The sequence below is a fragment of the Genypterus blacodes genome, unplaced genomic scaffold, assembly GCF_046128005.1.
Source record: "Genypterus blacodes isolate CSIRO-AG114 ecotype Tasmania unplaced genomic scaffold, CSIRO-AGI_Gbla_v1 ptg000007l_1, whole genome shotgun sequence".
Classification (NCBI taxonomy): domain Eukaryota; kingdom Metazoa; phylum Chordata; class Actinopteri; order Ophidiiformes; family Ophidiidae; genus Genypterus; species Genypterus blacodes.
Genome location: NW_027466821.1, coordinates 466,793 through 571,188, shown reverse-complemented (window position 1 = coordinate 571,188; position 104,396 = coordinate 466,793). Strand labels below are relative to the sequence as shown.

At 42.6% G+C, this 104,396-nt stretch overlaps 5 protein-coding genes and 2 non-coding genes across 15 annotated transcripts; 5 read left to right on the top strand and 2 right to left on the bottom strand.

Moving 5' to 3' along the window:
* The first annotated feature begins 1,656 nt into the window (after positions 1–1,656).
* cmah (cytidine monophospho-N-acetylneuraminic acid hydroxylase) lies at positions 1,657–8,254 on the top strand. Its single transcript, XM_076151418.1, has 14 exons — positions 1,657–1,862; positions 1,946–2,037; positions 2,559–2,668; positions 2,779–2,969; positions 3,080–3,160; positions 3,344–3,410; positions 4,100–4,181; positions 4,340–4,477; positions 4,873–5,008; positions 5,321–5,464; positions 5,686–5,860; positions 6,473–6,589; positions 7,412–7,527; positions 7,634–8,254. The coding sequence occupies exons 1-14, from the start codon at positions 1,657–1,659 to the stop codon at positions 7,713–7,715; spliced, it is 1,737 nt and encodes a 578-aa protein (XP_076007533.1). The 3' UTR covers positions 7,716–8,254.
* Positions 8,255–8,913: 659 nt separating this feature from the next.
* On the top strand, positions 8,914–11,491 carry glipr1a (GLI pathogenesis-related 1a). The gene is made up of 5 exons (XM_076151446.1): positions 8,914–9,146; positions 9,586–9,792; positions 9,889–10,007; positions 10,600–10,685; positions 11,168–11,491. Exons 1-5 carry the CDS (start codon positions 8,952–8,954, stop codon positions 11,320–11,322), a joined length of 762 nt encoding a protein of 253 aa, XP_076007561.1. The 5' UTR covers positions 8,914–8,951; the 3' UTR covers positions 11,323–11,491.
* krr1 (KRR1 small subunit processome component homolog) lies at positions 11,488–15,307 on the bottom strand. 2 transcript variants are annotated; one of them, XM_076151426.1, is made up of 10 exons: positions 15,214–15,307; positions 14,550–14,725; positions 14,319–14,453; positions 14,075–14,200; positions 13,714–13,797; positions 13,570–13,626; positions 13,090–13,260; positions 12,920–12,997; positions 12,599–12,695; positions 11,488–11,928 (listed from the first exon to the last, which is right to left on the bottom strand). In XM_076151426.1, exons 1-10 carry the CDS (start codon positions 15,287–15,289, stop codon positions 11,783–11,785), a joined length of 1,146 nt encoding a protein of 381 aa, XP_076007541.1. In that variant the 5' UTR covers positions 15,290–15,307; the 3' UTR covers positions 11,488–11,782. The 2 variants fall into 2 exon arrangements, with proteins under 2 accessions (XP_076007541.1, XP_076007548.1); XM_076151433.1 differs by having other exon boundaries at positions 14,550–14,722.
* Positions 15,308–22,664: 7,357 nt separating this feature from the next.
* LOC143003458 (cAMP-regulated D2 protein) lies at positions 22,665–27,575 on the top strand. Of its 3 annotated transcripts, XM_076154175.1 has the most exons (9): positions 22,665–22,732; positions 22,891–23,690; positions 23,822–24,023; positions 24,236–24,369; positions 24,602–24,729; positions 25,057–25,175; positions 25,706–25,846; positions 25,931–26,103; positions 26,738–27,575. In XM_076154175.1, the coding sequence occupies exons 2-9, from the start codon at positions 23,202–23,204 to the stop codon at positions 27,188–27,190; spliced, it is 1,839 nt and encodes a 612-aa protein (XP_076010290.1). In that variant the 5' UTR covers positions 22,665–22,732; positions 22,891–23,201; the 3' UTR covers positions 27,191–27,575. The 3 variants fall into 3 exon arrangements, with proteins under 3 accessions (XP_076010290.1, XP_076010298.1, XP_076010280.1); XM_076154183.1 differs by having other exon boundaries at positions 22,670–23,690; positions 25,997–26,103; XM_076154165.1 differs by having other exon boundaries at positions 22,670–23,690.
* Positions 27,576–31,492: 3,917 nt separating this feature from the next.
* kcnc2 (potassium voltage-gated channel, Shaw-related subfamily, member 2) lies at positions 31,493–78,746 on the top strand. Of its 6 annotated transcripts, none has more exons than XM_076150442.1 (4): positions 31,493–32,047; positions 71,053–71,992; positions 73,518–73,688; positions 78,685–78,746. In XM_076150442.1, the coding sequence occupies exons 1-4, from the start codon at positions 31,493–31,495 to the stop codon at positions 78,744–78,746; spliced, it is 1,728 nt and encodes a 575-aa protein (XP_076006557.1). The 6 variants fall into 6 exon arrangements, with proteins under 6 accessions (XP_076006557.1, XP_076006550.1, XP_076006541.1 ...); XM_076150435.1 differs by lacking the exon at positions 78,685–78,746 and adding an exon at positions 77,546–77,691 and having other exon boundaries at positions 73,566–73,688; XM_076150426.1 differs by lacking the exon at positions 78,685–78,746 and adding an exon at positions 77,546–77,691 and having other exon boundaries at positions 73,518–73,646.
* Positions 49,948–50,039, top strand: trnar-ucu (transfer RNA arginine (anticodon UCU)). Its single transcript is given in 2 exon segments — positions 49,948–49,984; positions 50,004–50,039. It is a non-coding gene; the product is annotated as a tRNA-Arg (tRNA).
* trnar-ucu (transfer RNA arginine (anticodon UCU)) lies at positions 55,394–55,485 on the bottom strand. Its single transcript is given in 2 exon segments — positions 55,394–55,429; positions 55,449–55,485. It is a non-coding gene; the product is annotated as a tRNA-Arg (tRNA).
* Positions 78,747–104,396: the final 25,650 nt, after the last annotated feature.

Sequence of the window (104,396 nt, the reverse complement as noted above, 5' to 3'; positions counted from 1 at the left end):
GCCACAGAGTCACGTATATTTTGATTTCATTCTAAAACTCATGAGAAGCTCAGTGACCCCGAATTTAGCCACATATAGGAGAAATGGCTTCATTGTATCACAATTTAATATCTGAAATTGTTTGACAATCCGAGGCATCATGTGATTTGTATCCTGCAATTATCCTCTAATGGTTGTTCGTTTTGGTGAATCCAGGATGCTCCAGAGGCTTTGGTTTGGTGCGGTTGTGGTTCTTGGAATCCTGTTTGACATCTGTTTGATGTATTTTGTCCTTGTTTGTTGTTAGTACGTGTTACATGTACAGTAGGTCATTTTTTTCTTGTACTACTAGAGCATTTTCCATTTCTGTTGTCAATGTCTGTACAACTATATCCACTGGTTTTTATTTGTGAATGTATTTAATATAAGATTGCCAATTATCATGTGTCAGGGGACAACAGCTGAAAGCTGGCATTTACAGCTTTACTGTTTATTAATGGACACATTTTTGTTGATTTATTTTGGATGTATTTGTCACAATTCAGTGTCACCTTTCTCAGATATTTTGTCCTTTTTTTATAACTTTAAGTCTCTCATTGGATCAACCTAAACTCACATATGTATTTTGAACAAGCTTGGCTGAAAAGGGGAATAGGTCTGTTGGGTGTTCACTAAAAGGGAAAAATACTAGATTAGTTTATTAATCCAGTTTAAATTCTGGCTCCAAATGAATGGCTTGATTGTGAAAACAGTTGAGTGACTGAACGATGAGAATGAAATGAAATGATGACGAGGCAAATGTCCAATAAGAACCCAGGAGTTAAGTTCTACTGTTCTACTGTTTTACACTCACTTGAACCTGTTGTTCAGCTCCACCTGGACTGGCGTGTGTGTGTTCCTCCCCCACCCCCCAGTCCCAGGTGTCCACATTTGTCCATTTTTATTGCAGGCTATAAAATTAGATCAGTTCAGAGTGCAAATATGTACATTTCAACTTGGAACAAGGTATCAATTCTCCGACCTTGATGCCACGGGTGAATCAGTAAGAAAAGTTCTGAATGTAACAGATTAGAGTTATGGGACTTCATTGTTCAGCAGGAAAACCAAATTATTTCATCACTGTGCCATTCAAACTAAGGCTATTAACATCATAAATAGATGTCCTGGATTCTCAAGGGCGAGTCTCCACCCACCCTGCCTGCTCAGTGACCGCCTCACATCACTGATTCAGAAGACTCCAATTGTGTGACTGCGTGTCTACGGGTTTTAGCTTGTGACTTGTTGGTCTTGATTCGGGATTTGAATGCCAAGATGTTAGACTTACAATGATTTGATTGTATGGCTAGTTAAAAAAGTTACAGAGAGGAGGATCCAGGAAACTTGTGTATGTTTCCAAATTGGGAGATGCACATTTATACTAGGAATATTCACAGAGCATTATTACAAAAAATCTATATCAGTATACATGAATGCATATTGCCCTTTTTTGATGTCTTGATAAATGTATGGGTTGCACCTGAAAGGTCATATAATCAAAATTGAAATTTTTAAACAGGAAGCAATATTTTTTTTTACCATTCATTTGTTACTCCTTGCAAATGTCTGATGATGTGTTTTTTTGTCTAAAATGTCTCAGAAATTATAATAAGCATTGATTGTGTCTGACATTTAGGTGAAATGAGCTCTCAAATAGCAAAGATAGCCCTGTCACTGGACACTGAAGCAGTGGGCTCACTCAAAGAAGGAGTGAATTTCAAGAAAAATCCAGAGGACGGTAAATTTTACATCATATACAAGGGTGAGAGTGGTTTTAGAGCTTGCAAGAACCAGTGCAAACACCAAGGAGGGACGTTCATCAAAGACATTGAAGACCTGGACAGCAGGTGAGAATGTTCTGACAGAGGCGCAACAACAGACCTAATGCAATGTTTTTACAGCATACTGATCAGCTTGTTTTCCCCAACAGGACGGTCAAATGTACCAAACATAATTGGAAGTTGAATGCATCAACAATGCAATATGTAAACCCGCCCGAGAGCTTTACACAGGAGGAACTTGGTAACTGGAGATTGTTTAATTGTGTTTTACAACACAGGTTTGTTGTTTTTGGGTTTTGCATACACTCAAACACCAGGGGTCTGCACTCCCCAACTGGAACTAAAAAAAATGGAAAACACACCTTGTCTCTTCCTTGTGTAAAAGGAAAATGCTGTAGCACACTTATCTAATGTCATGATACAGAGTTAACATAATAGACTTGACCAACGGTGAGAGTGCAGGATGGTTGTTATTGGGGCCCAAATGGAAAAGTATGGAAATTGGATTTGGAAATGGAGGCTCATTATGGCTCTGGGCAACTTGTCTTTATTAAATAAACAGATGAACGATCCAACGCGAGACTGTTCCAAAGTGGAAATCCTGTCCTCTTTGTGTGTCCGATGTCATGGACGCCCCTCCTTATTTTGTGGACATTGAAATTCATACACACATAAATTCAGATATAGAGCAATAGTACAACTGTTACCATTAATATTTATTTATATACAAACCAGTGTTGGTGTGTTATGTCACGCACACAGAAGTAGAGATCTTGGACAATGGGGGACTTCAGTTGGTTGAGTTAAGCCCCCTGGACCCCTGGCTGTCCGACCCTCGAGAGCCAGTGGAGCTACAGATAGGAGAGGTTAAAGTAAGTATCTGGTTTTCTGTCTCCAATCCTCAATTTTCATGCTGTATATGCTGCTAAAACAGGATGGCCAATGCCATGTCAGCTTGTGAAATTTTGAACTTCATTTCCAGGTGACATATCTAACACACGCCTGCATGGAGCTGCAACTCGGACAGCAGCGGATTATCTTTGACCCGTGGTTGATGGGTCCTGCCTTTGCAAGGGGCTGGTGGCTTCTCCATGAGCCCCCTGCCAACGCCATGGACAGAGTCTGTGCTGCAGATCTCATCTACATCAGCCATATGCACTCAGACCATCTCAGGTACACTGGCAGGGAGGAAAGTGGATAGCTTCACTGCTGCAGGTACATTACCAAACATGACCAAATTTGTCATTCAAGGGTTGGTGCTTGTTTTTTTTAATCTTTTCCAGTTACCCCACACTGAAAGTCTTGTCAGAGAGGAGGCCAAATGTCCCTATTTATGTTGGCGATACATCAAGACCAGTCTTTTGGTTGGTACACTGCAGGGGCCCCATTAAGCTCATCAAATACATCCTTACAGATTAAAACGATATTGAAATTGCTGACATGGCGTCTAATGTTTTTTCCAGAGCCATTGAACTACATGAAATTAACAGTTAGGGTTTTTGTAGTCTAGCCGCATTCCTTTGACAGTTTTTCTTTGAATGCAACAGGTATTTGGAGCAAAGCCATGTCAAGCTGACCAATATCAACGTGGTTCCTTTTGGTGTCTGGCAAAACGTAAGCCTCTACTGCTCATATTTCCTAACAGGGTTATGAGAAATATAACCAAATGAACACATCAGCGTCCAATTGTTTCAAATAAATGTAGTGGCATATCTGTCATCCCAGACAGACAAATGTTATACATCCATTTCCTGTCCAAAAGACCACTACATTGATTTTAATTATGAACACATTTAGCCATACTGCCAAATCTGCAATGCTGACAACTGTTTAATTGGCGTGGTGGCACCAACTTGTGATTCGTAAGTTTTAACTCACGCGTTCGCAAAAGCATACGCATATGTCTGAGTAACCATAAGATAATACAACCCGCAGCTTTGGTCTGTTCCAACAATGTTTAGTAAAACATCCTGACTTCCATAATAAACATTATAACTCTGTGGGTATCGAAATAAATTTAGAATTTTTTTGTCACTTGAGAATACTGTATAGAAATAAAAACAACACTACAGAATAGCTCCAGGGGGACTGACATGTAAATACAACTGTGCTGCTGTCATTTGTAATTTCTCCAAAAAATGTCTTTACTTCGTTCAACTGACCTTGCATCTGTTCCATCCATCTTTATCGGAGTGACACGAAGATGAGATAAAAAAAAATTTAAGTGAGGGACATAAGACATCAATTAGGTGTGAAATGTATCCCAGATCAGTGATCAAAGCCTCTCTCCTGGTCTCCTCCAGATCGATGAGTACCTGAGATTCATGATCCTGATGGATGGTGTGCATCCTGAAATGGACACTTGCATCATTGTTGAATATAAAGGTGCATGTTTTGTTATTTATTCAAGGTACCTTTTGGACACAACAATATAGATCTGTGGAGAAAAAAAGATTCTTAAATTGTGTTTTGCATTTGGTAACGATATTTATCAAAATACCAAATCGGAGAGAGTGAATTTGCAACCCTCACATCATCTGCAGGTCATATGATCCTGAACACTGTGGACTGCACGAGGCCAAACGGGGGCAGGCTGCCACACAATGTGGACTTGATGATGAGTGACTTTGCAGGGGGAGCTTCTGGATTCCCTATGACCTTCTATGGAGGGAAATACACTGGTGAGGCATCAATTGTTAGCACATTAAACTCACTGTGAAAAAGACAAAGTGACCAACTGTTTTGGGTTTGGATTTGTTTTACAAAAGGTAAACCTTACATTCTCTGTTAGTGATGTCTAAACTGCCTTCATTCCTACCTTTCGTCTTTTTGTGTTGGTATTGACTACTCATATGTATCTGTTTACTCTGATTTGCCAATAGACTATATGTTATATTAACATATGTATCAATCTCATATGTTGCTACCTTGTGAATGAAAATGATGTTCAAGTAAAAGATGACATCACGTTCACATCATTCAGCCTTGAACTGACCGACATTAAAAGTAAATAGATGTGTAGCACATGGGTAAAGAGTCACATCTATTCTGATGAGCACTGTTTTTCTCTTTCAAGATGCTTGGAAAGCAGATTTTATCAAGACAGAGAGGAAAAAGCTGCTAAACTACAAAGCTCTGCTAGTGAAATCACTGCAGCCCAGGATCTACTGTCCTTTCGCAGGCTATTTCGTTGAGTCTCATCCATCAGACAGGTAGGGCTGGTACACATTACAGTGCCTGGTACATGCAGCAGTGCTAAATTAATAACCTATAGCCTTCATTTCCTTGTGACATCACTATTGAGACAGCAGTAGCATTCATTCCAGTGTCAAGCTGGGTTAGGAAATGTTTTGTGAAAAAATCAATTGGAGAATGAAAGAACAGGCTACAAGCTACAAAAATGTCATTTTGGAAACAGCGGCTCATGGAGCAACAGGATCAATTTGACAATACATCCTTATGTATATACACAGTATATCTTCTGAATGACTCTCTGTCTTGACTGTGTATGTGTATGGGTGCAGCTACATTAAGGCCGTAAATGTTAAAAACAACCCAGAGGAGCTGAATGGACTCATCAATAAGAAAGCACCAGGCATCAAAACATGGACACCCAAGCCTGGTGCTGTGCTGGACCTCGGCCTTGCTCTGAGTGACCCAACTTGCAGGTTGTCAGAAAGTCATGGTTTGTGTGAGGTGTAAGACAGCGAGAGAGAGAGAGTGTGTGTGTGTGTGTGTGTGTGTGTGTATGTGCGTGTTGGGGGGGTTGCCCAGTTGTGGGAAAGGGAAAAGAACACAACACTATATTAGTACATCAGCACATTAAAACAATCCAAATATCATGTAAATCTTTTTGTACATCTTTCCTTTATTTCACTATCATACAAAGTGAGGGAATCACCAATCCTCCCGCCTGTGCAAAAATCTACAAGGACAGCTGGGATTTCGACTTGTATGTGGATGAACTGAACAGTGCCATTAGCTGTGAAATATTTAAACATCACAGCTGGATCCAGTTTTATTACACCTGGGCAGGCTTTCAAAACTACAACCTTGTTGTCCGGGTAAATATCCTGAACAATCGCCAAAATCCTCTTTGCTTTATTGCATTCTGTTGCACCTGCTGGACCACTATATAGGAAATGTAAAGACGCATTGCTCTGCTCTGTAACCTCACTGGCTGTTCATTGAAATGACATGAAATACAAGTATACATTCTATTAGACATTTGTATATGATATGATATTTATACAATAAGTAAAGGGTGATAATATGTCAATACCATACAAATTACAAGGTAGTATTCAGTCCTTCTTCTCATTAATCTCATGATTCCTATCCTGATATATCCTGTATTTCTTGCTGACGTGTTCTCATTATCGTACATGATGGAATTTCCCGTGTTATGTCAGCCACTTGTGAGTGATAAGGAAGATTGGAATGAGTATGGCTAAAACATCAAAGCAGTGGCAGGGGTGTAGCATCTCTGGTTGCCCTTCTATTTTCAGTTTTGAGTTGTCTTCCTCACACGCAGATTCAGTCTCTGTATTATCTCTTGGATACCTTTGCTTAATCTGAGATGAAAAGTGGTGATGACCCTTACTGTCTTTTGCCAAATTGTTCAAAGTGGACGCATGTCTAATGAAATACAAATGTCTCAAACGTGTGTGTCCAAGGTCATTGAGACAGATGACGACTTCAAAGCCCTCACAGATGGATACGAGTACTTGGTGGACTTCCTGGATCTGTCTTTCCCTAGCAACAGGCCTGACAGGGAACACTCTTACCTAGAGGTGAGCAGATGTGGAACATAAAGCTATTTGTTTTAGAATAGTTAGATTAGGTTCAACAAACCATTCCTCTTTGCAAGGAAAGGGTTTTGCCTAGTATTATTTGAAAAGAACGAAACAGCTTCATTAAGGGTGGCCAACACTCTTTTCAACACCCTTTTCAAATATTACTCACGCAACTCACTCAAAACATTTACTGTGATCGTTGTGCCCACTCTGATGTTAAAATCTTTGTTTGCTCTGTGGAAAACTCAGTGCATGTATTCACCTTGTGGAACAACGCACCTGTATGATTGAATAAAAGAAGGAAGCCTCTCAGCTCTGTCTCAATTAATTGGCCATACCCCTTTGAGAGACCATCGCCAGCCTCACTGTGTTGTGGTGATGTCAGCATAGTTACAGCCGGATCTGAACTTTCAAGAGACAGTGGAATTGAACGTGACCTGATATTTTGAGAACCAGATTGACTTTTACCAGGATATTATTCATGCATGCAGGCAGTCTGTAACCGAAACTGAAACCTTTTACAAAAAGTGTTGACTGAGTATTCTTTATTGGAATGAATGGACTGTCCTGTTTATATTCCTTATCAATTAATAGATTTCATTTATGCTACAGAGAGCTGAATGCTAGAAAAAACTATTATGAAAGATACAAGAAATGTCGATTATAAGAGCTCTCCGAAGCAGGAGGTCATTCAAAAAGAGACGAAGAACACTATTCGAAGCATTGCACCAGTGATCTGAAAGGATATTTTTGTAATGCTAGTGTGATTGATTATTGAGTATTATAGCCTAAAAATATTTTCTCTGTTTTGCTTTGAAGATTAAAAACAGGACTGGGGTAATGAGATATGTGGTGCTGCACGGACTTCTCTGGGATAATCTCTACATCGGCTTCCAAAACCATATAAGTCGAGAGCCGGACATCTACCACCACAAGTAAGCAAACTTCATGTCACGCAACTAAACCATCAACGTTCAATAAGAATTAGAAAACAATGCCAAGACGCCAATAAAATCCCTGACTGCTCCTGTTGCTCTTTAGGTTCTGGAATCATTTCCAGATAGAGCTTCCAGTTACCAGGCCAGATTGGGACCAGTTCTTGCAGCAGGTGACTCCCAACTAAGAGATGCTCGTGACACAAGAAGGAAGAGAGCTGTTTCCTGGCATGAGCAAGGCATTCTGTTAAAAATGGAGCCACCACTTCATTCTAATACAGTTTCATTTTATGACTTACTAACTGTTGTTCCTGTGATTGTGTCAATGTGGCCTGATCGCACACTATGCACACCTATGAACATGAGAAGTGCAGAATGGTAGATGCACGTTCATGTCATGCAAATTCATTTCTTTAATTTGTTTGCATTGTGGTTTAAAATTTTAAACGGTTTAAAAAAGGTTTGCTTTAATCCCCCTGTGATTTTTCAAGGGAAACTTTGGGCCAAGCCCCTTTTTGAACTCAAAGAATCTGTACCGTTTTAATTTTTGTTATTGTACAAGGGGTGTTATATAGTTTATGTTGTTGTCCAGGAAGTGTCCTTGCATATACACTGCAGCCAACCAAAGAATTGTTGTAACTGATGCCTCTGGAATTGTTTGCAAAGAATCAAAACCAAATGAAAAAAAATTATATTTATGGGAATTCTTCTAGCGTGGAAAGGTATTTAAAAATAAAAAGAGTTTTAATCAACATCACCTACTTTTTGAGTTTTATTATTACTCTCTTACGTGTGTCTTATATGTGTCAATGGCTTTAAGCAAACTAAACTTCTAAATTTCAGTCCAGCACACATGCATCCATGAGGTTTTTGTGTGAAGAGTTCTTTCTGTTTCCTCAAAGATGGTAATGGTTTCAAGAAAATGTGCAGTATACTGTAGTTTACAAGATCCCAACGTGTAAATGGATGTTGGGGAGATACACAATGCTGCAACTGCGTCCAGGCAACAAGAGCGGCTGTGTGCATTTGGAGGCAGTAGCTCAGTGGGTAGAGCTTCCGCTTGGGAACCGGAAGGTTGCCGGTTTGAGTCCAGGCCGAGGTGCCCCTGAACAAGGCACCGAACCCTCAATTGCTCCCCCCTCTGCGAAGGGAGGTAATGTAATGTAGGTCGCTTTGGATAAAAGCGTCTGCCAAATGATCGTAATGTAATGTAATATGTGTGTGTTTGAGTGGGTCTGTTTGACCTCACTGTCATGTGACATCTGATCTGTTTATATACTGCAAATTAATATCTCGTCATCTCAGCTGTAAGAGAGCTGTTAAAACAGCAGTTGATTGTACAAGATTGTACATACACCCACATCCTGTTGTACCTTTTTCCTGTTCCGTTTGCCTCATAAACCACAGCTTCTGCGCTTGCTGTGATGTTTCACTTTATTACCTCAAGCATGCTGCTCTTCGTGGAGGTCTTATCGTCTATGTGGCTTATCTTGCAGTGTGGGGTGTATGCAGTGTCATTACCTGAAGTTACGGATGGCAAGTTCATTGAGGACTGTGTCAAGGCTCACAACTGGGCGCGGTCATCAGTGGAGCCACGAGCCAGCGACATGTTGCAAATGGTGAGTGTCAAACAATGATTAGTCAGGATTGCATTCCTGCACCAGCAGAATAATTGATGAATGCAGTGGTGCGCAATACTGTATGACTTGAGTTGGAAGCTGAGATACATCCAGAAACTTTTGTTTCTTCCTCATGTTCTGTTCATATTTCCAGTGGTGTTAAGTAACAAAGTTTTTTTTGTTTACCAGTGGGGAGAATCTACTTATTTGGAGTATGTTTCTTTTTAAAAACCTTGACTCCTTGACTTACATTTTAGAGCTCAAAAAGTCCCTTATTCTTTACCCTTTTCAAGAGCTATTATGATGTTTCCTGCCAATAGTAACTTCTAAAATAACAGAACTTGTACTTTTAATGTTTTAATGTTTTAATGTTTTAATGTTTCTTGTCTTTCCCATTTTGATGCTTAGTTTAAAGATTTTGGCATGTTTATTCCTCCAGACGTGGGATGAAGGTTTGGCTGTTACAGCAAGAGATTGGGCAAGAAACTGTGTTTTCAAGCACAGCACAGCTGGAGAGAACCTCTGGGTAGGATACCCACCCTCATATTTCACTGTGAAGGGTGCCATAGAGAACTGGGTGAAGGAAAAAGGTGACTATGACTACAAGAGCAACGACTGCAGCAACATCTGTGGCCACTATACACAAGTGAGTGAACTCCTTAAACGTAGATTTAATTTTGGAAAGGACCAATTTCTCATGATGTCTTGCATTTGATCTTCACTGCACTGTTTGTGTCTGCAGGTTGTGTGGGCCAGCAGCTATAAGGTTGGTTGTGCCGTGCAGCTCTGTCCTAAAGGTGTCAAAGAAACTGACTTTGGTAATCGAGAAAGTGCCATTTTTGTTTGCCACTATGTTCCAGCGTAAGTTACACAGACAAAAATCACTCTTTGTAAAATTATTTATAATGTATAATTGGGTTTGTGTATGGGAGCACCAACAAGAAGGTCAAAGGGCTCACAAACCCTACAGAAGTACACACAGCAAAGATTTACAGTTCTATTCAAAAATATTAGGCTGATCAGTACAAACCACTAAGCTTTGTAAGTGTGGTGGGTCTAAGATAGAAAATACTTTGATGAGGCACAAGAGGTCAACTCTAGAGGGGACCAACACAACCAAAATTAATAAAAACTGATCATTTTAAATCTCATTATCAAATCAGCACTAACCTTTAATGGATTCATTCCTGGGCCGTGCCCCTCTCTTCCAGCAAGTTGTGTCAGAATTGTTACCTAACTTTTGAAGAATCCTGGCAATGATCAAACCAACAAAAAACTACAAATGGAATTAAGATAAGGCAGGAGGTGTGAAGTCTCTCAAAGTGTTCAGAGAAGTAACAACAGATTCCAGTCAACTTCCTTCCAGTCAAGGGAAGATTTGTTATTAAGTTTGGGGTTTAATCTTTTCTCCAAACAGACACTGATGTTATGTGGATGATGTTTCACTGTGCAGGGGGAATATAAACAGAAGACGCCCGTATAAGACTGGAGGGATATCCTGCAGTGCATGTGAAGGTGTTTGTGTGGAGAGTCTTTGCAGTGAGTATTCCGTCTTTTGTATTGTATTGTCTGGCTTTTGCATTGTCTGAGGCCTGGATCTGAATATGAACTTAAAACCATTTCAAAAACAGGAAGAACTCAACAACAAAGTGGTTTATCTGAAGAATGCAGAACATTTCACAGATGGGAGCAAAAATGAGGAAACACTGATGTACAGAAAGACTTTACTGTAAAAAAAAAGATGAGTAACTTTGCAGACGTGCATGAAACAGGGTCAGAGTTGTGTTCCAAGGGAAACTAAAATTGGAGAACACTGCACAAACAAATTGAAAAAGAGGAAGACCAAAACTTAAGAGACCTGAGAAACTGAAACCAATGCACAGAGGTTTTTGTTGCTTTCTGCACCTTTACACGTCTAAACAGTTTATGTACGTTGCGTCCTGAAATTAAAGTTGACGGGAATTTGAATCCAGTAGTCCAAATCAGAGAGTCTGAGAGTCCAAGTCTGACTTTGTTTCCAGGAGACACCCGGACCCCAGAGTCGGCCCCTGCCCGGGCTTCGTGTGGCCCCTCTTGTGTGGCAGTGGTGGCTGTCCGCCCATTGGCCCTCATCTGCACCTTCCTCGCCGCTTATGCAGTCCAGCGCCTTTACCCCGACATCTACTGCTACGAGTGACTCCTCACAGTAAACACAGGAAACCAGAACAAGGATCAGGACAGGAACATCCTGCTTCTTTGATGAAGATGCAAGTTTTAAAATAATTTTCTAGATTCATGGCAGCTACAAGTTGGAGACACAATAGATAAACATGACAGTACGTATAAAAGGACGACACACAAATAAAACTTGAGTTGTAAAAAAGCGATTTTCTTTTATTTTGCACTTCAGAACAGCTTCTGAATCTGAATTCCCCTGCTCCAGAATACAGGTTAACCTCGGTTGAAGAAAAATACACTTTGCACAAATATAAATAAACATGTAAAACCTTGTATCCATGTGTGACAAGGCAGGAATAGACATCTGTCCCGGTCTCCATCCAGGTAGGTCGGAGATGTAGTTTATAATGGAATCCACTTCTAGTCTTTATTCTGTCCCACATCTGTCCAGTCGATATCTAATAACACGGCTGCAGTGCTTAGCCTTTGTTCTTCTTCTTCTTCTTTTTGTCTGTGGTTTTGCTGGGAGGAGCAATGTTCACTGGCGGAGCCCCCAATTTCTTGGTTTTGGCTTTTCTCACTTTGTCCTTAATGGCTTGGATGTCCAGCTTCCCTTCTAGAGGAGCTATGGGAGAAAAGAAAGGATGTTTAGAACCATGTCTCATCAGAAAGGACAGGATGAACTGAAGGTCAAACAGTCACAGCTGGGAAAAGACCTCAGTACATGGAACATGAATCAGAGCTTTCAGGCAAAAATAAGACTTTAGTGGTCCAAAATGTGATACGATACTTCTTCGCCGACTGTTATCGGTCCAGATATCAACAGAATCAAATGGGTCAGCTAGAAGTTGCCCCACTTGTTTTGTGTGTCTGTCTTTCCACTTCTGATTGTACACAGACAATGGTCCAAAATGGTCCACTCATCATTTAGCTGGTCACAGTCCGTCCAACTCAAGTCAGATGGTTCCAAATCCCAACCACCACACTTGAGTGGTGGAAAGGGGAGGGGTTGTGTTGTTGTGTGTGTATGTGTGTCTTCTAATTTCATTGCCATTTATGATACCAACGTAGGGCAAACGGCACAAACATGCCTCTCTTGGCAAGTGTTGGCAAGAGCATACTGTGGCAGGAGGCGGCATTATAACAATTTGGATGTACAGCATCTGCTGCCAGTGTTTGGGCCGTCAGCTCTCTGTCCCTGTAGCAACACCATCTGAGCTGCCACTCTTGATTACACAGGTGAGATGCAGCAAATGGGAATTTTACATTCTCAGAAAATCCTCTTTTCTTTATACCTTTATTGGTCTTCTTCATTAGAGGTTTCTCCTTGGGAGGAATGAAGGCTTTGTTTCGCTCTTCCTGCTTCTTGGTCAGAGCCTCCGCCTGTTTCACCTGAGAAAAAGGAACAACGGTCAAACACCAGGATATGACGCAACATTCAAGCCAACATTTCTCACTTGAAGATATTTGAGATACTTCCTAGAATTTCAAATCATGTCCCACACACACACAATTTGACTTGTGGATAAATCGGCCAAATAAGTGTCCATAAAAAGCTGCTTCTGTTTAGGGGAACATGAGTTAACAGACTGAGGAAGCAGCGGCTCGGCTCTCACCTTGATCTCCTCCATCTTCTTCCTTTTCTTCACACTTTCTCGCAGGAAGAACTCTCCGGTGGCCAGCTCCAGGTCAACCTACACACGTTGAGCACAGCGGTCAGTGTCTGATGTTTCTAATGTCAGGGTGCGTCGTCTTGTGTACGGGAGTGTGTGAGAAAGGTACCGACCTTGCTCTCTGGCTGCTGCGGAGGGAACGGTGTGTACTCCTTCTTTGAGCTCTTCTTCTTGGGCTCTTTGCGCTTGGCCAGGTTCTTGTGGCGGAACTTGGGCAGGAAGCGCTCCCAGCTCTGTATGCGCAGGTCCGGGTCTTTGGCCAGCTCCCGCTTGATCATTAATGTCTGGTAGGTAGAGAAATTTGGGGAAACTGGGGTTAAATAAAGGAAGGTGTTTTGAATGACTGTTGGTTTGCCACTGCATCACAGTCAAAGTCAGAGAAACTTTGCTGAAGCACACAGTGTTTACTAAGGAGCATCCATGTTGTGGCGCTCATGCTTCGCTTCATGCCCTCAGCTCCAGGTGGCGCCATCCATGGCAAGCAAACCCAGAGATGTTTGTCTCAATCAGGAGATCCAGAACAAGGATGGAAACGATCTTCATCGGGCAGTGCTACTCATCAACCGGTGAAAAAACACGGTTGTGTGTCGTACCTTAATGTTGTAGATGGGGTGGATGTTCTTCATTGTATCCATGACAACCTTCCGCACCTGAACAACACAACGTCACATAAATGTTAGAAAGCACAGACGCACTAACGCGAACAGCCAAGTCACTGCATAGACTCTTTTTCATACCTCCTTCAGGCCGCTGTGTGGCCCCAGAGCCGACACCGTGTTCCCCTGCACCATCACGTAACAGTTGGTCAGCAACTCCAACGCCTGCAGAGAAGAGACAGAGACTACTGAGCTCTGCTGCATCACATTGCTTTATATTAAGAGACATCTATGATGTCATATCATGTTATGCTCCTCACTGTGGTCTAAAAAAGCAAACCCACAACCATCATAGGTACACAAACTTGAACACACAGGAAACTGAAACCAAGACATGTGTGGCTGTGTTTATAACAGAATAAGGTGAAAGCAGGTGTCGTTCTCGTGTGTCTGATGTGTTCTAGAGACGCTGGCTCAGACTCAGACTCAGTGTTGGACTCACCTTGAGGGTGGAGCCCTTTGGGCCGATCAGCCGCTGCCTTCGCTTCACAAAGCGCTCTCTGTTCCGCACCACAGTGCCAACTTTGATGATGTCGCACGCCATTTCATCCTGTAATATTCGCACGGCCTGGAAACAAAGAAGGAGACCAACGATGAAGCAGCGCAGCCAGAGAGCGAAAGGAGAGCAGAGAGAAGCCAAACAGAAACAAAACGAAGCTGTTCAGCATCAGCGCGGCAGTCCTCACCTGTTCAAACGGAACGCTCCGGGCTAGCAGCTTGATCAGGTCTCTGGCTCTCACGATGGCGTATGGGTCAAAGGTTTTCTTCGTGGTACAAACTGTCATGCTTCCCTCTATCAGGTCCAGAGAGGCTTTGATGTGCTGCAACCAAACAAGCATATTAGACAGAACAGGAATAACAACAACTACTAATGTGCTACTAAAGTCGTGTTCTGGAGACAAAAGAGAGAGACTTACTGCCTCTCCTACGGCCTTCTCCACCAGGGGCCAGCACTCCCTCAGGTAAGCTTCTCTGTATTTGGGGAAGAGGGTGGCGAAGCTGCTCTCCTCCAGCAGGCCGCGGGGGTTGTCCTCTTTGTTGAACATCGGCTCCTTCCATCCATCCGGGACGGTCAGGAGTTCAGATTCATCTGCTGCCAGGGAGACGCAAAATACAACAACTTAATACTTACACAAGATCTAATCCTGCTCTCAAAGCTCACCAGAGTTGTAAACTGGGACATTATACTCAATTTGAGCGTTGCATCCTTCCAGGGTCATCATTCTATGCTCGTGGGCCCAAAACATTCATGTTATTTCCGTGTTAATATCTATTTCTAGGGAGTTGTTTTATCCCACGCATTTTATGACGTTATAACAGAAAAAAATGCTACAACAATTCATTCTACGAGCAGAAATTCCACTTGTCCCTGTCATGAGCCCGGGACGCAAACAGATACACACATTTTAACGAAGAGCATTGTTTTGCAGTGACTAGCTACGTTCCGTTTGTTGATTCGCGTGTCCAGCGTGCAGCACGTCAACACTTCGACTTAGACTAACCTCGGCTTCTTTTCGCAGTAGAACAGCAGTAGCAGGCACTCTATCAGACATTTTTCACCCAAACGCATCCATTATTTACCTTCATGTTTCGTCTTTTTCGATTTATTCCCCTTGTGAGCTTCACCCATGCCGTCGTCAGTCGCGGAGGACGCCATTTTTCCGAAGAAAAGGAAATGCCCTCAGCCCTTAACTTTTCGCTATAAAAAAAAAAAAATTAACGCCAAATGCCCACAGCGCCCCCTACTGTACCGGAGTGTACAGACGTCGGTTCAATTCCAGAGACAAACAAATTACCAATTTCAACACAACTTGTAGTGTATTCAGTCCCTTTCTGAGAATATGTAACTTTAATATGAAATATTAATATGATAAAATAAATTAGACAGGTAAAACATTTTTTAAGCCTGCAAGGACTTCGATCACAAATAAGAAATCATTATATTATCCTGGTCACAAAATACACGAGTAAAAGGTAATGGGATTCCATATTCCTTGCCCTGTACTCCTGTCTGGAGACCAAAACAGACTTGGTTTGAGCTTCTCTGAGCCCAACATTGGTTGTATGGGCAACCAAATGTTGTATTCTGTTGACTTTTCTCCCGATGTTTGGATATGAACTGTCTGTTGGGTGTGTGTGCCATTGGAATTTACAGATTAAATTCCTCATTACAAATACATTTTCTTGCCCTTTTCCAGATTCTAGTCCTTATTCTCCACCTCAGCTGTCCACTACACTAATGTGACAAACAAAAGATTGTGTTTTCAGTATTTTATTGCAGTTGTAGGTAGTAACTCATTATTGCTTTGGTTGCAGTCACAGCCAGTATTGTTACTCCCAAAAAGCCTATTGATCCAGCCACAATGGAGATCGCCATCAGGTGCTCTGCCCCTGCAAATAAATGGACAGGTCAATTATGGCTCCATCTCTCAATGATTAAAACGGTTATATGCCCCCACACTGGGATATTTGGGGGCATTTATACATTTCTGTCCCCATTTGATGCTTCACAGTAATTCCATAGCTCCTTACTTTGCATATATGCCTTAGCTGCCACATGTGTGACTCGTATGTGATGCGATTTCAGATTGATCAAGCTCAACCTGCCCAAAACATTTAATGAAAATTGGTTCATAACTTTAAGTAAACCTGCCAACAAGCAAACCAACCAACCAACACAGATGAAATCAGAACTTTGTTGGCGGAGATAATGAATTAGTAATCTCATCAATACATAAAATCCAGCATGAAAATGGAGATGAAGGGAAGTAAAGATTGCACTATTGATGCTTTCTAAGGCCATTCTCTGAAAACGTATACTGAAGTATTACTTTTGATAAAAAATAAAGTTCAAATCTCTGATGAAACCCTTGTGAAATAGTAAGATAAGACTGTTCACACGTGACTCCATCAGAGAGTGTTTGTCAACTCACAGTGAGGCGAATGGACTGACTTCACCTTCCTGTTGACCAGCAGGGGGCCAGCGGACACCACAGTGGTTTGTTGACCCTTTGTGTCTGTGTGGCTGACTGAGCGCTTTGAGCGCTGCTGGCTGGTGCAGTTCTGAGAATTAAAAAAAACAATGTCCAGATATCTTAGACTACTTTTAACTAAAATATGACCCTGACAAACAGGTTGCCTAAAAAGCTATTTACCTTTGTACAGTCTTCATCATGCCTACATATGTGGGCCAGGCAGTGAAAGTAGATGGGCAAGTGTTTGGGCATCTGAAACATCAGCATGGAAAATCGACTCGCCGATGCCATGCCATTAACAGAGAGCCAATGGAACGTGTCGTCAACAGGACAGCTGGGGAGCATTCAAAGCCCTGTTATTCAGTACAACAAGCTCAACATGAAAGACACAGAATCTCTGAATCGCAGCAGGAATCAGAGCCACACACCCATCCTGGAGAATAATGCCCTGCACTGCATCCTGTGGGTTTGTGCTCTCGGTGGACCAGCAGGACACCACCTGCAGATGGACGTCCCAGGCAAAGGAGTTGTTGATCTGGAGGGCCAACTGGAAGTACAGGATGTCGTCAGGCATCAAGGAGATGATGTCCGTGTAGCTGTGTGTGAAGGACTCGTTGCTGTACATGGTCATAGACAGGCCCAGCACCAGCGACGAGTTGACCTCCACCATGGAGATGGTGGAAAGCCTGCAGGGGAGGAAATCATCAACATACATTTTTTAGGATGTTGTATCTTTATACCTTGAATATTTGGTATTGTAAACTTATTATAAATAATGAACTTTATAGCACTGTAGTTTGGAAGATTTGATTCAACTCACCACTCCAAATCCACAGTGACGTGAGCATTTCGCACATAATGACGCGGGTAGATGCACTTCCAGATAACTTTGAGGTCCCGGCGGGTGATGGTGTGCTCTATGCTCAAGGAAACGCTCAGAGTGTTTTGAAACTCGATGTGCGTTTGGTTCACCTGGACAAACGGCACAACAGACGTACTGTGGAGACACCTACAGGAGCAAGAGTTTTCACCCTGCATGCTCTCAGAATCTGTCCGCTGCATTCGACCACGAACCGAGGCAACCTTCTGTGAACCTCAGGTGAGAGCAGTCACTTACCCGTCTGGTGGTTCCACATTCTGATGCTTTGCGGGAGGTGTGAAAGAAGTAGAACACCTCGCTCTCATTCACGGCGCACCGGCCGTCATTCAGCTCCACGTCAACCCCTCCGCCGATGTAAGAGGTCAGGTAGGGCTTTGCTATGCCACCGGCCATCAGCCGGTCCAGACACTGGCTGAAGAGTCCTTTCTCTGTTTGAAAACAAACTAGAAGATGGCTCCTGGAAATTGTAGACTGCATCACAATACTTAATGCAGCTTATGAAATGCATATCAGAACTATTCCTCAAATCAAAGAACACAGGCCTATATGCATTTAGCTATTAAACAACTTCTCCCTCTCTCGAAAATACAGCATGGGCAGAGTTAAATAATGATTATTGCTGTAGGGAGGCGTTACTCTACCGTTACAGACGGGACGTGAAGAGACAGCAGATGGGATGACAGTGCTAACGTCATAGAATCCATCCTGACACACACACGTGTAGGAGCCCAGAGTGTTGATGCACAGAGAATGATGGGGACACGCAGTTTGTTTGGAGGAGGCGCAGAGATCTGGACCTGGTCGGGACCAATCAGACAGCATGAAAATGTTTGAGTAAATCAAAGATGATTCGTTTCTTCTCTTAGCCAACAACAAAGTACAAATGTAATAAAAGTTGGGTTATTGCTTGAAATGACTTTAGCACCATTCCAGTAAATGACTCCGCCTGTGACGGTGATGTCCGGCGATTTCAGCGACCGAATATGATCCAGTTGCTCTTCAACCAGCAGGGGCACGTCTTCGTCTTGTATGGAGGCGTCAAAAGACATAAACAGAACTTCGGTTTTATCTTCCTCTGTGGCAGGTTCAAAGGCCACCACTTCAATGCGAGCTGGTTGGGCGAAGTCTGCCAGCAGCTCCTGCAGCTGAAGGGCACACATGAGGAAAAACTGGTATTTAGCGATCCACCTCTAGATGTAGATTATAGTCAGATCGGACTTCTCACTCACTTTATTTTTGATAATCTTCTCCATAACACCTCTGGCTTCCAACACGTCCTCCTGCAGGACCTCAGACGGCAGCACCAGTGACAGAGACAGGATGGAGAAGTCAAACTGGATATCTTCAGCAGCAGCATCAGTCGGAGACAAAAGACACAGAATGAAGGATGTACATTAGATTAAGGACGACAGAGAAAGGCCTACATGGAACATGTCAGACATTAACTTGTTCAAGGGAATTGTTCTAATCATATTCTGGTGAAGCTTTGTGCTAAATTATCTTTTATCTCTGGATCTACTGACCTGGCTCAATAGAAGATCCAGCAGACCGCCCGCGGAGCTCCAGGGGCCACGTGACCCCTTCAAAACAAAGATGGGAATGCTCCGACTCCCACTGCCCACCACATTCCTCCCACACATCCAGAATGTAGCTCTTCCCATCCTCCAGGCCAGGGAGATGCAGTTCTGGCTCCGTCAGACGGCTGCTGTTAATGGACGACCCGTTCTCCATGGAAAGCTCGTATAAAAACGCCACAGCTTTCCGCTGTAAGGTGCCGGGAACCCACGAGGCGGTGGAGTTGTTAGAGCGATACTGGAGCTCAGACACGCCATGAGGTCCTGGAGACACACGCAGGAGGCAAAAGGCAGATTACAGCCGATGAGTTATCACATAGTCACATTGCAAACACAAGACAGATTAGGACTGACAAATAAACAAATGTTATTGTTGAGAAACTTTGCTCTTTTGCTCTCAAATTTTGCTCTTTCTCTTATTTCCCAGGTGGCAGAAAGTGATAACTGACTATAGCAAAGTTTGAAATCCTTCATTTCCTTGAAAACTTGTAGTGTCAATAGATCTGCTACATCAAACGGGTCAGACCAAGCCGATATGTAAAAAATGATTAGCTCTCCCTCAACTCGATCATCAATTATGTCACCATTTTTTTTAAAAGGCCATTTGTCAAACCAGTCTGTCCAGTTTCCTGATCCAGGTGTACCTGTGTGTGCTGCGACGGCCTTGGCGTGCATCAGGGTGCTCTCTCCACAGAGCGCCTCCACCCTGGCGTGGTGGTGTTGGCAGGGCAGCAGCCCCTCTACAGTGTAGTTGGTGGCGAGCGTGGTGCCCTGCAGCGCCCCGTCATGGTAAAAGCGGAACATGGAGATGGAGGAGGAGTTCCTCACCTCCCAGTTCAGGGTGTAGTTGTCGGGGCCGAACGATGTTTGACGTAAGGCCTCGATGTTGGAGTGTTCTATGTAACAATGAGGGGGAGGAAGTTTAAATCTACCAAAAAATGTAACCCTTTAAGTAAAATCTGTTAAAATGGCCTATGTGGCAAACTGCTTGGTGGTCTTTGTACTGGTTAATTTCCGCTGTGTAGCATGCAGGCATCCACAGGTGCAGAGCTTACCAGTGTTCCCATCACTCAGGACCATCTTGCTGTAGCGAGCCAACATCCCCGCCTGGCAGACGGTTCGCAGGCCAAACTTGATCCGGCTGCAGGGCTCCAACTCGGACAAAGTGAACACAAAGTTCTTGCCCCGGTGGACGAATGGGACCTCTCTGATGACGTGGTCTGTGCCATTCAGGAAGAAGGCGGTGAGTAAGTGGTGGGAGAACTTGCGGTTCAGAGGGCTGTCCCAACCCAACGACAGGCTGGTGCTGTTCCATGACGTCACCTGAAAGTATCTGGGGACGTCTGGGTCTGGATGGAAGAAAAAACAAAGCACTGAAGAGGGAAGAGCATAGAGGAAACAATGCAATACAACCACTCGTCCTATACCTGTAATAGTGGAGAGGCAGGTGAATGAGTAGGTGCCTGCAATCTCTACACAGGCCACGTAGAGGCTGCAGGGGTCCAGGGCGGTGAAGCGGTGGTGGTTCAGGTTGGTGGTTTCTGTGCTGTGAGCGCTATAGGAGCCCAGGTCGGCGCTGAACAGGGTCAGAGTGTGATCAGGAACAGAGTCATCCGTGTGGTGCTCAAGCCAGGACAACAGCAACGTGGACGGACTGCTCGACTCCAGCTTGACAGGGAGATGCAGCGTGTGTCCTAGGATGGAGAAAAGACGTTTCAGTCGTGCACACAGGAAGACACACAAGCGCAAAGAAGCAATTTTACCAATGGCAAGAAAGAAGTCCTCATCGCGGTAGAAGAACAGCGTGCCGTTTCTACATGCAAACACCTCAATGGGACTCAACAGCTGGAGGATCTCCTGCACAGTAGGATGTAATCATGGAACATAACATGTTGATGACCACCCATCATTATGATATCATGAGACTGAGACTTGTGACATGTGTGAAGAACCTGAACGGCACTGGACTGATGATCCTGTGGTTTCTGCAGGCCTCTGATTCGGACAGACTTTGTTTCTTGGAGTGAGAGATACAAACAACAATTTATTTACTAATCAAATAAGAAACATTTTCCATAACAAAAGATGATAGGAGAACAGGTTTCATTTGAATTGTTTCCGCCTTTCAAATTCGACCTCCATTCTAAAAAATTTAAAAATATTTGTAGTAAAATCCTCCAGGGGGATATAACATACATAAACATCAAGCAGCTATACTTACTTGGGGAAAATTTGAAAGTCCACTTGTGAATGGAGCCTCCATACTGAAGTGTGATCTGATGCTCCACAGTAGGAGACACAGTCAGGGAGGTGAGTTTGCCATGTTTACTGATGGACTTCAGTGCTGAGCCGTTCAGCCACACGTTTCCTCCTAACCTAGAAAAAAAGGGGACAATATTAAAACAAAGTTTTAGTTAAGGTGATAATAGTATAATGGGTTTTGTATATACTGAAATCATCAGCTACGTTCGAGTTTAGTCAGCGACGGAATCTCTCCTCGTACCCTTCTAAAGTTTCCGTCTTGCTCATCCAACAAATGGAGAATGAAATGTCATCGCAATGTCCTGGAGGAGAATGAAAAATGATCTTTAAAGGAAACCATAACGCTAAAATAAGCAATTCGCACACAACAGGCAGCGTTCTACTCACCCAAAGATATAATCTGATGCGCCAGGAGGAAAAACATGAACGATAACTCCAAGTAGCTCCTGAAAATATTACGAATAAATTCAATCTACTGAATTTCATTGAGACAATCTGTACATTGAAGTAAGTGCGGCTAAATAAATAAGTTACTTGCTTACATTTCCTTCGTCACTGCAGCAATTGAATGCATGTTTGTGTTTATAAAATGTACTTTAACGGAAATGGCAGACTAATTATGACCAACAGGTGTGTGTGTGTGTGTGTGTGCGCGCGGTTCTTTTTAGAACACACGGTTCTAAAAAGAATAACAATTAATGTAGCTAAGTCACAATGTTTAAGTGAAGGTGAACAATTTACATCTGACAATGATTTTGCAAAAAATAAAAATAAATAAAATAATGTTTAAAGTTGGAACTGCATTTCTTAATTATGACCACAAGATGGCAGCAGAGTGACACGACACCGACATGTTAACGCTTTAGCGAACAGCACCTTAGCATAATGAAACACACAAATGAGAATGTTTGCAACCTTTCCCAGTCGTGTTTCTGCCTGCCAGTTGAATGTAAGTCTCAGATAAACTCTATTTTTAGCTCTGTTTTGGTCTGAGCAAACACTTTAACACATTTATATGAAATTTGGTGACATTTAGCACAACCGGAAGTTTTGAAGTTTAACGCTTTATTTGTGACTTCACTTGGACCTGAGCTGTTTTAACCGGAAATACTTGTAGACCTAAATATTAATTTCTTATATTTACATGTATTTTTATTGAGTTACATTGTTTAGTAGGAAAGAATTACATACACATTTAAAAAACATGCACATTTTTATTTAATTGACTTGATTAATTATTACGCTGGAATTACAATTTGGTTTGTTAAGGTCATGTGACATAACTCATGACTGACTTGACGCTTTCCTCCTCAAAACTCCACATATACTTTCAGTTTTACAATTTTGAACAAAGTGCATTAGAGCAGTAGCTGCTTGGTCACCTTTTTCTGGGGATTCCACGCTGACTGGTGAGGGTTACAGCTGATCTTCTCCAATTGATCTCAACATGACACATTTTTAATGAATAAATGCAAAGAAATCTGCTGGAAGCACTCTTTCTTAAGTCTTGCAAAGTATATGTAAAGTGTATAAAGTAGGGATAACTCTGTTGCATTCCTTCCTGAAGCCGACTGAATCCTCCTCATTGACCTTCTGTGTGTGACTTTGGGACCTTTGTTATTACATTAAGCAAAGGAAAGACGACCTGTCCTCTATTACTGGGCCAACACACACTGGCTATCATCCCTCTGTGCTGTTGGATGCTTCTCAGCCCACCATCCTCAGACAGAGCAGCTTTTGTCTCATAAAGCTCAGCCACCAAACTGGCCAAATTGGAGTCATAAGTTCAGAACAGTATGTGGAAAGCTCCAGGCTGCAGGCTTGGTGGGCTCAAAGCGTGAGCAGCAGCAGGGTCTGAGGAAGTTGCAGAAGTTGAGAATGTTTTATTTCAACATGGAGATCTGGTTCTCTTTTCTGCTGCTGTGTGCACTCAGTTTAGTGCTGGCAAAGGAAACGGATAAGGACATCGACCTTGTCAGTTTCTTGAGAAATATCTACCCTGCACCGCCTATCAGAGATGAGCCGTTCATCATCTACCAAGACTTTGAAGAGATCTCCCTTAAGGAACAGGGACACCTAGATGTCTTCTCTGCTGCAGAAGAAACCAGGGACATAACAATCATTCAGGATCTGAATGGGATCCCTGGTCCTGTAGTGTTCACCAAAGATGGTCAGATCAAGGGTGTTACTGTGGATAAGGCCCATATATTCTATGGGGTACCATATGCTGACCCCCCTGTTGGAGCTTATCGCTGGAAGCCCCCAAGACCAGTGAGTCCGTGGACAGGGATCTATGATGCCTCCTTTCCCAGAGCTGCATGCATGCAGATCTGCAACGGGGCCATTTCTGAGGAGTGCCCTCACACGGTAAGCAAGATGATACCACAGCTTGTTCCTGGTCAAGTTGGAGTCTACAAACACATCATGATATTTCGGACAATTTCAAACATAAACTGAATCAAATGTGAACATCATCCTCTGCCTCTGTCCCTTAACAGGTGAGTGAGGACTGTCTCTACCTCAACGTCTTTGTTCCTCTGAGCGTGGCCTTTGGCTCGGCGTCCCAGAGCTTGGTGCCTGTCATGGTCTGGGTCCACGGTGGGGATTTCATCGCTGGCTCTGCCTCCAAGCCGCTGTATGATGGACGCTTCATCAGTAACTTCACCCACACACTTGTTGTAAGCATAGAGTACCGATTGGGTAAGTGATCGCGGCACGGTCAAAAATATATATGGAATTTATAATATATATAATATTTGACCAACCTGACATGTATTTGTGTTCATGTGTTTCATTACTCAGCACTCTGCTTTCCTGCCAGATTGCTTACAGGAGCAGTGAATGCTGGAGGAAATTGGTGTCTTGCCGGTGTCAATTATGTCCATCTGATCATATGATTCACTTAATTTAAGGTGCGTTTGGCTTCCTTGTTTCGGGCAAAGATCCTCACACCTCAGCTACAGGTAATTATGGGATCTTAGACCAGCAGGCAGCTCTCCTTTGGGTCCAGAGGAACATTGCCATGTTCGGAGGGGATCCCGCCAAGGCAAGCACACACACATGATTGATCTGAACCTAACCTAACATAAGATCTCTCTCTGAGCTGTTGCAGTTACACATTTTTCAACATAATGTCCTCAGAAACACAACACAATTCTGTCAACCAAGCTTGAAGAATTTTTATCATCATTTCAGTCTCTTTGTGAGGGGACAGGTGTTGATACGATGTTCATCTTGAACACACACCGCTTTCCCTTATGTGTTGTGTTTGTCGTCAGGTGACAATATTTGGGGAGAGTGCAGGTGCTCAATCAGTGGGTCTACATCTGATGATCCAGAGCAGCAAGCCTTTGTTCCAGCAGGCCGTCCTGCAGAGTTTGCCCTTCTCCATCCCTCTGAAGACGAGGTGAGGAACCTCCAGCTCGTATCTGAAGAGTCTCGTCTCGTCCTGGGGTTACAGAATATTACAGATGTCACAAAAGCCTCTGAGCTAAATCTGGATGATGTTCTCAACCTCTAAGCTATAACACAAATGCCGTACTTTTAGATTGAATTACAGGGAAATGTCTTTAGAATAATCCTGAAGTGGTTTAATTTGATCCACAATTTAAGAGGAGTGAAAGTGAAAAGTAAACGGAAGTAAGGGAAATGTATCTACCTGAGTTGCAGTTATACAGGTATGAGTTCAATCCTAACTGTGAAGCATGTTGCTGCTCTGCCTTTCTTTCTCCAGACACGAAGCCCTCAAACTCGGGAAGCACTTTGCCAAGCAGACAAACTGCTCTGTGAGCGACATCGTCTGCCTGCTGTCGCTCAGTCCACAGGCCGTACTCACTGCCCAGATGAAGACAAGTAGGACACTGTGGACCACAACAGCGGAATTTAGTGCAAGACTTAGACCCCATTCACAGTTAGTTAGTAACTCTCTGTAGTGAGCACGATCACTAAGGCAACAGAAGCATTAGAGACATGACTGACATTGACTCGGGAGGCAGTGGCTCAGTGGGTAGAGCTTCCGCTTGGGAACCGGAGCGTTGTTGGTTCGAGCCCCTGCCGAGGTGCCCCTGAGCAAGGCACCGAACCCTCAATTGCTCCCCCCTCTGCGAAGGGTGGTAAATGTAATGTAAGTCGCTTTGGATAAAAGCGTCAGCCAAATGATCGTAATGTAATGTAATGACTCTGACTCCCCCAGGTGGTATTTCTTGGGGATTATATTATTTATCTGAATATAGTTTCATGTCCTAGTCTTTACGTAGAGGTCAACAAAGATAAAAGATTATGTTGTGCCACTTTAAGATGCACACACTGGGCTCTGGTGGAGTTTACTCTACTCAAGGATCCAAATGTGTCTTACTGTTTAACATTTGTGTTTATGATTTCAGGCTCCAAGCTTGTGAACCCCTTCAGGTTCATGGAGGTTTTTGAGACTTGGGGTCCGTATATTGATGGGGAGTTAATAAAAGAGCAGGCAATCACAGCCTTCCTTAAAGGCCACTGGCAGAAAGAGAAGCCGTTGCTGCTGGGTAAGAGAAACACACACGTATAGGAAAAGAGCAGGAACAGAGAGGCCATGTTGTTCTGAGGTCTACTCCATTTCTGTCCTGCAGGTACGACCTCAGAAGAAGCCGTGCTCTTTGTTTATGGTGTCTTCAACAAGCCTGTGTCTGTTGTAGAGTGCACCGTGTACGCCACAGCCATCTTTAAACAGCACGCACTCGGGGTCCTACACAAGTACCTGCCCCTATACAGAGACGCTGACCACAGGGATATGCTAGCTCAGGTAAGAGGTTTGCATCTCTTGTTTCTGCTATACTGCAGGGCGGTTAAGAGGCCTGACTGGAGCTATATTGATACAGATATTATATTTGGAACTTTGTATTAACAATGTCCTCCCCTTCCTATTCGACTGATATATACAACTTTCAGGTTTTGGGCTGTTAAGTGATCTGATGATGTGATTGTCTCATCCAGGTGGGGATTGAATTGCTGCCCAAAGTGAAGGAGCTCAAGTAGTTAGGGTCGGATGTGAAATCGATAGGTGGATCCATGCAGTGTTTACTGTGATGTTGATACTGTATTGAGCAATAGTGCAATAAGAAAGTTGAGCTGAGCCTAAAGGCAAACCTCTCAAGTTATCCGTCAGTCTACTTTCCATCTCTTCTATGGCAATGAGCTCTGGGTATAGAGATTGCAGATACAAGCGGACAAAATTAGTTTTCTTTGCAGGGAACCCAGAGTACAGGGTTCCAAGTGATTAGCTGGAGGATGTGGCTCGAGAGAAAAACATCTGGGCTGACTTAGACCCAGAAAGCGGTGGAAATGGAATAGGGTGATGTTTTACTTCACCAGATCCAGAAACATGGGTTAAATATGCGTGATATTTGTTCCACTGAGATTTCTGCTTTCCATCCCAGATCGTCACCGACTACGTCTTCCTGTGTCCAACGAGGAAGGCGGCCCGCTCCGGCACAGCAGCGGGGAGTAAGGTGTGGTTGTACGTATTCGACCATGTATCGACGGACGTCCGTGTCTGGTCAGGTCTGCGTTTCTGCTACCAGCATGTCTGTCACGGTGCCGAGCTGCCCTTCCTCTTTGACTCGGCCTCAGTGGCCAACTACACTCTTTCACAGCCAGAGAGGCTAATGTCCAATCGGATGGTGTGCTACTGGGGCGCTTTCGCCCATACAGGTGACCCTTCCTCACGTGTCCAACAGACTCCCTTCTGCAGACAGCAGCGTCTGCCCATCTGGCCGCGTTATTCTGATACCAGCGGCTGGTTGGTCATGAACCTGACAGTGCGTTCACATGCACAGGTGGGAACCAGGAACCATATATGTGACTTCTGGGACCAACTGGGCATCTACTAGTGTTAAAGTCAAAACTACTGGTTAAGCACAAAACAAATCGGGGTGCTTTTTTATTTTAAAGACTTGATTTCATAGTCTGTTGGGACAGATTCAAAAGAGCAGGATGGGTTCTGAGTGCAAAGTCTTGATTGCGTGTTCACTCAAAAATCTGTTAGATTGAAGATGCAGTGTTCAACATATCCTTCAGTATTCAGAAGCACTGAGCAGGTCTTTTTTATTTCAGTGCATATAACAACTAGGTTAGGTGTAAGTAGGAACTTCACTTTATTTTATGTTTTACATTACAATTCAAGGCTATTTCCTGTTTTGGAGCAGCAACTGCGGCTTTGAGCTGTGCAACTCTTTTCTCATTTTAAGTACTGTATGTTAGAAATAAAATACTTTCTTCAGCATATTGTCTTTGTTTGTATTAGTTTTTTCAGGTCTTGAAAGTTAAGTTTCATGTATTTACATCAACAGCATCACACAACAACAACATAACAGGTCGCCCAAGGTAATGCAAAGAAACTGTACAAAGCTTGATACAATGAAAATGTACACAAAGCATTAAAAAAAAGCATCTGGTGAGAGGAAAACTCCTATAACTGTAGCTGAATAATTCAATTACATAAACACTATTTAATACTGACATTTCTTAATTTGACATATAAGGCATTCAGCATAAAAAAAAAAACATTTGCATATGTTTCTCTAATTCTACTATCATATTTCCCTTTTCATTCATTCACATCGGTCTGCTTTTTGTCACCGGGTGTTGATGCTTGACTATTATCCCACAGATGGCGCCACAGGATCAAGTTACCTCAAAACATTGAAGAAAAAACTAATAGAGAAGTGCAGTCAAGATTTGTAGTTCCTATATCTGATTCCCATTATACTATATGTGCTGAATGAAAGGTCAAAGCATGGGCAGCAGTGAATTATGGGTTTTTGACAGTGTTATCTGATAGCTTGGTTGAAATTCAATTGTTGTAATAGCTTGTGTGATGGACTTTCAGAGTTCCCCTATAGATGTTCTGAGGTGATAAAAGTAAAGAGTTGACGTCCTCCAACATGAACTGGATCAGCTCCAAAGTGGAGGCCAAGGTTCGCTGGCAGAAAATGGTCACTGGGGAGTCTGTTGCCTCCTCCGGTATATCTCCGAACTCTTTTGCAAGTGAGGGCAGGATGGCAAGTGTGATTGATGAACAAATGGATCCTGTGCCGGGCTGTCGCGGTGAAGAGGAAGCTGAGCTGAGCGGTTCTTGTATCTAAACAAACCAAGGCCCGCCCAACCCCCACGTGGGACTGCTACTTTAGCGCTACACGGTTAAAATGGACCTTTTTTTTCTATCACCGTTCCCGATAAAGATCAGCAATCTGGCTGCTCTATTTTTAGTGGAGAGACTACGGGGAGGAGAGACCAGGGGAAAAGAGGACGGGCTCAAGATGGTATTTTGTATTGTCAGTGCAAGCATAGTTGTTTATAGGCAAGATCCTATAAACCAGGGTCTATTGACCTGATATGTGCAAACAAGGCCCCAGTATTTTATTATCTTATGAGCGGCCTCATCACAGAAACATTAAAGGACCAACTTGAGCAATTCCCTGGCTGCTTTATCCTAACTGATTAGGTAGCAGGTAAATGGTTTTATAGGAGTTGTTGTATGATTTGTTCTGACCTCTATCTGAGATCAGTGAAATTTCCAACAAATTGCACTGGGAGAACTAATAGAAACAACATTGTCCCGTTACCACAATTTCCCCAGAGATGCTGCAGCAGATCTTTCACATGCAACAGCAGCCGCGCTGCTACGACGCCTTTTGATTTGACCTTCAACAGCTTCATATGTAAGATTCCTCTGTTTTGTAACAGGACATTTCGTGTTGTGTCACATAGGTACAAACTAAACCACACTACTTGTTGGGGAACTGTAGATCTGTTGAGCATTCTCTATAAAAAATGCAACTACTTTACTTGAGGCTTCAACAGGAAATAGTTTGTCAAAATGAATCAATTTTATTCCAGCTGGGATCTAGGTACAGAACGATCCATAACAACAATCTAGTTCATAGAATTCCTGTGCTGCTTTTACATTACAATGTTTATCCTCCTCACAGTAATAATCAATGCTGAATAATTTTAACTGCTGGTCAGTGTGTGAGGTTGTGAAGGAAAGTTAGACATGAACTTTGGAGTATCAGAGGTCATATTTTTATAAGGAAGGATGGACTCAGGGGAACCAGCCATCTGTCGCTGGATTCCAGTTTCATCATGAATCTCATTTACTACATTGCTTATGTGTGTGTGTGTGCATATGTGTGTGTGTGTGTGTGTGTGTGTGTGTATGTGTGTGTGTGTATGTGTGTGTGTGTGTGTGTCTGTGTGTGTGTGTGTGTGTGAGCACACGTGTTTGTATGGTGTTGATCATTTGCCCATTCTAAAATTGGACTTTCGACAAAAACAATGCTAGAGTAATCAAAACAAGTAACGAGCAACCCAGTAGAGGATGGATGGTTTTACAAAGAAGCTTTACATCAGGGAATAATGATGCATGTAATTATAACTGAGCCGCCTGTTGTCTCCTTTGTGATTGAGCTGTTATTAAAGTCCCCGCAGACGCCACTCTTTGCTCTATATAATCACACAGGGTAAGAAAATCATGCTGCGCTGTTCTATGTTCTATAACTGCTTCTATCAGAAAACAAGAGATTTGATGAACATGTTTGTCAGCAGAACTGATGTAAACATGATATGAATTAATTATATTGAGACATTACTCTTAACTACATTACTGTGAATCATAATCATGGATTTAAATGGGTAGAATTGGTATTTATACATATGAACACAGTCGTAAAATATACTGTATATAGTGGCTTGAGTGTGTCGCTATCCATGGTGCTGAACTGCATAGCAATAGTAAGCAATGTGTCACCGGGGCCTATTTCAAGCATAGGCATGTATCACGGGTACAAGGGTTCTCTATGATATATTTACTGAGTTCAAGGCTCAATATGTACACCCAAAACAATCTATTCTAGGCCTGCAGCACTGGGCTTTAAGCTGTGAGCAGATGTGAATATTAAGTCGATGAAACGACGAGCCAGAGATGCCGCACTGTGAGGCACTTATCCACAAAATTTAACTTAATCCATAAAACACCACACCCAAACTGCAAAGGTTTGGGAGCCCTGCATGCGCTGGTGCTCATGTCATAAGCATAGTTTAATTCTTTGAAAATAGCCTTCGATTCCTTGTTTGTGCCTAAGTGATCACCTTCTCCCCGGTGGCTGCTGAGTTCACATCTCTGGCTGAGGACTTTTACTTCTTCTCACTACTTTCTCAGCATTACTTTCAAAAAAGCGATTTGACCTCACAGGGTGTGAGGTCAAATCGCTTTTTTGAAAGTAGTGCTGGTAGGTAGTAGGTTGTCGCTGCATCTCTTAGGTCCATGCACTTGCCAACATAAATTTAGAGGGTTGGGCCCATGTGGTGTTGAGAGTACTCCACCTCCATTCATTCAACCATGATGCATAGATAAGAATACATTTATTTACTTGGATTCACATGTCTTGTCGAAGAATAAAAGGCTTGAAAAAAAGCATAATAAAATTGGTTCATAAATAGAATGTGCTATCACTGTACTCTTAGTCTAAACACACTCACACCCCAAATCGTTTTCACACCATAAACGTCTTGAAAAATTACGTCATCAGGTTCCCGAGCAGAAATATTCCCATTAGTTGTTTTGTTAATTTAGATTTAGCCTAACACGTGACAACCACACTGTTTCTTTGACTTGCCCTGGGTTTCACAGGCAAGATCAACAGCATCAACCAAAGTAAGTCTTCCTGTAACTGCTGACTTGTTCGGGGTGATGAGCAAAGTGCCCGCATTAGTTTTGGAGCGGATTTGGAGTATTGCGTTACATCTTGTGGAAGTAACGACCCGACGCTGACGATCAGTCGTGCGTCTTGGCGAGAGCAGGGAGGCGCGCAGCAGCAGCAGCGCCAGTCTATTTGGAGCCACCGGTTGAGATCATTCAACACTCCGAAGACGGACTGAAGGCGCTGTGGGATACAAATCCACCACTTTCACCTTTCAAAACATTCTCGATAAACCATGGCCATCTTCCTCTGCGCTCTAAAAAGCCACCAAAGCGTCGGATGAGTGAAATCGGAGATGCTGCGTACGGGCAGAACCCTTGCGCGTCTCTAAAGCGGACTGTGGGTGTGTGTGCGCGTCGGGCTCGCCGTTTCCTCCGGACTACACTCGCCAACTTCCCCCGCTCTCCATCAAGTCATGTCTGATACAGAGCGATGGGCAAGTTTGACGACAACGAGAGGATAATCCTCAACGTCGGGGGAACCAGGCACGAAACCTACAAGACCACCCTGAAGACCCTGCCGGGGACGCGACTGGCCTTGCTTGCCTCCGACTCGGACATCGACTCCGTGCTGGATCAGCTGCAACAAGTCCCCGGCTTCATCGAGTACAACGCGCGGACCAACGAGTACTTCTTCGACCGCCACCCGGGTGTCTTCGCCTACGTCCTCAACTATTATCGCACCGGGAAGCTCCACTGCCCGGCGGATGTGTGCGGACCGCTATTCGAGGAGGAGCTCTCCTTCTGGGGTATCGATGAGACGGACGTGGAGCCCTGCTGCTGGATGACATACCGGCAGCACAGGGACGCGGAGGAAGCGCTGGACGTGTTCGAACTCAACGTCGACAACGGGGACGACGATGACGAGATAGGGAAGAGGCTCGGTATTGAGGATGTGGCCGCCGACGGTAACGTGAGTCTGTGGAGGAAGTGGCAGCCGGTGATCTGGAATCTATTCGAGGATCCGTACTCCTCCAGGGCGGCGAGGGTAAGAGCGCACCGCACCGCCGCGCATGGAGATCCCCAAACACACACACACGCACAACTCCTCTGATCTTGCGAAACATTTAGCGGCAAAACACTCAAGTTGGAACTCATTAAGCGTCGATGATGCATTCAAAACTCCTATTTCTCAGCGCAAACTCTCAAAATCATTCCCAACTCTTTTCAACTTTGTTTTAAAGGCTTTGATGATTTAAAGATGTGACAAACAATATCAAAAAGTCATCCAACAAACGAATCTAGATATGTAATACACACTTCAGAGGCACTTTTCTACTGTTGTTCGGGTGGATTCATATCAGTGTATTCAGCCGGGCTTGGCGCACATTTTCTGCACTCTCACGCTGTCACTTCAGCCACATTGGTGCTTTTCGTGGCTCATCCTGTGCGCGTATGTGCGTCATTCCCTTCTTGTTGGACGAGCCGTTGTGTTTATTGGGTTAAAGAACCGGAAATGTCATTTTAGAAGCCCTGGTGTGTCAGGCCCCTTAAGCAAATACAGAAACAACAGCTTGGATCAATTAGAATAGATCAAGCAGACTGGAAAGCTGTGGGATTTTTTTTTAAATTCTTCTTGTCTAAAATTAGTACAGGGTGTATTTGTGTGAGTGTGTTTTTGATCATCAGATTGTTTTATGTTTAGACACAACTGGGACTCATCTGGGTGAAGCACAGCAGAGATTTGACAGCTCAGCTTGCAGAATCAAAATGTGTCCTGTGTTAATTTTAGCCTTTTGAACCCCAAAAGGCTCATTGGAACCAAAAATATCATCACACAAGCATAAAGTGACATAAATAGGCTCTATTTTGAGAGCAACATGACAGCTACAGTCAAAGAATCTCTATCTAAGTCGAATCAAAAAGCTTCAGAACTTTCCAAATGTTAGATAATGTGCTTATATGGACATTTATTAGCGGATTAAAGGAAGCAACGTCAGCAGCAGTGAGAGGCTGGAGCGCTGCTGGGCAATAGGACAGTAAATTCTCTCCCGATTGACTGTCAGAAGCTGACGAGCAGTGCATGGCTGTGATGTCACATGTCTGAATGGTTGATAATTGCAACACAACCAATAAATTACTTCAGTTGGATGACGTCACAGCCATCACAGCGTTTGTCATCCCCGTTGGCAACACAACTGCTCAACTGAGGATGTAGTTCCAGTCCAAGCTTTCAGGCATGGTGCATTCATGGCCATGTCCGTGTCACAATTTTGGGTTTTCACTCCTCTGTGGATGACGTCATCCCTGCTGTGGCATCGCTGATTGGGGTGAAGAAGTGCGACTTGCTTTAAAGTTTATGTGGACAAATCTCTCTAACCCTTATGTAAACTATAAACTGTCTGTGTTTGCAAATGAGTTGTGCATTTCTAGCAAATGATGCAACACCTATAGGTCATCATGGGATGTGAAACATGGCAGCTGCTGCTCTGCCTTGGAAACCCAACACCTCCCTACATGAATGTGTTCAAATTTTTACCTCTGACAATTCTTTTATTGACAAAAACACTTGATTGTTACTCCGTAGCTCCCTGCCCTCTATGTCCCGTCACACCTAAAGAAGATTCCTTATTGCATATGGAACCAAACTGTCCAATGAGTTACAGGATTGAATCCAGATTACAGATGGTCTCAGACCACTTGTGTCCCGTAATCCTAGAATTCTCAGCATGGTCCCACAATCTGAGATTAGAGGCAGAAGAGGCAGTGACGGATGTTAGGGTCTGGTTTGGTCTGTTGATTCCTTCAATAATTTGTAGCTGAGTCTGTCTGCTGTCTACATTTTTAAGGAAGGGGACAGATTTGGGTAGAGGTGTGTGTATGTGTGTGTGTGTGGGAGGGTGCATTGGCGTTGACCTCGCCTTGCATCCCTCGTGTTTCTCTCACAATCCAACAGCAGTCTCACAGCTCAGGATTTGGTCTCCACGTGTGAAAGGAACACAACGTGTACTTTATAATTTGACAACATGTGACAGCAGATGTTTGAGACTGGGTGAGGTTTATATTCTGGGTTATAATCAATAGCTGTCTGGTGGAAATTCTGCATTGCCGTGGAAATCTGATGAGTTGTTCTTTGGAATCGAGTTAATATGGTGGTAAATATTGAAACAGTCTCAATGATGCATCGTGGCAGGAAGGAGCTGATGGAGCTGAATATGTGCGCTGGTGTTTGTACATACATCTGTTTCCCTATGCCAGCAGCAAACTCCATCCATTTCCGTTGCTGCCTTCGGATAAGTCACCTGTGTGCGAGCGACCTCCCTTCGGTGGTGACGAGGCTTCATCAGCAAGCGATGCTAAAACCACATTAGTTGTCATGGCAACAGGTGAGGAGACGCAGCTCCTCCCTTGATGCCCAAACGTTTGTTGTTAGTTATTTCAAGGCCATTTAGCTTTTGGTTAACCTTTGATGTGACTCCCAGTAGACGCTTTGTGTGTGTGTGTTTGTGTGTGTGGGAGAGAGAGAGAATGAGTGAGTGAGAGAGAGAGTGGGTTTTTCTCAAAGAAGGTCCTCTAAGGCACTAATTTGCCTCTTGGCAAGGCATTAAGAGCAAATAATGTGGGTTTATCCTCCATGGAAATGATAGAAGGTGGGATTTCATGTTTGGTTGTAGCTGCAATGAAAAGTTGTGTGATCTCTGGGAAGACATGTTCACCTCCTTTAACCTACTTACTGTGACATCTTAAAGTGTTGGGTCACACTATAGAATAAAATGGGCCGACTTGGTCTGTGTCAGGATGATTTATGTGTTGGTTGGTGTGTATAAAAGACTGCATGGAAATCTGCATCAGCCTCAACCTGGGATGAAACTCTTGCCAAACTAAGGACAGGTCATTAAATTCCTGAAAAAGCCAAAATGGTAACTGCTGCCTTAATTTGAATACATCTGTGAGATTGAACCAAGCATGATAATCATTTACAGGACAACACGCACAGTCAGCCGTGCATGCAGTGTGTTTTCAATGGCGTTTTTTTATATTTGTTTGTTTGTGTGAAATATTGAACAGCCATAATTTGGAGGGCGGGGGCAATCATTTTTCTCTGCGTTCATGTTTTGTTTTTATGAAATGGAACAGAACGAGTGCGGCTATTTTCCTTGTAATTATATGTGTATATGTGTGTGTGTGTTTGTGTTCTCCTTTGTGTTAATCTGTTTATTGTCCCTCTCATGTCTCTGTAGTTGGCCGTTGCTGGATTGTGATGGTAACAAAAAAAAACAAAAAAACACCCACCCACCAACTTTCATTTCCCATGTCTGCGCTCTGAGGCAGAAGTTAAACCGACGCCTCACTTACCTCCCTCCCTCCCTCCCTCCCTCCCTCTATCCCTCCCCCCCTCCTTTCCTCCCTCTGTCCCTCCCCTCACCCCCCTGACGCCACCCATCCTCCCATGATCCCATCTGAGACTGCAGCTTGCTTTCTGCCACTTATGAGGTTACAAACCCAAACCGTCTGGGTGCCGCCTGCCGCACGCCTGAAGACACCAAAGCCAGGCTGCAACACTCGGCCTGCCTGTTGTCATGGCAACATCATCGCTCATCACCACGGCCTGTTTTCATTGAGAACCGTCTAATCCATGAAACCGATTTCAGGAAACCTGCTCCACCATGACACCTCATTGCTCAGTAACCCCTTGCGTGCTATAGCTTGTTACTTTTGAAAGCAACAAAACCAAAAGTGTGGGGGCGTCGCTCACCCGGGGCGTCGCTAACACAACTGATCCTTGTGTGCATGTCTTTTTAACTGCTTCCTCCTCACTGTCAAAGGTCACACACGGCGCAGTAGATGTGCCCTGGTGTCTGTGTGTATACTGCTTTCTTATCAGAGCTACAGGTGTGCAAGGGTCTGTACTTTCATATTGCGCAGGAGGTGAGGTTGTAACGGCGACGGCGATGGCGAGGCCTCCCTGGGCAAATAGACGATGACGTGTAAACAGCAGCAGGCCTGATGGCAGGCAGGGCAGGAGTGCGGGGCAAATGGCTGCCTTGAGTGTGGGCAGTAGCGGCCAGTGATTGGGAAATATCTCCAAAAGGCTCCAACTTATAAAACAACAACAACAACAAAACACCCAAATAATTTCAGTGACATAGTTTGGACATAAATTAAATTCCATACTTAGGAATACAGCAATCAAAAGCCCTATCACAAGTCATATTCCTGCACTCTATTGCATAGAGCTAAGTCAGACAATTCTGAACATTGGTAATAACGACATCATTAAAATTTCCACAACTGGAGAAACGGATTGAAATGAAAATACACAGAATTCAGGTTAACAATACTCAATTCTATTCACACTCCAATTAGAGGAATGTGTGTGTGTGTGTGTGTGTGTGTGTGTGCAAATGACATCTTCTGAAGTAGGTATTTTTAAATAGTCAATATTTCACCAGCAGTTCAAAATTACGGAAATGAATACAGGTGGTGGTAGTTTTGGAACCAGCCTCTAGTGGCTGTTAGAGGTATTACATATCAGCCGTACGATTCACTCGTTAGCAGTTGAACTTCTATTGATTCCAAACAAACCAATCAGCAAACAGAAATCTGAAACATTGCATATATTTATTAATTTGACATGTGTGTCTGTGTGTGTGTGTGTGTGTGTGTGTGTGTGCAGTTTTGAGACACAGAAAGTGGGCTTGTTGGATAGTTAATGAGGGAACATGGTACAGTATTCATGACTGGATCTTGTGCCTCAGAGTTGCCTGCTATATACGGTATCCCATCATGCCGTGCTCTCACTGTCTGCCTGTCAGTCTCACTGTGTCTCTCCCTTAACGCACACACTCACATTTTCTGCCAAGTGAACAATGCAATCTCTCTTGCTCTCTTGTCTCTTATATAGGAAGTTTTGAAATCATTCCACGGCTTTCAAATGTCAGATTTGGCCTCAACCACTAACATAACTGATATTCCTTCCCTTTTGGTGGCCTTTTGAATCACTAAATTAACTATTATAAAGGCCAACTGGTGACTGGTGACTCTTCTGCGCCCTCTACAGACTTGGAGTGGCATATAAAGAGCTCCAATTCTGTGCATACTCTTCGTTCTTAAGCGATTTTGTCTCTTGACGTATACTGGCATCTTCAGGATGTTGTAAAAATGCTTTTAAGGATACGAGAGTGATGGATTATGGGTAGGCATCGCTGTGGAGATGTTATCCTTGATTGAAAAGCGACAAAGAACATATTTTCCCACTTTGTGAAGAGAGCAGTTTCTCACAGGAAGCTCAGTTTGGAGAATCTCTGACGACTTACGCCACCAGTCGGCATGATGCATTTAATGATGAATGGAGCATTTTGAAGCATGAGACAAAAAGTGCATGTGACTCTCCATGACAGCAGCACTCCTCTTTGTCTTGTTCAGTGTTTCTAGGTGTCACAGGGATAATTCAACGACGCATTGGAGATGAATGGTGTATTTTTGAAGCACGGAAATTCAACCAATCCCACCCACCTCCGTCTTTCAACATCCAGGCACTCATTAAAAAAGGGTTAGTCATCAGATCAGTCTTGTTTGCTAAATGCAAAATATGTGTAAGGAGTGAAAATAGGAGAGGAAGAGTTCAAGAGATTTGTGACGGTCATCTCAAAATGGAAGATGGTGGGTGGTTTTCACAAAATGCATATGACTCAAAATGATTGGAGTGGATGAAGATTATTGCTCAAAGACATCAACTTGGCCTGGAGGTCGTGACCACCGAGGAGCTCTGCTGAAACGGGAAGGAAAACACGGAGTCTGAACTACACTTTTAGGAATGGGTGGGATGTGAGATATGTATCATGCATTTATGGATGTGTTGGCATGCATGTTGAAGGTGTTTGCTCCTCTGCTCTCTTCTTCTCCCCCGCGCACCGCTGTCCAGAGGGGCCCCGATCTGCTCCACACACACAGACACAAACACACACACACAGACAGACAGACAGACAGACACACACACACACACACACACACACACACACACACACACACAAACGTCCCATTTGCCCGGGCGAAATGCTGAATAATTAACGTTTACCCATTCACTCAAAAGGATTGAGAGCATCCCAAGGACAATGGATTTACTGAAAGTTCTTTTCTCTGGCATCATTTGCACAACCCCGAGGCTCACACATTAAAAGGGTAATTAATAAATCAGACTTTCCACCTCTCTCATATGGGCGCTGCCCGTCAGCTGACTGTGTGGCAGAATGCCATGTGAATTCATAGAGAGCAGCTGATAAGTTTGTGTTTGGCCACATGTGTTCATCCTTTACATTAAATGTCTCTTAAAGCATTTTCCTCCAGCACTTTCTCTACACACCACATCCAAAGACGAACTTTGATATCTTGTGCATACTTTTACACGCATTTTCGCAGCTATCCAGTCTGTTATGTTGCTTCAGAGACATGGTGCACCGACCACCACATTTGGGGGGAAGAACACACATGACAGCTGAGGAATGTGAACCTCACAGGCGAAGGAGCCGGAGGAAACACAGATTTTTGGATAGAGGTGATGCTTTTCACCTGACACTGATATCTAACTTAGATAAAATATTCCTCTTTGTCTGCCTCCTCTCTCCTGGGTTTACTATACCGTCACTTAGCAACTGAAGACTGATGCAATCTAATAAGCTGCAGAGGTTTCTAGATACTTTTCCCTTCAAGCCAGCAGCTCACAGAATAAGTATTGAAAGGACTCTCTCCCACTGGCTCCATTTGCTCACACCGGAAAAGAAAACACCCATCTGCCTTCCGCTAAATGTCAGCCCACATTTTCGCAGAGGTGTTTATGCGCCACACAGTCTGAAACACATTTCCCGCGTTATGACAGCAGACGTCTCAAGCTTCATTCCCAGCCTTCCCGCACAGTGGGAAGCTATTTATCTAGGCCTCAGGCTGCAAACTGAAAATGTCACACAGCAACAAGATGGCACGCAGGGAGCAAGCAGTGGTGTGACATCCTGGTGACCAGCTCCACTCCGGCCTCAGACCAGAGAGAGAAGCTCAAGAATACAAACTCTTATCAAGTGTTTGGCTGTTTTGTTTGACCGTCTAAAATGAATTTAAATCTGGATCAGGATCAAATTACTGCATCAAGATAGAATGATGGACCTTCAGGGGCTAAATGTGCCTGAGCTTCAGGTTGGCTGGTTCACAAGGAAACAGATTTCTTTGAAGCTCAGTATTGGATTTTGAAGATACTGCATCTTATCATCTGAAAACAGATCGTCCTTGGTGGAATTCAGTCATAATCCAATAAAAGGCATAAAACAGCTTTACTTGTATGGAACTGCAATTGTACATACAGTATGTCATCGTAGCTTACTTTAGATTTATCAAGGGTCGGTCGGTCAGTCGGTCTCTCTCTCTCTCTCTCGCTCTCTCTCTCTCTCTCTCTCTCTCTCTCTCTCTCTCTCTCTCTCTCTCTCCTCTCTCTCTCTCTCTCTCTCGCTGAGGATGATGATGATATTTTGTAATGCAGCCTGATATTGATTGGAGTGGGCAACAGAAACCTCCCACAGGGAGAAAGGGAAAGAGGGAAAGAAAGTTTGTTGGATGAAGGTTGAGTGAACTTTCAGACATGCAGTAGTTGTGTCAATGGAAGCCGAGACGTGCTTGAAAAAAAAGCTAATTAAAAGCAAAGGCGGAAAGGATTTAAGGGCTTTGAGTCTTGGGGAGTAATTAAAATAAGCATAGTACATAATGACTCACATGGTTGGACATGTGGACAGAGATCTGTGTGAATGCGAATGTTTCACATGATCATTTCAGAGTTCTAGTTGCCTTTGCTGATGAGTCTTTGACAAACGATCAGCTTGTTATAGTGTGAGAGTCCAATTCCCTGTTTTCCTCTCGGGACTTGTTTGGTTTGAAGCAGAGAAGGTTGCTCAGGGAGAATTCACGGTCAGCTGAACAATGTGCAGCTTCCTTCAAACTCCTGTCACACTCCAAAGTGAAGTCAGCTGTGGTATATACATTGTATGAGGAGTTTTGTTCCATGTGTTCATGGTGGGAAAACCACATTACTACAGAAAACATACAGATGCTACATTTTAAGGTTGTGTTCTCATTTTTGCCTGGACTCCGACGCGCACTGCTGCACTGCTGTGCCCACTGAATGAAACCAGGTCACTTGTAGGCAGTGTCTCTGGTCACTTGGTCAGCTACAACATGATGGATGCTGGCCAAACACTCACTGGCTCCCTTCTGTGTGTTTGAAGCAGCAAGGTTACATTGTGACATCAGGAAGTCATGGAGGTAAACGTGTCATAGAAGAGACGTCAGAGAAGATCCGGCTTATGGGTTTGGGAATGTGTGGTATCCTTAAATATGAGATTAACATGGAGAACTCAAAATAGTCTGTTATGGTCTGGAGTGCTGTCGTAGTCTGTCTGCGTTTTCCTCTGAGGTTCAGGGGAAAACAACCTGGCAGAGCCGATCCTATTAGTAATTCTCCACTGGATTAAGGCTCATGGAAACCCAGAGGAGCACCACCCTCTCCTCCTCCTCCTCCTGCTCCTCCTCCTCTTCCTCATCTTCCTCCCTCCTACCCACCCGGCTCACAGACAGAGGATATTCACGCTTGGGTGCGTTTGCTCTTCAGGGTGAACCGTGAGAGCTTCCCTCAGTACACAGACTGAGTTCTGTCTCTGACGGCAGAGGTTAAAGAGCACACGCCTCTTGAGATTTCTCTCCTCTGACAGCATGTTTTTGATTCTCAGTGTTCAGCAGCAGACTGCAACCATTTAGCTCACATTCTTATCCACAGTAACTGAAACATGATTTGTCTAATTCCCATTCTGTGCATTCCTTTGACAATTGATCTCCTTCAGCCATTTGACCATGAAAGGATTCCACCTCCTTTGTGATCACCCACGAAGAATCAGCTGTCATCTCAGGACAAATGACTTCAATTAGAAATGTTGATGCCCCTCCTCTCCGACCAGTCAGGGCACTAAAAGGGGAAACGCCTTACCTTGTCATTTGGACTTGCATGTCATCAAGCAACATTCTCACACTGCATGACGTAGCAGTGGTCATTGCTCCACCCTAAAACAGAATGAAGCCCTTAGAAATTAGCTTTACCTGCTTCATTGATTTTCTCAAGGACGACATGACATATGGCTGCTGAAGTTTAACCCTTTGACCTTCATTTTAGGAGGCGTTTGCTGTAAACACCCGGCTTTTCAATGTAGAAGAAGAGATTGGCCCTTGCAGAAACGTTTTTGACTGAAATGGATGGGAAATTCAATAGAGCTCGTAGAGAAAGTGACAGGCAGGTTGGATGGGAATACTTTGCACTCACTTAGTGTTCAAAGATTTGATCAAACCTTGAGTCTAAGCTGAGACGCAATTGAAAATGTACACCTGCCTGCGGGTTTGTGCGTGACAAAGAACATCACTCTTTCTCTGTTCGGCTCACCAATCAGTCTCACACGCCCCAGAGCAAATCAACGTCAATTAAAGCAGCGCGGCAAATAATTTCAACAGCTTCCGCCGCAGGTTTCAAATGAGACACTTCTTTTTCATCCCCGATCATTTGGCCCCAGGTGTCTTTTTCATGGAAATGCCACGACATTGTCACAGGACGAGTCAGTGCTGCTGCAATGTGATTTGTTATTGTCCTGCCCTCGATGGAGTGTCAGTTAGAGTTTCCAGGAATCCCCATTTCCCCAACACTGATCAATTCTTCACCACAGGTTTGGTAAAAATGAACTATCTCAGGAGAGTGTCTGCACAGCAGCGTGGCCCCATCTTGATCGCATTTGAATTCTGCCTTCGAAGGACAATGTCACTCTTACTTGCACTGAAAAAACATTCAGACAAACCAAAAAATCCTTGCCGACATTTTAGTGACCGGAATGCAAACCTCTCCAGATCACAAACCAGGTGTGGTTGCACTGTGATCGGATCCCAAGTCACAATTAGCAAAGTGTGACTGCAATCCACACAGCTGGGAGACATTTTGAGGAAAACGTAAATAAACCTCTGTTGGACCGTGACTTGTGACTTGCTGTGTAAACGGGTGAGACGGGGACAGTGACAGGCCGCATCCAAAAAAGCTATTTTAAAAAGGGGATGAAGCTTTAATTGCATAACCCGGGCACCACAACGCAGGCAGCATCCAGGTAATGAGGACCCTTTTAATGCGACTCCATGACTCCTCAGATGCCAGTGCCCAGATAACAATCCGTATATACAGATCACAATTTAATGACAAGTCTAGTTAAATAAAGTATAATGAGTGTATCCTAATTCCCAAATTCCCATGTTATTCCTCAAGGGAAGGGGGACTGACCTCTACGACTGAAATACACACAACTAATTCATGTATCTCCGCCGGCATCATAAATATACAGTTCAAGTCGTCAAAATCAAGCTCAGATGAGTACGTGAACATATTCATGAAGTCATTTATTATACAAATGGGCCGTTGAAATTTTCCCAACAGGTGATGTCACCGATGAGGCCTCAGGCGTAACAGTGGTTGAAGTCATCTGAGGTGTTTTGTTGTCACATGGCGATAGTTTTCCCAGCAAAAATTGCTAAATGTTGTTTTTTAGTTGTGTTCATTTGCTTATTTATAATCATTCGATTTTTGTGATTGATTCGATGTGATGTTTGGGATTTTCTGATCTGAGAAAATTCATAAATATAGTTTTCTTAGATCCCTAACAAGCTGAGAAATCCGTTTCAGGTTTCAGTATTGTACAACGTGTCTAAGATGGTTTGAAACTGTGGTCTCAACAAACTTTAATGCTTTAATATTTTGTGCTTTCATCTTAATAATGCAGGAATAAGTTCTTTGATCTAGCTTGCATTAAAATGATTCCAATGTCAGTCTGGATGCTTCTTTTCCTGACAGCTGCAGCTCCCCAGCAGGCCCAGGAGCCATTTTAAGAGCTTGACTTCTGTGCTGCTTGAGCGCAAACAAATGCAGCCTCTGTGGCAGTCTGCCTGCTGTTATCCAAGGACAACTGTGTGTCTGATGATGAGCCTCTCCTTAGTCAGAATGTCTTCATCAAGTCAGACGCACGCTACTGTGCTCCAGCCTCTAATGCCTCTTGGCCTGTGTTATGTCTTAAAATACAGCGGCTGCTTGATAGATCGCAAACAGCAAAAACTGACAGAAGTGCTGCGAGTAACAGGTCGAGGTTATGCGATTGCAAATCAATTTACTGAGACGTGTAACTGTTAATGGAGTAAACCACCCAGGCACAATTTCAACCGTGGTCTGCCTTGTCGCCTGAGGTGGTAGGAAAGAAAGGATGACCGAGCAGAAGGAGACGGAGAGCTAGTGGAGGAAGAGCTGATTTGAAACAAAGTGTGCTTGGGTTTTTATCTAAATGACCTCAGATATCACATTCACCCAGATGCTGAACTGGGTCTCAGCTCGACTTTGGGAGGATTAGACTTTTGAGCTTGCGGTGGCAAAAAACGAGGGCCAGACGTCTTGCTCGACTAAGCTGCGCTCAAGTGTCAGGCAGAGACAATTAAGCTCGAGGACACGGTGCTGTTTAGCCAGGCATTACCCCTAAACTTAACATGCTGCATTTCTCAAAGATCTGATAGATAGGGCTTTGCAGTGACAGTTGATTGATGAGTACCAAGCCTAATATATAAGGTCAGCAAGGGCTTTAATACTGCGTGTGATATGAATCAGAATGTGTTTTACGTACAATTACACAACTTGGATTGCATTTTACACATCTCATGATGATTTCGCCTCTTCTCACACATGAAAAGCATCAATCCTAGAGCCTGTTTGGCCTCAGATGATGATGCAGGTGTGTGTCCAGTCGAAGGCTCATGGGTTAGAGTTTGCTCATAACCAACCTCTCAATCTTAAGCATTAAAGACATTAAATCTTTGCATCATTGCTCTGGCAAAAAAAGTGTCACCTTAATGCCATAAATGTAAATGATAGCTGCGTGAACTCTTCTATTCTAGTGCTGCCACTACCACATGCAAATTCTATGCCATTCAGTGCAATGCCATTCCACGATTTATGCAGCAAGTGTTTATCGGGAGTAAAAACAATCAGACGCCGTCGTGTGAGATCTGCAGGTTTTTATTGCCGGCTGCAGTGTCAAATTTAAATGCCGTGGTGTGTCTACTCGCACTTGCAGCCCAGCATGTAAATATAACCCTCTTTTCTCTAGCACCCTCGTATTCCCGCCCCCCCCTTAGACACAGGCAATTATACTATTCACTCTTTGCCAAGCTCTGCCTCCAACCATGACTCCCTTCCCATTAGAAGTCACTTAAGCAGCTTGGTGGAGGAGGCTTCTGGAGTTGTGGAGAGGGCACACACACACTAACTCACACACACGTGGCACACACACACACATGCACATTCTCATAGTAGTGCACAAGTGGCTATCTGAAAACACTAAGACTTGAGTGAGCTGAGGAGCTTCCTGCATCTGGTCCTAATCAACATATTCAATAAGTGTGGGATGATGAACCCTGAGAAAAATGTTGTAAGAAAAGAAGACATTGATAATGAGATAAAAAGCCGAGGCGTTTGAAACATTTCTACATTTGTAAGATGAAAAAAACACCTGTGTCAGTTAAAGATGTATTTTGTCAGTGATGTGCTTTGCAGCTTGAAACTGGGTTAGACCTTTACCATTGATTGGTTTGCAAATCGGTTAAAGGTCAAGGTTTGATGAGCCAAATTTCTACGAATGACCAGACACAGAGGGCATAATACAGACTCTCTCCTTCAGAATTTATTAATTTTTAGCAAACCACACAAATTCAATTGTCTAATTTGGCCCTAAACTTGCACAATAGTTCAAGATTTTACTTTGTTTTGGTTTTGTTCTTTGCTCGAATTCAGCTGCGTTTGGTCTTGGACTGGAGTTGATCTTGACTACACAACTCAGTGTGCATATTAACACAGCCTACATCTGGTATCGGGGTTTTCAACAGCAAAGAGCGAGAGCGCCGGTGTGAAAGTGTGCTCGAGTCAAGTCGTCGTCTCCGTCTTGAGAAGAAGCGTTCCTGCTCTGCCTTTTGATCTCTTGCTCTCCGCCTGTGACTTTAGAGCACAGGAGGGCAGTGACACTGGAGGACTCCTGCCCTGACACCATCTGTGCAGCTCTGCCTCTCCACGCCTGCCGTCACGTGATGACACCAAAGTCACTGCGCTCTCCGCGGCAACTAGCATGCAAATACTGTACACACTTTTTACAGCACAGTAAGCTCCCTCGCTGGGGACATTTGGCAGCAGCAGCTTTTGGTGATTCTCACTATTCTTGATTGGATAGAATGTTTTTTGATGCATGTGATTAGGTGACTATGAGTGTAACAACGACCACAGCGAGAGTCGAGTCTTACATTTTAAAATGACACCAGAGCCCCCTGCTGCTTTGCCAGATGACTGGAAATTTCTGTTCAAAACATCTCAAATCTGAGGAAATTCTATTATATATAGATCTATATATATATATATATAATATGGCCTTTTAATCACGTATTTAAAAATAGATGTGATTTTTAATTTAAAAAGGGCTGCTTGCTGTATTGCAGATCCAGTCCTTATTCTTAATGGCAAATCGGCCCCACAGGCTTAATAATCAGAGTTTCAGCAGTCAAGGCTTTCTCCCACATTCAAACATGTATGAAAGTGAAGTTAACAGCAAAACAGCTACTCAAATCTGAACATGGCACCAGGGAAAGCCCACACACATAATGTACTTCAGATTATTATGTCCGAATTTTTAATGCCAAACAAGCACAATAAATAAATGTAAAGAGACGAGGTTGGCAGAGGACAGGAGGATGTGTTTACTGCACTCACAATCCTGGACCTATTAACATCAGATCTGAAATTCACATTGGTTGAACGTGTCAGATCGACAGCTTTGGTCTTTGACGCTTTTACAGCAGCGAAGACCAAAACCAGAGCAGGCGGTCTCAGCAGCGACAGAGAGCACTGTGGGTATCATTGAGTCGGCCTTTGGAAGAGTGCAGTTTCCAATTATGGTAATTGCAATGATTGATCAAAGCAGTAACGCCGTCTGACAGCTGCATTTCCGTTTTGCATGAATGTGATCACATTCAGAAATTGGTCTCTTTGTTCATTTTGCACTTGGGTCATTAACTTAACACTGTTAGTTAGAAGCACATAGAATTCAAATATTACTTACTTACATGTGTTTTTTTTCTGACTGGGTTTTGTTTCAGTCTATGTGCTTTCATACCAGCGAAGAACAGGACACTTACAGTAATAACGTCGGTCCAGGCTCGCTTCATTGTCGAAACTCACATTTCGAACCATGACGAATTGCAGGCCATCACAATGAACCTCTTTCTGCTTGAAGGCATAAACACTGGCATTTCTGAGGGTTTATTAACATTGTTTCTGGTTGGGCTGACGTCCAAAACAATGTTCTCAGGGAGGACTCCGAAATTTCAATCATCTCTGTGTCATTATTGAGGAGAATAACAATACTCCCAAGAAATTGCTGAAAGAATCAATCTCCAAAATGTCTCATAACTGTATGCTCATTGTCATGTCAAATGCTTTCTTTTATAATTGTTTTTATTTATTTTTAAATTGCTCAAAGAGTACATTCACATGCGCGTCCGAGGCCCATTTGTTTATATAAGACACTTCACAAAAAGCCCCAGGGGTTTCTGGGAGCAAAGTGTCACAGAAAAGCCAAACGTGTTTACAAATGAGTCCTTTATGGGATTTGCTTAAGGGTCATGACATGCAAAGTTACTCAAGGAAATCTGGAAGCAGGGAGGTGCCTAGAGGGTCCAGAGCAGGCTCGGCCCCACCTGCATCGGACCACCTAAGGCAATAGAGCAGCAGTCTGTCGAATTGTGGATTGGGTGAAATCGTAAAGGTTTTACAGTTCAGACAGTGATTCTCCCTGTTTTTGAGGGAGGAAGCAAAGGCTTTCCCCAAATCACAGATATAGAGAAATGATGAAAGAAAGAAGAGGAACTTTTCTGCCTCAGGGTATGATGTCCTTCAGACTAATATGCTTGTATGTGTGTGTGTGTGTGCAGAGGGACAGTATTTATACGGAATCTATTCTGGTAGCAGGCTTGAGAGGTTATGGTAAAGTAGTGCAAGAGGACAGACAGAAGAACGCTGCAGGGATGAATGGGACTGTCTCTCTAATGTAAGAAAAGAGGACCCACAGACCCAGTTAGGACTAAATGGACAAATTCAGGGACGTCTTCAACCTCAATCTTTCTCCATCCTTTTGTCGCCATCCCGGAATGTGTTGTTGTTTTGATGTCACAGACGGAAACCATCAATCTGTATAGTTTTAATGGATGCTGAAATGGGTCATAAGAGAGGAAAATGTAATGAATGAACTTTTAGCTTGTGAAGTGATTACTCTAACAGTGCACTTATTACAAGAGAATATTAGCTTTTTGTGATCTTCCTCATGTGTATACCCATTGACTCCTCATTCTTTAGTCCCAGTTGTCCTGTGCATTCTCCTTTTGCCCTTCATCTCTCTCCCGCTGTCTCTCCTTACTAGTCTGTGGTTGATGCATGTTTTGTGTCACTGAACGCAGGCGATTGTGTCAGGAGGGACCTCTTAAGTTGTCATGTTGGGAATGGAAGGCACCCGACCCAGAGGGGGGGCGATCTGAGCGGTGGAAAGGTCATGTTTTATGGGTGCTTGTTTTAACCCTTCCAAATAGAGGTGATTATAGAGGAGGGCACTGATCCATGTGACCTACTGTCCCGCCACAGCGCCTGGTGGTGGAGTTCAGCCGGATGCTCCGACACATCAACACGGTGCCTTGAATTACAACTCCAACAACAAAGGAAATATGAACCAGTCTGACTAACCCTTCTGATAGATAGATAGATAGATAGATAGATAGATAGATAGATAGATGGATAGATAGATAGATAGATAGATAGATAGATAGATAGATAGATAGATAGATAGATAGATAGATAGATAGATAGATAGATAGATAGATAGATTGATTGATTGATTGATGGGTCAATTTGTGGCTCTGTGGCGCAATGGACCCAGCTAGTCATTGGTTTCTTATCTAGCCATCAGTTCTTTTCGATATTCTGCTTTGAAACTAAACTCCTCCTTTAGAAGAGTGAGGCATCTCAGAGGTCAATGTGGATCGATTTTCTATTTTTAGGACTAAAGAGGACCAATTTGGGAGTTAAAGCCTGAGAAGAGTTCCTGCCACAGAACATCTGAGCCACAAGTACAAAGTGATACAAAACTTATTTCTTCTAAACTTCTAAACCTGGCCTCCATTTCATTCAGGATCATGTTACAAGCAGCTCAAACAGTCGAACAAAACTGAAGAGGCATTCAGGCCCTGACACAGCGATCTCATACATTCAGCTTGTGTCTCATGGGGTGAGCGCGGTATCTATGTCAGACTGTGTGATGTCAAGTTTGATGCATGTCATAGAAGATAAACTCCCAGTGATTTGTAGCACTACAACGAGCAGGACAAAGTATTCTCCCTTCCTTCCGCGCCTGCAGGGCCAGAGTTGGACCAGCCCACTTTGGCTAAAGGGGGGGTTTCACAATGAAAAATAGACTAATGTGGCTCTTTTGTTTGAGGTTTTTATTATTCATTTAGTATGTATCTCCCTTATACTGACGAAGGATGAAAGAATGAATGATAAATAAAAACAAACGATGTTTACACTAATGAATGACAAGATGGAATAACAAACAATGGAAGATCCCCCAAGATCATTTAATACAGGAATGTCATTTTTGATCGACGACCAGGGATTTCTTCATGTTTCTCATGATTGTTGTCTTTTCTTCTATGTTCTTTCTTGTTGGAAACTTTAGGTAAAGTACAACTGTTCTTTACTGACTTTCTGACTTTAGGATTTCCAAAATCACGGAGAATCACAAACTTACGCCAAGCATGGCTGGTATTAATCTTAACTCCATCACAAAGATTTCTTCCCAATAGAAAACTTAATGTTACCCCAGAATAAGTGCAGCTGTATTTTCGACCTGCAGGTTTCACAGCTGCATGAATGAAAGCGTCTTGAATCAATGACCATTTAAGTGTAGTCCTTCATATTTAAGCATTTGTGCAGAATTATTCTAAGCGGTGCAGTTGCTGCGTTCTGTGTAGGCGAGTACGACTCTGGACCTGAGCCAAGTCACAACTCTGGGTATCAGAGACAGGGAGAGGGTGTTTATTAATACCTTGCCACAGTTTCCAAGGGATGTGGCAGCCTCAGTAAATCAGAAGAAGGCTCGAGTGGTCACAAAAACAAAGCTGCGGGCCATAGATGATTACCCGTCAGTGGGGATCAATTTTTATTTGGGACATCCACCCGTCGCCAAGTAATGGCAGAATAATGTACGCTTCTGTGACAAGACACATGAATTTGTCTGGGAGAGAGGAAGCTAGATGCATTCCAAGCATGCAGTGTGTGTGTTTATGGAGGAGTTTGATGTTTTTTTGTGTATTAATCACCATACAGGGGGGAGTCCTGAGGGAATTATTATGCCCCAATATAGCACGTGACACTGGGTGCATCTAACAGATCTACAGATGAAGGTGTTTATATGCTAATTGTTCACATGAAGCATTTGTGGAGCAGGTGAGGAAGTATGCAGTGTCACTTGCTTGGGCTGATTTGCAGAAGAAAAACATAAGGAATTCTGAGCCGTTCTTGCTGATGTTTGGTTGTGCTTGTCACGCCTCTTCCCCAGTTCTTGCACTCTCATTAGCTGTAGCTCGTGATCCATCAGTGCATCGCTAAGATCGCCTCCTTTAACAGTCACAGGGGTGTGAAAAGCTTGAATCAATAAGTAGACTGCAGATTGTGCCTTCTTCCAATGAAGATGTAAGAAACAAGCTATTTTGTGACGATTCAGACAGACAGACAGACAGATAGACAGGCAGACTCGTGGCTCTGTGGCGTAATGGATAGCGCGTTGGACTTCTAGTCAAATACAAGAAAAGCAATTCAAAGGTTGTGGGTTCGAGTCCCACCAGAGTCAAGGGTTTTGGGTGTTCAACAATAGGTTCCTTTAACACCATCAGAAGCATGCTCTCTGATAAACACTCATAGCCACCTCAGTCACATCCCGCAGTGTTGGCTCGGCTTCTCTGCCTCTCCAGCCACCTTTATATGCCCACCTGCTCTGATGGGAGCAGCGGAGCAGCCAGTCTCACCTGTAGAGGAAAGGAAGTAATCAGTCAGGGAGCGGGAGGAAACGCCGGGGAGGAAAACACAGACACACTGGGGACACAGCTCAAGCCCGGCGTTTCCCTCCAGGCTGCCTATCTCAGTGACTTTGGCCTATATTCACAACCTTCTCACAAAGTTATTCTTAGAAGCAGGCTATCCTCAGAGCACCGCTGCTTGGTGTGTTTTTGGGTGCCTCTGTGGACTAAACTGAACCCATTCAGCTCCTATACACACACACTCATATCAGCGTTTCAAATCCCACATGAAATTTATGAAATGTAACTAGAATTGTCGCCTGGAGTATTTGATCGCCTTGAGACCTAATCAGTGTGTTATTTGTAATTGGTATTCGCCTCACTAACTTCTCTCCTACTATTCTTCTAGGCCTCACATTGTTTGTACTCTCTTCTCTGTCCCTCACTCTCCTCATCTCCCAAACAATCCCCAGTGAAACGGTACATATCCCCTCACCAAGTGCAGTAAGACAAGATGTGTAGATGAGTTAAAGTCTGCCTGGCATTGATCACGTTGGCGGAGCCTCAGCTGAAGTCAGTGAAGTCTCCCTTAAAGAAAAGGAAGACTTCACTCCCCAGCCACACAGCCACGCAGAAAACAGCAGGGATCCCTACCAGAGCGCATGTTTGTCTGTGTTTTCGCGCTGCTCTGTGTGGCCTCAAGATGTAAACCCTACAAATCCCTTTTCAGGCATCTGCTCTGCAGCAAAGCGTCCCTGCACGTGGCTCCGCTGCTTTCCTACCTTCACACCTTGGAGGCGTGTGGTTGTTGTGGAGCGTCGGTATTTTTAGAACATTAATGAATTGAAATTTAGGTGCAAAATGGCTGCCATGGGAGGTCAGACACTGGACATTTGTCACCACGCTGAAGTAAGTGAGTTTGGACTGCTAAATCATCCCTAGGCAATCAACTGGAAGCATAGGGCCCAGTATTTTGCAGGACAGCTAGGGAGCCAGGCTCTCCATCTCTTCCAGGTTCTCCTTAATCTTTCCTGTCACACATGGCCCTAAGACACTGTCATCAAGATTCAATGGCTTTAATATTGCCCACCCCCTCAAACCTTGCTTTCCCAACTGCCCGTGCCTGTGAGTATTACTCAATATACAGTATAAAAGCCCTCAGTCCCCACGGTGTAGGAGAAGAAGCCTCCAGCAAAACATGTTCTTTCTTTTTTTCCAAACAAATTGCTGGTATTCAACCAGCTGCATTACGCTCCATGTTACAATTTATTTCAGGCGTTCTCCTCTGGGACAAATGTGACAGTGCAGCCTAATTTCAACGCCCATTCCAAACAGCACAGGAGTCACAGAGTGGATGGAAAAGTGTTTTTCTTCCCTTTTCCTACCACAGATTGGAGACGCTCCCTTTGTCCTCGCAGGCTTTGTAAAAATAAGAAATAAAAGAATTGATCATGGGGAGAAGAGCAGGAGGTGGTGGGTGGGGGTCGGGAGGGTGGGGTGAGTGTAGTGAAGCGTGCGACAACAAACAGCCTCATTGGTCATCAATCAGCCCATTGGTTACCATCATTTATCACTTTGTGGACCAAGATACAATGTGTTGCAAAATCAATTTCAAACAACAATTTTGCTGCTTTTGACTAATACTAATATGTATGTAACTATACTAGTCATTGCTACAACACTGCTATACTACTATTCCACTATAGTACACTTTACTACAGTACAACTGCTACCACTGCTCTCGCACTTGTACTACTTACTTACTTTGATTGCTACTATCTATGACTTCTACTACTATGATCTCTTCTGTCACAATTAGTAGTACCACAGGGGTTTGTCCTTGATCTTCCCCTAATTGCTAATAATGTAACTACTAGTTTCATTACTGTATTGAGAAAAACTGTCAAGTCCTGTCTCTCTTCCTCAGTCTTGGAGGTCCTTAATCATTATCCCACAAATACACACACCCCTCCCCCTCACCGACCCACCTTGCTGTCTGTGGCTCTAGCTGTGGATGGCAGTGACCTTGAGGCGGCAGAGAATTTGGAAATTACATACTTGTTAGAGAGTCGAGGGAGGGATTGATGTCAATGGTTTCCTTGACAGATCCCAGAACTCATTTAGAAGTTGGAGAGTGTGGGGAAGTGTTTGCTTTCAGTGCAGAAGGTGATACCCACACCAACTCGAGGGAGAGAGAGAGAGAGACAAACAGAGACAGGAGGGAAAAAGATTACAAGGAGAGAGACAAGCAAAGGCAAAAAGTCTACAGAGCCCCAGATGGATGCTGGGTTATGTGAGAATAGTCTCAGCCTCTTGCTGATTTCCTCTCTCCCCTCTGTCTCTTTCTCAGTCTTTCACATAGATGTGGCCAAGATACAGAGATAATATTGTGTAATTGCTGTGTGACAGTATGCCACTCACTCTCCAAGCAGCTCATTCCCAAACAATAGACACACATAGAAATGCTGACACACACACACACACACAGGCATGCACACACGCACGCACACACGTACGGACGCACGCACGCACACACACACACACACACACACACACACACACACACACACACACACACACACACTGCAAACCTACACAACTCTAATCATATCCCAGAACACTATGCTGTTCTCCTCCCTCTGGCTATTAATTTCATGTTAACACAAAATCAATCTACAGGGCTGCCGTCTCACTCCACACATCCATCCATCCATTCATCCATCCATCCATCCAGGTTCTCATCCATGACCTGGATGACCGAGGGACTACGTATTCAACAGAGAACCAACCAATCAACCAGTTTGATCGACATGACATAAGCAACTGATAACGTAGGAAAAAGCAGAGAAATGTAAATTAGAATTGGCATGAATGTGAGAAGGCATTTGCAAAAGAATGAACAATTGGTTTTATGATGTGCACGAGTGACTGGATGATCTGGAGGCTGAACGAGTAGTTTTGAGAATTTCAATTCTTTAAAAAAAAATGTTACACTCCTTTATTTAAAGACATATCTTGAAATAACATATTTTCTTTTATCAATTTAAGTAGGTTGTGGAGGTCATCCATGTTGGTCGCGTGGTCCCTGCTCAGTGTGGTGTAGGGAAGCTGGATGGGATGGGAAGGGATGGGCGCAGGCTGTGTTGCAGCAGAGAGAAAGGTTATGGGTTCGAAACTTTAGCAGTAGTAACACAGGAGTGAAGCTGCCACAATGAGGGGGGTAGGGAAAGGGAAAATGCCTGCATGCAGTGAGAAACCAGCAGCCGAGGTTACCCCCACCTGTGTTACCAAACACGTGGCAAACACAATTGCTCCAAGATGAACGATCGCCATTTTGGCCATTCTTGTAAACATTTTGCCACGACTGTGGACAAATCAACTGATGTGTTTGCCAAAAAACGTGTAGTGACTCCTCTTGATTCCTCTTCCATGTAGATGTTATTGTCACTTCTTAGGTAAGTCTGGCAAACAGCATCTGTCTTGTGTCCGACAAGACTAGGCAACTAACGCAAAATTATTAAGTCAAATAAAATGTCCAAATGTGTTGCTTCCAATCTTGCTTTCCAATCTTTTTTTCTGATCTGAGAAATGTACCAAAGTCACTGAGAAAACCATAAGAACAAAAATGGATGTGTTACAATGTTGTTTCTTCTTCTGCTCCCCTATTCACCCGCTACAGGCTGATTGGCCATAACTCGATCTGAAATGCCACATAATGCAGAGCGCTGATATCTATATGCTGGGGGCTGCACTTCCGTGTTTCGGCAAATGTGACTAACTGAATTTGAGTGCAGCAGGGGGGGAAGTGAGTGGATGGGTGAGAGCGGAAACTGAGTTGAGATGCTGGCTCTGTCTTTGTGTGTGTGTGTGTTTCTGTCTACAACTTGCGTGCCAGTCTGTCTGCATGGAACAGGGCTTGCACACTGAGCACTGCCTTCTCCCAAATGTCAGTTTGTGCTGTGCTGGTTGCCTGGCAGCATGTTGAGGTTGAGCGAACACAATAATTTGATGAAAACCCACATTGCAGAGGAACTGATACACATTTACTCAGTCTTTATCCAGATTATCATAATTTAGATTATCTGAGAGTAATACTGGAAATAATAAATCCTGTTTGCTGGAGTCTGAGAGCTTTCAGGAGGTTGTTTGGCCCATCATTGCCATGGATACGTTAATATCGATTGTTTGGAAATGGAGAATTGCCTTTGATTGCTTTTTTAAGATTTTTGGATGTGTTTGTGGTTTTATTACATCATTCACATCGAGTAGTAAAGAAAAGGAATGTCCTCACATAGGAATTGTCTACACAGTATACAGTCTACACAACAGTCTAGTAATTGAAAAGAAAAACAATCAAGTGAAACCTGATGAACATTGACCCCATGACAGAGTTATGGTGTAGGAAATATGTCGATTCAGCTCCTAGGCCATTTTGGATGCTGTTGTTGGTGGTATTATTCCATTGAAATGAGTAACTACGACCGGAACACAATGTCATGTTTATTTATAAGGAGAGCAAACAAAGCAATCCAATACAAACACATTGTCATAAGAGCGCCATAATTCTCAATAGCGTTAATTGGTTTAACTCCAGCAAACAGTCCCTGTACTCCTTCTTCCACAAACTGATTTGTTGCTTTCTGTGCTGCTGATTGACCAAGAATTGTCAAACATTTGAGTGATAGAATTTAATACATAAAAAGGTACTGATGATGCATATGTAGTAACTGCTGATTGTTTTTGTTGAATATTCCATCAAAAAAAATTATGGCAGAGAGGGGACGACCCACGCAAAAACCCAAAAATGTGATTCCAAACTTTTGCCTGGCAGGTATATGGCATCACTTTTTTTTGTAAGTAGCTATGGCAACAACAATCTCTCCCCTTTCCTCTGGAGGTGAAGCTTCAGACCTGACAGAGGGAGTCCAGCCTCTCCTGTGCCTGCTCTCTGGGTTTTGCTCAAAGCTTCTCGAGAAGTTGTGATGTAATAGAAATCTGATCTGCATCATGAATTCTTAAGAACGTTTTTTCCCGCAATAAAGTGTGATTTTGTTAAATGGATGTGGAACGGGAAAGCATTTACATTTTATCTGTATTATTCAAAGAGGAAAGATCGGATAGTGGATGGTCTGGATCTCAGCAGGTATGTGAGAGAAATCCATCTGAGGTTTTGTACTCCCAAAAACCTCGACTCTGGTGGGACTTGAACCCACAACCTTTGAATCTCTCCTCTTGAGTTTAACTAGAAGTCCAACGCGCTATCCATTGCGCCACAGAGCCACAAATCTCCCCCCTCTCTCTCTCTCTCTCTCTCTCTCTCTCTCTCTCTCTCTCTCTCTCTCTCTCTCTCTCTCTCTCTCTCTCTCTCTCTCTCTCTCTCTCTCTCTCTCTCTCTCTCTCTCTCTCTCTCTCTCTCTCTCTCTCTCTCTCTCTCTCTCTCTCTCAGAAACATCAGGGGCAGAACATGCATCAAGCATGTTTGAGGAATCTTTAACAATTAAGGAGATTGCTTATTTATCACATTTTAGACTTATGATGGCACCAGATGAATGGTCAGCGTGTCACTGCAATAACATTAAAACGCCTCCTCAGTGGATCATAATCAGGATACACAGGAAATTGCAGTTCCTGTCAGTCTGGTTTGTTACACTTTGGTCTCTGGACTGATTAGTTTATTGAGATGGAGAATTCTGGAGAAATTGCTCTGTGACTCATGTAAAAATGGAAATGTGTAGCTGTGTATCTGCTGTATCAATGCTGCCTATGTTCCATTCTGAGTTAAAGATTAAGTTGGTGGTAGTGATAATGAGGGCAATGAATGAAGTAATAAAAAGCAGAACTACAGTGTTTGGGAAATAAATGTTCCTAATCTCTTGGGAATTCAGTGAGAGCCTCACCCTGAGTGATAAGGCAGGACTACAACACAGATCTAATATGAATAATTCACGAGTAGGCCATAAATAGATTTACTGTAGTGGCAACAGTCATCATGCTTTGATCCTGTGTGAAGAACAAATGGCTGTAAAATCAAAAGAAACTCTTGTTGCATCAGACACAGATCAAAGCAGTCACCAGCCAACGACTGCAGGTCATAGTAAGCTGATCTGATTATTGTCAAACATCTATCTATTTTTAAGTACACAAAAAAATCACTTATTTAAATTTAACTCATCTTAACAGGGGATGATGGATTCCAAATAAGAAAACTATCACATGTTTTAGAAGAAGAAGAAGAACACCCTATATTGATCCCGACATTTTTCACAATGCAATCGACACCCAGATCTGAACTTGCTTCTCCTCATACACACATGCACGCACCGGAGGGGCCAGCGCAGGCAGCCGGCAGCCAGTGCCCGTGGAGCAGGTTGGGGTTTGGTGCCTTGCTCAAGGGCACCTCGGCAGTGTCACTTTGTCGAAGACTGGCAACTCTACAGGTGCCAGTCCACGCTTTTTGGTCCACAGGAACCGGATACCCTCTGGTTCCCAAGCCGAATCCCATAAGGACTCAGCCGCCCAGTTAAAGGAGCCTCTTGCTGTACTGTACTCCCAAAATCCTTGACCCTGGTGGGACTCAAACACACAACCTTTGAATCACTTCTCTTGTGTTTGACTAGAAGTCCAATGCGCTATACATTGTGCTACAGAGCCACAATTCAGGCCATCTATCTATCTTTCTGTCTGTCTGTCTGTCTGTCTGTCTGTCTGCCTGTCTGTCTGTCTGTCTGTCTGTCTGTCTGTCTGTCTTTGTCTGTCGAGATACAACAGTAGATGAATAATTCATCTCCTGGCACACTCAACTGTTGCAGATGTTGGCAAACTGAATCTGAAATGTTTCGGTGCCCCAGAAAATCTGGCGTGCTTCACTGAGGTGAGGTGTTGCACATTCAGCCAGGGGGCCAATCGTCATTCAGAAGAGCCAGATCTCAAACCAGCACAGGCCCCTAAAATAGTGCTTTGCCCTGCATTCAGGTTTCTAGGTTTCTTCTGTTGACTGCAGCTTCTCTGCCCTCAGGGAGGTATTTCCTCTGGATAAGGACAGTAACCAGGGGTGAAAGTAGGACGCTATGGTCTCTGCAGTACCGGGAAGTGGGGGCAGCACAGCAGAAATCGAGGACCTACTGCTATATAGATCCATCACTCAGACAGCAGAGTGGAGCAGAGGAGAGACATGGAGACAGCCATGTAACCTCACAATACACTGCCAGTCCCAGACTTTATGTTTGTGAAGAAGTGAACATCTGAATAGGCTGAGGTGGTGCGGTGCTACAGTAGATCGACGCCACACTAATCACTAGTAACCAGGAATTGTGTACAGTAGCTTGTCCATCTTGTGCTCACAGACCTCTGGTATCTGTAAGGTTGATGTGTGAAAACTCCTAAGTAATTACAACACGTTATGTGTGTGAGCCCTCCTGCTTAACTGTTTGTCACATCATTTAAAAATGTCTCTTGAAAATGTCCTAAGTTGCACTCAGAGCATATCTAAACCACACACAATGAGTTTTTCTTTCATAGGAGAGTAGGAGTCACTTTTCTACAGTTCTTGTGGGCAGTTGCGCTCTCTTCACCTTCACGCCCACCCTCTAGGAATTTATTCTAATATACTCCACATCCTTGTGCGATATGAGATAAAGCCAAGTTTAGACATTGGACTATGTTTTTGAAATGGCATACAATCACCTATACGAAATAAAGCAGTCCATTTTGTCAGCGATGTCTGTCACAGGATCCATCCTAGCAACCCCACAGCTCATAGAGAGTTGAAGAACACAGTATAGGAAGGATCCCTAAATAGCTTCAAGCTCTGTCAATCTGTATTTAAATATACAGAACAAGCCTAAATAAACAACATTATTCTGGAAACATGTCCACTAATAAGCAGATTTGGCAACACTGCTTGTTCCTTTATTTATTTTATTATAACACTCGCCTGCCAAGATATCACCTTCACCACCACGTGAGATGGAATGCTTCTAAAATGCTCTGATTTCACAATATTAATGTGTGTGTTTTGGGGGAGTTCAGATGACACACACTCACTCACATACACAAATATTGGAAGTGCTTCAAACCGCTCCTCTCAGGACGCCCAAGCCTCCAGACTCCACCCAATCGTTACACACTATAGCAACAACAACATGTTGAGTGCTCTGTGACCTTTAGTGGGTCGACAAATCCCACATGGGATTATATCACTGGCAGGACACATCTGTATGACATGCTGCCACTCATGGTTTCCCTGAGGGGGTCCATCTCTCTTAACGTAATGGCCAAGTGGAGCCTGCAGGTTCAAAATGCCTGAGGGTGAAGAGCGGAGAATACAGAGCAGCTCTGTTCGAAGATCATCCAAAAAGAGGGGCTTCATCACTGCCCAGCTGATTCCACATATTTGGGAAAGCCAGGCGGTAAAGCTGTGAATCGTGTTGAGGCAGATTTATTTGAAGTTGTACTTGAGTTTCTCTTTATTCTGTGAAACAATCTCAGTAAGTTGAATCTTCCAGGGAAGATCCAGGAGCCCTGCCATGAGATTGAGGGGTAAAAATCAGAACCAGAATCAGAATGACTCAAGTTTAGAACAAGGAGTTATGAGTGTAACGAAACGGACGGTGACTTCTGAAAGATCACTGACAAATCTTCATAGTTGGTTCAGTCCAAGCATTTCCTCGGCCCTAAGCAGCTTCTGACATAGCCTGTGGACTGGTAAAGACAGTTGCATTAGGCTAGCAAACCAGTCATGTTTCCAACATGGCAGAATTGCCTGCTCTGGAGGCAGACGGAAACAGAAAAATGGGGGTGCAGTACTTGAGTGCCTGCTGTGTGGAATAAAACCACCATCAACATTGTTTAGAGTGATTTTAAAAGTGTTACATAATCACTGAAATGTAACTTGTGTATTACCCAAGCATAGGTTACATAATCCCAGGTCCATTGTAGAGCAAATCTCTTTACTTCTAGAAAAAGGAATAATCCTAATCCTAGTTTTGTACTTAAGTACCAACATAAGAATTAAGTATTTGACCCGCCCTTCACATGACACATGTAGCTGCTGCATAGAAGTGTAGAACCATGAGGAGAGGGAGTAACGCATGTGAAAGGCTGCAGTAAGTTTCTAAATGCTGATATTTCTATTGTGATAATGTGATAACTGTGAATTTGTACCCCTAATGGGGAGCAAAGATCATTTACCTCACTGACTAGCCAATGTCTGCTTCCCAGAAAGTTTGCTGATATATGACAGAACAAATGATGGTGATGTAAGGAATCTTGAAGAATGTTCTGAAGATGTCAGCAACAGTAAGTCAGAGTAGATGTCTTGACTTTTATTTTGTAGGTATAATTATGCAGGGTTTTCAGCAGATCTATTGAGCATTTCTATCCTTGCAGTAAAAGAGAAGTGCAACTCTCTCGTTGAATGTTGGTTTGAGAACGTTGTGATGTCAAAACACGTCGACATTCAGTCCAGGCTTTGTCAGATCTGGCCTTGTCTTTTGTCACAGCGCTCCTCAGCCGCCCCTTACATGTTGCTCATCACCATAGCAACAGTGGCTTTCCCTACCTCATCTCTTTCTGAGAGCCACGGCCCTGAGGACTTTGAATAATGGTGATCTGCCATGGGAATCAGTGAATGGAGTGCAGATGCAGCGTGTGGAGTTTGTCGCACATGCTGATATATCTATCATTCAACATTCTTTTCAGTGCTCAGATGGCTGAAGGTGAGTTCTGCTCATCTACAGAGGCTATGAATATTTAGTATCCACAACAATAAAGTTAAAGATATGGATTTTCCTAATAAATTCCCCTTCTTTCATCGTTTAAAAATTCATTCAGGTGGTAGATGGGACAACCATTTAAGAATTGAGAACCAAATATAAATAATGTGAGTCTGTGTATTATAATACAACGATATGTATATGTATATGTATAATAAAAGATTAATTTTACAGTGTTACAGTGCTCCTGAATCAGGACTTTGAACCCAAGTTGCTGGATTTGATAAGAACTGTGTCCATAGTCCTCTTCATTTTCAAGAATCTTGAGGCCAGCCTGAATGCATAAAGTTCAATAACGTTTCAGATCAGCTTTGACCTTGAACCACTTCCTTGTCACACCTTGTCACACATGACATGACACAACATGTCACACCTTATGGTTTATTTATCAGAGCCTGGAGGTGAGCAACATCATCTCCCCTTGGTAGAAGGCAAACTGTCCACAGCCATATCCACAGCCAAGATTGGGTTTTGTATTTCAGTGGTGTTTACCTGGCAACATCAGCACCGCCTGGCCAGCAGAGAATTTACCCAGACTGCTCTGTTGTGGACCCTACTGCCACTTTTGGCCACAAGAACTTGGTGAAATCTGAAAGCCGGAGGCTCGTCACAACCCAACAAATAAGAAAGTGACAAGTAACAACCTCTTTGGAGAGGTAGTGTGTTGTTTTTGGCAGCTTGTGATCAAAGGGAAAGGCTGTGGATGTCAGGAGGGATGTGACGAGTTTGTGCTTGTGGACGTGATCACAAAGAAAGCAGGATCGCTGTCTGGCTCGGCCTGTTTCTCACTCCCATTCCTGCTCTACATATAATTGCAATGTTTGTTTCTTTTAAATGACAATAATGTATTCATGTATTCAGAGAACGTTGGGAGGGCTGAGCAATCGCCTGCCAAACTGGCTTTTAATCACAGCAGGAAAATGGCCGAACAGTGACATTGATGTTTACACTCGAGGATGCAGAGTGTACGAGTAGAGACGCACAAACACATACACACAAATCATATCCTTCTCTTTATCTAAGTGCAAATAGATGACAAGAGGAAGCAGCAATTGAATCTGTTTTACTATTGACATTCTGTAAACGGAGCACAAAATGTGTTACTCATACAAAAAGAGTGGAGATTACCATTCATAACCGTGGGATGCAGGTGTGTTGCAAATAGCTTTATAGTTTATCAGTCCTCTGTTGGTCTGTCAAGAAGGTGGGAGTCCAGGAGTCTGTAGCCAAAATACAAGATCAGCAGTACCTGCATACCAACTATACGCCCATATTTGTGTCAAACCGAGAAAGAAGTATGATGATCAACTATTGGACATTGACAGTGTCCGTATACTGAAAAGACATTACCACAACCGAGTATCCGTGTTGGATGAGCTGCGTTGCGTCATCCTGTCGCATCCTGTGAGAGACAGTTTAACAGATGGACGCACCGACAACACAAACATCAGCTGAGTCATTGCTGATCACCACACACGTGCTCGCATAAACATGGGTCAGTGGCACATCTGAGCTATAGGCAATCACTGAAATATTGATGGCAGATGAATGGATGAAAGTGTGTGACTAATGTAAGGAGGGGAGGGGCCGTGGGTGTGGGGTGCGGGGCAGTTGGTTATATTTAGTACCACACTTTCCCTGGGGTTTTAATGCAAGGCTATTTTTGTTTGGAGAGACAGCAAACAGCTTCTGTCTCACCGTTTGTGATGCTACAGTGAGTGCTCACATTCATCTGTTCCTTCGATTCCTTGTGATTCACATTGCAACATTTTAGGCAATCTATGTCAGGTTATATTTGACACTTCTTAAGATGTGACATACCAGATTCCTGCATAATGAAACAGTTTTCTTGTGACATTTCTCTTTCTTTCGCGGCTCGATTCTTGTGCTACAGGTAAACATGCAGAACCAAGTACACCATCGGTCATTTGAAGTTGTACCAATGTTCTGAGGTGTAAATAGTTTCACTCCAAGGCCAGGTTTGTGCTTGATGTTAACATGATGCTTACAAGTAGGCAAGATGGTGACCACACTAATCCTGTGCATTGACATCCAGAATGAACAAGACTGAAAGCTGTACATACCAAAGTCAAAGGACACGACAAATGATGCAAAAGAAATTAAGTGATAGTTGTGAGGAAGGAGCTGCTGATCAACAATGACAGAATGAAATTACCACTATGCTTCCACTGTTTAGCATTATGTCACCTGGGTGTCTGAATGATCTTATTCAGTCCTGCAAACTGACATACGACCCTTTTAAATGGGTCTTTCTTCTTGACCCTTTGAAGATCTGTAAAAATGAAGACAACAACGTCTGACAGGGAATCATCTCTCTGTACCACATCCCCTCACAACGCTGACTATCTCAAAATGTCAATGAATTATTCAAATGAGAGGACCCAGAGAATTTTGATACGCTATTTATAGCCCCGGTATGTGGTTGGTTGCCAAAAGCTATGGATTTAGAAGGGTTCCCCCGAGCGAGCTGGCTGTCATGTCAGCGTGAGCTTGTTTAATGAGGATGGGGAGGAAGTGTGTGAGCGGGTAGACAGTGATAAAGAGAGAGAGAGAGAGAGAGAGAGAGAAAGGGGGACAGTAAATCCTCCGGTCTTGTAGGAAGAAATGTATCAGTGTTTTCCTTTCGTTCTTAGCTTAAGAGTTGGAGGATCTATTTTCGACAACGCCCACTCCTTCCTGTGTCAGCTGTTCATACTAAATTAGGGATGAAAACAAAAGCAAAACCCAAATTGTGTGCTGTCATCGGTCTATGCAGAAGACTGATTAAAACATCACTGAGAGAGAGAGAGAGAGAGAGAGAGAGAGAGCGGGGGAAGCCCTTTCCTTTTCACTGCCAAAGAACACAATCGTTTTCCAACCGTTTTTCAACCCATTTCCCTCCCCGCTGCCTCCTCCACTGCCAGTTTTCCCTCTTTCTTCGCCATGTCTCTGCCTCTCTCTCTCTCTCTCTCTCTCTCTCTCTCTCTCTCTCTCTCTCTCTCTCTCTATCTCTCTCTCTCATTCTCTCTTCACACGTGTGATTCACCATCTTGAGCTGTCAAAAGAGAGAAAGGTTGCCGTCACAATGGCAGCAGCTGATCAAGAGAACAAGTGCAGCCTTGTGTGTGACAAAAACATCATTTTGTTGGGGGTCTTTGTTGTAAATCAGCACTATTCATCAGTAGCCTGCTTCAAAGTCTGTTTCTGATGTTTCCTAGGACTAGTCATCCTCCCAGGCCCTCACTTTATTTTTATCCTGCTGTATTTAATAAGAGAGCATCATCCAGCTTTGTCTCTATAGAATATGGAAATCAATTACTTGGTGGTTTAATTATGTATGTGCAACGATGGTCTTTAAATGAGCCGTTCAGCTTTAACTGCTGTGTATTTTTAAAATGGAAAGCTTGACATGACAGAATTTTCAAACACAAGGCATCATGTCTGTTTCCCACGGGGAGGCTCAGTTATCCCACAGCATGTAGAGAAACACTCCATGCATATGCTGTTTTACTAATTGACCCTCAAGAAGATCATCAAGGCTTCTTAAATATCTTTTATCCCATTCCAAAAAAAAGCACTTCACACTTCACTTGCTTCCAACCACAGATGCTCATTAAGATGTCAATGGTGGAAGCACTTGATATGTTGGTATACTGTACACCTCCCATGCTGGAGCAGGATAACTGCTCCTGATGATGAGGATGAGGATGAGGATGAGGATGAGGATGAGGATGAGGATGATGATGAGGATGAGGATGAGGATGAGGATGAGGATGATGAAGATGAGGATGAGGATGAGGATGAGGATGAGGATGAGGATGATGAGGATGATTAGGCTGATAAGGATGAGGATGAGGTTGAGGATGAGGATGAGGATGAGGATGAGGATGAGGATACTGAAAAAATCCTCATTGGTTCGTTCATAAGAAAATGAAATCTGTGTGAAATGGGGGCAAATGAAATTCAGATTTGGTCCATTCCACCTCTTATATATTTGCATTTATTATAAATCACCATAGCAAATAGGAATCAGCACATACTGCAACATGCTACAGACACAACAAGCCCTCACAACCACAACACCAGCAGGATGTACATTATCCTGCAGACAGTGCACTCTGTATATCAACACCCCCACAATAGTGTGAAGATATGTAGTGGATTCCCCCTGAGATACGAACCTATTAATGGAGTATATGTGCATGTGTTTATGTTGGTGTGTGTCATTCATTGCCTCTGCTCCTTTGAGTCTACATACACGGATGAAGCATGCAAGAGCCAAGTAGAACAGCAGGAGCTGCATGTAGACTTTGTTAGGCGATGAGTGTTTTTATTTCTCCTTTATTTTTCGTTCAATTGCAGATGTGAATCATGAACACATTACTTAAAATATTAACATAACATGATGAAATGATCTGATTGCATTTGATTAACTGTTGCTGGTGACCTCAATCACAATGGCTTGTTGTCAGATCAGATGAGTGCAGGTATATGTCATAATACATGCATATAATACAAAAGGTTAGGTTAGATAAGGATTAACTGGTGGGGATATGGATACTCGCATCTGTTCAGCAGATCTACATTGGTAGGAAGCCCAGCATAACAACTACACCCGAGGGCAAAAAGCTTGGCTAAATTTAGCGGAGCTCACCGGAGTGGCCAAAATCTACCTGGCACAATAACAGGTAACCAAAACTCAGTCCGATAAACAATCGGGCTCTGAATTCATTTTACTTTTGTTTTGTTTGTTTAAGCCCGGATTCAATGGTAACCAGGCAGCGGGAAGAGTGAGTGAGAGAAGAAAAGGAAGTGAGAGAGAAAGTGAGAGAGAGGCGGGGGGGGGGGGGGGGGGGGGGGGTGATAAGTAGATGATCAGTGTCGCTCCCTGGTGTGATGTCAATAATGACAGTGGGTGGTGGTGGTGTGTGTGTGTGTGTGTGTGGGGGGGGGGGGGGGGGGGGGGGCTGCTTTGAAGGGACACAACACCGCCTCAGTGACAGACATGCAGCAACAGACGGAACCATATCTCTGCCCAGGGTCTCTGCTTCCAGCCAGAGCCTGCTGTGTGTGTGTGTATGTGTGTGTGTGAGAGTGACAGCGTGTGTGTGTGTGTTTGTGTGAGTGTGTGTGTGTGTGTGTGTTCAGAGCTGAGTAAAGAATATTAATTAAGTTATCACAGACGTAAAACATATATCAGTAGATGTGTGTAAGCTGGCTCTAGGTAGGTTTACGTTCACCTATGTTATGTGTGTTATGTGTGCGTCTTCAAGCTGTTTAGTGAATTGCATTAGTGTGGATGTGCAGCTTTACACGTCTGCAGTCTTAGATATGTGTGCACAGTGGAAGAGCCTAAATCCTGATTAATATTACTGGGCAATCATGCAGAAACAGAAGGCAAAGCACATACAAGCTCAACCCCCCAAACAGGTTTAATTATGTCAGTCTGTAGAGTGTAGACGTGTTTTTGTGTGAGTTTGAGATCCTTAGTAAAACATTACACCTGCGGGTCCCCTTATCTTGATGATGTCATGACGGCTTGAGGAGGACCACACCAGCACGGTGGTGGATGGTGGTCTCAGGCCAGGGCTTCCTTCCATAGTGTGAAACAGATGGCGGCAGTCCCAAGGAGGTGGGAGCAGCGAGAGCGGATTGGCCGAGCCAACAGGGCTGTTGTGGAAACAGTCTCAGCAGAGGGGTGGGCTGCCTGTATTCAGTATGTGTGTGGATGGGGAGGGTGGGGGTCTAGTGGGAGGATGCCAAGGTTTCTCAGCCAACATGTTGCTGTGCCAACAGATGCATGAAAAAAACGTCAAACCCATGAGGGTCGTTCTGTTTATAGCTTTCCATGAGAGTGCTGGAGCTACTAGGATTCAACCAGAGTTACATTTAAAACTTCACAGTGGTAGATCCCAATATTTGTATGTAATGTAAATGTAGTGTAATGTCATAAAATCACATTATGTTGGCCTATAACTTCACTGTGCATGTCTTTGAGTGTTAATTTGGTATACTTGGGTATGTTTGGGCTTAATAGACCCTAAAAGTCCTTCTCTTACCACACGATACATCTTAGTGTCGCAAACTGATTTTTGGAGCATAACAAAAATGTTGACATGTGCAGATTTAAATTATTAGCTCATAGCAGCACAGCTCATTGGAATTAAAAGTGCAATCCCTCCTGTAAGAAAGTTATTTTGAATCGGGAAATGTGATCATGTTTGGATTAAGGTCTATAAACAAAGACATTCTGACCTTTTTTTTTAAGACAAATACAATCTGTTTTTGAATGAATTACCATCCAGATATCTATTATTCTAAGACAAATCAAATCTTCCAGAGTGACTGTAAATATTACATTTTAAGTCTTATAACAGAATTTGCGGATGTGAAATATAGAATATGTAATTTCTTTTATGAAAATAAAAAAAGATTTTAATATGTAATTGTATGCATTTTACACGTATTAACAGACAGGAAGGAAGAATTTCAGGGTTTTTTGTTTTGTATGCATCGCTCTGTTGCTCAATTGGAACCTGCAGGCAGATACACTCAAGCTCTCTAAGTTTTTCCTTTCCATTAGTGTGCTAATGTGACATCCTTCATGGTGTATCACTTAGCCTTTACAACCTAAAGCTGCATAGCTCAGGTGTCAGCGTCATGCCGGCTCCAGGCCCGATGGAAGCAGTAGTGTGCTGGGGGATTGTGCGGTGGAAGTTTTGATGGACTGTTTGATCTGGCATTTTCTTCATGTCTCCTCCCTTTGCCAAAGACGAGCAGACTTTCAGGCAGTGGCGGCGACTTCTGTGAAAAATTATGTTATTATAAAGAAGCCCTCCTTTCTTTGGTGCTGACAGCTCGTTTCTCATCAATGTTTGTTGTGGCAGACATGCAGTGACAGAGCTTATGAGTAAGATATTTAAAGAAGGCCCTCTTTATTTAGAGTTATGGCCTGTTGACTACACCTCACCTGTCTGATTACTTTACAGTGCAGGTTATCATCCTCATATAGCCTCTTCATCTATTTAAGGACATAGGTGTAATATTGAAATGAAGAGTGGCATGTTCAAAGTTAATGTACGTAGGAGAAGTTCATTATATTGGTAATGAATCATACTGAAGAGTAACAAGTGGTTGTAGAGACATCCGGTGGAGGTGCAAAAGTTTAGACCTTGAATACGAACCTGAGAAAAACATGTGGACCAGACAAAGAGAAATCACATCTCTCTTTCTTAACGTTTACAATGTAATCTGCACACATTTGGCTCTTTGTGGTAGACAGGGAAAGAGAAATGAAGGTCAAAGGATTGATCCCTGCGACAGCCAGTGTGCCAATTACCAGCTGTGTCAGTAAGTAGGACCCTGACACGCTGAAGCTAAATGCCTTAAATGTAATGAGAAATATGTCTGAAAATGGGCGAGTCCTCAGGCTAAATTAGATCTGCATTGTTCCGAGATAGACTGTCTGTGCTACATCCGCCCTCTGTTCCTTCAAACAGGGCTTTATGGAAGTGTTGGGCGTATTTAGCATGCAGGGTGTGTGCGCTGGAAATCAGGATGTGGAGAAGCATGTGCCTGTTGCAATCACATGGCAGAGCAACACCTTTGCATTTTTAATGGCCATCATAAATAACCTTGTGTGTGTGTGTATGTGTGTGTGTGTGTGTGTGTGTGTGTGTGTGTGTGTGTGTGTGTGTGTGTGTGTGTGTGTGTGCGCGTGCGTGTGTCAGGGGATTGAATCCAAGTGTGTGTGTGCAAGCATTTATATCAGTGTAGTTGTGTGCGTGTCTGTGTGTGTGTGTGTGTGTACCTTCATGTTGGTGTCTTAGTTGTTTAATGTGACATGATTTGGCTGGCACAGGACATTGTGCGTTTGGGAGATGATACATCCAGTGTCTGCAGAGGTGAACGTGACACAATTACACCCCAGCACGAAACAGAAGGTGCCATTATTCGGTGTTGCATCCTCGTGAGCGAAGGAAACAGCTCCGGTGGTCCCGCTGTTCATTTGAGGCAATGTCAAGATAACAAGGCAGAGAGACAGAGAGCGAGAGAGAGAGAGAGAGAGAGAGAGAGAGAGAGAGAGAGAGAGAGAGAGAGAGACGGAGAGAGAGAGAGAGAGAGATGAATGAGAATGTTTATACGATAAATCCACCCTAAAATACATGTCACAGGATGTCGAAGAGATATAGAGACAACAACAGCAGCATCACTAAACTGAAGTGTGTTATTCTATTTGTGACTGCATTTCATTTTTACTTTATAACAGGGAGCACAAAGCAGGCAGCACTATCTCATCTACCTCAGTTTGTATTACAGGTATGCCTCAGGGATGTGTCCTCAGTCCACATATATTCTCACTTTTTACATGTGAAAAACTCAACAAAATTGCATCGTATGGCAAAGGCAAATAAAATTTCTGGGAACTCAAGCATACCAATGTGTTTTGAGAAATTTCTCACCCCGAGGCAGTTCAGTTTTTAAATCAATGACGCTGCACCAAGCACTTTAATGACTACCACCTGCACTCTGTGACCATTTATTTACATCTAGGCTATCATGCATTAATTTGTATGTGTCAATTGTGAGGGTTTTGCTACATTGTCTATGAGTTTTCTACCAACTGTGTCTTCATGCTGGTTAAATGTATGATCCAGAGGAGGCACTTAATGTGCTCTGCTGCTCATAGCATCACAATTAATCAATTGCTGTTAAGATTCTGGAAATTAGACCAAGTGACCGCTCCATCTATGAGAGCTGCGTCCATTATTTTGTAGGGAGATTTTTTTTTACTTTTACAATTCAAGTGGATGACTCATATTCTTCTCTCTGAATAGGAATATGAGTATTATTTTCTATATAATTCAACATATTCCACTGTGTGACATCATGAAACAGAAAGTGTGGCTGAGGCAAGCTGTGGTGTTATGATGGATATGGAATGAGTCGGAATAAAGGCAGGGCTTATAGGACTATAAAAACACATATATGGAAGGTACAATATAAGGAAAGAGTCCCTAATAACAGTGGCAGAGTGAATGCACACAGTTCAGAAGCAGGGTGACCCAAATAGTGGCAAAGATATTTTGAGAGCATGTGAGTCATGCAATCCAAAAACAAGGCAGGGTGTGAAATGACTAGAGCTGAGTAGGATGAACGCACAAGTGGATGGATTGTGGGAGGAAGGTGGAGAAGGAGCATAGTAGGCTGCATGTGTGGAAATGTGCTCCATCTATCTCTGCAAGAGAGTTGTGGATGTTTGCAAATTCAGACTGAGCTGCCTCCAGGGAGTAAGAAACAAAACAAAGTGGGAATACAATTCATCATTGTATTCCCATCATCATTTAGATTCATTCAAGGCATCAGCAATCCGTTTTTGATATTAAACATCTTTATTTGTTTAAATCTGTGCAAACATTTCTGCAACATAGTTTATGACTTCATTTAAAAAGTATCCTCGGTATATTCTACTGAAATATTCAAAGTGAAAGTATTAATTAGTAGACGAAACTAGAAAAAAGAATATAATCAAGTATCAGTATTTCAAAGCTTAAGTTTGTAAAAGGAATTAATCTTTCCCTGTGTTGCGTGAAAAGGATGCAGGGTGTCTCGTCTCTTCACCATTAGTTTGAGATTCCTTGAAGCCAACAAACATTGACCACACTGTTACATCAGCCTGTCTGTCCTTTATCCGTAGAAGCGGTGAGTATATTGCGTCCCAATAAAAAAACATTTCTCCATGCATCCCTCATGGCAGCAGTAAATGTGAATGAGCTGGTCAACAAATAGTACCCAGGAGGACTATTTAGCCCTCCCTATCTCTGCCTGACTTTGCCATTGGATACTGCCTCCCAGACACAAAACAGGGGACAAGTGACAAAAGATGGCTTTGATTTGTAACCAATTTAACACAGTATGGTGTTCTATACTGAGGTACAAAATACGGAATCGCACACAGTGTTGGAGGTGACAGAGAGCCACTGGTGATGGTCAGAACCAATTTTGTGTGCTGTGTTCGGGGTAAAAGTCTATAGGCTTAGCCGCTGATCTTTGTAATATAACCCTGTGCAGCTAGGTGCAGCTATTAGTGTGGGGGGTGGGAGAGGGTCTCTACCACTGTTACTTTTTTTTTTTTACCTTTGCTAAAAAGAATTGAAAACACAACAGCCCAGACATTATATTTCCATACACATACAAACATGGTGAAATTAAAAGAGTGTGCCTTATGCTAAAAAACAAACACAACAACTATCCTGTATTGCTAAATCTATTCATAAAACACTGATCAAACAAACATCAAGACCCATATCATTCTGATGGTTTAATTCTGTGGTGTGAAATCTGTTTGAATCTCACATGTTAACGATCAATGCAATTGACAGGTAATCTGATCAGATTAACTGATCAGTTAATTTAAACTCTCATCTCGCGCACATTCTAGAGGCACCTGCTCTGTCTCTGTCTCTGTCTCTGTCTCTGTCTCTCTCTCTCACACACACACACAAACACACACACACACACCCCAGCCCTGTGCACCAGGATCCCCGTTAGTGTCTGGATGCAGTCAAAATGCAGTTTGGAAGTATTCAAATTTGTTCTCCATAAGATACATGAACATGGTCGTTATTTAGTGTGCAACTGTCTAGTAAGCGAGATTGGTTATCATATTAATGTAATCTTTCCCATGTCTCCATTCCCCACTGTGCACTGTCAGTGATGTTTGTTTGATTGCACCACTTTCCTCAGTGCTTCACTGCCAACTGCCCAACACACAACAAATAGCATTAAATTAAATCTGCAAACTGCATCTGCGTTGCCTTGCTACATTCCCACAAGGAGCACGGGAAAGTACACATTCTATTTGTTGCTCTTGCTAATAGATTGCCTCCCTCCTCTGGAGTCCATTCAAACTGATGCAAGATAATTAAAGTTGCCTGAGTTTGCTTTCTTTCTCCAGGGTAAATGAACTGATTCATTTTGGTCATGGTTCAAACACTGAACAGATTGTTTTGATTATTAATTCATGTTTTTATCTGTGTTCTGACTTATTTACCTCTCCTGTCTTCTCCTGTAGTTCATTGCCTTTGCGTCGTTGTTTTTCATCCTCGTCTCCATCACCACCTTCTGCCTGGAGACTCACGAAGCCTTCAACACCATCACCTTGATCAACAAGACGGAGGGGACGCGAAACGACAGCCTGCTGGACTCAGGCCCGCAGTACGAGATTGAAACTGATCCTGCTCTCACCTATGTGGAGGGAGTTTGTGTTTTCTGGTTCACCATTGAGTTCCTGGTGCGGGTGACCTTCTGCCCAGTCAAGCTGGAGTTTGTAAAGAGTGTTCTCAATATTATCGACTTTGTGGCAATCCTGCCTTTCTACTTGGAGGTCGGGCTAAGTGGCCTTTCATCAAAGGCTGCCAAGGACGTATTGGGGTTCCTCAGGGTGGTGCGCTTTGTTCGTATCCTGCGTATCTTCAAGCTAACACGTCATTTTGTGGGGCTGAGGGTGCTGGGCCACACATTACGGGCCAGCACTAATGAATTCCTGCTGCTCATCATCTTCCTGGCCTTGGGAGTGTTAATTTTCGCAACCATGATCTACTATGCTGAGCGGATTGGCGCTAGCCCAAATGACCCCACAGCTAGCCACCACACCGCCTTCAAAAACATCCCTATAGGCTTCTGGTGGGCTGTGGTAACCATGACTACATTGGGCTATGGCGACATGTATCCAAAGACGTGGTCCGGCATGGTAGTGGGTGCTTTGTGCGCCTTGGCTGGGGTGTTGACGATAGCCATGCCCGTGCCTGTTATTGTCAATAACTTTGGGATGTATTACTCCCTGGCTATGGCCAAGCAGAAGCTGCCCAAGAAGAGGAAGAAACACATCCCTCAGGCAGTGCAGGGAGGGTCCCCCACCTACTGCAAGGCCGATCTCAACACCACCTGCAACAGCACTCAAGGAGACCTGTGCCATGTCAAAGGAAGTAGGGTGCTAGAAAGAAACCGCTCAGGTAAGAGAACTAAAGCCTCAGCAGTCTAGCACACAGGTAACAAGGAGGGGGTTGATGACATGGCAACATAATCCATAAGAAGAAGCCAGTTGCTATATGATATATCCCCCCATAAGCCTGGAAATGGTCTTCCCTCTCGAGAGTCACAAGCACCACAGCAGCTTCCGCACAGCAGATTGAGCTTTTTTGCCTCATAGCCTCCTGGTTGACACAGTGATAAGGGCGATGGTGTGAGGGTAGTTAGAGAAGAGTATTGGAGCAGTTCCTGTGAACAGGAATCCAGCCAGACAGGAAAGCAGCTCCAGTGCTGAAAGTCTTCCTTCCAGTAAAATTGTTCACTTGTTGTTGAGACTGTAGGTGGCTGTTTATGCCCTCTAGGCTCATGTCAGTAATTTACTCTGACACATCTGATATTGATGGAAATTAGTGTCGACCTCTGTTCGCTGACTTTCTTTGAATTCAAGTGCAGACATTCCTGAGGGTAGTTACATGATCTGCATCACAGCCTAAACAGACTCGGAAGTTATATATTTAATAAAGACAGAATAATTCATAGCTCCACTGCATACACAAATAGAGGAAATCTGCTTCAGTCCTCTGTGCTATTTCCTAAGAGGGTATTTCAAATGCAGTCTGCAAGGTTACTTTGCTGTTCAAAATGCTAATACATTGTATGCCGCATGCATGTTAACATTGCATGTAATATCGGGCTGCACCATTTATCAAATTAAAATTGAAACTGTCATATGAAAATGTGCGATTATTAATTGGTGAAATGGAGCAATTTGATTATCAACAATTATTTAATTAGCTAGAGAGGAAGAGTGCTTCTCTGCTCGATCCACCCAATGGACTTTGCCTCATGTAAAGAATCATATATAAAATCTCCATGTAAATAATTTATTGTAATTCAATGACTTAATGCATATCGCAGACCAATAATAACTATAATCATTTGTAAGGAAATATTGGGTTAATAATAACGTAATTAATTTTTTATGATATAATTGTAATTATTGAAACTCATACATATTTAACCTCTAACTATCAGTGTAGTAAACCTTCTCCCTGGCTGATCATGTGTCATGAGTGGAGCGCTGCAGAGCATATGACCTTTGACCTATGTGACATTTTGTGCTGTCTTTTCATGTGGGAGACTGTTTGATGGTTGTCATGATTCCAATTCCCTGAGCATCCCTTCAATATTCCCCTCACTCCCCCAAACCCTTTCTCTTTGCACGTGTATATCACTAAGATACGCTGCAATATAGGATTTGTTTTTTTTTGTAAATTTTTGTAAAAAGAATTAACTACTGCACCACTTTCACTAAAAAGATCAGGTCATTTTTATACTGAGATAGACAATTAGACAATTTGATTTGAATGCTGTTCTAATGCAATCAGTCCAATTATTATTACAGTGGTTTCATGAATTTTGGAATGGCAGGAATTGGATCTCTAGAACAGCTGAAAAGGCTCAGATGGAGTTTTAGATCTGTAATTCCCTCCTGATTCTTTTTCACAGTTCTCTCAGCAGACTGCAGTGGAGGGAGCGACCTGACAATGTCGCCAGAGGAGAGGATCCCCATGCGAAGATCCAGTACTCGGGAACAGGACCGCCGGAGTGGGGGGACTTGCTTTCTGCTTGCTGCCAGTGATTACACCTGCCCTGCAGATGGAGGGATACGAAAAACAGGTAACTGCTTTCCAACATGATTCAATGAGTCAATATTTGAAAGTGCCTCTGAATTGAAGTCATTGAAGTAATTTCATAAAGCAGATTATAGTCTATGAAAGGCAAGCTATGCATTCTTATTGTTTGTACATTTAAACAGACTCATTTTTGATTTAGTGTTTTACAGAAATGATTAACATGAAAAAAAATAGTGTCAGTGAGGTTCAGATTAGATCTTTAACTGTGAAAACATCAACCACCGTCCTTATCAGTTGATCCTTATCTGTAGTGCATGGAACATCAACATCCCTGGAGGGGGTAAGGCTGTTTGTTCAGCCCTAGTCAGCGAAGGTAAAGTAACCTTTGGCCCTGGTAGGTTGCTGCTGTAGTGTTACACAGCACACAATCTATCAGTGGACATGAAGCTGAATCAGGGCTGTTGCTTAAATGTATTCATCTTTTCCTCTTTCCAGGAAACACATGGATAAATACTGACAATGGGGGTGATTCATAAAACACAATGCCAGATTTAATATGTCAGTAAGGACAAATAGCACTACATAAGCACATTCCCTCATTTATAAATGCATGTTAATGGCCTCTATTAAACTGAATGCCTCTTTGCATTGCAGGAGGCAATACTGTTGTTCACATCACCACACAAAATTAAGACCTGTTTCAGTCTCATGGTAAATCTCGTAAAACCTGGGTGATGTTTCTATTTAAGCCCTTTTAAACTGTGCTGCATAATAAGAGTGGAAAATTGAAGTTGAAGATTGTTCAGTGTTTCTTGATCCAGTAGGAATAACCATACAATGAAAACAAAATAATAATATTTGTATTATAACTTCCCTTTCAATTATTGTACCTCACCTTTGGCACCAAAAAAGGTTTCCATTGCCATTTTAATTAATTCAAGAAGATATAGCCATTTCTGGCAGCCTCGCTGAAGCCTTTATGAGGCCGACTCCACCGGGGGCCAGTGACTTTCATGGCCACAGGGAGGCACTAAGTCTAGGTAAGGACAGTAAATATCCACTCAGTTGATTAGTCAGTTTATTTGAATTGCAAGTTTTTAATCTGATCTTGCACATACTGTAGTGAGTATAGTGTCTGAGGGAGCAGTATAGTGTTTAAGACCGACTGATTTTAATTGGCTTTTACACAAGACACCACTTACAATGTGTTGGTTATGGGACAATAATTTCAATACCTAACCTACATTAAGCTTAATGAATAAATCTATATTTCAGCGTGACATGTATGAATTACCCCCATGTGTCTGAATTTGCTGGCTGTTGTCAGGTCCATTGCCCATCTACATTACCCAATTTAACTGCCCAGTGTAACATCAGATTTAAGGTGATGATACACCAATAAATATTTCAGGCAAATGGGTAATGGGTATGAGTGAGAGGAATGGCTTGCAAGGGGCAAACAGCACAGAAAGGCTTGATTTACACTTCATGTGTTGACTTAAAATCTGTATTAAAATCTAGTTTACTCCCACTTGACAATTTTTTGTTCGAAGAAAAGAAATAATCTCCCTCTAGTCAACTCTTCTGAGTTATACAGGCTGACTTCTTCACTTATTACATTATAACATTTGATGAAAATCTATATTGTTGTATCTCAAAACAAGTGCGTGTTTGCGTTATCCATCACTTTAACACATTGTTTAAAATGAAAAAATGGTCTCATCATGCCCATCAGATCAGTGGAAAAGCCAGGGTTAGAAATGTCCAAACAAAGACTTCATGTCCTTTAAGTCCTAAAAAACACAATTCTTGTATGTATCTCAGTATATAATTGACATAAGAAAATCCGTCTGTCAGCCTGGAACGTGACACAGTACAATACAGCTTCAAAGGTAGAAAATGGTGTAAATTCAAACCTATAAACTAGAGAATCAAACCCATGGTTCACTCCATGGAAAATACAAGTCACCTTTTGATCATTGGAAATAATATTTAGCTCCTCATGTAGAGTAAAGTGTGTAAGTTTTATTTCAGGCATTTTGAGGCAATAATGTATGGAACTGTTAAGGGTTAAGCCTTTGCTAACTGCCTTATTAGCAGATGTCACCTGCCTGCCCAGAAGGCTATAAGTATGTCATTTTCTCCATGTTACTGCTCCACAGCCTCAGTACCAGCAGAGTCTATGCTATCATACCATGTATGATGAAGCTTGATTCTTATAAGCATGCTTTTAATGACCCATGCTTGCTTTTGAGATAATCTGGCAGTTTAAACTACATGTGGCCAAGATCAACTCTGTGATCTCTCTCTCAGTTGGGCACCTTGCTTGCCTTGTTTTTTCCATGTAGGCAGGCATCCAGCTGTGCCTCCCATGCTGATGTTCATGTATAAACATCAGGTCCTTTCTACAAAGACCCAGGCTGCCCTTTGTTGTGCCTGTTCGGCTGGTTTTGAAACAGCCCTGGTTAATTTACTCCCCTCCTCTCTCTGACACAAATGGTGCTGTATGCAGTATGGTAATGAGGCCACGTTTCCCATTAGCTGATCCTCAGCTGACTGGCATGCTCCCTTAATGATCTGGCTGCATTGGCTTGCTTGTTTATTTTGCACCAAACAACTTATGCAAGTGTTTCAAAAGTGCATCCCATGCTGCATCTGTAGAGATTAGTGCTGTTAAGAAGAGTGCATCTGTAAAATAAGTGAAGCATTAGTATGTAGCCTTTGAGATCATCCTCATCATCAGTATGTGCACCCTACAATCTGCATTTACAGCATATTTTAAACATAATATTCATTTGTGTACACTTAAATAACTGCATATCCTATGTAAAGTGATTTACTTGCCTGTCTGACTGCTGTTTATTTGAATTATGTGTCACAACATGGCTCATTTCTTAAGTGAATATAAAACATTTGCAAGTTTTTGTTGCAAATTAATGCTTTCTGGTAAGTGAAAATACCAATGATAATACCATGAGAATGACTTTTCATGTATTAGTGTTTTATACAGCTTACTTTGAGAATCATAGTGGCTCTCATTTGACTAACTGGTTACTGCACTAACTTAGGCAGACTCCATTGACTCACACAGAGGTGGAGCTGCACTGGAAGCACAAGTGAATATATTGGTTTTGTCAGAAAATACATTTCCAATTTTAACATTTTGGAAAGAAATCACGTCTCCAAAAGAAATCCCTGCTCACTGCATCTCTCTGTTGTTTTTCCTGCCCCTTGAGACAGGTTTGTCTGTGAGTGTGTGCTTCAAAACTCACAGAGTCTTTTTAATTTCAACAGAACGGGTTCACACAAAATTTCATGGCAAATTCTATAAAGTTTATTGGATTCAAACACGTTCAGGAGAGAAAGAGGAGGACAAAGACCGCAAGACAGCAACAGGGAAATGCACTTGACTATGCAATACCTTTCTCCCTCTCCCTATCCCTCCCTCTCTTGTTCTGTCTCTCTCTGTACACACTTGCACATTTATGGACAGCAGACTCACAGATGTTCCGTTTTATGGCACCTGCTTTTGTACCACTTATGTGCAGCCCGACCAGATAGGTTTCCTCTTCCACCCACAGCAGCTCCACCTCAGAGAGACATTTACCTAAAACTCCAATTAGCCCTACTGGCATTGTCAGGAAATGTTCTGTGCATGCACTCACCATACAGTATGTTCCTGTTGCTCTGTCTCACTCCTGTCTCCTGTCTTGTCTCGGATCACTCGGCTGGCTCGGACTCGGATCGTTACCTGCCTGCCTGCCTGCCTGCCTGCCTGCTGCCTGCCTGTGTGTATTCATGTCCTGTTCCTGCACCACCACAACCACCACCACCTCCACCACCACCTCCACCACCACCACCACCACCACCACCTATCTGTCGCCCCCCCTTCATCTGAAGGCTATGAGAAATCCCGGAGTTTAAACAACATAGCTGGCATGACTGGCATGGCTGGTAACACCCTGCGGTTGTCTCCTGTGAACTCGCCCTACGGATCGCCCTGCCCACTGAGGCGCTCTCGATCCCCTATCCCCTCCATCCTGTGAGAAGTAGAGCACTGGGCTGCTATAGCCCACTGTAAACCAACACACATCCTACCCCCAAAACAAGCCACCTCCCTCTGGTATTATAGTTGGACTATCAAAGATAATGTGAATAGTGGTTGTATATTTGCTGTTCGTGGCTTAGGCATCCTGAGCAAATCTTCCACTTTTCCCTGAAGGTAGATGTGCTTAGTCAATGTCCTTAAGTACTTGTTAGTTCTCCTGTGTCTTTTGGACTTCCCTTATTGTTGCAATAAATGGACTCTGGGTGGTGGCTTCAGAAGTAGCAGCCATAACATTTGGAACATTATTAATCAGGGATATTAAATGTTGCTATATTTAGATACCTTGAAAAATGTGCTTCCAGAATTTGAAAGAGAGGGAGAGAGAGAGAGAAAGAAAGAGAGAGAGAGAGAGAGAGAGAGAGAGAGAGAGAGAGAGAGAGAGAGAGAGAGAGAGAGAGAGAGAGAGAGATGTCACTTCATTTTAATCTCATATGATTGATTTTGTGTTTGGTTTGCTACTTTATTTCTGGGTTGGGAGAGAGTTAAGGGTGTTGACATAAAATGAATTTGTCATCGGGACGCAGAAGCTCATGCACAGTTTGTCCCTCTTCACCTGCTGCTGGACCTGCTCATGTTTTTGCATGGATCATCCTGTAACCATTGTCAGAGGGGACAGGCAGACAAAGGAGAGGCTAATCTACTGTATATTTGAGGAGGAGTTTATTTTTCTTTTAATTTTATTCTGTGGGGTAGAGGAGGAGGGGGGCTCGCACTTTTGTGTCTCATTGTGCCTTTGGCTTTGCCGAGCAGCAAGGAGACTGAACACAAAAAAACACAGAAAGCCAACTGGGTGTTCGTTTCTCTCTGCATGTGGAATATGCTTGCCTGCTGCTATCTACTATTAATTTTTCCCTCCCTTCATGCTTTTACTTTAATGGAGTACCTCCAAAGCTGCTCTCAAGCTGAAGTGTCTCTGGTTGATTACTTACAGATAACTGCAAAGAGGTTGTCTTTACTGGTTTCCCACAAGCAGAGAGCAGCGTTCTATCTTAATGGCTTTGGGGAAGGCATTGCCATGGCGCAAAGGTAACTTTGTCCTTCTGAACAGGCCGTGCGGCTCAGATTGCAGTGCAGAACCTTCTCACTCTAATTTTTATTAATGATGCATTGGTTTTTTTAAGTGTGCACTAAGAAAGGGGTAATTCAATAATTTTAAAAAGAGTGTGACTTCAAAGACAAACACAGAACAAACATATAGACTTGACAGCATTGTCGAGGGTGCAGGCTGTAGCATTTCAATATCACTAGATCATTACCACATTATTTTTCAGACATACAGTAATTAATGCGAAGAGATGAGATCACACTGAGGGGTCACTGAGGAGTGGAACTGCAGTTCAGAGTGTGTGGGTTTAGGAAATCTACATCATCTACAGCACAAAGCACGTTACGTAGTAGCAAAATACAGCTGTTGTATTTGCTGTTAATTTTTACTGCAATTTACATTACATTACATTACCATCATTTGGCAGACACTATTATCCAAAGCGACTTACATTACATTACCACCCTTCGCAGAGGGGGGAGCAATTGAGGGTTCGGTGCCTTGCTCAGGGGCACCTTGGCAGGGGCTCGAACCAGCAACCCTCCAGTTCCCAAGCGGAAGCTCTACCCACTGAGCCACTGCCTCCACATTTCAGCCACTGCCTCCACAATTTCAGTTCACTCTAGCCTGTACAGCCGTTCAAAGTCAAACTCATGGATTAGACTGAAGGAATCACAACATCCTCTTTGCCACAATGACGAACTGAATTCATAAACTTAATTATATTGTCTACATAGTTGAAATCTAAAAGGAACACATCATTCAATCGGGATTTAAAGAGTTAACTATACTTTGACTAAGGGAAGCATCAGAATTCCCTTGAAATTGTTTTAAACAGTTGTAACTCTCTGTTTAAACTGACACCGCCTTCTTGTGTCTTCTGTTGATGAGAGTTTTTGTGGAAGGCATATATTGCTGCACCAACAGGTGTGTGACGGCAAATTACCATGCAGGGATTCGCCTCACCCAACCCTACAATATGTCCATACCAGTAGCACAAGGTTGCTTAGCAACTAGCTCACAGCTAGAAGCATTTACACAAAGCCATGCAAAAAGTCAAACAATTAAAAAGAGGATCTTTGCAAACATGTTTTTGTCATTTTGTGTACCAAATTATTGAATCATCCCCACTAAGCCATTGCAATACATGACATAGCTTTTATACTTATAGATATGTGCTCAAAGAACACCATAGATTTATACTATGTTCATATTTCTATTGTCTAATGATAGGTCCAGAGAGCCTTTGTGCATATGTGGAAAGTGGACAGTGTGTGCATGTCAGATGCTCAACAGACACAGATGCATTTCTGATATTTAGAGATGTGACCTGTTTATATTTTGTTTAGATAATTCATTTCCTATTTGAATGACGGTGGAATAAGACTGTCATCATTATGAGGAGCTAACGCAGTGGGTGGATCCCATGTGGAGCTCTAGGACCCTACAGGACAATATTGACAGAGATGGATGCAGAAACCATGGACTGCCTGCTGCCCAGCCCCTGGCTCAGTGAATGGGAGAAGAACTTTACCATTGGAGGAAATTGTGGACTTTCACAAGCATTTACCTTTTCCTGATTTTTTTTTGTTTACCTATTTTGGAGCTGAGCCATACTGGCACAAAGAAAAACGGAGAGAAAAGCAAGTCCTTGCAAGACTAGCTACTAAATAGCTATCGCTCATGTAAATAAGAAAACAACACAGCACATCTGGGCCGAGCGGCTCCATCCATTCATCTGTCTTTTGATGGTGAGACAGGTAACAAGGTTGTTGGTTGCTAAGTTGCACCGTGATACTCAATGTTGATCACTTTTCTTGCTGTGATTTCCCTCCTCGCAATAAGTGTAAGATGTATCAGTTGAGGCACTTTGTGTTCTAAAAATGGAGTGTAGTTATATATGAACTTCTACATACAGTATATACAGTATAGAGAGACAAACGTGCTAAGTTGAATAAATGTGACATTATGGTCATCATTGCTTTTGTTTCCCCTGGTAATTTTCAGTAGGTTAATTGCTCTGCTGTGTGTTTATGTGTGTATATCCTAAGATTCCAGGGTAAGATGTGCAGTTTGAGAAGGTCAGCGGAGACCAATGAGTGTGCTTGATGCTGTCACACTTCCATATAAATGAGAGAAAAGAGTCCCTTGTGATGCAGCCGCCATTGTAGAAGTCCCCCACCTTGCACTTAACATGCAACTACCCTGCGTCAGTGCTGCATTCTGACAAACCAAATTACTAGACTATTCCTCATAACTGGTGGCTAAAAACAAAACAGCATAACTCGATTCTTCCAAATATTTCACCTTCGGGGTTGAGCAAACGTGTAGCAGTATTGTATGAAGTAAAACGTGGGACTTCTACAATGGCGACATCTGCATGGTAGCAACCCTGTGTACCCAACAAGCAGATTGAATTTGCAATAAGCACCCAAAAAAACAAAAACTGCCGATCCACACTGTGATTTCAGCAACCCATCGAAACTAGAAGATAGAAAAAGTCGAAACAGCTAAATAGTGAAAATGCAGCAACAAAGCCTGAGAGAGAGAGGAGAGGCAGGCGGCCACTCGGCACAGCTTTCATGTTAGGTGAGACCTGCACAGTGGTCAGTGTCACCCTGTACCCACAATCCTCCTGGTGTAGTACACACGCTGCTTTACTCTTTGAATTGACAAAGGGGCACTGTTTGTTTGTGTATTTCTAGGACAATGTTGTAACTTGAAAAGGTGTTTATTTTTTGAATCCAGAACATGTATTTTTGTGTCTCATGTTGAGTACATTGCTCTTACCTGTAAAGTCATGGTACTCCAATGCTGTGCTTCTCCATCGTGTCCTCAAACTGTCAGGCTTTTGATCCAAATTAATGTTTTGTTTGTTTTATTGTGAGGAAATTTCTAGTTTGAAGTCTGTATTTGTGGAGACTTTTGTTGGCATTCTAAAGTGCATGATGAAAAAAACAAAACCCTTAAGTCAAATTGTAAAAAAAAGACAAAAAATCAAAACAATGTGCATAGAGTAAAGGTAAATGCTATGTGAGAGATTCACATAAACTATTTATCTTTTCAATGGTTGTTTCTGTCTTTCCTTATTATCTGACAAGTTTGACCTTTTTCTCTCTTTCTAAACAACAACTTCTCCCAATCAAACACAACCCACAGAGCACCTACTGTTGTTTGACATCACTGTGAAGTAAAAGCATCTTTTCAGGTTCATCTGACAGATCAAAGCTGCACCGGGGAATCTGACATGGTGGTGACCTCAAAAGCTCAACTTCAACATCCCGAAATCCTATAAAATGAGGCCGGCGGTGCCAAGTTGACACCGCGATCCATTGTGATTGGAATTGAAGTCAATTGTCTTGAGTCTGTGTGTCTGTGAATGTTGAATGAGCTACACAAATCATACACGTGAGAAGGACAAAGTGCATCACCTTTTGTCCATTGTCACACTACACATTGGAAAAGGGAATGGCATTACAAATGTACTAGAAAACACCTTTATGCACCACAAAACTACATATCAAGTAAAATCAAGTTTCCTCAACAACAAAATGATGCAAAGGGAAATCTGATGCCTTTCACCATGTTGTGTGTGTTGAGCTTAATTCAGACAGGGTGGATGTCCCCGACTTTCCAATTTGGAATTCTGAGCTGAACGCTGACATTTTCCTCCCATCCTATGTCAGATTTGTCAGAGTTTATATGCATCCAAAAATGAGTTAAATGTGTTGGTTGTGCACGCCATCTAGAAGATGTGCTGGAAATATGAAATAAGATAAGAGCAATACATTGTTGTTATACAAGTTAGAAAGTACAGAATATGCAAAACTGTATAAGGACATATAAGAAGAATAATACACAAAGGTCACGTATGATATATATGATATACAACGAATACTTATTATTGCACTTATTGCACGTATGTGTTGTATATCATACATTCCATACGTGTCCGTGTAGTTGTAGGAATTCATATTATATGAACCATACCTTGAAATACCTTCATGTTTGATCAAGATTCAGCAGGTGCATGGCCATCTTCTTGCAAACCTTTTCAGAAAAGACATTTTAGAAATCTCACAGTAAAATAACAACAGTCTTCCCATAATACTACCTTTGTGAAACTTAGAATAAAAAAAAACAGCTCAAATCACTACCTGCCTTTTCGTGGGCTGGTGTTAATTTCCCCCACAACTTCAAGCAGAGATAATGGGGACCGATTGGCTCCCTGCTCTCCCACTTCCTGTGTTGCCTGTTCATTCTTCACCTCACGTCCAGCAATCAGCGCTGCATGGTGCACTGTATCTCTGAGACATCCCAACTATCTTTACTCCCGTTGCCATAGAAACAGCCAAAGACGTGCCAAGGAGATGTAAACAGCCTGGGAGTTTGTTTTTCAGGACAGGACTCCCCCAGTCAACCACCCACCCATGCACAGAATCTTTGCCTATGGAGGAGGTGGTGTGGATTTATCTATGTGTGTGTGTGTGTGTGTGTGTGTGTGTGTGTGTGTGTGTGTGAGTGTGTGTGTGTGTGTGTCTGTGTGTGTGTGTGTGTCTGTGTGTGTGTGTGTGTGTGTGTGTGTCTGTGTGTGAGACAGTGTGTAGGTGGGTGGGTGGTGGTGGTACAATACCAGTTGGTGTAATTTCAAAATAACAGATTTGTGACTTTAAATGTGGCTTTACATGATACTTGTAAAAATCATCCTTCTTTACTTTCTACCTCCAAAGAAACACACATTTTCAAGTGGTCATCCAGGGATCGGAAGGTTCCTGGTTTGATTCCAGGCTTCTCCTAGAGAGCCTGTCAAAGTGTTGATGAGCAAGACACTGCACCCCTAACTCCCCTACCTCCTAATGTGCAAGTTGGCTCTTTGCATGGTTTGTCCCTTAGGATAAAAGCGCTAGTGCGGTATATTCACCATTTACAATGCCCTCTGGGTGGCAAGTAAGCAATGCTTGTGGAGTGTCCTCAATGAAAAGGGGTGAGGATCATGACTATGTTCAGTACATTTGATGACAATCCACAGCTAATTTATTGGCATCCATCCCGTTATGCCAGGCCCAGGCTATCCAACTTTCAAATTCCAAAAATCCTTAATTTCAATTCAGAAAAGAACGAGGAAAACCAGAAAATTACGGTAGTGTTGCTTTTTCTTATGTTCTCATTGACGATGGCTCATTGCCATCCTAAGGACTTGTTGTAAAATCCATTCTGACTGCAAGAGCGTCTGGATTTTGTTTACTAACTGGCGCCAAGACTGCCTGAGGATGCATCTCTGTCCATCGTCAATGAAGTGCACAAACATCAATTTGTTTTATGTAATAATTTAACATATATTTATTACAATTTATCATAATTCATTTTTGAAAAAAGAAAAGTTCAAATCACCTTAAAATGTATGCAAATTTATTGCAGAATCCTGCGTAGTTGAGGATGGTGCCTATAACCAACCAATAAGTATTTTTAGGAGGACAACATGTTGGTTTTTACTACAGTTTCACAGCTAAAAACAAGCCCCATCCCTCTCCAAACCATTTGCAGCATGCCGAAGAAGAAGTGACCGTCACTATCGGCAAGCCACAATGCAAAGCAGCAGAGAATGTCTCCAGGGAATAGATCTCCACAAAGTCAGGTAACAGTTACCTAATGTTAACGCTACTTCATGTCCAACATGAGGCTGGGGTTAGGGGTGATGGGTACAGCTGGGGTGAAGGGGTGAAATATCAGGGGCAAGAGGTTATAGGAAGGTCGGCCTTGGGGTCCACTCAAAATCCTGAACATTGAACATTTACAGTCCAATCTAATTGTTAGGGGGAACGCAGAGGACCACTGACTTGAGAAAGGACAAAGCCAACTGCAGATGAAGTCAGGTTTGATCAGGGTTTGATTTCTGCGATTCCAAACGCCCTTCGTGCTTAGACCCCTAATTATTACATTCAATCTGCTGTGGTTAAAGGTCACCTCTCACTGGAGACCTGTAATATAACGCGACACTGCCACAGCACGGTATTTAGAGCACACACCACACACCACATGACACTGGACATTATCAGCTTTTATGTGAAATGCAAACAAGATGCTGGGCACTAATGCTGGAATACTGCACTGTGTGGCATTTAAATCCTGATAAGTGCCATGTAATGAGATTGGCGTAGTCGACAAAATGAGTCATGCAATAGAGTGAGGGGTTCTGTTTTCCGGTTTTATTTCAGGTGTGTACTCAAAAAGCCACAGGTACACTATGAATTACTCACGCGTTGACATGGAGCCCCTTATTTGGCAATTACAAGGGCAGCCAGTAGTGACGTGTGCTGAGTGCTGAGTGCTGTCACACACAAAAGGTGGAAAACATTTCATATCAGCATCATCAAACAAACAAAAAAGGAAATTAAAAACCACAATTGCGAGAGGAGGATTAACCTGTAACCACGCTCGAGCCGCAGCACAGGAAGTGAATCTCCACATGAGAAGCATAGCAGAGCAGCTCTTCAGCCGCCCCGTCCACCACTTCACTCCTGTAAGTACGTGGGATAAAGACACCAAGCCAACTCTGTATTTTTAACTTTTCATCCTTTTATGTAGCTGGGGGCATTGCAGTGCAAGTTATCGTACGGTACATTAACCCTTTATAGTCAGAACAGGTAATAAATGTTGTGTAACTAATCCAAAGTTAATGTTTAAGTTATTGCCACAACTCGCTTTAGTTACAACACGAACCTTCTGAGCTCTAATGAGTAGAAATCCTTCATAACAGCCTTTAGTCTAACAACATCTGAGGCCATTGGCTGACGTAACGATGAATCAGTCATGTCAAAGTGCAGATGCCTAGTTTAAAGAGTTTATAATATATTTTTGAAGATGTGTGACACCTTGTGTGTTCACCCTAAAGGCACAATGATGAGGAGAGGGAGAGGGGAAATCAAATGTTTGACATCAGAGTTACTCACTGATCAGCTGAGGCCTCTCATCCAGCTCGGCTGCCTGCACGTCATTACACGGAGAGAGATCATAGGCAGCGAGCACCCAGCGGTGTGTAAATGAGCCAGTGGAGGGAAGGTAAGTCTGCACACCATGTTGCATCAGACGCTGAGAGCAGAACCTAGCCCTGCAGCGTTGTGATCTTTTGAGACTTTCTCGAGTTTTCACCTGTTGACACTGGAACACATGTACTTTGTTTCTTCTGCGTCTGAGATTCTAATAATGCTCAGAGTACACATTCCTAAAGAACAAGAGATTATTTGGCAGGCACGAAAGGAGAAACCTACTTTTGAACAAACATATTTCAGATAGCAGAAGAGCGTCTAACACACACTTTACTGCAGTCTCATGCTCCTGCATCCCACGGCAACACAATAAGTCAGCGCGATTGCATAGAAAACATCTATAACAGTCACAATCACAGTCACAAGAAAGGGTTATGTGCAATCAATGCCATAGCTATTCTAACATGGAGGCCTACCCACCATGTTAGCAGTGTCACTGTGACAGGTGAAACACGATTATGGACCACCAGTTTAATTTAGTAGCTAAACAATAAGGGTGATTAAAAAAATAAAGATTCTCTGCATCATAAGTATGTGATCATGTAATATCAGTGTGTGTTGTTGTGCAGCTGCAGTAATCTTATCAGTATATCCCCTTAATGGATTTGGACTAAAACATTAAACACCATGCAAGTCTCCAGGTTTTGTTGTTTATTTGTGCTGAGTGGAGCACTCAGGCGCCAAATTACTGAGAGAACGCTGAATACGTCTGATAGCCGAGTATTCTTAGCCCGCCGCTTTACAGCCAAGACCCCACTGATGTATAATTGACAAATAGCATTTAAACATCCTCTACACTAAAATAGAATGAGAAGGTAAATAACCATAACGACCTCTGCTCCATTATACATATGAAATGCACTAGTGGAGCTTCATCTGTATGCATAGGAGTGGTGGAGGCGCGGCTACAGATGGATGACCGTGTGAAAAAATTAATAGAAACGAGGCCGCTATGCACAAACAACGAGCACAAACTGAATTATTAGGGAAGAAATCTACTCATTTCATGTCTGTCTGTCCTTTACTGCCGCAATTTCAGCCGTGTCATTTATGTAAAAAGCGTTTATGGAGTTCACAAAGTAACAGGCAATTAAACTGTCATCTGTCACAGTAATGGACCGCACCAGAATGTTAATCCAGCTCAGCATCAACATGTTTCAACATGCCAAGGCTGAGAATTAAAACTGAGTGATGAAATTAGGTGAAATCAGTCTCCGCTGGCTTGATGCTGTTTATTTAAGCCTATGTGCCATTTAACTCCATTGTTCTTCCTGCGATATTTCAAAAGCCTGGTATTTTCTCTGCACGACTGCATAATTTGTCAGCTGACAAAACACTCAACACAACAGGTAGAGCGCAGAGACTGAACAGCCGGAGCCTCCGGGTTGTAGAAGGAATTTACTGGTTCAATTCCTTTGACAAAATATGTGTGGGGGGCAATAAATATTCACCTCCCCTGTATTGCTGAAAAACCATCTAATACTGTATATATGAAGTGATGAAGCACACATTCAGTAGAAAAAAAACAGAACCTTGAATTGAGTCCTAAACAAGTCTTAAAAGTTTAAGACTATTTCTAATCATTTATACAGTTGGCTTACCGATTTCATGGACACTTCCAAATGTAGTCTTTTTCAATGATTAAAATTCAAATCTTATTCTGCGAATTAATGACTCCAGTCAAACTCCAAGTCAAATGCGACTCCACTCCCGATCCCTGCATATTTACAATAACAAGTTATTTACACAGCAGATATACTTAAGTGCTTCTAGGCCCATTTCAGGTCAGGACACTTTGTCCACCAAAATAGAAAGATTGTACTCAAAGTGTAATTTGACTACTTCTCACTACTCTGTAACTTCAGAGATATCAAACCTCTCTCTTCTTCGACCAACCAAAAATCTTTGGCTGCGCTCCTGGTGTAGTTAGAGGTTAGGTCTCATTAGGTCAGCATTTAAAGTGTGATGTCATTAGTCGTAAGTACTTGTTTTTCTCTGGTCTTAAGGCAAAACAGGAAATTCAACATTTGGACTTTTGTTACTTTGTTGTGTCTCTTAGCTCAGCAGCATCCATTAGCTTTTCCATGTATGGGAGATAAAGAGAAAGATCATTAGAAAATGAACATTTAATAAGGAATTAAAGGAGCGTTGAGATGCAATTTACAGAATCCATTTTTACTGTTGTTAATTATGTGCTGGATTACTGCCAGAGGCATGGCAAAGATAATTTCTAATGTACCCGGTAGTGGTTGGAGCCTTATGCTGGGTTAAAGAAGAGCACTAATTACAGCAGTGAAGCCTCCCACACACCCCCCCCCCCCCTCCCCCCCTCCCCTGAATGGTGAATAATTCAGATGACTGTGATTGAGATGCAGCCAAACAGCAACAGAGAGGTAACCACTAACTGGAAGCCTGCTCCTTATGCCAAACTTACAGTACATGTCTTGTTTTTCCACACTAATTGTCTCATTTAATGTATAAGCATATCCTGTATAGACAAACAGTTTATACGCCATGCTGTAGATCACCTCAAAGGGGAAGATTGTGCTCCAAAACGCAGATTACTATTTGTGAAAATGATGATACTGCAATCGTGGCATTCAACAAATTTAGATTTTAAATTTGATGTCAGATCTTCATGAAACAGTCGCCTTCCTTTTATTAAGCCCCTTCAGATTTTGAAAGTATTTATAGGTTTAAATCTTCATTCATTCATTGTTTTCCTCACATTCATGTATTTGCTTGTGTCATTATAATCATTTTGTCTTCCAAGTTCCAATTTTACAAACTTTAAGGATCATTTCTATGTCACGTTCCAAGATTAAAGGCCTTTAAATGCAACCTCATGGACCCAGTTTGTATGAGCAGGTCGCATTGAGAAAAACAATCTGATTAACAACTGGATGTCTGGATGAAATGTGGTGTATACAGAGCAAGAGGCTGATGTATATTTTGTTATCTGCACATTAGTGTTTTTCTCTCCTCTGCAGCTTAGAATCAATATGAACAGAATCAGATCAGAGCCAACTCTGGTTATAGCCACATTGGAAGCAGATTTATGCCAGTAGCTCCTAATGACAACACGACGGATACAAGGGAGTCATAAATCAAATACATTTCATGAGTAATGCAAATGAAACGAGATGGTGAATACGCAAGATAAATGCCAGTATAGCATAAACAATAATCATCATCACTTCCCCTCAGATGAGATTCTGTATTTTCATAAGCAGACTATCTAGTAGCCAGACATGAGAGTAATGCAGCTGTATGAATGTGTGTATGTGTCCACGTGTATGTATGTGTGTGTGGATGAAGGGGAGTTATTGATCTTTAGGCGCCAGGAAACCCTGTTCTCCCATTTCCACTGTAATGAAACCTAATCGCTTTGAGAGTGGCAACTTTAGCTCACAGAAAGCCTTTAGATGATGTGAGCCCTTTTCAGCTGGCATTGAATCAGTGTGTACGTGTGTGGGTGTGTGTATTTATTTTGTGTGTATTGACTGTGAGTATATGGAGGTGGTGAAAGGGGGAGAAGTAGTGCCAAATATGCACGATAAGTGAAAAATCCAGGTGAAATAGAATGAGACAGTACAACATGTGGTCTGAGGTGTTACTGTTGTTGTTGCTGTTTGTGAGAAAGCTTGCTCAGCTCCTTGGCGGTGGTGTCTGGGAGCTTAACCTTCTAAAGGGAACAATGACATAATTATGATACATACATCAAAGTCACCTTTTTGGTTAGTGACTCATTTGAATGCACCTGAATGCAACATCTTGGAAATATTGCCTCACATAATGTTGCCTTCAGATGAAGCAGAATAGAGTGCATGAGAAACAACACCAGAGTATAGCCTAATAAAAAACTCCTTGGGTTAAAATCTAATTAACCTAACTTCATCTTACTTTATTAATTATATATTAATATTGTAACAAATGTAAAAATAATTAGAATAATATCTAAAATAATGAATTTATGATAATAAATAAGAACTCAGGTTCATGCTGGGCCTAAATGATCACAATAACCATAAGTGATATTTTCATTGAATATTTTGGGACTAAACTGATCAAAATGGAAAGACATAATTTATCCAGCATCAGTTTTTGATGGAATAAAGTTCACATTTTTCAATTTAATCCAGAAACTTTATATTGCTAGTGCAATACCAGAGGAGAGGAGAGTGGTGTGGTGAATATGCTACAGTGCTATAAACACATCACCCAGACTGGCATTTACTCACCTTGTCAGCCATCTGAGCAAACAGGAACAGGAATGAAGGAGATAAAAAGGCAGTGTGAGCCTGCAGACTGACCACAGCTGGCAGGTAGAACTGTGTGAACACTTACATCCCATTTATGGAAAAGGACACAAGACAAAATAAGCACTGGGCAATTTAGCAGTCTGTTAACCATCTACGGCTGCTGATGGGGAGCAGGGCACAGCAAGGGACTCACAGCTGGGTTGTTATCTAATGTGATACTGTTCCTCCTGCTTTTGAGTCCTGAATATAGGCCATGAAATATGAATTCATAGACATCATTAAGAAGCAGTTCTCCGGTTACTGGTGCGGAGGCCGTAGCAAGACCGGCAACATCATTAGAAACAAAGACAACAAGAGCTCAAAGGGTGCAAGGAGCTTCACATCATTGTTGTTGCTATGCGACGCAAACTTCAACAACAACTAGCCAGCAATCTAATTAGTGTGAGTCAGGTATGCAGAAAAAAAGGAAGATGTTGACAAGTAAAGATAAGTCAAAGTCATTTCTATTCAGGTTGGATTAAAGGGGCGGTTCAACCAAAACACAATAAAAAGGGTTTTAATCTTTGCATTCATCAGACCAATAAGTCCCTCCAACACTTAGAGAGTTTATCCTTTCATATGTTGTGGTTTGTGAAGATCATCTCTACTTTCTCAACATGATTGATGAATGTGCAGCAGCCAGTTTCCCCTCCACTAAACAGATAGAAATGATTGTTTAATGAAACGCTTCATCTTGCTGCCGAGCTGCTTTAGCTAGCCAAAGCCAATTCTGCCGGTTGACGTCTTGAGTAAGCAGCATGGTTCCCCGGCACTGAAGGTCACCCTGGATCCATTTTTCTTTTCAGTCTGTGATAAACTGAGCTGTGCTGTGAATAAATGGAAGAGGTGTGATAAAGCTACGGTCTCTTCCATGTTCCATTGCATGTCCTCTTGGAGCACATTCATCCATCTTGAAGAAAGCATTGACATGACAATGAGCATGCAGTTAGGAGACATTTTCTGGGCTTATTTGTTTATACACATAGAGGGGGAGAAAAGATGTTGATGTAGACGGTGATTGTAGCCACGTGTATTAAGTGCTTTCAGGCGTGTTGCCATGGTGTTGGAGAGACAGGTCTTCAAGTTTGTAGTTTTGGTTGCTGAGGATATCCAGTAAATCTGTAAGGTGGCATGAGATGCTACTGAACACGGTCAGGTAACATACAATTGCCAGCGGCGTCAGGTTTTCACTTCTACAATGGTGGATGACCTTATTGACCTGAGGACAAAGGAACTGCTATGAAATGAATTACACTGGAAGAGCCTTGGAGGATTCTGGTGTGCATTGACACAAGATTGCACAAGATGATTGCATTTCATTGTGTATGGAGTGGCCATTCATTTTTAAATAGAGGAGTAATTGTTTAAAATTGTTAATTGTTTACCTTTTTCATACTTTGTGTATGTCAAACACTGTGTGAGGCAATGACTTTTCTATCAAATAAAGTATATTCATTGCATGCAAAGTTGTTCATGTGCTTGTGTGCATTATTCTGGGGAGGGGCTCAGGATCTTTCATCAGATTCTCAAAGGGGTCTGTGAAAATTTAAGCTCCACTGCTGTAGATGTTCTTATGGACGTTTCTTAGCAATCATGTCCTGATACATGATGAGACATGTTAGGTTACCACACAACGTACATCATCTGGAGATCAGCTGATTTCATTTTCACATTTGGGGAGTACTGGGTGGGGGGGGCCAAGCCAGTGTGCTCAATCACTACTAACACACACACGATTCTCAGATTGTCATAACTAATGAATACAGGTTTACATGAACCTCAAAATAGGATTTAGACAACCAAACCTAACATCACATTCTCTAAAGAACAGCATGGAGAAGCTGGGGATTCATTTACTGTATATTGGACAAAAACCTACTTTGAAGCATGGTGTGGCTTCAAATAGCTATGGCTATTGTAATGCAGAATGCTGGGTTTTGTTATTGATATGGTTTATGGGATTTGAGTGCAGGGATGGAATTCTCATGCTTCTCATGCTTCTTCTCATTCTAATTCAGCTCGGGCTCCAGAGCTTAGATTCACATGGAGCATCTCTCCCACTGAGCAGCGAGCAAGAAGCTGCTGCAGTGGTTTTATAAATTGTATAGATAAAGACAAAGCAGACAAGGCCACGTCTGTCACAGAAAGACAAATCACATAGTGCTTACACGAAATGAATAGGATATTCTAGAGATAGATATGATGAATATTCTGTCAGGTTACAGTGACACAATGCTATGCTGACATCCTTAAAGATTGTATAAGAACCTGTTGAGCGGTCAGTGTTACATTGTGCAAGCACTGGAGTAACTGGAGTAAATGGGGCCTAATCCTTAAAATCTGCAGGTTATCCTTTGTAAAATCTGCAGGTTATCCTTCTTTTCTAACTGACAAATCAAGTCAATGAGCCCCTCTACTCAGTTAAAGAGCCAGAAGTTTGATATTGATCGCAGATGTAAACTGGCGACACTTGAATAGGTCAAATAAATATCTGCCGAGCAATCCATCAACACTTTATCTAAGTGTGTGTGGTTATCGTTCCCCTTTCGCTCTGAGTCAAACAAAGAGACCAGATCAGCATTCATGGAGAGGACAACACTAAAGCCTCACTGTTTTTAAAGTCAAATTGCTCGTTTCATCACTCGCCTCATAAACTCACTTAGCCACGCAGCTTAATGCTTCAGTGGAGATGTTTTACAAATGGCAAATTTCATTTCGATTCCTCCGAGACAGTTTTATCCTTTGTTTTATCGTCTGAATTAAGACTTGCTTGGCCTCCCTCAGCCAGATCAGGCAAGGTAATTGCTAACTGCTATTGGCCTCTTCTTCACCTGCTCTGTCAGTCAGGATTCATTAAGCTTTATCAGTTTATTAATCCACATGTAATTAAGCTCTGAGCACCACTAGGGTCCTGTCTCACAAAAGGAATATCACCTGTCCTGTTATCAGGCAGCCACATTCATTGAGCTCGACTCCATATCCTTGCTTGGTTTGTTGCTTCAAGGGAAATTCAGACAAGGTCACCACCCTCAAACATTTGAATTAACCTGAACTCAAAGAAAACTCTAATCTGGTGAGTGATTGTCACTGAAAAAGCTTCTATTGTCACTTTCAGGTCAGAGATGCAAGATCCTGCACACTTTAATCGTGTCTTCATTTAGTAAAAATCCAATTTGATTATATGGCTAAAATTACAATATAATTGTACTAACCATCTACAGCATTTATAATTTCCACAAGTTGTAATTCCTACATAACTTGGCATCAGGTCACAAGTCCTAAGAAACCCAATTTAAAGTTTGATGTAGGAGCTCTGTAGGGAGAAATAATCATGACGTCTGGGCAACAGCTGCATCCTATTCTTCTTCCTCCTCCGCTTCTACTTCACCTGCTTCATTTCAGAGCTTTACATTATCATCAACTCAGATTCTCCCCTTACCTCAGTGTGGCCCCTTAGTAAAACACGGACAGATGCCACTTCACTGATTCATGCCTAAAAACTATAAATAATAAATAATAAATTGTGATACCTACTAAATTCCATCTAAATTAAGGTTTAGAGAAACATGAGTAGAACGAGCACTTTAAAACAGCAGGTTGCACAACTGAAAGGCCACAAGGAGGTACTCTCTCTTGTTAAGGACAGTTACTAATCCCCTCCCCAGTTGCCCAGTGCAATATGCTCACTCGTAGGTGTATCAAGGTTCCTCCTCCTGTGTGTGTTAAGTTTCTTACAAACTGTTTGATAACAGCCAACTTATAAATTCAGTCCATAGCAGTAAGACTGCATTAGGTCTGCCTGTCAGATTGCACAATGAATCCTAAGCACTAAGACAAGCAAGAACAAAAACTGTGAAGGTAGAAACATATAATCAACGTGTCTTCCATCTGCATGTGAATTGCCAGTTTAGTGGATGTGCGTCATACGGGCGTCATAAGAGCATTGTTTTACATTTAAAACTGAAGGTTTCATCATGATTCTCTCTTGATTATTGAGTCTGACTTGCGCAGCCCTAAATCACTCACTTCATCTATTTTACTTTTCTCCCAAGTGTGTGTGCTGATTGAGTGTGTGAGTGGGCGTGTTTTACATCTTTTGCACCTGTTTCTATTTTTCCAAACATGTCTTGTGTAGTTAAGTTTCATGTTTCTGCAGTACAATTTGATGAGATCTTCAGTCTAGACATTATTTCATCTTATTGTTTATATAAAGCCGCATTCACACACAAGACTGGTATTACCTGGGCACCCAACATTATTTCTGTATAGGTTTGATTCCCCTGTTTACTTTTGGTTCTCTTTCTTTGGTGTACCAACAGAATCAGTTATTTCACTAAAGACTTTAACAGATTAAGTTAAGGTGAGGGGAGGAGCTGTAAGTGGGTATTGATTTGTTTCTCTGATTTGTATGAGTTTGTAGTTGCTGTGAGAAGAATAGCTTTCTGAAAAACAAAACAAAAAGGAAACCATAAATAGGAGTTAGAAATTTAAGGCTGAGCACGTTCTGGTGTGGCTGGATGTCGCGAAGAGCAAAGGTGCATATTGGAAAACAATACTAGAAACATGATGGTAGCCCCTGCATTCAATCTGCATCCCCAAAGTGTCAGGAGTTGCTTGGCAACAGGCACAGAGGTGAATTGCAGTGCTAAAATGGTGGTATCTCAAAAGAAGAAAAACCAAGGTTTCAGTTTTCACTCTTTTCTCTGAAGGATTGGGGGGGGGGGGGGAAGAATGAAATTGAAAATAACAGCTGAAGTAGTTTCGGTCTAGCGCTGCCAAGATTGCTCCGGCTTTTGATGGCAAATGGAAAAATTAATGGAGAATATAAGACAACATAAACCCACAACGGCTTGTTGGTTGCATTACCAGCTTTTTTTTGTGCTTAATTGGACTGCATTTATGAGAACTGCTTGAGTGTTACAAATATTTACACCAAGCTCAATGTTTTGAAACATGATACATTTAAAAGCCTTGATAGATGGCTGAGCACAGTGGAAGCTGCGGCTCCAGACTGTACGGACCTCTGCAAACTTTCAGGAGGCCACACAGATCTAAGGACACAATGTAGAGACTGATTTTGGGCCCAAAAGCAGAACTGTACCGTGACTATTTTCTAAGGTAATCAATTAATCTATTGATTGATCTTGCTATAGGCTGTATGGTTAACATCAAGTCAATTTCACCTCTGAATACCAATTGGAGATGACATAGTGAAAAGGTCATAACATGCCAAAGGTTACCATGGCATTGCCGAGACGTGTGCTCAGTATTCACTCCATTCTTGTGAACTGAGCCATTCACTTGTATGAGCGGTGAAACAGCAAAGTTTTGCTGACGTCTCTTCATTCATCAGAGAAATTCATTTGTTATATTGCAGTACAGGAACAGCTGTATCACAAAAATGCATTTTATTGTCTTCTATCCTTTTCAGTCTGTAAATATAACAGAATTGGAAAGGCTAAAGTATAAGTAAAGTATGGAAAATATGCTGAAGACAAAGAGAGGCGACAATTAAAAAAGTTGTCTTGTATCTATGGTGACAGAGAGAATTTAAGCTGTTAACCTTCAGTTGAAGGTGTTGAGTTTTTCTTTAACCGAATAAAGATTTGTCCTTGGAGCTCCAGCAGAATTTCACTCATTGAAAATGTCTCTTTTCATCTCATGAACTCCACTGATCGACTGAATAGCAGAAGTCCCTCTAGTCGTCCTCCCATGCAAGCTCACATTCACAGTGTAAATCTGTCATTCTGAAGTAAAATGGCTGTGGGCAGATCTGGAAGTGCATCATTGTAGTACAAGATAAGACATGGGACAAATGACTGTCCTCAGCGCCGTAAGAAAATATGGATGAGACTCTCAAACGTCTGACCTGAGCAGATCCATCAGGTTAAAGGACAGTGTCATGTCTCATAACGTCCCATTCAAAACCAAGAACCATCAGTCATCAGTTCATCTGACAACTGCAGGTTAATAGTTTGTGTATCTGCTGTCATTCTTCATATAAATGTTTTGGTTTTCTAATCTTTTCCTTCATTAATGTTCTAACATTTGTCAATTGTCAGTCAAGCGTCATGGTAAAGGAAAGCCTAGTCACAATGATCCATGAGTGGTATCAGTCTGGGCTGTGTTACTTAGATATGAACCCTTCTGGAGGGAGATCATGGAGTGTGATGTCCGTGGCCCAGTCTGTAACCTTCCTCCCTTCTGCCAGCCTGATGGGAGCCATTATGGCGGTGTGGCATATGGATGGGCTATGCTTGAAGAGGAAACCATCTGGCAGAGTGTTTGCTGGCGAGCTTTCAGATTTAGAGTACACCACAAGATTTTTCTATATCCAGAGAAGGGCGGGCTTGGCTGCTTTACACCTGCTCTACCTGCTTTTGCATGTGCCAGGTCATTTACTACAAAGTAAACGCCTTTGGTTCAGTTCAGTTTCACCATGTCTACTTTCGTACCTTGGGTGGGCGTTTCAGAACTGCACCTAACAACACACCAGTGAAGTTGCTGTCCAATTGGTAAAACTGTGCTGTGGAGGCAGGTTATGTGTCCTCTCCAAACAATAAGCTTCCTTCATATTTTTGACTCTGTACACTCGCTACATTATTTTCCTGTTATTGAGACAAATTAGCCACCATTAACAGTTATGATCCATATGAGCTCACAGCATGAATTTGGCCGATCCAGGTTTGCTGCCAGCAATCCAGTGGGATTCGGAATAACGCCCACGAGACTGTCATGGCGGCAGTTTGCTTACATTGTACAGTGATATGTCCCTTCAATTCCAAAATAACGCAGCAAGGGCAACAAGGATTACTGGGCCAAATATATATCATTACCTTGATATGGGCAATAATATGATAATATGAAGATAATGGTAACAATCATGGAGATATTGTATGATACGTAACTTAAGATGATTTATTTTCTATCAGACATAATGTTAGACTGATGGCAACGCAGATTAAAGGAATAGAAAAGAATAAAGCCCTGTTTGGAAGTGATTAGTTTCCAGGATATACAGTATGTAAATTAAATATCATCAGAAGATATCGGTGATGTTTACATCAAGCAATGTCATCACTTCAACATAGTCCCTTGTGTAATAACTATGTATAGCATCTGCTTCTTTCTGTTGTGTTTTGGCTCCAGGTGGGTTATTAGCTCACCTAAGGATTCTGCAAGTGTAAGTCCCCAAACAAGAGTCTTGCGTTTGTGTTTTGTCGAATGTGCCCAAGCTCAGCGTCCACCTGACCAATGAGGTATACATCCAGCTTAGATAGGACAGGACGACGGGAAAAGAGGGACATGCCAATTCAGCCAGACCTAAAAAACCTGTGGATATTTTTAGTTGACATTTTCAGAAGGTAAAATTAGGCGTAATCTTTACCCACACAGTCCTTAAAAAGTCGCTGAGTTGACCAATTCAGACAGAACTGAAACGACAGAGGCGCTCTGGTAATCACATCCTCATGTTAAACTATTCCAGTCTGAATAGGGCTAAAGACAGTTAATGGAAACTGATGATGAAAGGCAGGGAGCAGTTGGTGTTTATGACTGTTGAATGAACATTTTGTTTACTGAGCAGAGCACACACACCTGGTCAGTATGTGAAATAAGGCCCCCCCACACACACACATACACATAGATGAAACCTGGCAGATGGTTTGATGGCAGGTTTGTCCTCCCTTTCCTAACAGGTCTTCACTCCCTCCTCATATCTAAATGGAGCCCTGATATAAGAATGCATAGTGTATGCTGAAGCTTAATTGTGTTTGAGTAATTATGTGTACATGATGAAAATGTGCACAACTAACTTTAATTCAGGCTATACATATATTGCTTCCTGTGAAGAGGATATCACTATGGCTATATTGGCTTCACTATGGATGAATGGATGACATTGGACCAATAATCTTGCCGTTTTTTATCTATAAAGCCTCACTCGATAAGGTTTATCTCATTTGAAGGTTAAAGTCACAGCGCAATATGGCAACTGACCAAGCAAGCATTCTGCAGCTGATCACAGTGGTTTTACAGCTTTCACAGCTTGGACTTAGATCAGCCTGAAAGAACCATGTTCAGCACCCTGGCAACCTTTCAGGTATTCTGACTCTGTACTGTCCAGAGCTGCTGTTTGAAGCCAGAATAAAAAAACGTTGATAGGGAAGGCAAGACCGAAATTCCAATATGTCTAATCAAGTCTGGCTGGCTCCACCTTGCATCAACATACGTCCCTGTTGTCTGAACGCTGTTTGCATTGGGATTGGATCCCAGTAGCAGCAGTTGTGCTGTAAAACCCCCTCCTTTGTCCTCGCTCCATAGACAATCTGTATCTAAAATTTCTTTATTTTAAGAATGACAGCAAGCAAAGAAAACGCCACGTGATATTTTCAATGTGAATTTCCTCTCACAAATATGTCCCATGCATTGTATTTACACCTGGATAGTTTTATAGTTTTGACAGCAATCAGATCACAATCTGTGTTTGTATGCGTGTTGTAGTGTGAACATTTGTAATCGGCCACCTCACTGCTCTGGGCAAATTTAAATTTCAAGTTTAATTCCTTAAAGCCTTGCTGTACTTTATTTTGTAGGGACATGGATTTCAGTGTGATTTTATCAGACTCCCCTGTGTGTGTGTGTAGACTAATCCTGCTTCCCAGGCATAGTGCATTTAATAAAAAGATATCATCAAAATTGATCCAATCAAGTCTTTACACTCTTCCCTGTCCTCCTGGGCTGGATGATTTGTTGGCTGTCATCTTCAGCTACACAAATGTGTCAACACAGGAGGCAAATCCAGGCCTGTGTTAGAAATGTGATAACAATCGAAATTGGTTATATTCCAAGAAACGTCATTTACAACAAAGCGATCCTCATGTTTAAAATCATTCATAAGAAAGACTTTTGTTCACTGTCATGTTGAGTAGGTAGGAGATGTTTTTCTCTCCTTCAGCCAAAGAGGTTTCCATATTTTAGTTCCATAAGTGTGTGTGTGTGTGTGTGTGTGTGTGTGTGTGTGTGTGTGTGTGTGTGTGTGTGTGTGTGTGTGTGTGTGTGTGTGTGTGTGTGTGTGCGCGTGTGTGTGTGTGTCCAGGGATCCACAGGTTCAGTAGTGTTCCTAATTCATTTGCTGGGCCTTCCCCCTATTTGCCCTTTGAAAACCGCATCCATCCTGTCATACATCGCCAAGACAACCGGGCACAGATTCAGGACAAAGCAGCAGTGGATATCAAAAGGATTATGTGAGAGAAATTTAGATGAAAGTTGGTTTCGTGTGGTAATTCACTACAGACTAACATAATTTTGAGTCGACAACAGGGAACAATAAATTATTAAAGAGCAGCAGAGATGCTTCACGAAAACTGGAAAGCTTTTCCTAATGTGTGTGTGTCTGTTTGTGTGTTTCCTGTAGAGGTAACTGATGATGTGGTCGCTCATAAGTACATTTGCCGTGTGTTTATTGTGGCACAAACGCTGCCCAGTCTCCAATGACTCAAATTCATAGATTAAGCCTTAATTTGTGGTTGGGTTGTCATTCATTTGATTTGTGGATGCTAATGTTTTCACATTAGTGCTGTATTTCCTGTAAGAAGGCCTGCAAGAACAAAATCCCTCAAAACTGTTCCCTATTTCTTGATTGATAAAACAAAACCTTTCAATCTTACTACTTCAGAAGCCCAACTTCTGTTCAAGAGGACTTGCAATGAAAAATCAATTGCAAAATGTATGAGGAACATTGAAGAGCTACCGGTTACATGCTGCATAATGTATTTAGTGCAAACAAAAAAAAGAAGCATCCCCACTGCTAATGCTGGAAAACTGTTTGAGCAGGACCGAGACTAAAAGATAAACCTTTAACTTAAGTTTTTAAACTTGTTTTTTCTGCCCATGGAAAAATAAATCACGTCTCAGAGGGTCTCAGTGGGAAGAGAATTAATGAGGAATCCAACATGAAACTCCATCCAGCTCTTCAAAAAGTAATGAAACGGTCTTTGTAGAACGCTGCAGGGACACAAACTCTATAAGCTCTTTTGACTACAAAGAACACGCAATTTAGTTGAGTGATGACAGATGAAATGAGTCGCTGATGCAGATGACAACGGTTATTGCACACTGCTGGTAGGATTATTGCTGCCATTGATTAGTCATGAATGGCAAGAACAGCTACAAAACAACGCTCACATATCAAGCAGACACATTATGCTATTTATTGCACATGAACATCAGAGACTGGAGTGCTGATCATAGTGGTGAGCGTTATTCACCCGAGGGGAGACACAGCCAGTTGTGTGCGTGTGTGTGTGTGTGTGTGTGTGTGTGTGTGTGTGTGTGTGTGTGTGTGTGTGTGTGTGTGTGTGTGTCTTGGAGATAATAGTCTGACAGTGCATTAGTGCACTGTAGCGTAACAGTCATGCTTGAGGGTGAGATGTCAGATGGTTGTGTGATGAGCTTGTGTGTGTGTGTGTGTGTGTGTGTGTTTGTGTGTGTATGTGTGTGGTAAGTGAATGGGCCTATCCATCACTCCAGATACTTGACAGTTTGCCATGACTCTCAGTGTGGATCAAGGTCATCCTTTCCTATTTTTCCCCCATATAAATTTCATTCATATGGTCATACGTTTGTATTTTCCATATCATTCCCATTCCCATATCAAAATAAGCAATGCATCATTTATAAGTCTATTTATAAGACATTTCAATGTCTGGATTGGGATTTAGAAGTGATCAGAGTGTGACACGCACAATTTACAATCATTAATCTTGGAGTTCTGCTAAATTCAATCCCTTTCTGCTGTTTGTTGTAGGTGTCCCTTTATTGAATACTAGTCTCACTAACTGTTGAAAAGGAGAAGAGCTACATCCGCGATCACGACCCACACACGCACTCACACTCAGTATCAGTGGCTCCATCATCTGAGTCATCCAAACAGCAATTATACTGCGTATCTCTTTCAATCGTATGCCATTATTTGGCATAATAGTACTTAAAGTGCAAACAGTGAGTATCCATTGTTCAATCGCTGCACTCCCTCCCACTCATTTACCTCAATGTTTCATCTCCTCTTGTTTTTGTTCATTCTCTGTGAGGCCTGTTGAATCAGACACGTCTCAATCGTTCACCCATTGTCTCTCCACCGGCATCCACCATTGTCACCTCCTTCTCTTCCTCTCTGTTATCTTTTCCTTCAAGTATGGCAGCTTTGACCTTGATAGGAATCAGAATAGCACACACAGACCCATCAAAATGCAAATGCTGAAAGGTAGGGGCAGAAAAACCAGAGGGGGTGCGTCATGCAACCAATGAGCTGCACCTCAAGGGGCAAACCTAATCAATCTAGGGCTTCCCAGGTGGCAAACAGTGGACTGTTGAGATGATGTCACTGGTATCACTCTACTCCTGTATTTGTGTTGTGCTCTTTTGTCCCATTTTTAGTTCACTTGTGCTTTAGTTACTTGTCTCCCCCCTTAACCCTTATGGAACAAATGGTACAACATTTCTGACACTATTTACAATTTGTTGCATGCTGTCTTTGGACACAGGGAGCATTAAAAATGTCCATCAGTGGACAGGGCACAAAATATTTCAAAGTATTGAATCTCTTTTGTTTAACTTGACTTGAAAGCACAGATGAGAGCTGATTGTGTGACTCAATCTCAGTATTGAAATTCAGACCGAAGACCATTTCCTTCTTCTGTCAATCTTAATCTGTCTGACCTCTGCTGGTCTCTATCAGTAACTAGTGGGAACAGATCAGTGGGGTCGTGGTTGTTCATGCAATGATCATGTAAGACAGTAAAATGAATGGGGGTGTCTTTCAAATGAAGCCCTTCTGTTTATCATAAGGTCAGATGTGTGATATCCCTGCAGATTTCTGTTTTTAAAAACAACACCCACACTGTCTAAAACATTGCACTGTTTCATATTATTTATTCGATTTAATGATTTTTCTAAAATGTAGATATATGCAGCTGCGGTTTTTGCCTTTTTAACATCCATGTTTAAGTTTGCTGTCTTGTTACTTCTAAATACAAATCCTCCCCTCCCCTATGGAGGTTTAACTCATCACTGCTGGCAGATAACACATTCTGCGACACGATCTCGGATTCCATTGATGACTTTCTTTACTTTTCACACTCATTGCTTATAGGTCAAATTATTTCTTACTCTTCTCACTCTAGTAAAAAACACAACACCAAGGTTATAGAACTCTCTGCTGCCATCACCTCCCTCGACCAACAGTGTGCATCAGATCCCACCCCAGAACTTTTCAAGAAACGCCTTAACCGTCAGACCGAATTTGATCTTATATCCACCAAGGATACCGAGCGCCTTCTACTACTACAACAAACATGGCGATAAACCCAGTTGTCTATTAGCACAGATCTACAGATAGATCTATCAATTCTAGACTAGTGATTGATTATCAGAACACCGAACAGCTCCTTTTTATTTTTTCTCTTTATTTTTCAACCCAGGCGGGAGAGGACGCGGTTGTATAGATGTGGGGTTGTGTGACTGCAGGGTTGGGATGGGTTTCGGCGTAGGATGTCCTCTCTTTGTTTTGTTTTTTTTCTTCCTCTCCTCTCTCCTTCTCTCTACCACAGCCTATGATGCGATTCGTATTGCCCTACATTGCTGTTTGACATCATCCTGTAAACACTGTATTTACCCTATGAGATCATTGCAATTTCAATCTACTTGTATTCTACCTCAGGGTCTAGGTATAAAGTTTAACAACAACAATAGTATTAATATTACAACATTCCTTTTTTCTCTCTAGCTCTCTCTCCTCTTCCCCCTCTTTTTGTATAAAAAATGATCTCCAAAATATCCTGCAATTGTATCCCCAATGTCATGTAAAATGTTTGCTTCAATAAAAACAAGTAGCAAAAATTTGCTGTCTTGTTGCTGCTCATCGACCTGAATCAAGCATAAGATACAGCAGCAAGTCAAAGCAGATAAGAAAATGTGTACAAGAGCAGAGAAGCAGACCAGAAGCTTGTAGCTGATACAGAAAAACACAGAAGTCCCCTACATCCATACATTTCTAGGGTTAGTGTTGTGGTTATGATTGATAATAATATAATAGAGAAGAGTTAGACGGCATGAACTTGCAACTACATGGCCATATTCATAAAGAATTGTGAAAGAAGTATGACATTTCAGTTTCAGGTGATGCCTTTTGACCAATCACATTTCTGTTAGTGGAGTCTTTTCCCTTCCCTGCATCTCAGTGCAGTGTCGCACAATGGGGCTGATGAAATAGATCACTGAGGTTGAATTACATGTCGGTCTGGTGGAGGATTGACTCGTTATTGACAAGTTTGTTTCCATTGTTTCCACCTTAGCAGCCATTCCTTCCTCTCTGCTGACTTCCTTACTTCTACAGTCTCTCACTGTGTCACTTTTTATCATCGTTTTTATCCTCACTGCTTCGCTTTAATGGCCGTGCGCACGCACACACACACACACACACACACACACACACACACACACACACACACACACACACACACACACACACACACACACACACAATGCAGGTATACTTACAGTTGCCTGCATAGACGGGTAACACAACCAAACTCTATCTAAATATGTCCTCTCCACATAATGGGACAGTTGATATGTCGTGGCTGCAACTGAAGTGGCTGCTATTACCCAGAAGGATCTCATGCAATCACCAAGCACCCACATACACATATACGTACACTATATATATTCACACACACACACACACACACACCACAAACATTACCATCCTTGCAGCACTCAGGCTTTTGTTTTATTACTTAATTTAGCATGTCTCCCACTGTGGAAGTCATCTGAAGGTCTTCTTTAAATCTCTCCACTTCATTACCTGAAGCTTCCACAAAGGAGACCAATAGATCATTATTATCCAAACAGTTCGCTTCACAACGTTTACCGGGCCACTCTGTTCCACTGGCTTCCCTTGCCATTACTTCATTTTCTCTTCTCACATTACAGCTGGAACGTGCTGATGTGGTTCCAGGTTAGTAGAGCACTGAGGTGACATGTTTGAAGACATGTTTGCAGGAGGAGTTGGTCAGAGTTCAGTATAATGCGTGGCATCTTGAGAGTCATTCCTTTTTTTGAAGCACATTTATTCTCTGTTTAAGATGAACGGATCTATCACACCAGAGACTGATGTTTACCATGATGGGATTGTTGCCACTACATGCAAAAAGGAAGGATGCACGTCTATCTTCACCACAAGGTCGACTAT

Bases quoted from the DNA above. Each gene is read 5' to 3' on its own strand.
- krr1 (XM_076151426.1), bottom strand. From the start codon at position 15,289: ATGGCGTCCTCCGCGACTGACGACGGCATGGGTGAAGCTCACAAGGGG. The intron at 14,201-14,318 runs GTGAGGACTGCC...CTTTGTTTCCAG, and splicing joins GGAGCGTTCCGTTTGAACAG to GCCGTGCGAATATTACAGGA. The intron at 11,929-12,598 runs GTATAAAGAAAA...TTTCTCCCATAG, and splicing joins AATGAAGAAGACCAATAAAG to CTCCTCTAGAAGGGAAGCTG.
- LOC143003458 (XM_076154175.1), top strand. From the start codon at position 23,202: ATGTTTTATTTCAACATGGAGATCTGGTTCTCTTTTCTGCTGCTGTGT. The intron at 23,691-23,821 runs GTAAGCAAGATG...GTCCCTTAACAG, and splicing joins CTGAGGAGTGCCCTCACACG to GTGAGTGAGGACTGTCTCTA. The intron at 25,847-25,930 runs GTAAGAGAAACA...TCTGTCCTGCAG, and splicing joins AGAGAAGCCGTTGCTGCTGG to GTACGACCTCAGAAGAAGCC.
- cmah (XM_076151418.1), top strand. From the start codon at position 1,657: ATGAGCTCTCAAATAGCAAAGATAGCCCTGTCACTGGACACTGAAGCA. The intron at 4,478-4,872 runs GTGAGGCATCAA...TTCTCTTTCAAG, and splicing joins CTATGGAGGGAAATACACTG to ATGCTTGGAAAGCAGATTTT. The intron at 7,528-7,633 runs GTAAGCAAACTT...GTTGCTCTTTAG, and splicing joins CCGGACATCTACCACCACAA to GTTCTGGAATCATTTCCAGA.
- kcnc2 (XM_076150417.1), top strand. From the start codon at position 31,493: ATGGGCAAGTTTGACGACAACGAGAGGATAATCCTCAACGTCGGGGGA. The intron at 32,048-71,052 runs GTAAGAGCGCAC...CTTCTCCTGTAG, and splicing joins ACTCCTCCAGGGCGGCGAGG to TTCATTGCCTTTGCGTCGTT. The intron at 73,689-77,545 runs GTAACTGCTTTC...CTTCATCTGAAG, and splicing joins TGGAGGGATACGAAAAACAG to GCTATGAGAAATCCCGGAGT.
- glipr1a (XM_076151446.1), top strand. From the start codon at position 8,952: ATGTTTCACTTTATTACCTCAAGCATGCTGCTCTTCGTGGAGGTCTTA. The intron at 9,793-9,888 runs GTGAGTGAACTC...TTGTGTCTGCAG, and splicing joins TCTGTGGCCACTATACACAA to GTTGTGTGGGCCAGCAGCTA. The intron at 10,008-10,599 runs GTAAGTTACACA...TTCACTGTGCAG, and splicing joins GTTTGCCACTATGTTCCAGC to GGGGAATATAAACAGAAGAC.